This window comes from Schistosoma haematobium, chromosome ZW, assembly GCF_000699445.3.
Source record: "Schistosoma haematobium chromosome ZW, whole genome shotgun sequence".
Lineage (NCBI taxonomy): Eukaryota > Metazoa > Platyhelminthes > Trematoda > Strigeidida > Schistosomatidae > Schistosoma > Schistosoma haematobium.
In genome coordinates, this window is record NC_067195.1 from 44,338,471 (window position 1) to 44,472,631 (window position 134,161).

Sequence of the window (134,161 nt, forward strand, 5' to 3'; positions counted from 1 at the left end):
TAGTGACGAGTTCCACTCAACTGATTGTTCGACGATGATCCGTAGTGTTGCAATTTGGCCTGTGCACGATCGATCCTTACGGAATCCAGCTTGTTGATCTCGAAGTTGGGCGTCTACTGCATCTTTCATCCGGTTCAGCAACACTCTGTTGAAGACCTTCCCTGGTATTGACAGCAGTGTAATGCCTCTGTAGTTTTCACATTTGCTCAGATCTCCTTTCTTTAGAATCTCGACGAGGTGCCCTTCTTTCCAGTCCATCGGCACTTGTTCCTCCTCCCAAATCTTTTTGAATAAAAGGTAAAGCATGTTTGTAGTTACTTCGATGTCTGACTTCAGTGCTTCAGCTGGTATGTTGTCGGGTCCCGCTGCTTTCCCGTTCTTGATTTGTCTGATGGCCATTATGATTTCTTCCTTCGTTGGTGGGTTGACGTCTATGAGAAGATCTGTGTGTGCTGCTTCGATGTCCGGTGGATTCATTGGAGCCGGCCTATTCAGGAGTTCCTCGAAGTATTCTACCCATCTGTTCCGCTGTTGTTGAATTTCAGTGATTGGCTTGCCTTCTTTGTCTTTGATCGGTCTCTCTGGTTTAATATATTTCCCTGCTAGTTTCCTCATTGTATCGTAAAGCTGTTTCATATTTCCTTCCCTTGCGGCTTTTTCCGCCGTCGTTGCTAGTTCTTCCACGTATTTCTTCTTGTCGGCTCTAATGCTCTTCTTCACTTGCTTGTTTGCTTCTGTGTATTCAGCTTGTGCTTGGACTTTCTCTGCTCGTGTTCGGCTGTTGTTTATTACTGCCTTCTTGTTCTTCCTTTCTTTGATCTTGTTCAGTGTTTCTGTAGAGATCCACTCCTTATGATGGTGTTTCTTTAGGCCCAGAACCTCTTGACACGTTGAAGTTAATGCTTCTTTGATGCCTTTCCAGTTGTCCTCCATAGTAGTTTCTTCTTCCTTCAGTAGATCTTGTAAGGCTTGGAACCTGTTGTTGAGAGCTATCTTGAATTCACTGAGTTTGTCAGTATCTCGAAGGAAGGCTGTATTGAACCTTTGTATTGTTGTTTGTCCACTTCTCCAGTTCTTTTTTAGCTTCAGTTTTAAATTGGCTACAACTAGATGGTGATCTGAAGCTATGTCAGCTTCTCTCCTGGTTCTCACATCTTCCATTGTCCTTCGGAATTTTTTGTTGATGCAAATATGATCTATCTGGTTCTCTGTAGTGTGGTCCGGTGAGATCCATGTAGTCTTGTGTATACGCTTATGCGGAAATATTGTGCCCGCTATGACCAATTTGTTGAATGCACATAGATTTGCAAATCTTTCTCCATTTTCGTTTCTCTGTCCCAGTCCATGTCGTCCCATAATATCTTCATATCCGGTGTTGTCTATTCCAACTTTGGCATTTAGATCTCCCATCAGAATGGTCAGGTCCTTTCTTTGGCACTCCTCTATGATTGATTGCAGCGGCTCGTTGAATTGATCTTTAATGTCGTCGTTGCTATCATTGGTGGGTCATAACATTGGATAATATTCATTGTGATCCCCTCCTTCTTTGTTTTGAATGATGCTTTGATGATTCTGGATCCGTGAGATTCCCATCCTACAAGTGCATTTCGTGCTACTTTGGACAGCATTAGAGCGACTCCCTGAGTGTGTGGAGCATTGTCCTCTTCGTGACCGGAGTATAGCAGCATCTCTCCCGTAGCTAGCCTTTTCTGTCCAGTTTGGGTCCAGTGGGTTTCGCTGATTCCTAGTACTGCTAAGTTGTATCTCCTCATTTCCATTGATATTTGACTGGTCTTCCCGGTTTCCCACATTGTTCGAACGTTCCATGTACCTATAAAAATTTTTTTGCTCTGGTTGTTAGAAGGGGCATCGTCCTCGTGGCTTTCGAAGGAACTCGGCTTTCACCATGAAGCGTCATAATTCTTCTAAATGAAGACCTTCTAACTCCCAGGGCAGAGTTAAAATGGTTTGGATTATTTTTCTGGTAAGCGTTTTTTTAGCGAGTTAGTTTTCTACGGGATGGGGACGCTAACCCCATGCCCAACCCTCCTCCTTTACCCGGGCTTGGGACCTGCAGCAACCCTATAAGAGCTACAGGCGGAGTTAAGTCTCAGCTAAGTACCACAATATCCGTTGAACGCACTTTTTGTAGAAGTACAGTTAATTGGCGGTTAAACTCATTTTTGATCGCATCCGTCCAGACTTTCCCCATAAGTAAATCGATCTAACCAATCGCCTGACCATCAGCACTCACCCAACTCTCCAAACGAATGAACTTTTCCACCACTTCGAACGGCTCACCATAACGGGTGTTGGAATCCGCTCTTGTTATTCCCGTAAAAATATTTTTCATTTAGCAGCTAAAAAATACAAACCATACATACAGACACTTGTTGCCGACCGATTATCTGCGATTTTCATTTGATGAGTAAAACCATACAATTAGATAAAATTGGCATACTCACGATCGGAAAGTCCTTCTCCAGGCATCAAATTTACTCCACCGTGACCTGTTTCCAGAATGTCATATGTGGAAAAGCTTAATTGAAGTTGGTAAGTTTGAGAAGTTCAGCCTAACCCCATTGCGAGAATAAAGCAAAGGGAAGATGTGGCATCACTACAAAAATTCGTAGATTGCCGGTATGTTTCTGAGCCTTGATTTAACTTTCAGGGTGATCCTTTTTTTATAACAGTTTGCAATCGAATTTAGCATCTGATTTCACTGAATATAAAAAGCAAAGCTAAATTAATAGTTCACTTCTGAGTTTTAATACAAATGCTTAAGTAGTATTCAAACTATCGGTTTTTATGAGTATGCCTTAATTTATAAACTCTTTCAACAGGTTAAACCATTCAGCGGCGTCAAACGACTTAAAGCATATGGTCATATGGGTAAAGCTCTAACGTTTACAACCATAATTTATGGTAAGAAAAAGCTTTTATTTATTTATTTCTCAGTTCGCATGTATATTTGGACAGAAATTGCTTGCAAATATTTCATATCTATAGCACAAGAATATTTAGCTGTTCAAGAATGTTTATGTATTCAGTTTTAGTCAACTAATAACTTTGTGTGACCGTGTTAAACCTCGCAGTTATTAGTTTTAGAATAATAGGAGTAAGAGCAAATCGGAAGGAATTTAGGGTCAGTCAAACAAAAACGTTGCATCACTACATGAATTCACAGACTGCCGGTTTTTTTCTGAGCTATCTTAGGGGGATAAAACTATCTGGTTGTTGTCGGAGAGATAACCATAGTTTATGGCTGATGACCAGATATGACCTTGGTTCAAAACCACTCAGTGTCAGAAGTGTTCTATTGGGTTGTCTTTTGAAGAAGGGTGCACCCTAGAAGTGTGTTATACACTATTATTTGTTTAAACATATAAGCATTGGCGTAAGGGGGTACCACATATATATGTGCCACACAGTAAAAATGAAGTTGTAGAAGGATAGAGGAAGGAAAGTGAGTATAATAAAAAATAAGAACAACAATCATTAGAGATTAATGTACAGGAGTGAAATAAAAACTCGCTCTCTGTTGATCACTTAACTGGTGGTAGAACTCATTCTTGATCACATCTGGGCTGCAGTCTGTCAGAGCGTAGGCAGAGACAATGAAAAGACATTGTTTTTCACGCCGATTTCTCATTTTCATGGGGCTTTCTAATCTAGCGGCACATAACCGGCTGTTAATGGAGATCCGATCGATTGGTGCTGCTTCAGCTCTAGCGCTTGTTGTGACACCAACGCCAACAAAAGCAGACGACGATTCCACAGGGTCCCTGGATAGACGTGCGTAAAACAAGTTTTTCGAAGCAACAGATAGAGAGTGAATTTGTAGTAGTTTACTAGGATCTTGGGTCTCGGATAGACAACATATGTCGATGTTGAGACTCTCTAGAGACAAAGCCAACTCTATCTGTTGTCCTATCTTTATTGGTTTGTGAACGTTGAAAGAGGTCAGTGAGAGTAACTTCTTCAACTAAAAGAGTTATTTCTGGTTGTATTTTTCCAACTAATCTGCCCCATTATTATTATTATTATTATTTCACTTTCATACACTAATTTCCAATTATCGTTCTTTTTATTATGCTCACTTTCCTTCATCTATCCTTCCACTACCTTATTTTTATTGTGTGGCACACATATATTTGTCACTTCCTTATGTTTCAATGAATAGATGGATGCATTTTTGGGGAGTTGCAAAGTATTCCTCGGAAAAGTCCATATGGGTTCAGAAAACACTGGGAACCATTTTATTCAGTCAACGTTGAATAGAAGCTTCCCAGAAACATCTAGAATGTAAATTGCCAAGTGTTACGTTTCTGATTGGATATTTACCTCTTTTGCTACTATATTTGCTTTGGTTCCGGAAAATTTCAAAACCGTACAATCATCTGTAGTATTATAAATATCCTCGTTTTTCCGTACACAAACTAACCTTGAGATAAAGTTTTTCGCACTTCGCGCCTTTCCTCTTGTTTTCAAGTAATCGTGTCGATTTAGCCTGGAGTTACTAGAAACGTCTAGTAAGTCGGATCGAGCACTCATTTAGCAAGACTTATCACAAATCATGAGTAATGATATCATGTGATTCTAATTCCTTGATTTTGATCATTTTTGCGGGCCATATCTGCTATGTTTAACCTTTTTTACTGTCACCAATGCTACTGTTACCCATTGCTGTTTTGTATAGATCTTATTGGTTTTTTATCACTCACTGTACTGATATGATATATCAACTTGGGCAAACACTTTTATGCCAGGTTCTACTTTCGTAACCACTGATTGAAGAGGCTATAATGAATTAAGAAGCATAGTCCAATTAGGATACATCCCTTTTTCTTTCTTCAGAGTTAAACTCAAATAAATTATTGGACTATTGATAGATTAAATAATAGGCTCTGTTATATCGTTTAAATATTTGAAAAGGTCGAGATTTCCGTTACCATTATTTTGCTTTGGGTTGTCAGATAGTGACCTTTTACTTTATTTTTTTCACCCAATACCTAATCTTTTCTATTCCTACTAATATTGTTTGTACTACTGTGGTGAACGAAAACACAAGTGGTAACAATCGAATGTTTTTGAACATAAAATTACAGAATATCTCAGTAAAATCTGACAACTCTACAGTGAATACTCAATTTGCAAGATGTCAATCAATTGTCACAAGCTTGACTGTTCCTTTTACAAATATCAGTCAATCGTCTGGGACTTCAATGTTCCGCATTTCCATACCAATTGCTTTCTGATCCCGTTCTTTCCCCCTCGAGTTTCTGTTGCCAGACATTCTAGTCCCGACTAGCGTATATTCTACTTATGTCTATATAAGTAGCACACATCACACTTCTATTTTGGGATTAGGATTGATATTGCTAATGTGATGTGGTAACTTGAATCGGTTTATATTTGTGCCTGGTATAAGTCTCACATGACTGTATGTCATTTCACAAATATTTTGAAAACTACAAGAAATCATTAATAGTAGCATTGATGACCTAATGTAAGACCTTACTGATATAACGGATGGTTTACAACATTTTACTCTGTTACACGTGCATTACGGTAATACGTTAATAAGACTAATCACGTTATATCAGGACTAGGATTCACAACCCAGAATAGAGAACCAGATTAATAATTACAAGCAGTCACACACAGTGAGTCCGAACTAGAAATCAATGATAAGGAGGAAAATCATATATTTAATAGTCCGTATGCTGTGGTTGTTTGTTCACGTTTAACAACCAATCATACTTTACTTTCATTACCACACATCACTTATCACGGTTGATCATCAAGTGGACTCTATGCTTATCTGGTGTATATGCATTGCCAATATTTAAAATTTTATTCTTCAAAGAAACTATCACTTCTAACTCCGAAAAGGAGACATATGACACACACTAGAATTTTATTAAGATTTTAAAGATTGGATATGTTCTTTTTTGAAACATTGTCTATTGTCATTGGGATTTCCAGTTAAGTTTTTGATATTAGTTATGTTGTTGTTCTATATTTTCTTCTTTCGGTAAACATTTGATTGACTCTTTGTTGAATTGGTGGTAAATTTGTTTTTTTGTTTACTACTATTCAGGTGCTTTTGTGGCTGGTCTTGATGCAGGATTAATCTATAATTCATGGCCAAAAATGGCTGATAAGTGGATTCCTGATGATTTAATTGTATCTCGATATGGTTCCACTGTGAGGAACTTTTGGACAATCCAACTACAGTTCAATTTACTCATCGAATGCTAGCTTATACAACAGTTTTAACCACAGGTTTATTATGGGCAAATGTCATGCGTTTAGGTGTAGCATGTACAGGACCACGTATTAGGAATGCTGCACACTTGGTTTTTGGTGCTGTGTTAGGACAATCATTACTTGGCATAACAACTTTATTATGTTATGTACCAGCTTCATTGGGATCATTGCATCAATGCGGTGGTGTTGTTTTACTTTCATCCTTACTCTGGTTTACGCATTGTTTACGTGCTGTTCCAAAATAAAAAGTTGCTAACACTTTTTTTATATAAAATAATTGCAAGTGAGAGCAATCGAATTGCAACTTTTTCATCATCTCATTGATTTTCTAGATGTTTCATTATAATCATTGTCAATATATCCTTGATAAATATAGTGCATAAAGTATTCAAATTGCTTCAGAATATGTTAACTAAAAAAACTAATTATATTCACTTCCAAGCATCTTTTTAGAGGAACTAAGGGATTAATCTTATGATTAAAATGCAGGATTTTGACATCTGTAAAATACTACTTTTTTAATGGGAGGCATCGTTCTTGTGACTAGGATTGTACTGATATTAACTGCTGCTGCATATGTTGTAAACTAAAATGCGCAATGTGAGAATAAAGGGGAATATTTAAGTGATGGAGTGTGAAAGAAATAAGAGCGACTGTTGCAAGGTTATTGTGTGATTCATCTGAATGTGAAGTGCAGCGAAAATAATGTTTCTACCTGTAATCACCATCTGGTTTGTGTGTGGTCTATAATTGTGTTCGGGTTCCTGAACCAAAGAAGGTATTAGGAAACGATGTTGGAGGGCGGATAGGACATACAGTGTAGAAACAATCAGAATGTATCGCGAGGCAAACCACAACTCGGAGTCTTGAAAGGAAAGGGAAAAGATGCTGACTAAATAAAATCGCTCTGGGAATTGGAGGGAGACATCGAAAAAACGAATTTCAAATAGAAACAAACGAAAAGAATTGACCATGACAGATGTGGGCACAGGTTTTGAGAATGTTTATCCCGTGGTAAATATCACTTTCGTAATTCACGTGTCATTCGTCAAGCCAAATGCTTTAAGTTCAGTAAACTGGGACACAACAAATCGGTTTGTAGAGCTACTGTTCATTTTGACACTAGCGATGATAAACCTCGTAGCTCTGATTCTGTTGAGTCGGGTGTTTCTAACTATCATTAATTTTTGTCCACGATTTCGAAACCTAATATCCATAATCAGAAGCTGTTATACAGGCCGCTTGGTTCATTCAATGACACAGGCAGTACAGAGTCCATTATTTCGTTCAAGAACCTGAAATCTCCAGATTATAGTGTTGTAGTATGACCCACTGTAGCCTCATTATTGAAGATTGCTGGACAAAAATTACCTATACAACGAAACTGTGAATTTCTAACTATAAATAATAGTTCTTCATACATGCTTCGTGGGCTTTCAGTTAGTAATACTGGGTTTAAATTTAGGAAAAGCCTAAAGCAAAAATTGTGTTTATTAGTTTTTAAAAAGGATTGATACTTTAACTAAAGATTTGATAGATGTGTGTGTTACGTGCAGTGAAGGGATGAGAATTCAGATTTTAGAACTTCAAGTAAAGGGTGGTCCAGTTTGCCTTAAAATACGAATAATTCCATATGGTCTTTGCGAAGCAGTACTAAAGACATTTAATTATTTGTGCACAAAAAGAACAAATGAACCGATCTATTCTTTAGCGTGGGGTACTTCTATCGTTACGTGCTTGAATTTTGATGGCAAGCTCCCTAGAATATGTTGTGACGACAGATCAACACTGAACCCCCGTTTGTTGAAGCAAACGTGCATGACGGTGTTAAGGTCTATCAGGACGATATTATTATTCATATTTTTGATAAAGTAGCTCATGATCAGAGACTTATTGCTTTGTTGTATCGTTTAATTGGGAAAATTAATTCAGCAAATCTAAACTGGTGTTCATTTTGTGTTTCTAGTTTTGAGTGTCTTGAATACCTGGTTGACGGTAACGGTTTTAAACCAAATATGAAGTGACTAGTCCCACTGACAAATGCACCATCTACGGAAGATCTTAAAAACCTATGACCTTTAGTGGGTGCACTTCAGCAATATTATCGTTTGATTCCTAGTTTTCCTTATCATGCTAATTGTTTGTTTCAAATCTTGATATCCAATCCGTTTAAATGGAGTGAGGAACAAAAGTCATGATTACGAAGTCTACTAAAGTTTCTTAAAACTGATGCCGTTCTTCAAACTTACTCCCTTAGTTTACACTTTGTGTTTGCTATTGGTGAATCACCTGTGGATGTTGGTGCACTTTTCTAGCAGGAAGATAGACTGGTTATCTGTGTTTTACGCAAACTTACTGTTACTGGACAAAGTTATTCACAAACTCAGCGAGAAGCATTGTCTGTGTTTTGAGCTGTTAAAAGACTTCATAAATATTTATATGGAAAGAAATTCACTATTTTATGGACCATGAAGCTTCAAAGTTCATTTATCATCTTGCAAAATTCCTAGCAGTCTCCTCAGCTGCTACGGTTCAACGATGGAGTATTACTTTGAGTGGTTATAGCTATTCTATTCAGCACAGTAGTGCCAAATTCAACACTTTGACTACATTTCTCGACATTCATTACAAGGTAAACCTGTCGATACTGCAGACTGTTTATTGGTGCAACCTTTACCGATGAGACGTCCAGATTTCATCAAGAGAAATACGTCAATACCTTTGATGTATACTCAGTGCTACACCACAAAGTTGAGAATCAAATCTCAAACGTGGATTGACTGTCCATTTTGGAGAACGGGATGAGTTACTCACTACTCCTGATGGTATTTTGTGTAGAATCCAAACTACGGTTTGGACTGTTGAGTAGCCTATGGGGTAGATTAGACACGCGCCCTCACCCGTCAAAATCAAAACAAGTAATCGGGTGAACAGCGGTTCTAAACAAATATTACCACCCGGCTATTCAACCAATAATTGTTCAATCAATCAAATCAGTCACAACAAATGAACGTTATTCTATCCTAATTGGACAGAACACACACAAAAGAAGGAGCAGAACAACATGGCTGCCGCCAAGAACAAGTGTCAAGTAAAACAACACAGATGCAGTTCAGGAAGAAACACAAGACTTAGTGAAGGCGTAAGAAAAACAAAAACTATAATAAAAAATACGAATATTAACAATTCAAATGTAATCAAAAGACAAGAATGTACAACTAAGGGGATCAATAGGAACAAAGTGCAAGTATATACATGGAGGGATTTTCACAAACACACAAAGCATTCAAAATGGATCTTACATTTTGTACTTGAATGATCGTGTTGTTATTCCTCCTTCATTGCGTAACTCCGTCATTGAAGATCTTCGTAGTGAACATTTAGGTGTTGAGAAAATGAAGTCCTTGGCAAGGCTCACATTTTGATGAGCAGAGATAAATGCAGATATAAGTCGTTCAGCAAACAATTGTGGAAGATATCATAAGTCAAAAAATCATTCTCCGAAGTGGACTCCATGACCAGTATCGTCTGAGGCCTGGTAGAGAATTCATGCAAACCTTTGTGGTCAATTTCTCGCAAATACTGTGCACTTGTAGCCACTGATTTTTTCAAGACGGCTGAGGTCTTTTGCCAACTTCACCAAATTCTGAATTCCAAAATCAGGAATTCGGGGACGTTTTTAGTTGGTAAGAGGTACTTGTGGCATAAGTGACTGAATATGGTCCTCATTTCGCTGCAAGCACGATCACAACCTCGTTGAATAGTATAGGGTGCAAACATCTGTTCATTGCTCCCGGGCACCCTTGTTCTAATGGTTGGGAAAGATATTTCTATAGGACATTAAAAACCTTTGCTGACTTTAATGCTGCTTGAAGATTTGATTAATTTGAGAAGGGAGTAGACACATTTCTACTGTAGTATAGAAGTGCTAAACATTCTGTAAAGAATGAGATTACTGAAAAGCTATTGAAGGAAGGATTCTCTTTCTTTGTGTTTGGAGTTTGTGGAAGCTGCATAGTACTGTTCAAATGATCTTCAATGATTTAAATACATACAACCGACCTATTGAGTGAATACAATTCCAGGAACCAGGTGAGGATGTTACAATTTTGTCTGTTAGTTCTAATACTAATAAGAATAATCTAGATCATACAATCTACTTCAGACAAACATATGATAAATTTACTGAGAAGCACAATCGATTGCAAAAGTTTGGGTTCCCATTTAAGCTGAGGCGGATGTTGTATTTGTACAAACTAATTATTCCTTCGTACTTGATTGCACACTGATTATTAATTACAAATATAATATGTTGATATGTGTTCATATAGTTCTGCCTGTTATATCCTAGCGAAGAATAAACTACGAGTAACTTCCGAGAACTATTAACGAACTAATATGATATATATCCCTATTTTATAACTATTCAGTAACTAAATTATGTATATCTATATTCCCCTTGTTATAAGCTTCATTTTGACATAATTTATTGTTATACGATTTACTGTTCTTAAGTTGTACTCAGTTTATTGATTACTGTCTCCCACGTTCACAGCCAATTTTTGGCTCTATTGTGTACGAACGTTATTTCCTATTTTATGGTGCGTTGCGGTCTGTTTGTTTGGTATATAAACCCAGTATGTCTGAAATAAATGATTTGCATAGTGGAGGCTGTTATTGGCATTCTGGACTCAGCTGGACGGGCTAGGCGGGCAATGGGTCAATAGGACGCTAGGCTGATCAGATCGGTCGGACGTCAGTGGTTTAGTACAGTAAAAGAGTAAGTCAGTCGTATTTTGGTTGACAAATAAATAAATAGCCGCATTTAAAGTCACAACACTACCGGCTTAAAACTACGCAATTTCAGAAATTCTCAGTTGACACAATAATTCGAATACTTCTAATTGTCATAGTATCTTTTACAATAACTATTTGGCATATACTATATACGTATAAATGAATCAACTATCTGTTGAATGAACACCATTCGTGACATATGATGTAGCTGGCTTTAAGTTCGTCAATTAGAGCGGTGTAACGGGTGATAGTATTATCAGGCACTAAATGACCAGGACATCTTCACACAGACGATAGCATCATTCAAGTAATGAGAGGCTTTACAAGGTAACCACAGGATACTAGCCAGTTTAACTGCACGATAAAGAATATGAAACGATCTAACGTCGCTAAAGAAAAGTCAGACCCCCAAACGTAGCTGAGAAACTAAAGACTGGTCATAGTGACAGGTTAGTTATTTTTTATGTAATCAAGAAGAATGAGGGCTCAGAACATAAAACTCGTTTTAGCAAGATATTGGGTTCATAAAGCAGATATTAAATCAGCTAATGCCTCAGTATATCTTCGGAGTCATCTCGCTAAACGTGCATAGACGTAAGGAAAAGAACATAAAGATTGTAAATTTTCGAACTATGGGATCTCAAAAGAAGATGATACCGAGGCCACTATCGGTGAAGGACGAAACCATTTAAATAGGCGTTGGATCTGTCATACAAACGCCCAAAACTGCTAAATAAGAAATAGAGCTAGGGAGGCAGATATACACAGCCCAATCGGATGTAATCTACACTCCATATAGCCCGAGTTGTTTTTGTCTTGTTACGCACCAGAAGTTTGCTCGGTATGTAAGGATATTCTCATAAAGTCTCGATTGTCTGCCAGCCTTAGAGTCTATTGATTATACAGTACTGTGTTTACAGTCCGATTCCATATAGGTTGTGCTTGTCACTACCTTTCATGATCTTTTTGTGGGAAGCCTAGTCAGACTTTGTGAGTTGTTGTGGGTTACTCTTATATTCGACCAGTGACATGTACTTAGCGTGTATAAACACATTTATGATAGTGGGCGTTCACATGGTTACAAGCTCAAACAATGATCAACGTTTACCTTGAGTTTTGTTATTTGTACTTATGGTCTTCCTACTTCGTGATGAATGACTATCAAGTTTCCTGTTTAGTGTAGCTGAACCGGGACTGATAGTTGGGTGAAGATGTGAATTAGTTTTTACTTATATATATGGAGAGGATGGTGTTCCATCTGAGCCTCAAGTTCCAATCTCATGCATATCGGGTTCTATATTAGACTTTCTAGTAATTAATACTAGTTTATTTTCTTACCTAACTTAATATGGTAATGCACAAGCCAGATAGTTCATGTAAGCCGGCAGCAGTCGAATCGTCCTACCACAAAAACAGATCAGTTCGAAATCTCGACTAGTTTATTGGGGCACAGATTTGCCACAAGCGAAATCAACTAATTTTTAAAAGCTTCAGAGTATATAAGTCTTATAACCTGATCAAACGATTTTTGTTCCAAACAAATTCATAGAAACTGAAGCTGGCGACTGAAAAGGGGATGGAACTGCAGAAAAAGATCTTGTCAGTGAAGATGAAGAGGATGATGAAGAAGAAAATGATAGTGCGGAAGAAGAGGAGGAGGACGACGAAGAGAGTGGAGATGACGATGACGAAAGCGAAGAGGAAGATGACGACGACGATAGTGAGGAAGAGGACGATGACGACGATTGTGAGGAGGAAGACGACGACGATAATGAGGAAGAATCTAGTGAAGGAGAGAAAGAAAGTAATAAAGACAATTCAAAACTGAATGCTGAGAAAGGTAAAGCCATCAACAACCTGGTTGGGTCAAAGGCTGTCCAAAAACCTGGTTCGATGTTGAACAATGAGAAATTGACGGAAAATAAGGTATCAAGCATACCGAGTAAAGTGACTGAGGGGTCTGAGCCACAAAGCAGTACATCAGGCAAGGTCCTCATACTACATGGACCTGATAACTTGAATAGTTTGAAAGAATTCCTTTCCAAAATTAGCCCAGTGACCAGCATAAGCAGGATGGAACCAGCACCCATAATGGCTACCATCGCTAATATAAGCATTTTCAAAAGTCGATTAAAGTCAGGAAAGTTGATGTTTCACGGGAAGGAGCTCGACGTAATACCTGTAGAGAGAGTCGAGGACGCTAATAAAGGAATGCAACCCACCAAAACTTTGTTCGTAGGTGGAATTCCAAAATCCATGACAATTGTAAGTTACTTCTTTCTAAACATTGTATTATTCCAGGAACAACTAAAAAGTCAACTCCCCAACAACTGTCAACCTGTTTCCCTAAATTTGCTGAATAAAAACCCTAAAATCAATAGTGCATTTATGTCCTTCTCCTCTATTGATGTGGCTAAGCAAGCTCACCAAATTTTCAGTTCTTTAACTGTGGAAGGTCAACTGTTCAAAGCTAACTTCGCTAAAGACCAACAGCCTCGTAAGTATTGATTGTCAGTAGTCGTTTAACTGGCATCCTTTAGGAGCTGGTCCTGATGGTTCCGTAAGAGTCGCAGTTTCAAATTGGGATGGTCATCCGAACCAGTTGCGTAAGCTATTCCCGACATGTTTAGACGTTCAGTGGATTCAGAAAAAACGGTGAGTAAAGTTAGTTTTCGGCGAATTGGTTCAAACATTTCGTAAACTAGTCACTCACTTAAGTTATTTAGCGTCAGTTACTATCGGTCTTACATTTTCTTCTTCATACAGAAAGGCATTTCTTAAATTTCCTTCCTTGGAAGTCCGAAAGGCTGCTGTCTCACAGCCAAAGTTCCATGCCGGTAAACAGCTGAAACTGGCATTAACAGGAGGACCAGAGCTCAAGACTGCCATCGTTTGGGGTTTTCCAGCTGATACAAAGGAATCAGACATCAAAGGATTATTTGGTGGCGTCGTTTCAGTGTCACGTGATACAACTACAGGGAACCAGAGCGCGTAAGTATATTGATATCTTGATAGTTGCCTTTGAAACTAAATTGTTACTGCCTTTATCTCAGTTTGATTAGATCAGTTTGTCCGTAACGTCTGACAGTGTATTGCCTTGTTTCAGATCCATGACTGTCGAGTTTGAAACCGCTGCAGATTGTAACAATGCAATTTCCTCAAACGCAACTCTGAAAGGTCGCCGCGTGACAATATTTTTAAAAGGTATGTAGAATGATAATTGAAATTTTACCTCGAAAGTTTTTATTTGCTCACATTACATGTCATCCAGACACCAACTTACTAGGATTTTCGCTTCAATCTTTCGAGTTTTTGCCTCACTAAACTAACCCGTATTTCTCCTTCAGATGTCTTTGTTGATGATTGTGCTAACAATCAACAGAAGCATTCTGGACCATCTGAGAAGAAAGCTAAACGTGAGTTTGTTTCGGTTTGTTTTGTATGTTTGTTCGCAATTGTGCTGTCTTTCTAAAGGTTTTTGGTGTTCATTATAGCTGTAGAAGTAGGTGTTTCGAAGGTCAAGACTGCTCACAAAGTTTCAAAGGCAGAGGAAGTGAATGACGCAGATGACATTGAGGATGAGAATGACGACGAAGAGGACGAAGGTACAAGTGAAGATGGCGACGACAGTGACGAAGACGATGAAAGCGAAGATGAAAGCGAGGAAGAAGAGGACGGAAGTGAAGACGAAAGTGACGAGGACGTTGATATGGTCTCACCTAAAGGCAAGGAGAAGAAGCAGTTTCCTGGCTTACACGACAAAAAAACTGGTGGATTTCCGAAAGCAGACAACCGTTCAGGAGATCAAAGCAACTTCAAAGCGCAGCACAAATTTGGTGGTGATTTCAAGCGCAACTCGTTTCGTGGTCGTGGTGGTCGATCTCGCGGCCGCGGTGGTCAGTCGCCTCACGGTCGTGGTGGACAGTCTTTCCGTGGTCGTGGTGGTAACCGTGGGGGCTGGTCAAAACGCGGTGGTTCTGATTAAAAAACTTGATTGCTCTGTAAATCCAAATTGCAAATAAATCTTTGTAAATGAATCTGATTTCTCTGACAGTTTGTTTTCCGTCCTTGATGAGTACTTCTGTTTTTAGTTAAAAAGCATGTCACTGACACAAGCATACCAGTCTGGTCAAGCCACTTCTTTGGCCGTATACAATCTACCCACCTCGGCAGACGAAACAGAAGTTCAGTCGGTATTCCCTTCGGCCAGGTCAGTCAACTTCGTACGAAGTCATTCTGTGTCTTCGCAATCTAAAGGGTGAGTACAGTTTGCTCCCTACAAATTGATTTGTTACCGCACATTTAACGACATTATAAGAGATCTAATTCACTCCATTTTATGAGCAGTACCACAGTAGGTTCGACAGTCTGCGATATTTTTGTTTGGCAAGTTAAATGTCCAAAGGTGAACCTAGGCATTTTAATGATGTTCCGTTAGTACGTTAACAAGAACTGACTCCGATCTTTTACCTTTCTACCTTTTGTTACTGGCGACGCAGGTGTGCCACATTGACCCATTCCTGTAATGTGAGCAGGTGGTACTATTTGCGATGGAGTGAAATGCAGGAAGGTCGACCCGAACACTTTCGATGGAGGTAGAAATTTGTTACTCGAAAGATCTGCCTACGGGGTCTTTAATAAAGCTTATTCGCTTCCCATTGATCGCTCCATATTTGCTCTCTTTTTCTGTTTCATATGTGAAACAGCATGTGCATCTTGCAATTCAACAATGCTCGCGACTGTCAACAAGCCTACGATGAATGTCTTCAAGGAAAAGAAATTGGTGGACAGCTGCTGCATGCGGAACTGAACGGAGGTGAGTTGGTCATTAAAACTTGTACAATCACTGGACTTATTTCAAAAGCTCTTTAATAATCACTCAGTTTATATATTTCAGATTATCATTCCAGTTCGTCAGAAAATTTAAATGTCAGCCAGCATTATGGAGGCAATTCCAGGGATTTCAGACGTTCACATGCCGATAATGAGTACAGCCAGCCCACGTATGATCCGCATAGTAGAACTGATAGTGAAAGTTCTTCCAACGCCTCTTGTACACTCACCGTGTCAATCTTCCCTATACAGCATCTGAAAGAGATATTATGCGCGAGTTCCCAGAAGCCCTCCGAGTGGCACTTTCGTTAGACGAGCAGGGACGTTCCAGAGGGTAAATTTTATTTTTGAACTTTCATTTGTTTGTAGCGTTGCTCACGTGACTTTCTCGAATTCCGACCAGTGCAGCGCCGCTCTTACTTCCTGCGGAAATAAGGTGATGGGCGGTAGGCCTGTACGTGGACGAATCCAGAGAGGTAAAGGATTGCCCATAAATTGTATGTGATGTTCATTATAGACCAGGAGCACAATCAACAACCGAGTTATAACAATCAGCGCCCTTATAATCGTGACCAAAGAGAATACGGTCAACGTAATCAACGCGACTACAATCAGCGGAATTTCAATAATCGAGATCACACCAACCAGCGTGAAAACGGTAACCAGAGAGATGGCAATCAACGTGAGTACAATCAGCGTGATTATAGTGGTCAACGTGACTACAACAGACAAGGTAAGTTTATTTTGTCAGGCAACTAACTGGTTTAGTTGTTTCAGTGTGACAGGCAGTGTAACTATTTTCTTTTTGTGGTTTCAGGTAGGCAGTTCGACTACAATTCAGGCAGAGGCGAAAGAGATGTAAACCGTTTCCAAGGTGCTCCAGCTAATCGAGGCGGGTCACGCGAGTTTGGTAGAAATGACCGCTTCGAACGAACAGATCAAAGACGAGATCGCAGCCCAGCCAGAGGAGAGCCAGTTCGTGGGTACGGCAGCTCAAAAGGACCCCGAATAACATCAGCCGTAATTCACCGTCCAGGAAATGCCAGCCCTTCGGAGTCGTCCTCTTCAGATGAGGACTAAATATCCTGGTATTTTTCAGGGATTCCTTACTGATGCGTCGTGCAAATACTTTTATTAACGTACATATGACTTTAAACATTAAAATATTCATGTTGGAAATTCATTAATGTTGTAGTCTAATATACACTTCACTTCATACGCGGATTTTTACAGAACACAGTGAGGTAAAGTAGCGGGACAGAGTTGAGGTCATGCTGGAATAAGTCGATTCCAACCATATATATATATATATATGGAAGAAGGGTTGGGTATTAGTGTCTTAACCAGGCTTCGCTTATAAAACGTAATTTTTTTAGTCAGGACTTTCGAGATGGTGACTGACCTGAAGCTCATTTTGTCGTGTACTGGTTCCTCTCGAGCAACTCATCGAATGCGAATAAGCCAACAATGTTATAATTAGTGGTTGGAAATTGTCCGTCTACTTACTGTGATAATGATAATTAATTACCTCTAAATTACAGGTGATATGGCTCGAGAGTCAGGCAAATTAGTGCATCTGTCCTATTTTTGAGTTATTCAGAATGTCACCCAGGGTCGCCACTAATACACAATTAGGGTACCTAGATGTCGTGTCAGATGAACCGAAATAAACGCAAAGTCATGGCGCATGTTCTCCCACAAGGCATGTACGCGGTGTCTATGTTTTGCCGACCGACCTTCATAGGGAAGATAGAGTTCGCAAGTAGTATAGTGTTTCAAGAGTTCCGATCACACATGTGACTAACCGATAGATATGGGAGTGCTTCAAATCGCTGACCTGGTTTGCCGTACGTCGGTACTGCGGTATAAGCAGGTCTTTTGGATGCTAATGAAATTTGGGCTGTGGTTTTCTGAGAGAAGATTATGAGCCTAGTGATGCTCTTCACTCCCTAAGAGAATAGCCCCACATTTGTGGTTAAGGGGATAGTGAGTTAGTGTTAGAACGTACGATTTTCCGGCTTTATATACTATAAAATGCTCTTATCTCAACATCGGCTACCTTCGATTCCGCAGGACTTAGGATTTGGTGGAATTATCCCACTACAGGCCTGAGTCGGCAGTTCACTGTTTCCTCTATCCCTTTGAAAAAGGATAGATTGGATAGGAATGCAGGAAGATGTTGAAGTCGCGTCAATTTCCGAAAAATTAGCACGACATTTATCATATAGGCTTCGGGAGAATAGTAAGTTCTCCCACAATAGCACAAACTTTGGTCTCCGGCAGAATCGAGTGCAATACCAATTACTAGAGGTCCACAACCACGGGGTTCTCGTTGTCTTTTTATGGACGCCCTGTTACCAGGCCCTCGGCGAAAGGAGTTGACAACGCACACTGTATCCATACAACAACAACAGCGAGAGATGCCTTCATTCAATCAACAACAAACTGAATGTACGACACTCGGTAGAATTAGCTGATGTCCTGTCATCTTTTACGCTAACCATTTGACCTGGCTGAATGTGTAGTATATTTGTTGGTGAACGATAATATCCCTACAGGAAGTAATTCGGTGTAAGCCCGCATGTTTCATCCCCGGTTTTTGTAGTCCTCAGTTGATTACTAACATATGCTGTTAAAAGCTCAATGAATAGTTTTAATGTGTTACGTGTTTAAGCGTGTGTTTCACATTCAACGTCCGGTGGTTAGTTGAACATGGTGAGTGGGATGGGGCTCATGGGTGCTTATGTGTGATTCCGTTGTTCTCATGACTAACGCACGTTTTTTATCTTTCAGGGTCGTTCGAAGCAGTTGTGTAAGTAATACTCTTTGGTTTACGTCCCATTTTCCGTTTTCGAATTTACTTACCAGATTGTTTGGTTTTAGTAAATAATTCAACAATTAAATCTCCAAAGCCTAGTGCTACTCCGGAATCAAAAAACAAGCATCTTGTCAACGGCAAAGGCACTCCATTGAGAGGTGGATCAAAGCGTCCAGTCCCTGTCGGCAGCGACGATAGTGATGTAGAGGTTGAGACAGGTGCGTTTGGCGGTGATGCTGGTGAACTAAGGATGTCACATAAGGTAAATAAACTAATATCTTCACTCCATATAGCCCGAGTTGTTTTTGTCTTGTTACGCACCAGAAGTTTGCTCGGTATGTAAGGATATTCTCATAAAGTCTCGATTGTCTGCCAGCCTTAGAGTCTATTGATTATACAGTACTGTGTTTACAGTCCGATTCCATATAGGTTGTGCTTGTCACTACCTTTCATGATCTTTTGTGGGAAGCCTAGTCAGACTTTGTGAGTTGTTGTGGGTTACTCTTATATTCGACCAGTGACATGTACTTAGCGTGTATAAACACATTTATGATAGTGGGCGTTCACATGGTTACAAGCTCAAACAATGATCAACGTTTACCTTGAGTTTTGTTATTTGTACTTATGGTCTTCCTACTTCGTGATGAATGACTATCAAGTTTCCTGTTTAGTGTAGCTGAACCGGGACTGATAGTTGGGTGAAGATGTGAATTAGTTTTTACTTATATATATGGAGAGGATGGTGTTCCATCTGAGCCTCAAGTTCCAATCTCATGCATATCGGGTTCTATATTAGACTTTCTAGTAATTAATACTAGTTTATTTTCTTACCTAACTTAATATGGTAATGCACAAGCCAGATAGTTCATGTAAGCCGGCAGCAGTCGAATCGTCCTACCACAAAAACAGATCAGTTCGAAATCTCGACTAGTTTATTGGGGCACAGATTTGCCACAAGCGAAATCAACTAATTTTTAAAAGCTTCAGAGTATATAAGTCTTATAACCTGATCAAACGATTTTTGTTCCAAACAAATTCATAGAAACTGAAGCTGGCGACTGAAAAGGGGATGGAACTGCAGAAAAAGATCTTGTCAGTGAAGATGAAGAGGATGATGAAGAAGAAAATGATAGTGCGGAAGAAGAGGAGGAGGACGACGAAGAGAGTGGAGATGACGATGACGAAAGCGAAGAGGAAGATGACGACGACGATAGTGAGGAAGAGGACGATGACGACGATTGTGAGGAGGAAGACGACGACGATAATGAGGAAGAATCTAGTGAAGGAGAGAAAGAAAGTAATAAAGACAATTCAAAACTGAATGCTGAGAAAGGTAAAGCCATCAACAACCTGGTTGGGTCAAAGGCTGTCCAAAAACCTGGTTCGATGTTGAACAATGAGAAATTGACGGAAAATAAGGTATCAAGCATACCGAGTAAAGTGACTGAGGGGTCTGAGCCACAAAGCAGTACATCAGGCAAGGTCCTCATACTACATGGACCTGATAACTTGAATAGTTTGAAAGAATTCCTTTCCAAAATTAGCCCAGTGACCAGCATAAGCAGGATGGAACCAGCACCCATAATGGCTACCATCGCTAATATAAGCATTTTCAAAAGTCGATTAAAGTCAGGAAAGTTGATGTTTCACGGGAAGGAGCTCGACGTAATACCTGTAGAGAGAGTCGAGGACGCTAATAAAGGAATGCAACCCACCAAAACTTTGTTCGTAGGTGGAATTCCAAAATCCATGACAATTGTAAGTTACTTCTTTCTAAACATTGTATTATTCCAGGAACAACTAAAAAGTCAACTCCCCAACAACTGTCAACCTGTTTCCCTAAATTTGCTGAATAAAAACCCTAAAATCAATAGTGCATTTATGTCCTTCTCCTCTATTGATGTGGCTAAGCAAGCTCACCAAATTTTCAGTTCTTTAACTGTGGAAGGTCAACTGTTCAAAGCTAACTTCGCTAAAGACCAACAGCCTCGTAAGTATTGATTGTCAGTAGTCGTTTAACTGGCATCCTTTAGGAGCTGGTCCTGATGGTTCCGTAAGAGTCGCAGTTTCAAATTGGGATGGTCATCCGAACCAGTTGCGTAAGCTATTCCCGACATGTTTAGACGTTCAGTGGATTCAGAAAAAACGGTGAGTAAAGTTAGTTTTCGGCGAATTGGTTCAAACATTTCGTAAACTAGTCACTCACTTAAGTTATTTAGCGTCAGTTACTATCGGTCTTACATTTTCTTCTTCATACAGAAAGGCATTTCTTAAATTTCCTTCCTTGGAAGTCCGAAAGGCTGCTGTCTCACAGCCAAAGTTCCATGCCGGTAAACAGCTGAAACTGGCATTAACAGGAGGACCAGAGCTCAAGACTGCCATCGTTTGGGGTTTTCCAGCTGATACAAAGGAATCAGACATCAAAGGATTATTTGGTGGCGTCGTTTCAGTGTCACGTGATACAACTACAGGGAACCAGAGCGCGTAAGTATATTGATATCTTGATAGTTGCCTTTGAAACTAAATTGTTACTGCCTTTATCTCAGTTTGATTAGATCAGTTTGTCCGTAACGTCTGACAGTGTATTGCCTTGTTTCAGATCCATGACTGTCGAGTTTGAAACCGCTGCAGATTGTAACAATGCAATTTCCTCAAACGCAACTCTGAAAGGTCGCCGCGTGACAATATTTTTAAAAGGTATGTAGAATGATAATTGAAATTTTACCTCGAAAGTTTTTATTTGCTCACATTACATGTCATCCAGACACCAACTTACTAGGATTTTCGCTTCAATCTTTCGAGTTTTTGCCTCACTAAACTAACCCGTATTTCTCCTTCAGATGTCTTTGTTGATGATTGTGCTAACAATCAACAGAAGCATTCTGGACCATCTGAGAAGAAAGCTAAACGTGAGTTTGTTTCGGTTTGTTTTGTATGTTTGTTCGCAATTGTGCTGTCTTTCTAAAGGTTTTTGGTGTTCATTATAGCTGTAGAAGTAGGTGTTTCGAAGGTCAAGACTGCTCACAAAGTTTCAAAGGCAGAGGAAGTGAATGACGCAGATGACATTGAGGATGAGAATGACGACGAAGAGGACGAAGGTACAAGTGAAGATGGCGACGACAGTGACGAAGACGATGAAAGCGAAGATGAAAGCGAGGAAGAAGAGGACGGAAGTGAAGACGAAAGTGACGAGGACGTTGATATGGTCTCACCTAAAGGCAAGGAGAAGAAGCAGTTTCCTGGCTTACACGACAAAAAAACTGGTGGATTTCCGAAAGCAGACAACCGTTCAGGAGATCAAAGCAACTTCAAAGCGCAGCACAAATTTGGTGGTGATTTCAAGCGCAACTCGTTTCGTGGTCGTGGTGGTCGATCTCGCGGCCGCGGTGGTCAGTCGCCTCACGGTCGTGGTGGACAGTCTTTCCGTGGTCGTGGTGGTAACCGTGGGGGCTGGTCAAAACGCGGTGGTTCTGATTAAAAAACTTGATTGCTCTGTAAATCCAAATTGCAAATAAATCTTTGTAAATGAATCTGATTTCTCTGACAGTTTGTTTTCCGTCCTTGATGAGTACTTCTGTTTTTAGTTAAAAAGCATGTCACTGACACAAGCATACCAGTCTGGTCAAGCCACTTCTTTGGCCGTATACAATCTACCCACCTCGGCAGACGAAACAGAAGTTCAGTCGGTATTCCCTTCGGCCAGGTCAGTCAACTTCGTACGAAGTCATTCTGTGTCTTCGCAATCTAAAGGGTGAGTACAGTTTGCTCCCTACAAATTGATTTGTTACCGCACATTTAACGACATTATAAGAGATCTAATTCACTCCATTTTATGAGCAGTACCACAGTAGGTTCGACAGTCTGCGATATTTTTGTTTGGCAAGTTAAATGTCCAAAGGTGAACCTAGGCATTTTAATGATGTTCCGTTAGTACGTTAACAAGAACTGACTCCGATCTTTTACCTTTCTACCTTTTGTTACTGGCGACGCAGGTGTGCCACATTGACCCATTCCTGTAATGTGAGCAGGTGGTACTATTTGCGATGGAGTGAAATGCAGGAAGGTCGACCCGAACACTTTCGATGGAGGTAGAAATTTGTTACTCGAAAGATCTGCCTACGGGGTCTTTAATAAAGCTTATTCGCTTCCCATTGATCGCTCCATATTTGCTCTCTTTTTCTGTTTCATATGTGAAACAGCATGTGCATCTTGCAATTCAACAATGCTCGCGACTGTCAACAAGCCTACGATGAATGTCTTCAAGGAAAAGAAATTGGTGGACAGCTGCTGCATGCGGAACTGAACGGAGGTGAGTTGGTCATTAAAACTTGTACAATCACTGGACTTATTTCAAAAGCTCTTTAATAATCACTCAGTTTATATATTTCAGATTATCATTCCAGTTCGTCAGAAAATTTAAATGTCAGCCAGCATTATGGAGGCAATTCCAGGGATTTCAGACGTTCACATGCCGATAATGAGTACAGCCAGCCCACGTATGATCCGCATAGTAGAACTGATAGTGAAAGTTCTTCCAACGCCTCTTGTACACTCACCGTGTCAAATCTTCCCTATACAGCATCTGAAAGAGATATTATGCGCGAGTTCCCAGAAGCCCTCCGAGTGGCACTTTCGTTAGACGAGCAGGGACGTTCCAGAGGGTAAATTTTATTTTTGAACTTTCATTTGTTTGTAGCGTTGCTCACGTGACTTTCTCGAATTCCGACCAGTGCAGCGCCGCTCTTACTTCCTGCGGAAATAAGGTGATGGGCGGTAGGCCTGTACGTGGACGAATCCAGAGAGGTAAAGGATTGCCCATAAATTGTATGTGATGTTCATTATAGACCAGGAGCACAATCAACAACCGAGTTATAACAATCAGCGCCCTTATAATCGTGACCAAAGAGAATACGGTCAACGTAATCAACGCGACTACAATCAGCGGAATTTCAATAATCGAGATCACACCAACCAGCGTGAAAACGGTAACCAGAGAGATGGCAATCAACGTGAGTACAATCAGCGTGATTATAGTGGTCAACGTGACTACAACAGACAAGGTAAGTTTATTTTGTCAGGCAACTAACTGGTTTAGTTGTTTCAGTGTGACAGGCAGTGTAACTATTTTCTTTTTGTGGTTTCAGGTAGGCAGTTCGACTACAATTCAGGCAGAGGCGAAAGAGATGTAAACCGTTTCCAAGGTGCTCCAGCTAATCGAGGCGGGTCACGCGAGTTTGGTAGAAATGACCGCTTCGAACGAACAGATCAAAGACGAGATCGCAGCCCAGCCAGAGGAGAGCCAGTTCGTGGGTACGGCAGCTCAAAAGGACCCCGAATAACATCAGCCGTAATTCACCGTCCAGGAAATGCCAGCCCTTCGGAGTCGTCCTCTTCAGATGAGGACTAAATATCCTGGTATTTTTCAGGGATTCCTTACTGATGCGTCGTGCAAATACTTTTATTAACGTACATATGACTTTAAACATTAAAATATTCATGTTGGAAATTCATTAATGTTGTAGTCTAATATACACTTCACTTCATACGCGGATTTTTACAGAACACAGTGAGGTAAAGTAGCGGGACAGAGTTGAGGTCATGCTGGAATAAGTCGATTCCAACCATATATATATATATATATGGAAGAAGGGTTGGGTATTAGTGTCTTAACCAGGCTTCGCTTATAAAACGTAATTTTTTTAGTCAGGACTTTCGAGATGGTGACTGACCTGAAGCTCATTTTGTCGTGTACTGGTTCCTCTCGAGCAACTCATCGAATGCGAATAAGCCAACAATGTTATAATTAGTGGTTGGAAATTGTCCGTCTACTTACTGTGATAATGATAATTAATTACCTCTAAATTACAGGTGATATGGCTCGAGAGTCAGGCAAATTAGTGCATCTGTCCTATTTTTGAGTTATTCAGAATGTCACCCAGGGTCGCCACTAATACACAATTAGGGTACCTAGATGTCGTGTCAGATGAACCGAAATAAACGCAAAGTCATGGCGCATGTTCTCCCACAAGGCATGTACGCGGTGTCTATGTTTTGCCGACCGACCTTCATAGGGAAGATAGAGTTCGCAAGTAGTATAGTGTTTCAAGAGTTCCGATCACACATGTGACTAACCGATAGATATGGGAGTGCTTCAAATCGCTGACCTGGTTTGCCGTACGTCGGTACTGCGGTATAAGCAGGTCTTTTGGATGCTAATGAAATTTGGGCTGTGGTTTTCTGAGAGAAGATTATGAGCCTAGTGATGCTCTTCACTCCCTAAGAGAATAGCCCCACATTTGTGGTTAAGGGGATAGTGAGTTAGTGTTAGAACGTACGATTTTCCGGCTTTATATACTATAAAATGCTCTTATCTCAACATCGGCTACCTTCGATTCCGCAGGACTTAGGATTTGGTGGAATTATCCCACTACAGGCCTGAGTCGGCAGTTCACTGTTTCCTCTATCCCTTTGAAAAAGGATAGATTGGATAGGAATGCAGGAAGATGTTGAAGTCGCGTCAATTTCCGAAAAATTAGCACGACATTTATCATATAGGCTTCGGGAGAATAGTAAGTTCTCCCACAATAGCACAAACTTTGGTCTCCGGCAGAATCGAGTGCAATACCAATTACTAGAGGTCCACAACCACGGGGTTCTCGTTGTCTTTTTATGGACGCCCTGTTACCAGGCCCTCGGCGAAAGGAGTTGACAACGCACACTGTATCCATACAACAACAACAGCGAGAGATGCCTTCATTCAATCAACAACAAACTGAATGTACGACACTCGGTAGAACTAGCTGATGTCCTGTCATCTTTTACGCTAACCATTTGACCTGGCTGAATGTGTAGTATATTTGTTGGTGAACGATAATATCCCTACAGGAAGTAATTCGGTGTAAGCCCGCATGTTTCATCCCCGGTTTTTTGTAGTCCTCAGTTGATTACTAACATATGCTGTTAAAAGCTCAATGAATAGTTTTAATGTGTTACGTGTTTAAGCGTGTGTTTCACATTCAACGTCCGGTGGTTAGTTGAACATGGTGAGTGGGATGGGGCTCATGGGTGCTTATGTGTGATTCCGTTGTTCTCATGACTAACGCACGTTTTTTATCTTTCAGGGTCGTTCGAAGCAGTTGTGTAAGTAATACTCTTTGGTTTACGTCCCATTTTCCGTTTTCGAATTTACTTACCAGATTGTTTGGTTTTAGTAAATAATTCAACAATTAAATCTCCAAAGCCTAGTGCTACTCCGGAATCAAAAAACAAGCATCTTGTCAACGGCAAAGGCACTCCATTGAGAGGTGGATCAAAGCGTCCAGTCCCTGTCGGCAGCGACGATAGTGATGTAGAGGTTGAGACAGGTGCGTTTGGCGGTGATGCTGGTGAACTAAGGATGTCACATAAGGTAAATAAACTAATATCTTCACTCCATATAGCCCGAGTTGTTTTTGTCTTGTTACGCACCAGAAGTTTGCTCGGTATGTAAGGATATTCTCATAAAGTCTCGATTGTCTGCCAGCCTTAGAGTCTATTGATTATACAGTACTGTGTTTACAGTCCGATTCCATATAGGTTGTGCTTGTCACTACCTTTCATGATCTTTTTGTGGGAGGCCTAGTCAGACTTTGTGAGTTGTTGTGGGTTACTCTTATATTCGACCAGTGACATGTACTTAGCGTGTATAAACACATTTATGATAGTGGGCGTTCACATGGTTACAAGCTCAAACAATGATCAACGTTTACCTTGAGTTTTGTTATTTGTACTTATGGTCTTCCTACTTCGTGATGAATGACTATCAAGTTTCCTGTTTAGTGTAGCTGAACCGGGACTGATAGTTGGGTGAAGATGTGAATTAGTTTTTACTTATATATATGGAGAGGATGGTGTTCCATCTGAGCCTCAAGTTCCAATCTCATGCATATCGGGTTCTATATTAGACTTTCTAGTAATTAATACTAGTTTATTTTCTTACCTAACTTAATATGGTAATGCACAAGCCAGATAGTTCATGTAAGCCGGCAGCAGTCGAATCGTCCTACCACAAAAACAGATCAGTTCGAAATCTCGACTAGTTTATTGGGGCACAGATTTGCCACAAGCGAAATCAACTAATTTTTAAAAGCTTCAGAGTATATAAGTCTTATAACCTGATCAAACGATTTTTGTTCCAAACAAATTCATAGAAACTGAAGCTGGCGACTGAAAAGGGGATGGAACTGCAGAAAAAGATCTTGTCAGTGAAGATGAAGAGGATGATGAAGAAGAAAATGATAGTGCGGAAGAAGAGGAGGAGGACGACGAAGAGAGTGGAGATGACGATGACGAAAGCGAAGAGGAAGATGACGACGACGATAGTGAGGAAGAGGACGATGACGACGATTGTGAGGAGGAAGACGACGACGATAATGAGGAAGAATCTAGTGAAGGAGAGAAAGAAAGTAATAAAGACAATTCAAAACTGAATGCTGAGAAAGGTAAAGCCATCAACAACCTGGTTGGGTCAAAGGCTGTCCAAAAACCTGGTTCGATGTTGAACAATGAGAAATTGACGGAAAATAAGGTATCAAGCATACCGAGTAAAGTGACTGAGGGGTCTGAGCCACAAAGCAGTACATCAGGCAAGGTCCTCATACTACATGGACCTGATAACTTGAATAGTTTGAAAGAATTCCTTTCCAAAATTAGCCCAGTGACCAGCATAAGCAGGATGGAACCAGCACCCATAATGGCTACCATCGCTAATATAAGCATTTTCAAAAGTCGATTAAAGTCAGGAAAGTTGATGTTTCACGGGAAGGAGCTCGACGTAATACCTGTAGAGAGAGTCGAGGACGCTAATAAAGGAATGCAACCCACCAAAACTTTGTTCGTAGGTGGAATTCCAAAATCCATGACAATTGTAAGTTACTTCTTTCTAAACATTGTATTATTCCAGGAACAACTAAAAAGTCAACTCCCCAACAACTGTCAACCTGTTTCCCTAAATTTGCTGAATAAAAACCCTAAAATCAATAGTGCATTTATGTCCTTCTCCTCTATTGATGTGGCTAAGCAAGCTCACCAAATTTTCAGTTCTTTAACTGTGGAAGGTCAACTGTTCAAAGCTAACTTCGCTAAAGACCAACAGCCTCGTAAGTATTGATTGTCAGTAGTCGTTTAACTGGCATCCTTTAGGAGCTGGTCCTGATGGTTCCGTAAGAGTCGCAGTTTCAAATTGGGATGGTCATCCGAACCAGTTGCGTAAGCTATTCCCGACATGTTTAGACGTTCAGTGGATTCAGAAAAAACGGTGAGTAAAGTTAGTTTTCGGCGAATTGGTTCAAACATTTCGTAAACTAGTCACTCACTTAAGTTATTTAGCGTCAGTTACTATCGGTCTTACATTTTCTTCTTCATACAGAAAGGCATTTCTTAAATTTCCTTCCTTGGAAGTCCGAAAGGCTGCTGTCTCACAGCCAAAGTTCCATGCCGGTAAACAGCTGAAACTGGCATTAACAGGAGGACCAGAGCTCAAGACTGCCATCGTTTGGGGTTTTCCAGCTGATACAAAGGAATCAGACATCAAAGGATTATTTGGTGGCGTCGTTTCAGTGTCACGTGATACAACTACAGGGAACCAGAGCGCGTAAGTATATTGATATCTTGATAGTTGCCTTTGAAACTAAATTGTTACTGCCTTTATCTCAGTTTGATTAGATCAGTTTGTCCGTAACGTCTGACAGTGTATTGCCTTGTTTCAGATCCATGACTGTCGAGTTTGAAACCGCTGCAGATTGTAACAATGCAATTTCCTCAAACGCAACTCTGAAAGGTCGCCGCGTGACAATATTTTTAAAAGGTATGTAGAATGATAATTGAAATTTTACCTCGAAAGTTTTTATTTGCTCACATTACATGTCATCCAGACACCAACTTACTAGGATTTTCGCTTCAATCTTTCGAGTTTTTGCCTCACTAAACTAACCCGTATTTCTCCTTCAGATGTCTTTGTTGATGATTGTGCTAACAATCAACAGAAGCATTCTGGACCATCTGAGAAGAAAGCTAAACGTGAGTTTGTTTCGGTTTGTTTTGTATGTTTGTTCGCAATTGTGCTGTCTTTCTAAAGGTTTTTGGTGTTCATTATAGCTGTAGAAGTAGGTGTTTCGAAGGTCAAGACTGCTCACAAAGTTTCAAAGGCAGAGGAAGTGAATGACGCAGATGACATTGAGGATGAGAATGACGACGAAGAGGACGAAGGTACAAGTGAAGATGGCGACGACAGTGACGAAGACGATGAAAGCGAAGATGAAAGCGAGGAAGAAGAGGACGGAAGTGAAGACGAAAGTGACGAGGACGTTGATATGGTCTCACCTAAAGGCAAGGAGAAGAAGCAGTTTCCTGGCTTACACGACAAAAAAACTGGTGGATTTCCGAAAGCAGACAACCGTTCAGGAGATCAAAGCAACTTCAAAGCGCAGCACAAATTTGGTGGTGATTTCAAGCGCAACTCGTTTCGTGGTCGTGGTGGTCGATCTCGCGGCCGCGGTGGTCAGTCGCCTCACGGTCGTGGTGGACAGTCTTTCCGTGGTCGTGGTGGTAACCGTGGGGGCTGGTCAAAACGCGGTGGTTCTGATTAAAAAACTTGATTGCTCTGTAAATCCAAATTGCAAATAAATCTTTGTAAATGAATCTGATTTCTCTGACAGTTTGTTTTCCGTCCTTGATGAGTACTTCTGTTTTTAGTTAAAAAGCATGTCACTGACACAAGCATACCAGTCTGGTCAAGCCACTTCTTTGGCCGTATACAATCTACCCACCTCGGCAGACGAAACAGAAGTTCAGTCGGTATTCCCTTCGGCCAGGTCAGTCAACTTCGTACGAAGTCATTCTGTGTCTTCGCAATCTAAAGGGTGAGTACAGTTTGCTCCCTACAAATTGATTTGTTACCGCACATTTAACGACATTATAAGAGATCTAATTCACTCCATTTTATGAGCAGTACCACAGTAGGTTCGACAGTCTGCGATATTTTTGTTTGGCAAGTTAAATGTCCAAAGGTGAACCTAGGCATTTTAATGATGTTCCGTTAGTACGTTAACAAGAACTGACTCCGATCTTTTACCTTTCTACCTTTTGTTACTGGCGACGCAGGTGTGCCACATTGACCCATTCCTGTAATGTGAGCAGGTGGTACTATTTGCGATGGAGTGAAATGCAGGAAGGTCGACCCGAACACTTTCGATGGAGGTAGAAATTTGTTACTCGAAAGATCTGCCTACGGGGTCTTTAATAAAGCTTATTCGCTTCCCATTGATCGCTCCATATTTGCTCTCTTTTTCTGTTTCATATGTGAAACAGCATGTGCATCTTGCAATTCAACAATGCTCGCGACTGTCAACAAGCCTACGATGAATGTCTTCAAGGAAAAGAAATTGGTGGACAGCTGCTGCATGCGGAACTGAACGGAGGTGAGTTGGTCATTAAAACTTGTACAATCACTGGACTTATTTCAAAAGCTCTTTAATAATCACTCAGTTTATATATTTCAGATTATCATTCCAGTTCGTCAGAAAATTTAAATGTCAGCCAGCATTATGGAGGCAATTCCAGGGATTTCAGACGTTCACATGCCGATAATGAGTACAGCCAGCCCACGTATGATCCGCATAGTAGAACTGATAGTGAAAGTTCTTCCAACGCCTCTTGTACACTCACCGTGTCAAATCTTCCCTATACAGCATCTGAAAGAGATATTATGCGCGAGTTCCCAGAAGCCCTCCGAGTGGCACTTTCGTTAGACGAGCAGGGACGTTCCAGAGGGTAAATTTTATTTTTGAACTTTCATTTGTTTGTAGCGTTGCTCACGTGACTTTCTCGAATTCCGACCAGTGCAGCGCCGCTCTTACTTCCTGCGGAAATAAGATGATGGGCGGTAGGCCTGTACGTGGACGAATCCAGAGAGGTAAAGGATTGCCCATAAATTGTATGTGATGTTCATTATAGACCAGGAGCACAATCAACAACCGAGTTATAACAATCAGCGCCCTTATAATCGTGACCAAAGAGAATACGGTCAACGTAATCAACGCGACTACAATCAGCGGAATTTCAATAATCGAGATCACACCAACCAGCGTGAAAACGGTAACCAGAGAGATGGCAATCAACGTGAGTACAATCAGCGTGATTATAGTGGTCAACGTGACTACAACAGACAAGGTAAGTTTATTTTGTCAGGCAACTAACTGGTTTAGTTGTTTCAGTGTGACAGGCAGTGTAACTATTTTCTTTTTGTGGTTTCAGGTAGGCAGTTCGACTACAATTCAGGCAGAGGCGAAAGAGATGTAAACCGTTTCCAAGGTGCTCCAGCTAATCGAGGCGGGTCACGCGAGTTTGGTAGAAATGACCGCTTCGAACGAACAGATCAAAGACGAGATCGCAGCCCAGCCAGAGGAGAGCCAGTTCGTGGGTACGGCAGCTCAAAAGGACCCCGAATAACATCAGCCGTAATTCACCGTCCAGGAAATGCCAGCCCTTCGGAGTCGTCCTCTTCAGATGAGGACTAAATATCCTGGTATTTTTCAGGGATTCCTTACTGATGCGTCGTGCAAATACTTTTATTAACGTACATATGACTTTAAACATTAAAATATTCATGTTGGAAATTCATTAATGTTGTAGTCTAATATACACTTCACTTCATACGCGGATTTTTACAGAACACAGTGAGGTAAAGTAGCGGGACAGAGTTGAGGTCATGCTGGAATAAGTCGATTCCAACCATATATATATATATATATGGAAGAAGGGTTGGGTATTAGTGTCTTAACCAGGCTTCGCTTATAAAACGTAATTTTTTTAGTCAGGACTTTCGAGATGGTGACTGACCTGATGCTCATTTTGTCGTGTACTGGTTCCTCTCGAGCAACTCATCGAATGCGAATAAGCCAACAATGTTATAATTAGTGGTTGGAAATTGTCCGTCTACTTACTGTGATAATGATAATTAATTACCTCTAAATTACAGGTGATATGGCTCGAGAGTCAGGCAAATTAGTGCATCTGTCCTATTTTTGAGTTATTCAGAATGTCACCCAGGGTCGCCACTAATACACAATTAGGGTACCTAGATGTCGTGTCAGATGAACCGAAATAAACGCAAAGTCATGGCGCATGTTCTCCCACAAGGCATGTACGCGGTGTCTATGTTTTGCCGACCGACCTTCATAGGGAAGATAGAGTTCGCAAGTAGTATAGTGTTTCAAGAGTTCCGATCACACATGTGACTAACCGATAGATATGGGAGTGCTTCAAATCGCTGACCTGGTTTGCCGTACGTCGGTACTGCGGTATAAGCAGGTCTTTTGGATGCTAATGAAATTTGGGCTGTGGTTTTCTGAGAGAAGATTATGAGCCTAGTGATGCTCTTCACTCCCTAAGAGAATAGCCCCACATTTGTGGTTAAGGGGATAGTGAGTTAGTGTTAGAACGTACGATTTTCCGGCTTTATATACTATAAAATGCTCTTATCTCAACATCGGCTACCTTCGATTCCGCAGGACTTAGGATTTGGTGGAATTATCCCACTACAGGCCTGAGTCGGCAGTTCACTGTTTCCTCTATCCCTTTGAAAAAGGATAGATTGGATAGGAATGCAGGAAGATGTTGAAGTCGCGTCAATTTCCGAAAAATTAGCACGACATTTATCATATAGGCTTCGGGAGAATAGTAAGTTCTCCCACAATAGCACAAACTTTGGTCTCCGGCAGAATCGAGTACAATACCAATTACTAGAGGTCCACAACCACGGGGTTCTCGTTGTCTTTTTATGGACGCCCTGTTACCAGGCCCTCGGCGAAAGGAGTTGACAACGCACACTGTATCCATACAACAACAACAGCGAGAGATGCCTTCATTCAATCAACAACAAACTGAATGTACGACACTCGGTAGAATTAGCTGATGTCCTGTCATCTTTTACGCTAACCATTTGACCTGGCTGAATGTGTAGTATATTTGTTGGTGAACGATAATATCCCTACAGGAAGTAATTCGGTGTAAGCCCGCATGTTTCATCCCCGGTTTTTGTAGTCCTCAGTTGATTACTAACATATGCTGTTAAAAGCTCAATGAATAGTTTTAATGTGTTACGTGTTTAAGCGTGTGTTTCACATTCAACGTCCGGTGGTTAGTTGAACATGGTGAGTGGGATGGGGCTCATGGGTGCTTATGTGTGATTCCGTTGTTCTCATGACTAACGCACGTTTTTTATCTTTCAGGGTCGTTCGAAGCAGTTGTGTAAGTAATACTCTTTGGTTTACGTCCCATTTTCCGTTTTCGAATTTACTTACCAGATTGTTTGGTTTTAGTAAATAATTCAACAATTAAATCTCCAAAGCCTAGTGCTACTCCGGAATCAAAAAACAAGCATCTTGTCAACGGCAAAGGCACTCCATTGAGAGGTGGATCAAAGCGTCCAGTCCCTGTCGGCAGCGACGATAGTGATGTAGAGGTTGAGACAGGTGCGTTTGGCGGTGATGCTGGTGAACTAAGGATGTCACATAAGGTAAATAAACTAATATCTTCACTCCATATAGCCCGAGTTGTTTTTGTCTTGTTACGCACCAGAAGTTTGCTCGGTATGTAAGGATATTCTCATAAAGTCTCGATTGTCTGCCAGCCTTAGAGTCTATTGATTATACAGTACTGTGTTTACAGTCCGATTCCATATAGGTTGTGCTTGTCACTACCTTTCATGATCTTTTGTGGGAAGCCTAGTCAGACTTTGTGAGTTGTTGTGGGTTACTCTTATATTCGACCAGTGACATGTACTTAGCGTGTATAAACACATTTATGATAGTGGGCGTTCACATGGTTACAAGCTCAAACAATGATCAACGTTTACCTTGAGTTTTGTTATTTGTACTTATGGTCTTCCTACTTCGTGATGAATGACTATCAAGTTTCCTGTTTAGTGTAGCTGAACCGGGACTGATAGTTGGGTGAAGATGTGAATTAGTTTTTACTTATATATATGGAGAGGATGGTGTTCCATCTGAGCCTCAAGTTCCAATCTCATGCATATCGGGTTCTATATTAGACTTTCTAGTAATTAATACTAGTTTATTTTCTTACCTAACTTAATATGGTAATGCACAAGCCAGATAGTTCATGTAAGCCGGCAGCAGTCGAATCGTCCTACCACAAAAACAGATCAGTTCGAAATCTCGACTAGTTTATTGGGGCACAGATTTGCCACAAGCGAAATCAACTAATTTTTAAAAGCTTCAGAGTATATAAGTCTTATAACCTGATCAAACGATTTTTGTTCCAAACAAATTCATAGAAACTGAAGCTGGCGACTGAAAAGGGGATGGAACTGCAGAAAAAGATCTTGTCAGTGAAGATGAAGAGGATGATGAAGAAGAAAATGATAGTGCGGAAGAAGAGGAGGAGGACGACGAAGAGAGTGGAGATGACGATGACGAAAGCGAAGAGGAAGATGACGACGACGATAGTGAGGAAGAGGACGATGACGACGATTGTGAGGAGGAAGACGACGACGATAATGAGGAAGAATCTAGTGAAGGAGAGAAAGAAAGTAATAAAGACAATTCAAAACTGAATGCTGAGAAAGGTAAAGCCATCAACAACCTGGTTGGGTCAAAGGCTGTCCAAAAACCTGGTTCGATGTTGAACAATGAGAAATTGACGGAAAATAAGGTATCAAGCATACCGAGTAAAGTGACTGAGGGGTCTGAGCCACAAAGCAGTACATCAGGCAAGGTCCTCATACTACATGGACCTGATAACTTGAATAGTTTGAAAGAATTCCTTTCCAAAATTAGCCCAGTGACCAGCATAAGCAGGATGGAACCAGCACCCATAATGGCTACCATCGCTAATATAAGCATTTTCAAAAGTCGATTAAAGTCAGGAAAGTTGATGTTTCACGGGAAGGAGCTCGACGTAATACCTGTAGAGAGAGTCGAGGACGCTAATAAAGGAATGCAACCCACCAAAACTTTGTTCGTAGGTGGAATTCCAAAATCCATGACAATTGTAAGTTACTTCTTTCTAAACATTGTATTATTCCAGGAACAACTAAAAAGTCAACTCCCCAACAACTGTCAACCTGTTTCCCTAAATTTGCTGAATAAAAACCCTAAAATCAATAGTGCATTTATGTCCTTCTCCTCTATTGATGTGGCTAAGCAAGCTCACCAAATTTTCAGTTCTTTAACTGTGGAAGGTCAACTGTTCAAAGCTAACTTCGCTAAAGACCAACAGCCTCGTAAGTATTGATTGTCAGTAGTCGTTTAACTGGCATCCTTTAGGAGCTGGTCCTGATGGTTCCGTAAGAGTCGCAGTTTCAAATTGGGATGGTCATCCGAACCAGTTGCGTAAGCTATTCCCGACATGTTTAGACGTTCAGTGGATTCAGAAAAAACGGTGAGTAAAGTTAGTTTTCGGCGAATTGGTTCAAACATTTCGTAAACTAGTCACTCACTTAAGTTATTTAGCGTCAGTTACTATCGGTCTTACATTTTCTTCTTCATACAGAAAGGCATTTCTTAAATTTCCTTCCTTGGAAGTCCGAAAGGCTGCTGTCTCACAGCCAAAGTTCCATGCCGGTAAACAGCTGAAACTGGCATTAACAGGAGGACCAGAGCTCAAGACTGCCATCGTTTGGGGTTTTCCAGCTGATACAAAGGAATCAGACATCAAAGGATTATTTGGTGGCGTCGTTTCAGTGTCACGTGATACAACTACAGGGAACCAGAGCGCGTAAGTATATTGATATCTTGATAGTTGCCTTTGAAACTAAATTGTTACTGCCTTTATCTCAGTTTGATTAGATCAGTTTGTCCGTAACGTCTGACAGTGTATTGCCTTGTTTCAGATCCATGACTGTCGAGTTTGAAACCGCTGCAGATTGTAACAATGCAATTTCCTCAAACGCAACTCTGAAAGGTCGCCGCGTGACAATATTTTTAAAAGGTATGTAGAATGATAATTGAAATTTTACCTCGAAAGTTTTTATTTGCTCACATTACATGTCATCCAGACACCAACTTACTAGGATTTTCGCTTCAATCTTTCGAGTTTTTGCCTCACTAAACTAACCCGTATTTCTCCTTCAGATGTCTTTGTTGATGATTGTGCTAACAATCAACAGAAGCATTCTGGACCATCTGAGAAGAAAGCTAAACGTGAGTTTGTTTCGGTTTGTTTTGTATGTTTGTTCGCAATTGTGCTGTCTTTCTAAAGGTTTTTGGTGTTCATTATAGCTGTAGAAGTAGGTGTTTCGAAGGTCAAGACTGCTCACAAAGTTTCAAAGGCAGAGGAAGTGAATGACGCAGATGACATTGAGGATGAGAATGACGACGAAGAGGACGAAGGTACAAGTGAAGATGGCGACGACAGTGACGAAGACGATGAAAGCGAAGATGAAAGCGAGGAAGAAGAGGACGGAAGTGAAGACGAAAGTGACGAGGACGTTGATATGGTCTCACCTAAAGGCAAGGAGAAGAAGCAGTTTCCTGGCTTACACGACAAAAAACTGGTGGATTTCCGAAAGCAGACAACCGTTCAGGAGATCAAAGCAACTTCAAAGCGCAGCACAAATTTGGTGGTGATTTCAAGCGCAACTCGTTTCGTGGTCGTGGTGGTCGATTTCGCGGCCGCGGTGGTCAGTCGCCTCACGGTCGTGGTGGACAGTCTTTCCGTGGTCGTGGTGGTAACCGTGGGGGCTGGTCAAAACGCGGTGGTTCTGATTAAAAAACTTGATTGCTCTGTAAATCCAAATTGCAAATAAATCTTTGTAAATGAATCTGATTTCTCTGACAGTTTGTTTTCCGTCCTTGATGAGTACTTCTGTTTTTAGTTAAAAAGCATGTCACTGACACAAGCATACCAGTCTGGTCAAGCCACTTCTTTGGCCGTATACAATCTACCCACCTCGGCAGACGAAACAGAAGTTCAGTCGGTATTCCCTTCGGCCAGGTCAGTCAACTTCGTACGAAGTCATTCTGTGTCTTCGCAATCTAAAGGGTGAGTACAGTTTGCTCCCTACAAATTGATTTGTTACCGCACATTTAACGACATTATAAGAGATCTAATTCACTCCATTTTATGAGCAGTACCACAGTAGGTTCGACAGTCTGCGATATTTTTGTTTGGCAAGTTAAATGTCCAAAGGTGAACCTAGGCATTTTAATGATGTTCCGTTAGTACGTTAACAAGAACTGACTCCGATCTTTTACCTTTCTACCTTTTGTTACTGGCGACGCAGGTGTGCCACATTGACCCATTCCTGTAATGTGAGCAGGTGGTACTATTTGCGATGGAGTGAAATGCAGGAAGGTCGACCCGAACACTTTCGATGGAGGTAGAAATTTGTTACTCGAAAGATCTGCCTACGGGGTCTTTAATAAAGCTTATTCGCTTCCCATTGATCGCTCCATATTTGCTCTCTTTTTCTGTTTCATATGTGAAACAGCATGTGCATCTTGCAATTCAACAATGCTCGCGACTGTCAACAAGCCTACGATGAATGTCTTCAAGGAAAAGAAATTGGTGGACAGCTGCTGCATGCGGAACTGAACGGAGGTGAGTTGGTCATTAAAACTTGTACAATCACTGGACTTATTTCAAAAGCTCTTTAATAATCACTCAGTTTATATATTTCAGATTATCATTCCAGTTCGTCAGAAAATTTAAATGTCAGCCAGCATTATGGAGGCAATTCCAGGGATTTCAGACGTTCACATGCCGATAATGAGTACAGCCAGCCCACGTATGATCCGCATAGTAGAACTGATAGTGAAAGTTCTTCCAACGCCTCTTGTACACTCACCGTGTCAAATCTTCCCTATACAGCATCTGAAAGAGATATTATGCGCGAGTTCCCAGAAGCCCTCCGAGTGGCACTTTCGTTAGACGAGCAGGGACGTTCCAGAGGGTAAATTTTATTTTTGAACTTTCATTTGTTTGTAGCGTTGCTCACGTGACTTTCTCGAATTCCGACCAGTGCAGCGCCGCTCTTACTTCCTGCGGAAATAAGATGATGGGCGGTAGGCCTGTACGTGGACGAATCCAGAGAGGTAAAGGATTGCCCATAAATTGTATGTGATGTTCATTATAGACCAGGAGCACAATCAACAACCGAGTTATAACAATCAGCGCCCTTATAATCGTGACCAAAGAGAATACGGTCAACGTAATCAACGCGACTACAATCAGCGGAATTTCAATAATCGAGATCACACCAACCAGCGTGAAAACGGTAACCAGAGAGATGGCAATCAACGTGAGTACAATCAGCGTGATTATAGTGGTCAACGTGACTACAACAGACAAGGTAAGTTTATTTTGTCAGGCAACTAACTGGTTTAGTTGTTTCAGTGTGACAGGCAGTGTAACTATTTTCTTTTTGTGGTTTCAGGTAGGCAGTTCGACTACAATTCAGGCAGAGGCGAAAGAGATGTAAACCGTTTCCAAGGTGCTCCAGCTAATCGAGGCGGGTCACGCGAGTTTGGTAGAAATGACCGCTTCGAACGAACAGATCAAAGACGAGATCGCAGCCCAGCCAGAGGAGAGCCAGTTCGTGGGTACGGCAGCTCAAAAGGACCCCGAATAACATCAGCCGTAATTCACCGTCCAGGAAATGCCAGCCCTTCGGAGTCGTCCTCTTCAGATGAGGACTAAATATCCTGGTATTTTTCAGGGATTCCTTACTGATGCGTCGTGCAAATACTTTTATTAACGTACATATGACTTTAAACATTAAAATATTCATGTTGGAAATTCATTAATGTTGTAGTCTAATATACACTTCACTTCATACGCGGATTTTTACAGAACACAGTGAGGTAAAGTAGCGGGACAGAGTTGAGGTCATGCTGGAATAAGTCGATTCCAACCATATATATATATATATATGGAAGAAGGGTTGGGTATTAGTGTCTTAACCAGGCTTCGCTTATAAAACGTAATTTTTTTTTAGTCAGGACTTTCGAGATGGTGACTGACCTGATGCTCATTTTGTCGTGTACTGGTTCCTCTCGAGCAACTCATCGAATGCGAATAAGCCAACAATGTTATAATTAGTGGTTGGAAATTGTCCGTCTACTTACTGTGATAATGATAATTAATTACCTCTAAATTACAGGTGATATGGCTCGAGAGTCAGGCAAATTAGTGCATCTGTCCTATTTTGAGTTATTCAGAATGTCACCCAGGGTCGCCACTAATACACAATTAGGGTACCTAGATGTCGTGTCAGATGAACCGAAATAAACGCAAAGTCATGGCGCATGTTCTCCCACAAGGCATGTACGCGGTGTCTATGTTTTGCCGACCGACCTTCATAGGGAAGATAGAGTTCGCAAGTAGTATAGTGTTTCAAGAGTTCCGATCACACATGTGACTAACCGATAGATATGGGAGTGCTTCAAATCGCTGACCTGGTTTGCCGTACGTCGGTACTGCGGTATAAGCAGGTCTTTTGGATGCTAATGAAATTTGGGCTGTGGTTTTCTGAGAGAAGATTATGAGCCTAGTGATGCTCTTCACTCCCTAAGAGAATAGCCCCACATTTGTGGTTAAGGGGATAGTGAGTTAGTGTTAGAACGTACGATTTTCCGGCTTTATATACTATAAAATGCTCTTATCTCAACATCGGCTACCTTCGATTCCGCAGGACTTAGGATTTGGTGGAATTATCCCACTACAGGCCTGAGTCGGCAGTTCACTGTTTCCTCTATCCCTTTGAAAAAGGATAGATTGGATAGGAATGCAGGAAGATGTTGAAGTCGCGTCAATTTCCGAAAAATTAGCACGACATTTATCATATAGGCTTCGGGAGAATAGTAAGTTCTCCCACAATAGCACAAACTTTGGTCTCCGGCAGAATCGAGTGCAATACCAATTACTAGAGGTCCACAACCACGGGGTTCTCGTTGTCTTTTTATGGACGCCCTGTTACCAGGCCCTCGGCGAAAGGAGTTGACAACGCACACTGTATCCATACAACAACAACAGCGAGAGATGCCTTCATTCAATCAACAACAAACTGAATGTACGACACTCGGTAGAATTAGCTGATGTCCTGTCATCTTTTACGCTAACCATTTGACCTGGCTGAATGTGTAGTATATTTGTTGGTGAACGATAATATCCCTACAGGAAGTAATTCGGTGTAAGCCCGCATGTTTCATCCCCGGTTTTTTGTAGTCCTCAGTTGATTACTAACATATGCTGTTAAAAGCTCAATGAATAATTTTAATGTGTTACGTGTTTAAGCGTGTGTTTCACATTCAACGTCCGGTGGTTAGTTGAACATGGTGAGTGGGATGGGGCTCATGGGTGCTTATGTGTGATTCCGTTGTTCTCATGACTAACGCACGATTTTTTTATTTTTCAGGGTGATTCGACATAGTACTTTTAGAGAAAGATTTTGGTTTTCATACAGTTGTCTGAAAGGTTTTACTAGTGATTATGAATTTTACAAACATAAGTGATTGCTAGTGTTCACGAGGTTAGCGCTAGACTTCTTACTTGGTTCAAAGCGTTTCGTGACTTCAGCGACCTTGATCACTGCTAATCGTAAACAGTTACTGACTGATCGGTTTGTTAACTATTACAATGATTATCTCTTATTGCAGCTAAGCCATTCCGCTTGAAGTTTCTAAAATTAGTCTTGTCGTATAAACAAGATTTGTGGAGTTTCGTTGATTCACAAACCTTTTGAAAAAGTTAATTTTTTTGAATCACTGTTTGTTAATCAGCAAATACGTTACTATTATTAGTTTTTTGTCGTATTAGGTTTGCTTCAGATTACGAAGAAGGAGCGTCTTTTCTTTTAATATGGTTTAGTAAAATGTTTTGTTGGTCATCTATTTTGAGACTCACGGTTATTTAGATGCTCAAGGTTTTTAAGCGGAAGGTCATTGCGCTCACAGCTGAACAACGTTGTTGCATAATATGGTTTCTTAGGTTATGTTTACGAGAATATCTCTGACTTGTACTAAGTAGACATATGCCTCATTTGAACAAATTTACTGTTTACCATAATAAGTTTAGACATTGCTTGTTCCGCTCATTATTTCAGTTTCAGCTAGAGGGTGGGGACTTAAGACACTTTCTACAGAACATTTGACTAATACAGCTTTTCTTTAGTCACTAAGGCATTCCGTCTTCATTCGTAAGAAGCTAAAACAGAGTTTGGTGGGTTCTCTGATCGAACGATTGACTACAATCGGGTTATATATATATATATATATATATATATATATATATATATATATGAAATTAACAAGCACATGTGACTTCATGATGTGGGGATTCGGTTGAATATAGTTCGTTCGCCTTATTCCAAACCCTATATCGAGCACTACATTCAAAGGTCTTTTTTTTAACTGAGTACGTTGAGTCATGCCTATTTTTATCATGGGCTCAAATCATGATAACGGATTAGATACACAAAAGTTAACAATTTAAATTGGTTAAAGAAAAACATGACAATTGTTTGAACACAGGTATAAACGCACGTCATTGAAGTTATTATTGTCAAAAGTTTTTTTGTGAAATATCAAAAGGATCGATAGACCGAGAGAAAAAGCCAAAATAAATATAGTTAACTTGAATCCTACAACTATCCATATCAGAAAACCATAATGGTGATAGCATTTATGCAAAGAACATTTACTGCATAAGATCAAATATGAACAATGGAAAAGCGAACTGTTCCAGCAAATCATTTGCCAGCACACAGTTGTCAGAAGAGGTTTATGTTAGACTGAAACATAATAATAATAATAAATCATATTGATGATAATATTTGTGTGTAATTCTGTTTTTGGCCGCTGTTGTATGGATAGTGCACTGAACACAGTCAAAAGAAAATCCAAAATCTGTCATTGTTCATCTAGATCGAGTATTAATTCATCTACCGGGAGATAATGAAAGGTAAACAAAGAAATAATAGATAGTAAATTTGCATACAACATTGTTAGTACACATATACGCTAAAATAAGGAAAAAATAAGGCAAAGCTCGATTAACTACTATTTCTTCTCCATTTTAGCACGAAATTCATCCAAACTTATATTGTCTCATTCGAAATTCGCTCCAAATCGTCCGAGAGATAAAATACTCGTAGCGGTCCATTAATCTTCAGTCATGTTTTATTTAAATTAATTGGCAAGGTTCTGTCTTCTGACAACCCAAACTCGATTCAAGATCCAAAAGCTGTTCCGTTTTTAAAATCTATATTAAACAAATACCTAAGACTAAAAAGAATGGTAACCAGTGAGATAATCCTGTGTATATGGAGAACAGGGAACATATTCGAAAAATTCATTACCATCAAAAAATGAATTACTGTACTGGTGCTCTATATCCTGATTTTAAATACTCCAGTTAGTGATGCACATATTAACTTTTCATTCCGCTATGAACTGATAGTAACTAGGACTCATTTAAAGCAAAAGCACTGCACATCTGATTCGTCTTAGTCTAAGACCCTTTGACTATATACCTATGACGTCACAACGGGAGTCGAACCTCATATCAAGAGGATTGTCATCTTTAGATTATTGACTCGAAACCCAACGGTTCACAATCAAAATCAATTTGCGAGGTGTATATAATTATGTAAACAAATATATGTGAGAAATCGAAATACCAGCTTACTCAACCATTACTTTTTCACTTATATGATTATTTCAAGTATCGCCTTGATCATAAATATTATTATTAGCACCATTGTCTAATTGACTTGGCTGTTCATTTTTACTGACTGATCTACCGAGACCTTCATCAGATTTTCCCGGTGAATGACGAATCTGTATTTCATTCATTGTACGACTATTTGAATCGGTTCGGAGTGATTGTGCTTCAACTACTGGACTAGCAAACTGTTGATTGATAATCGGTAAATTATTCGTAGATTGTTTATTTCTGATACAAGCATTATTGTTATGATTATTAACTGAGATTGCTTTAGCCACAGCTTCTGCTTCGGTCTGTAAACGACTGATTCTGTGACACAGCATAGCTAAACTTAGATCTGTTGGTTCTGTTATCAATTGTTGAGTTTCAGTTAGATAATCAATGCCTAAAATATTTGATTCTTTGTTGTGAACTAGAAATAAAGAAAAAAATTAATTATGTAAATTTAAAGATTATATATATAATGTGGACGCGTTTACTGTTATAATTCTAAAAAATGAATTGGTTGGTTGTGAAGATCAGTTCAGTTTTGAGATAGTTTTTATCACAAACTGAAAATTATAAAGTAATGGATAGTTGTTTCAACAATGCACATATACGAACCTGCGGGGAATCGAATTGCGGACCCTCCAGTACTTTGGCAAAAGTAATACCTTCAGGTCAGTGGGTTACAGTCAAATGGTTCATATTTCTAACTCCATTCAGTATCTGATAGATTGCAACAACATTCGATGAAAACTATCTTACGAAACTCATGGATGAAATTCACCAATCACGACTTTCCACAAGAACCGTCCTAAAGGCATCGTGTTCGTCGAGAAACATAAAGTTTTTGACCTGACTGGATATGGGGTAGTAGAAGCCCACTGATGTAGAGTCCCTTAACTAGTATAAAAAATAGGTATTCAGACGACCCTAGATTTCAATGGTTCTCCAGATACCTAATGAAAATCGCCGTCGAACCGAAAAAAATAATTTGTATAAATCTTATTTTTGTGATGATAAATATTTAAAAAGTTTCACTGAAACTAATACCACTCAAATAGTGAGTTCTACTCACATTTGAAATCCTAGTTTACTTACAATATAGCATAATCGCTAAATTGCATTATCAATAAACAGCTAGTCGATTTTCTACTTCGTTGACTTTGAGAAATACATATAAAAGCTCGTAGACAGTGAAACAATTATTATTTAAAATTTGAAAAATTCCCATATTGTAATTTGGAAACAACAATATATAAGCGAACAATATTGATTTCGATTAGATCCTCATCATTATTTATTGCATAAATACAGAGAACAATTATTTGATCATAAAATATAAATGATTGACAATTCTGTTTTTTTTTTTAATACATTTAAACTGATAGAAGTAAACGGATAAAATGACTAAACCATCGCAGTTTTACTACTGCTAGGAAAACACTTTCATGATCAAAAGTGATTTAAACGAATACAGAACCTTTGCGAAAAAAAGTCGTCCTGTTAGACGACTAACAGAATGAAGCTTTTCAGAGGGGTTATTGAAGGAAGAAAATAAAGCCCATTATCACTCAGAAATTTACCAGTTACATTCATCTGGTGCCCGTCGTTTCAATTATATGATAAATCATAACTGAATCATCCTGTTGTATTTTACACTGTCTAACATGATGAGCAAGAAATAAAACCACCAATCAGGTCTTAATTCACTAAAGAGTAAGAGAGGAGTGTTCAGTCATTTAAGTAGAAGTATATTATTTCGCTAGGTGAAGAAAACCTATACTTCTGGTGAGTGGTCTTGTCGTTGATGTTAGTTCATTTGTTGGCTTGAGTCGATAATCCAGTGCTGTAAACAGACATAACCCAGCTAATTTGTATCATTATGTTCACCTATCGATCAATATTGTATTCATTTCACTTTAATAATTCTACACTCGTTCAGCATTTATCATAATTCCGAACTAAAAAAACACTTTAATCTACTTCGATAAAGTACTTAGATTAGTAAACAGAAATTGTGTAGATAGAAAGCGTATAACGCACAATATACCTGCAAGACCAATTGGCTGGGATGGAAGAGAACTGACATCTGAATGATTTGGTACAACTTCACCGGAGCTCATAGTATCTAAATCAGATCTATTTTTTCAGCAAAAAAGAGATTGACAAAATAAACAAGTGTATCGAGATTAACATAAATTGACCAAATAAATCGAACGAAATCAACGGTAAGAATAATTAATACCAAGTGTACACATCAATCGTTACATTTAACAATTCAAAAAGTTAGAGGGCAAATACCTAAAGCAAATTTATGGGAACTAAACATAAACCAGTTCTACTGGACGAAAACATGTAACGTGTATACTTCCTGATAAGGTTTTATGATATAATCGCATACCAAGGTCAAAAATCTTAGGTAACATTACATTTCATTAAATCAGACTTGTCGATACTCCCCTATTACTTCTACTGTTTCGAATTTCACAATATTAAATTCGTCTGTCGCTCTGCTGCTGTAGAGTGTGGCAGCTCTAATCAATGTACATTTAAGTCAAATCATACACAATATGTTTTGCATGAACTGTATTCGCAAGATTTAAATACTACATTTGCAAATTTATATGATAATAAACTATGTATCACAAATTCGAGAGTCGATTCCTGAAGTTTTAATGAAAAGCTGTGACTAGTGGAATCTAAACATATCGGACATGAGGCAAAACCCATTAATAGCATTGAAAGAGGGTGCGTAATGTCGTGAATAGATTAAAGTTAGACACTTACGCCATCGCATGCCAAATCATTGGTTTAAAGGCTAAGCGCTCGTTGTGAGATCTGGAGATTTTCGGTTCGATCTGTGAGATTGTGGATGCGCATTGTCTAGGAGTCTTACACTAGGATGAAACAGCTGTCCAGTGATTCCCAATTTTAAACAATAGTCTAAGATTAGTTGGAAATATAAACTATATTACAAATTCATAGACTACAGTATAGAATCCCGTGCAAATAAATACAGATATAAGTTGGTATATTAGCACAATGAGAACAAATGAATATAATGAGACTAGAAGAGGAAATGATAATATCAACTACAACAGGAAGCCAAATGTAAGAAATTTATTCCCAAAAGAACCAATAACGTAGGAGAATCAAAAGTAAGAAATAAAATCAAGTCAAATGTTTAGAGAAAAATAAAACAGAATGAATCCAACTGAGTTGTTATGACTGAGTTTGGGTCATATCAAACCACGTACTCAATCATGAAATTTTGACTGTTGTTCATACCAAAGAAATTCGCAATTATCTAAACTGAGTCAAATAATCAATCAGTTCATATACCAATCCTATTTATTTGTTTGGGTTTCTTTCAACCTATTAATCCCATGCTACAGACGCTTGGAAACAATTGCTATCATAGTAGATGAAAAGTTTAGGATTAACAAACATAATAAAATCTAATGAATGCTAGTAATCAACGTTTAACCTAAAGGACGACCGTTTTTTACTCTTCTCTATTAAGAATAACTCATCATTTGTGGATCCTAAACACTATCTGAAACCCTTTGGGGTTAATTTCAGTCACAAGCCCATGCAAAGGAGGGTTTAGCATAAAGTTATCAGCCCCACCTCAGAAAGAGAAACTCTGTCACAGAAATGCTAAACAAAGAAAAACAATCAAACTAAGTTCAATGAATCGAAGATCTTCATGAGAAAGAGTTATCATGCATTATGTTCACAAGAACAGAATCTTTACAAGCCGAGAGATCGATGCACTAATGGAAATCAGAACACAACATAGATAAGTGAAACCCAAAGTATACAATCTGGACAAGAAACATTACATTTCAAGAGAACTGTTATTGCATTGTGGACACATGGGAGAGAACAAAACACATACACAACGAGTTGCACTGATGCCGTCCAGAAAAACACGAAAACCGCCTATAAGATGAGAGGCCCAAGGCGACAGGATTATCGAAACATCCTCCAAAGCAAAAAAAGAAAACATTGCAATGAATATTGCCCATTGATACACACCCATTAATGATGTCAGTAAAGATGATGAAGACCTGTTCTACCAGAGAATACAGTCCATCCCAAAGAAATGTCCAGGAAAAAGCCTAACAATCTTCGCGAGGGACCTGAAACCCCAAAGTCAGAATAGACAATATCGAGTACGAACACATCATAAGGCAAAACGGACTGGAAGAAAGGAATGAGAATGATGAGAGACTGACATATGTATTTATTATGAAGAACATGGTTATAGATTGCACCACTTCCCTTCACAAATCCATGGGATTCACCGGATCGCACCAACAGATCGACCACATCTGGATCAACAAAAAAACTAAGGAGGTCCATTGAAAACATAAAAAAAGAAATTGACAAGCAGCACTAATAAATTTTAAAACAATCTTCCATCCAGATGCTAATAAGCTCAGTGATATCGAGATGTATCTGAGTAACAAGTTTTAGGCTTTACAAGATCTACCATAAGAAGAAACTATCATGGAAAAAATCTTGAAAGGGATAAAAGAAGCAATAGCTTTAACATGACCCGTGTAATGCCTCAAGAAGCGTCAATATAAGGAGTGGATATCTGTAGACAGTCTGGGCAATATTCAAGAAAGGATAAACAAAGAAGCAGTTAACTACAGTCGAACGAAAGTCAAGGCATAGCATAGACCAAAACTAGCTAACAAGTAAAGAACACCAAAACTGACAAGCAAAACCATATACAAGACCACGCAACGAGAGCAGAAAAGCTGTACTAGAATGAAATCTCAAAGGACGATGTGATACAACCAATAAGCCAGCAGAGAAGTGTAATAAACCAGATCGACCAATCAAGAACAAAGGCAAACCAACCATCGAGAACCAAGAGCAATGAAACAGGTGAACAGAGCACACTGAATAGACCAGCAGCAGTTGGATCAGATGGCATTCCAGACGAGGCACTGGAGTCAAATATAGCAGCAACTGTAAAGATGTTCAGCGTTCTGTTTAGGGAGATTTGGGAGGAAAGAAGGATACCCCATCAAAGAATCGAAGAAAGGAAATCTTGGTGGGTGTGAGAACTACAGGTACAGTTTCAATAGACGTTCAACTTCTAAATCAATAGTATTTCGTAAGGATTGGTCATGTACAGACCTAACCTCAACACTGTGGGTCATTGTTGAGCAATCAATTTAATGAAAATCGTCACTATGTCAACTTCCTTAACTATGGGGGATACACTCTAGTGTCGATGGGAAAGCCTTTTGAAACCTCCGACAATATGGAGTACCTGGGACAATGGTCACTAACATACGGAATTCATATAAGGGACTGAATTGAGAAGTCCTGCATGGAAGACAGCTCACATATGTATTCCAAATGAAGACTGGGAACAATAAAAGCTGTCTACTTTCATCTTTCCTCTTTCTCTTGGTTGTTGAGTGAATTAAGAGACCTCCACATCTTAAGAAAAACACAGGACAGTGGGCAGATGACCTAGCCCTTCTATTCCATATACAGCAGCAAATGCAGGTGAAGACAGTCAGTGTAGAAATAGGTCTATATATTCACAAAGGAAAAAGTGAGACCCTAAAATATGATACAGCGAACATCAACTGAATCGTACTTGATGGCGAAGCTCTTGAAGAGGTGGGAACCTTCACGCAAACAAAATTCAACTGATAAAAAGCATGGGAGGGGAAAGGGAAAGTAATAAAAAATGGTGAACCTACTCTAAAAGTGAATTTATGGCTCCACTCTGATGTTCCAACGATACATGACACAAATTTTGTTTACAATTGTACATTGGTTCATAATTCAATCTGTCACATTCTAAATTATCATGAATGTGTTTAGTTTCAGCAGAGCGTTTAATGCACATATCACGAGAATCAACTTCACCTGATAATATAGATTTACTTGGTGTTGAATCTCCATTACTAGTCAGTGGATGACATGTTTTATTATTTTGAGGGATTGTGTTCATCATTCTCATAGCAGATTTGGATTTTACTGTGACAGTGCGTGGTGAATTGCATACGTGTTTCGATTGATTAACAAATACTCCATTTTCATGGTTATTTACTAATGAACATGATGATGAATTAAACAATTTCTCATAATTATTATTACTTTTGTTACTATTATCACTGTTATCATCATTATTAGTCTTAAGATTGGAATCCTCCCAAAAACGTCGATTACTCAATACATGTTCACTTACATCACGATCTCCTAAATAAAAAAATAACATGATTCAGAGAAATATAATACAAAGCGGAAACAGATCCATGTTTAAGATATGGATGAGAATGTTGAAATGCATTTAACTGACATTCGCTTGTGAAATGTTACATTTTATTGTAACTAGATTATTTGATTTTATTTCTTACGAGACAATATTGAAGTATTTAAGCAATCAAAATGCATTAGTAACATTGTAAGAATGATTGAAATTTAAAGCAATTGAAAAATGAAGGTAAGAACCAGAGGTAAATAGGCGCTTGTTTAAAAATCCTTTTTTATCATTATTACAAATATATTATTTATTTATCCTTTCTTATCAGTTACGATTCCAGAATGGATTTCATTACTATCTTAACAACGCAAGTAAATAAACCTTGATTTGATATTTATGTTAATGTGACTTAAATTTACGAAATTTATTACAGCGTGGTAACTTAATAAATAAAGTGTTAACATTTCAATCACCCAATTACATGTTTGAACGCTGTCGAACTACTAGTTACAATGATTTTCACGGAAAAATGTGTAACAATTAAACGTAAGTTTCGTTCATTTCTAAATGTGATTGATTTATATTAGAGCAATCTAGATGTTGAAATACTTTTCAGATATTACATCATTTATTGTCATTTTAAGTCGTCTTTCATAGTAAAATGAATTTATTAAACTTACGTTCAATCCCAAACATAGCAACGTTAATCAATCTGACATGAAACAGCATTTAAAAGCTGTAATAGATCTCATTTGTTTTATAATAGAGTAGTTTCCCAAAGACTATACAAATGATTGAAAATATACTCAGATAAGGATAGTGAAAATGATAAGCTAAGCAACCAATTTATGACAAATGTATCTATTGTTCAGTGTGATTAACTTAATTCATCCAAGTTCATCTACTGAAGGGAATTCGATTGTTGAAAGAAATGTGGAAAGATAATCTTTAGATAAGTATTACTGTTTTGACACAGAGGTTTCGGTGGTTTAGTTAAGATTCACACAGAGATTGTCTTGTTGTCAGATGCATAGGTTTTTAAAAATGTACTCAATAAGTTATGCATAAGCCAATCTCTCCCACATCCCAATTTATTTGCTTTGGATATAGCAAACTCGCCGACTCACGTGGCAGCAAAACATGTCCCATTTGCTTGGTCTGAAATTTGCCAAGACGCGTTCAATTATCTGAAAGACAAGCTTTGTTCAGCTTCTGTACTAGCTCTGCCCGACATATGGCCTGACTCTGACAAAGAAATTTTAAACATTAATATTGGCAAATCAGCGATTAATGTTGTCTCATCTCGAATTGGGCCCAATGCTAAGAAACACATAATCGAAATGTTAACTGTTGTTATATTTATAGGGGAATACAGACCGTATCTTCAAAGTCAACATATCACATTGAGTACAGATCAACAGGTGATCCAGTGGATCCACGGCTAGAGATCCACGAAAGACGAATAGCACGATGTCAAGAATGATTTCAGGAATTTGGCTTTATATAAGTTCGTCAACCCATATGTTTGAACAAAAATGGAGAATTTTATCTCACCGGTTAGTTGTTACATGGAAATTGTCCTTCTTGTAAAGATGTCGATGGTTGTTCTGAGTGACATGGTTCGGAGTCGATCACAATGCCTTAGGTGTATACACTCTTTGTCTTTCCTTAAACCGTGAGATTAAAACTGCTTTATACCTTTCTTTCTACGAACTGATTTTTTATATACAGATATTACTACCATTGAAGTAACTGCTTCTATGAATTTGATGTTCATCTTGTTGTGCTGATGAGGTGTGGCAACTTGGACCGATAAATATATGTGCCTAGTCCTACGTTGTGTCTAACTGACTGGTTCTTCTCTTTCGCAAGCAGGACTGAGTAGAGAGAAGTGACTGTACAAGGACTTTTGAACCGAGCCATTCCAAACCAGGAATGAGGATCGAGGAAGATCAAAGTAAGAAGCAAATTAGACAAAAGACGTTTATATGAGTTATCGAGCCAACTAGTATTGGTAGATGGGGGGTACTATGTGTGCAACCAGGACTAAACTATATACGTGTTGTAGTGCTTCAATCAAGTGAGCACCAGTACAGTTATACTTCAGTGAAGGGACTTAACTTGAATGAATGTCGACAAGAGACACAGAAGTATCACCCTGATCGTAAGGGACTAGTGGAACGGACAAACAGGGCGTTAAAAGTATAACTGTAGATATTTGTAAAACCTGAACAAGTAATACCTTCGGATATGAACTTGCCACGTTCTCTGTTGAAGTACAGAGGAGTTTACAAGTATTCACAAAGCAAGCGCTGCATATTTTATGGACAGATTGAGAAATGGATCTAGCCAGTGATGATAGTCTTAGGAGTTCAGTGAGATGACCCGTTAACACTTTCTAAACCGAGAGGCGACATTGCATACTACCATAGTTGAGCTCGAGTAAATTAAAAAAAAGCCCGAATTCAGAAATTTTGCTATGGAGGCAAAAGTTGAAGCACTCTTATGGAGAATAGTGATGAAGTTTTGCCTGAGCAATCAAGGTTCTTGAGTCATAAGAGAGACAAACAGGAAAATGAGTGGGTTAAGTCTTAAGTGGTACCCCGATAAGTTGCGGGAAACACCTATGCGCCGTATCTTCGATGCATAATCTTTCCCGTTGTTACCAATGCTATTACTGTGGTGATTGAGAACACAAGTGGACAATCGAATGTATTTGAACACAAAAATTAAAGAATATCTAAGTAAAATCTGAGAACCATAAAGTAAATACTTCATTTGCAAACTGTCAATCAATTATCTCACACTTAACTGTTCCTTCTTCAAAATTTCAATCAATCGTCTCAGACTTCATCGTTCTTTCGTTTCCACACCAATCACTTCCCATTCTCGTTCTCTTTCCTTCTACCGCTAGATATTTCACTTTCGATGATGGTACATACTACTTACATCTGTCGACATCGGTAGCACACACCATATTACTACTTATGCTATGGGGTTACGCTAACAATATCATCTCGCTGAGCTAATGGGGTATGGCAACTTAAATCGATGTAAACACGTATCAGGTTCTTCGTCGCATTTGACTGGCTGACTGATGAAATGGTATGGGAAAGAAAATAGAAGTTGGGGGGTGTAGTAATCGATTATAATCAACCAAAGCGAAGCTTAGTTGTAAGAGGTGGTACTAATATCAAAACCACCAGTAATACTGTTTTCTTCCAAATTCAGAGACACTAGGTGCTCTGAGTAACAATTGGGAAGCAGAGGTATATATATATATATATATATATATATATATATATATATATATATATATATATGTCATTCTCACTTCTGGACTAAAGTATGTGAATCGATGTATCTCTATACTCTGATTCGACTGAATAGCAACAGAATGAATCGCAAAAGAGGAAACAAACACGAATCGAATTAGTGTAAATGATCACCGATAGACCTACCTGTCATTGTTTTTTCATCAATATCATTTTCTAAATGCTGAATTGCATTTTTTGTAATCTGTCCTGACGGTTTTATTTTCGTAGTCGTCTTCACCATCAGATTAGTCGGATCATTACATATTGATGAGAAATGGTACAATTTATCAGGTTGCAAATGATCAGAGCATTTCATGGTTGTTTTGACTGCTGTTATCGACGGTGACAATGATGAACTAGCATTGTTGTTGTTTTTTCTCAATTGATTACTGTTTTCATTCTTATTACAGTTGATTGTAATAGACCTATTAGTTAATAGTTCTTTTTGTAGACCATTTCCACTTAATTGATTAGATTGTTTACATTTAGAAGATACATAAGATGATGTATGATTACTACAGGATGGAACTTGATCAGTTGTTACCAATGACAATGGTCTCATATTGTCTTTATGATATCGAGGTAAAGGTTTTAACTTACTACACTGAGATCGTTGAGAATGTTCATGATGATAGTGATGACTAAAATCAGTTAAACGACGATTGGATAAACTTTTAAAGTTCTTATTCCTCAATAAATAACTTTCTGATATTGTTTTTCCATACGATGACGAATGTGAGGATGACAAGGATGACGATGATGAAGCACATAACTTAGGATGAATTGAAGTAATCTCACTGAAATGAAGTCAACAATAAAAAAAGAAAATTTAATAATGAGAAGCATGTTTCTTACGTAAAGGTATAGAAACTAGTTTATAAGAAAATGATTTAAAATCGCTTAGGGAATGTCATATTTTGGAAGTTAATTTGCATCTATAAAAACAGCTTCATTGTAAACTAAAGACCATTAAACAATTTTAATCATCAAAGATGACCTCTTCGAATTGAATTAACTCGATGACCGTACAATAATTGACCAATAACATCACATGTAGATTGTCTCAATATATAGATCATTAATGACTTATGAAATTAAGGCCTCCTTACTGCCCCCACATCATTGACTGTCGATAGCTTTTCATTTCAACCTACTCCATCAGCCCTAAATTTCACATTGAAGTTTATACAGCATAGTATAGATATTTAATTAATTACCAGTATGAAGATGAATATGATGTCGGTTCACCAAACAGGCTTTTAAATGAGAATATGAAAATATAGTCCATGGGATTAACAGATGGTTAAGGAAGGCATAATTCAATCATCCATGTCCACATTGTATTACGTTTCTTTTGGTTATACGGAAATGATCACCAAAGGAGTTTTCGGAATCAGCTAAGGTTGAAACTTTATTCTTTCCAGTAAATCACTAAAATTTACGGTTGTTTCGGTAAATTGTTCATTTCGTTGATAAATTTTTAAAAAAATGAGACGATTCACAAGTTGTAATCAATTAGTCAATCAATCAGTCAGTAAAACAACTCTATATATGAGACTGGACATTAAAGGGGACATGGTGGGTGAGATTTTAACACGTCGACTCAAAAGATATGTTGAGAGGATGTTTCACGCCGCCAAGTTACATATAATTTTCTCAACTAAACCAGTACTCGCACAACTAATCAAGGATGGGTCACCGAACATGGGCTCCTCCGTGTGTGTATACTGATTCAACTGCTCCTGTGGAGCCAGTTACATAAGCCATACTCAGAGGGCTTTTTCCTTGCGTGTTCATGAACATGTATCAGCATGGTTGGGAAAAGGAGTCACTAAATCGATCAACAACACTATCCTTTCTCACTTGGTAGATAGTGAACATATAAAAATAGAGGAAGCTTTCTCTGTTTTATATCAAATTCCAAAATATCTACCTCAAGGTGCTAGATTACGGTTACTCTACATAGCCGAAGCCATCTGGACCAACTCCAGAAAACTAAACTTATGTGTCCAGAAAAGGTATATCCAGCTTCTACGTTTATCTTGGCCTACGACTGGATCACTGATTGCCTAGACTGAATATTATAAACCTCTTACCCCTTCCTGCCTTCCTTTTTTCCCTTATTATTACTATTACTATTATTATTAATTGATTACCTCTATCTTAATCTTCACATCCATTATTCCCAATTCGTTTGTCGTAATTACCTTGATAACAACCCCCTTATTACATATTATTATTATTATTATTATTATTATTATTATTATTATTATTATTATTATTATTATTATTATTATTATTATTATTAACTCAATTAACAAGATGAAATTCTCCTACTATGCATTTTATTCACACAATTTTTTTGCATTTTTATTTCTGCTATAATACTATTCTACTGATTGTGACTGGACACTGAAGTATTTATATCATAACAGATGCAAACGTTTACCATTTTCTAACATATAACATTGTCAAATTCATTAATACATGCCTTATTTTGGCCTTTGTAAAATATAATGATGGACTTATAACTGTAGAGCCTGATGATGAAGTTACTGAAAACAATTGTTCGCTCAAATATTCATTTTTGAATATTTTATGGAGATTTCGTTATGCTAATGACCGATATTGAATTGTGACAAACAGGGACCGATATACTCTTCTGTGTCAAGTCCTAAATTATGTAGAACTACTGATATACACATAATTAGGTACAATAAGGGACGACCTACCTGCAAATATTGGGATCTTTGGTTTTTCTTTCCCAATTTGATTTACTAACTATTCCCGGTTGATAATTTGAAGAGGATCGACATCCATTCAACTTTTCGCTAAAAATTGATCTAGGTGAAGAGTCCATATCTAGTTCATTGTTATTGCAATTATTATTACTGCTAGTATTATGTGTGTTGTCTATCATCTGTGTTGGAATAATAGAAAATGGTTTTTGTTCTTTGAAATTGCATTGTAATTTATTGTCATTATTGAACCGACTCGTTGATGCCTCACTGAACTGTAATTTTGGTTTATCCTTTGTAGATAATTTAAACCATAATGGATGACGTGAGGTTTGGTTTACCTTTCGTTTATTACTGATGTTATTACTATTATTACTAATACTACCATTGGTAGATCGTAGACCAGGCAGTTTTAAAAGCTCCTCAATTGTATTCCTATTTCTAGCATGATATTCATAATCATCATAACTTGAGTTTATATCACTACCAACATCCGTTATAAGATTACACTCATATTCTATCATTGGTATAACACCATTATTAGTGTTCGGAGTAGTAATTGTTGTAGTCGCAGCAATAGTTGACTTTTGACTTTTCAATGCCTTAATTGAATCTATAATACTTGATGAATTTTTCGGTTTATTCATAAATTTACTTTTTAACAACAATAATTTATTTGAATCAATACTCGATTGCAAGCTGTCATGATCCGAGAGAATCTCCGATGTTTGTGATACTGTGTCATAATCATGTATAGTTTGTCTAATTTGTTCAACGTCGTCATTATCATCAATTAAACTATTATCCATATCATTATTCGATTTTGTATAGTTGTGAAATTTCGACATGGAATTTTGTTGTCTACCACCAACATTATCTTCATCATTATCCGTTTGTTCTACATCATCATCTTCACCAACATCACCACCATCATCTCCATCCACTTCGTCATCATTATCGTCTATTTTTTCTACCCCGTCAACACCACCTTCATCATTGTTATTGTTGTTCTCAGAGTCGCCATCACCATATTCCCCTTCATCATCACCACCATAAGAGATTGGTTCACTGAAATGAGTAGATTCTATATCAACATCCTCATGAGGCATTAACTGTTCACTAGTATTAAAATATTTACTTGAATCAATAAACAAGACATCTTCCTCACTATTGACATTATTGTTGTTATGATTATTATCCTCATTACTATATGAAGCAGTTAATTGACTGATATCCAAACTTGATAAAATCGACGAGTTTATTACAGGTTGTTCTTGCTGGTTTGCGGTCAAAATTAAATTTAATAATGGCTCTGAAATGTCCATAGATAACTGGGTAATTGAATTCGTTTGTAATTCATTGAGCTAAAATGTAATTTAAGAAGAAATTTTTAAAGGTGAAAACCAAAAGAAAAATTGTTTTATTATGAAAATGCTTTATTATGATCGTTAGACTAGCCCACTTTACCATTACAGTTGTTATGCCCACACATTAAAAAGATGTGTATTCGAAGCATGGCTCCACTAAAGAGTAACACTTGTGTGTCCAACAATAAAGTTAGAAGCCTGGTACTAGATAAATTTGGCAAGTCAGTTGATAAGGCTGACTCCAGTGAACAAGATTTGTTGCGTATCTCCACCAACCACCTACCTTAATACATAGCTCTTTTGAGCATAAAAGTAAATTGTAAGAAGATAAAAAATCAGATCACAGTCACTAACTAGATATGAACCATCTTGGTAAGTATAAACTATTTGGTTGGGTATTGAATGTCACTGACATATAAGTTGGATCCCAATATATGCTAACTGACACAGTCTACTACGTGACCAACAGTACATGTAATCATTCAAATACACAAACTATTAGATCATTAGTTATCACGTTCTCCGTAAGAGTTAAATGTCTGAATTTAAGTCCATGTAAAGTAAGGAACGTAAGAACCTGCGAAAAATGTGCATTAGCTCACGGTATCGCATAGTGAGATGAAATTATGAAGAAGAATATTAAGGTAGCGGAAGTAGTAATAGAATTAGTAGTGTAAAAAAGCAGTGGCAGAATATGATTCTGGAAGAATAAAACGTATTGAAATAGTTTTGAAACCCAGGAACTAATGGTAAACAAAGAGTGATTGCAACTGCATTACTGTGGCTGATTCTGATCCATATTATCAAACGTCTTACATGTATTAATTCATTTTAGGATAACGTTCGTTTAAAATGTTAAATATATCATCCAACTCCTTAGAACAAAATATACAATTTAATTAATCGACTTTGTGAGAAACTATATGGAATAATGTCAACGCTACTTTGACTTGAAATATTAAAAATCATTATTATACATATGATATATATGTCATCTACAACTTACCTGTTCATCGTATTCCTTGTTGACATCGGTAGTTCTTGAGTTCAATATATTGACCGTAGTTAAACAATCATCAACCTCTTCATTAGTTAAATTATTATTATTATTATTACTGACACCACACAGTGACTGTGTATGATTTGCACTATTTGTTAAATGATCCCTAATAGAAGTGTTATTCACATTGTTTATAAAACAACATTGAGATGTACAATCATTTCGATCCATGTTTATACAATCTTGATTTTTCATTTCTGGAACAGATGCTACATACTTATTCGACTCATTAGTATAATTATCAGTAAATTCTTCATTAATAGGTTGTGTAAGTAATGATAATGGTGACTGAAGCTGAAGTGGAGAAGGAGTTGTCATAATATATGTTGACTGACTAATTGCAGAAGAAGAAGTGGGATCCGAGAGACAACTTGAAGGTTTTAATGCATCTGTTGACTGTAGACAAATAACAGAAGTACTACTTGTTGTAGTAACAACAGTTGAATTAAAAATATCAGTATTGGGAGAGGGAGCAGTAGCAGTATTAGCAACAGAAATAATATTTGTTTGTCTGGCTACTTCAATAGATAAACGTTCCTTTAATTCAGCTAACTGCGTAAAGCAATGGCCTTGATTCGCTTCAAGTTGTGAAATATGCCAATTTTGGTCGCGACACTTTTGAAAGTAAGTTGGCGCTCTTACCTAATTTTTTTTAAAGGAAGAAGTTATATCGCTAAAAATTATCAACAACAATAATAATCAATGGTAACTTTCATTACCAATGACTTTATGGAAGCTTTATACATGAAAGACAAGTAAATTTACAATTTTATGACCTGTCGATTACAGTAATTATGATGGGAGTTTAATGTATATCGTTCAATTTCACGTCATCCTACAAAATAAACTTACTTCAGTTAGAGAACCATTGAAAGACAGAGAGGACTGAATAGCTATTTCAATCCGTCTTAAGTTCCTTGGTTGGGGATACTTACGATCGAGTCAGGTATTGGTTACAGGAACTCCAAACTTTCTGATGAGTCCGTTACCTGTAGACCACTGAGTTTCAACATCAGATGCTCAATTCCTGATTATACGTTACAAACTGAGATGAAATAGCTGCCTAGTACCCCATGATCCTAAATAATTCCCCAACTGACACAATTTCGTGATAAAAGCAAAATTCAAATTATACAATCACTACAAATATTCCTCGAGTTCGATAAAATTACATTGCAATTAAGTAAACTGCATGTGATGTAGAATACCTACTTCGACTCCGACCATGCTCTAATACGGGGATGAATCTGCTTGCGCCCCACTGGACGCAGAGAAGCCACACTAAAAAGATCCATTAGAATTGAATTGAGTGACGAAAAAACCAAAAGTAGGTTCCAGGAACAACTGAGGTCACACTTAGGTAGTTCTGAAAACGAGGCCAAACCAGATGTTGCTTGGATAGATATGCGAACAGATGTGGAAACAGCAGCAACATCTATCAACGATTTAAACCAAAGGGTCACGAAAAACAAATGGATTTCTACTAAGTCCACTGCAGCATTTGATTCTGTAGATCGAGGTTCTGTGGCAGTGTGTCATTAAAAGTTGTACCTCGGAAGTACATAAACCTTGTGAAGGCTCTTTATTCGAACACTACTAGTCGAGTCAGAACTTATGGCGAACTGTCATCTGATTTTGCAACCTCAAGTGGTGTCCGGCAAGGTTGTCCACTATCTCCATTTTTGTTCAGTCTCATCATAGACCAACTGCTGGAAATAACGCTCTCATAGATTGAATTTCCAGGGATTGGTCTCCTACCAGGAGGTTCACTTATTCACTGAGGAAATGTCGCCTATGGTGAAGGCGAGATATCCGTCTATCAATAAAAGGACGAGTATACTGCGCAGCAGTTCGTTCCGTTCTACTTTACGGCAGAGAAACATGGCCATTAATTAAGAGTAGAAGATACCTTAGAAATATTTCTGGCATCTGCTGGGATCACCGGGTAAGTAATAGTGAGGTTAGACACAGAGTATTAGAGAGTGATGGTAGATCAGTTGATGAGGTTGTGAATCTTTATCGACTGAGATGGTTGGGCCCCGTGTTACGTGTGCCTGGACACTACCACCACGCGTAAGGCTGACCAGTGTTGGAGACGGTTGGAAGAAAGATAAGGCAGTCGAACCAAAGCGTGACATCAGTCTTGGAAGTCACTAACTTCTAGTCTAAGCCATGTTGGCAGATCCAAACTACATGGTTAGGGTTCGCGCGACTACAGTAACCAATGGTTGGACACTGTGCGACATGGCTGGGAATCGATCACAATGGTGTCGGTGTATACATTCTTTATCTTCCCTTAAACTGTGAGATTGAAATTGCTTTATACCTTTCCTTCTACGAACTAATTCTTTCTTCCTGTACTATATCCTTATATTCAATCTTTCTTTTATACATTACTATCATTGAAGTGACTACTTCTATGAATTCGGTGTTCATCTTGTTGTGCTAATGAGGTGTGGCAACTTGAACCGATGCATATATGTGCTTGATCCCACGTTGTACCTGACTGACTAACTTCAATTTTCGCCGTCGCTTGAACAGTAAATAATTTTTATCCTAATATTTCAAACAAATAACTAAATATCTAATTTTTTCCCACATTTTTACAATGACTACAAAACACTGATTACAGTTTCACATTCCCATTGAGTTTTTGCTTATTTTTTTCTATATTCTAGTTTATTCCACCCACGTTTTTGCTACTGATTACAACTCAAGTTACTTATTTATCGTAAGATATTGTATTGAATTGTTTACTTATCTTATGAATAGATAACCTTTTTTGTTACGTAGACATCCTTATTCAAATTTATCCAAATATATACTATAATCTCCACAAAACCCCTGCTGATATATGTATGTTTGTGGTTGAAGTGAGAAAAAATTTCAAAAATGAGCGGATTATATTGCGCGAATCTCGATTTACCTACGAAGAACAAATTTGTTGATCGTACTTATTGGTTCTCATCAGACCAGATGTGGTGTTGCTTAGTGATGTGATATTTGCATAAATATAAAAAGGGTCCCTTGGTTTTTGTCAACACACACCACCTGTGAAAATGAAGAGATGTTCACCTACCTAACAAAGGACGAGTATAGTTTGTGGTAGTCCGGTATGTTTTACGTTATGCCTATGAGACAGTTAATGAAAGTAGATGTGTAGATGGTAAGTATTTATTTCCGAAGTACTGGATGAACCGACTGAGTATTAGTGAGTTAAGGAGTACAGTTTCAGATAGTAAATCAACTGATGAGACTGTAACTTCATGAACTAAGATGGCCAATGTAGGTCACACACTTATCAAATCAATATTCGATGCTACCCGGCATGGAAGGAGATTTAGAACAGGTTAGATTTAGCCAAATAAAAAAACATTAATTAATAAATTCAACATCTTTGTTTTTTGTAGTGTTAATTTTTAAACTCGTTGCACTAAGCTAAAATATAGCAACTTAGGTCGAAGGACATTTATGGTTCTCCGTTGTCTAGTTACGGACTTACTGGGTTGATACCTTCCGCATATAAACTGGAAAGTAATGTAAGCAATTAAAAAGTGTAAAACCAAAAGTAAAAATACACAAATTACTTGGAATTTAAGTAGTATCGAGTCTGTTTCACTATTTAAATAACCTTCATTAACTAATAAGTCCAAACGGAAGAAACGATTATAACCCCAACATTCACCAACTTCAAAATGTGAAGCGAATTCACGTACAATATTGCGACTAGGATCACGAGATTGTTGATGAACCATTTCTACACGATATTCATATCTAAAAGGAAGAGTAATTATAAGATTTATTTTAAAACAGTGGGATAAACGGCATGTCTTCAATAAATATAATTATTCAATAATTCACGGTGTAAAATGGATGAAAGTATTACGCGTCTGTACGCATCTTTGTTGAATGTTCCCTACGCATAGGATGAAGAAAGGAAAATAAGGGTTATATACTAGATTGGACAAAACGATAATTTTCATCTCAAGATAATTTGGTATCATCCTTAGTATGTTGAACAAGCAACAATAAAAACAATGAGTGTTTAATATTTGATTTTCAAGTAGTTTTGATGTAGGGAGGATGAAAACATTAAACATTTGTCGTGAACAAAAGATATGAAATGAAGCGGTGATGTTACACAGTAGACAATTATTGAGAGGACTAAAGGAAACTAGTAATTAAGAAGTCTGGCAGTTGGGATAGAGATGAATCAAAGATCTACCAAAATGACGGGAATAACATTTCAACTGCCCTCTAACTAAAATCGAGTTAGCCACGATCCACAAAAGAATTTGTATGTTACATCCAGATAGTCTTCAACTTTTAGCAAACAAGAAAAAAATTCCCCAAACTTCAAATGAGAAAAAATATCAGAATCTAACGCGTTAATTATGAATATATTTGAACATTGCAGTAAATGTTTTTTAACTAAACTGAATGAAGTTATCAGTTAGTTCTATATTATTTAATTTCGATTACTGAAGGTCTGTTGTGATAATTACAGGTTAACTAACCCTATTAAACATGACCTATAATGATCGAAAATAGCAAAACTATGGAAAACCAGGAATCTTTGCCCCTTCGTTACAACACAAAAGGCATGAATTACAATTATTCAAATTTTTAATTTTGTTTAATTTCTTCATAAATATGCTGTGTTAGGACGAACATTTGATCAATCCAAAGTTTCGAGGATCGGTCTGTTTCACAGAAAAAGCTTTTAATTAGTCTCGAGAACATAAACAACAAAGTCTTGAAGTTGGAGATCCGAGAGAAATGCAATCTCAAGTACGCTCCGAGTAACAAATGTAGGAAAGTTCTACATATGATTCTCGCGAACTAGGAACAAAACCTGGTTTTCGAATCAGCCAGAATAACTGCTTAGTTTTACAAAAAGTTAACTTGCTGACAACCGAAGGGATTACTAGATTGAAGGTATTTAATCACACTGAGGTGATTATAATCTAGCTTAAGGGCAGTACACCTGTTAAGTTGTAAACACCCAGAGAACTAAATAGTTACGCAAGCCCAGTTATCGTATACATCAGTGTGAAGCTAAGGGTGAATCATACAAACACTTGGCATTAGTCTATAATTTCATTGACCTTTGATTTGAAGTGGACCAAACATTCCAGATGTTCTGAATCTGACAAGAAAATCAGATTTAATACCAAATAATTTCACATGTTCCATTTCTTAAATTTTCCTTGTTTCTTTTTCAAATATATAACTCCATTATTTTTGTTTTAAATGACTCATTTTCTTCAAGTTAGTTTGACCGTACTAAAATCACGTTTGAACCGTTTAAGTTAATACGACATTGTATCAGGTCAGACGTTTCGTTATCTTGTATGTTTGATTTATTCATCTCATTATCGCTGTTACTATTTAGTTTCTTAAATTATTGGTAGAATCCTTCGCTGAATAGTCTCATACTTCCGCGAACACAAGCTTCCAATAAACTCTTAGTTTCGACGTCTTGTATTTTATTTTACAACTCAATCTAATTCAAATTCCACAACTGGTTCTCCGATTCATCAATAAACTAAAAAGTTTGAAAGAAACTCGTCATTTACCCTATTCGTACTGAGATCAACTATATAATTACTGAAAATCAATAGAATTCTTACAATCATTTTGTGATACTATGGAATTAGATAGTTGTTGTACACAACAGACCCCTATATACAGTCAGAATTAGTAATTTCCATTTACATAACTTATACGTTATTAGTTAGTCAGCAGTTTAGTTGGAAATGACTGCTAGAACTTCTTCAACTATCAGTGTAACAACTTTTAAACATTTATCTAACTCATATTTACTAACGAGTAACAAGCAGTTAATTATCTAGCTTAATGCTTTCAACAAGGCATTCTTAGCCACATAAATGTTTTTCAGTAATTAAATCAGCCATAAAGAAAGTAGAATCTGTTACAAATATATATTTGACAATTGAAAAGTGAATTGTATATGTTCGAGGATTATCAGTTTCGCGTTTATTTCATCTAAGACCTTGAACCCCTAACTGAAATAGTTTCAGGAGTTCAACCATACTACATGCAACTTCCGATATGGGTTAGTTAAAAAAACAGTACATTTTTTTATTTGGCCCCCAAATGACCAGGTATAGCCGAGGGTGGGGAGAGTCAGCTCTCTCTCTAGAAATGCTCTCACATGGCCACGAGTATACAGCCACTGCCAGAAAACTCCTACTCACTGCCTTATCGGGGTGGGGGTTTGTTAACGAAATTGAAAGGACGAAAAGTGAATGTCCAGTGCTTTAACAGGGTTGGTGGATATCGTGGATCCATCTAGGGAAGTCGGAAAACCTTGATTACAAACTAATGGTGCACATAGGCTCCAGTATCCTGAGGGAAGAAATGGCATATGAGCCAATCGTTGGTCACTGGCTACCACGGGACTGCGACTCCTGACGTTGCTCCACTGCCTTATGGATCAGACTTTTGAGTCGAAGGCTTAGAATGTGACCCCCTGAGAAAACCATCTGCTTCGGTCTGGGTATATGGGCAGTATCACAGCCCACATAAAAATCAAGTGACTTGTGTGGCGCATATGTATTCGGTGCCCACTGTACCAATATTTATGTGTTCAAATAAATATAAATAAAATGATCACATCCTAACCTACTAACGAATTTGATAGTGTTCATGAAATTATCGATTTTCGTTATTATGACTAAAAATCAAGGCTGAACTTATCTTACAGTACTATTAACCAATCACTACTGTTATTGCTAATCACCTTTGTCTGAATTTCACATCGAACAATATTTTTCTAGACTTATCGATTGAAATCACCCCAATGACTCATTGTTGTTCTGCTGAGCCGCTATGTGTTGGTTAAAACTAACTGGGTGGAAAAAGGAGAAAATGAATCCGATAAAAATCATGTAAACGATTGTAAAATATAGCATACAGGACAGATCCACACACACACATACAATTTACAATCTAAAGCCCCCCTGCGGTACACGTGATTGACCTTGTTACTTTAAAGTGCACCATAAATGTTATGATAAATCACCTTGACCCTATACACAGTTTGATTATGTTTACGGATTTTATAATAAGATTAGTTTAATCAATTTAAAGCAATTAGTCGGTTTCATAAATTTTGATAAAACAATGAGAAGACGGAGTTGATATGAAAAAAATTGATGTATTTGAGCTGTACATTTTAAACAATCTGGTCACTTCTATACTTATCAGAATGGGTTTTGTGGAGATTTCTAGAAATTTCACAGGTTGAAATCATGAGTCAATTGAAGCTAGACCACCATGGAAAACCTGGAAGCACTGGACGACCGTTTCGTCCCAGTACGGGACTCCTCAGCAGCACGCACCCACGATCCCGCACCCCGCGGGATCGAACCCAGGACCTAATGGTTTAGCGCGCGAGCACTCAACCACTAGACCACTTATACGGCATCCAACGGTGTTAATGTCTAACTTCAACCAATCCACGAAGTTGCGCCACCATACACCATTGTCTTCAGTGAGCTAGACATTGCCGCGGTTGGATGCCGGATAAGTGGTCTAGTGGTTGAGTGCTCGCGCGCTAGACCATTAGGTCCTGAGTTCGGATCCCGCGGGGTGCGTGCTGCTGAGGAGTCCCGTACTAGGACGTGGACGGCCGTTCAGTGTTTCCACACCACCCCATGGTGGTCTAGCTTCAAATGATATATGATTTCAACCTGTGAAACTTCTATACTTGTCAAGGCATTTTATGTGAAAGTAAAGAAAGTGATAATTGTAAATAAAGCAGAGAGAAAATTAATATAGTAAAAATATATTACATTTTTTAGATCAACTCTGTTTTCTGTTGTTCTATCAAGATTTTCAATTAGCCAGTAGCGTGATAACCATATTTTTATAAAAGAAGTGGATACATATTCTGCTCAATGATTCCATGTATATCCAAATGATTCATACCACTACATGGAATCCATTGATTCATAGTGATTGAATGACAGGATGGGAAGACAAAATTACATTCTTTTACCCATTGAGGCTTCTTGATCACCATTACTTCCGTTTTTAATTCAATGTGATAATTACTCAGTGTAGTATTTGTTTTGTTTTCCAGTGTGATGTCATTTTAAGATACAACATTCTTCTATTTAATTAACATGTGATTTGCTACAACTCTGGTTATTTTTCATATGTGATTTATGCTTGTGAAGCGAGTTGCTTTCGAGTTTTAACGTGAACGATAATCTTAAGTGTGAGAATAACCATACATCATATGAATGACGAAAACTTTGTGGATACTTGGAGATAATGGAAGTTAATAGCTATAATTATTAAAGCTTTAGGATTGTCGGAGAGAATCATATGCTGAGGATTACCTCTTCATGATTAATGTAATTTATTTCTACAAAAGCTTCGTTAAATAAGAACATTCATGTTTCTCTATGTGAATTACTAATTTAAATTCATAAATCTTACTATTTTGCAAGGTTACCAATAAAAATTTGTTTCATTTAATATCAGAAGGGGTTTTGTGTATATTATAGTAATTTTAATATTAATAGTTGAGATCACGAGTCAATTGAAGCTACGCCACCATGGAAAACCTGGAAGCACTAGAAGGCCGTCCCGTCATATCGTGGGACTCCTCAGCAGTGCGCATCCACGACTCTGCCTCGCAAGATTCGAACCCAGGACCTATCGGTCTCGCGCGCGAATGCCTAACCTCTGGATCATTGAGACGGTATCCAGTGGTGTTAATGTCTGAATTCAACTAATTCACGAGACTGAGCGACACACCCACCATTGTCTTCAGTGACTTACCATCTCACAACAGACCTGGTTGAACTCCACTGGTCACTGTTTCTCACTAGAACTCCAGGAAAAACGTCTTGAACCCAGTCACTAGTGATAAGTATCAGAACGGGTTTTGTAGATATTATAGAAATTTTAATGGTTGAAATCATGAGTCAACTGGGGCTAGACCACCATGGAAAACCTAGAAGAACTTCATTTAACAGTAACTGAGACTTTATTTAAGGAATTTCTTGACACAACTTTAGAAACTTCACGTAACAGCATATATGAAGGAAAATCAATCCCTCTCCGCAGAGAATCAATTTCAAACCTAATTAAACAACACTAATATAAATAATAATGATCTGGAATACTACTCAGTTGTTTGATTATCATAGTCAATGAACTCTTGATGCAATTTTTTAGGTCACGTGATTCATGTATGTGTTGGACTAATGATGAGGTCAGTTTTCTCGCTAGAAATATAGAAACAACTAAGAAAAGATGAAAACAAGTAAGATAATTTTAGAGATAACAATGGATAGAATAAAACGATATAAACTACTGGACACAGTGTGATATTAGTCAAGTAGCTAACATAAAACCAAACATTTAAAATGCTGCATTCAAAAAATCGGTGGTATGTCCTCATGAGTAATAAAACAGACAAAGAATCAAAGTGAGGAATACTCACTTGGATGCTTCTAATAATCCAGCAGACAATTCTAAAAACACCGATAAATAATTACCACGTACAACACCATTCCCATCTGGATAAACTTTAAGACGCCAGCTTAAACCACCTACATGTAATGGTTGACTATACACAGGATCAGCTCTTTGTTTCATAATGGAATAAGGCTGGAGTGTGAATGTACTCGATTCATAAGGAGGTACAATTTCACTAAAAATAAGTGATATGGAAAAAAGACAAAAACATTAGAAGAACAGAGAGAACAAAGCGAACAAACATATCAAAGATATTCAACCTAATGCATTGCTTCCTAACTTATAGGACGATAGCCAAAAACAAACCTCCATGCAATTAGTTCCCTTTATGAATTTAAATAAAGCCAAAACGAATATGGATGCAGAATAATATGAATTCACTATATTTCGTGGTTTCTCATCAGCTGCTTACAACCAAATATGTATTGAAATTTTACATTGAGGTAAGATTTGGTGTGGAACAAGGTTATTATTGGTAACCTTTGTCATTCTAATTCTTGCCTTTCTTCAAAAACAAACTTTCGGAACGTTTGAAATTATCGTGAAGAGCTACAGAAAATAATTAGGATAAGGTTACTTCAAGTAATTAAATTAACTTATTACCCTATGGCGTGGCGTCTTTTTTAGTGTTTGACGCTATACTACTTTCCATTAATAAATAGTCTGAACTAGAGTTAATATCTTTTCAAGATGTGAGTATCGCAGTACACGCTATTGGCTTGTTGAAAGGAGATTCTTAGTACATTCACTTATTATCTTACATCGATATATCAAGTCACTGAATAAGCCATAGATCATCCCTTTCAAAGACTTAGTTACTTGTTATGGAAACTAAATCGGTCTCGGGAGATTCGTCTACTTGTAAAAACGTTGCGCAAACATTTGGAGACAATAATAATTGACTAAAAACTATGATAGTGAGTTACCGATTAAGAAAACAGTTAGTAAAACTTTTAAGAACCACATAATTTAAATACGTTTTCTATCACACCACTTTTTAACTCATAATGTATGCCGCAGTCTAGTATTAATAAAAAAAGACACTTCTAGTGATACTACAGTATGAAAATTGTTGATACACGATGTTTGAGTATTAGAACAGTCCAGTTGTTTGTTAATTTCATGATTCACCTTTGAGAAATTAATTGAAAGCTTTACTAGAAAAGCTATTGACCAACGGTTTCATCATATTATGGTGTTTTAAACCTTTTTGAATCATAACCTAGAAAATTCAAATCCCATAAAAACACCACTTAATTTTATCAAGCACGGGGTTGTCAGCTTACTTTATTCTCATTCAACTTTGTCAAAAACATTCTTATTGAGATAACACTAGATTCGCCTGAATTCGACTCCTACCAGGAGATTCTCTTGCTGACGTGAAATATGCAGATGACACAACCCTATTTGACGAAGATTCTGAGAAAATACAGTCTTCTGATCGCCTTGAGCAACAATGCAATCATGTTTGAGATGCATTTCTCTCCCTTTAAATGTAAAACTTTGTTGCAAGACTGATCTTTATTAACGCTTCCATTAATTATAGGCAATGAAATAGTTAAGCGGGCCGACCACTTGTAGTGTTTCACATGAAAAAATTATTTTATCAAAATCTAACAGTGCTGTTCTAATTTGAATACAACCGAGCGTGTTCGCTGTGCTGTCTTCAATCCTGATCCAATCATAACTATAAAAGTATACACTAGTTAGCTCTGAGATTTACTGGATCGCATACTACATTCTAAACAACTAATACTTTGAAGCATTTTGCCAACTCACTTTCCCCTAGTGGGTTGGTGTCTGATGAAATCTTGGCACAAATTCAGGAAGCAGGGTTGGTTTCTGACAAATTACGTCACTGCTGTTCCAAGAGAGATGTCCATTTACCACCACAAGGACAAGTTTGTTGCTCAGAAGTTCACTGTGTTCTACACTATGACCGTGAAATGTGGCATTTACAAAGGAGGGCTATTCTTGTATTACTGATACTTGGTCATAGATACCTTCGAAGATCTGCTTGCATATGGTAATACTACCGAGTAACCAATCCAGAGGTTAGAACAGGGGTATTAGGTAGGGATAACAGGTTGTGTGCTGAGTATGACTAAGTGACTGCTACGTTGTTAATTTATTTAAATCATGATACACTGTCATTCGTAACAAATTTTATAAGTGAATAACACTTTACTCACAAGTTTAATGCTGTAATAATTAACGTCCGATAGCGCATAACTATTATTGGATCTGATTAGATGAGATAGATAACAACCAATACAATTTAAAAACAATAAACTAATTTAATCACCTTACAAAGTCAGCTGGTACAGGCGCACTAACAAACGAAGCCATAGGTTTACAATGTACATCACTAAGCAGTGCTAAAATTTCAGATGATCGTTCTACCATTTCAGACGGTTTCGCAACATCTACCGCATATTGAACATCATGCAAAAGATTTTCAAGTGATTCAATTTCCTAATAAATAAAACAAAATGAAAATTTTCGAAAGCAATCGAGAAAATGTACATGATATCCATATATGACAAGCTAAGAAAGTGGTATTTTCTTCTAGTTGAAAAAAATTATTGAAAATCAAGAGGGTACGAAATAGATTATTTCAGTTTATATTAATTCCTCATGAATAAACACTGGTTCTCCGAGAACTCGAATCAGAAACTGTCGAACACTACAGGAGACCTTTAAGAATCAACATCCCTAATAAGCCAACACTATGACTTCAATTTGTTTTAAGACAAACTGAAAATAATAAAATCAAAGGTAGACTAGTGAGTTGTCATCTATAAAAAGGAATTGAGCCAAAGGCAAAAAACGTTACACTGGACGAAGTGAGTGATCTCGTTCAAACGTACATTAACATTGACTAGCAGCCCCACACGATAAAATATGTTATTAGTTTTATCGATGTACGCAGAAATTTAAGAACATAAATTCTATTGAAAATGTTAAAAGTTTGAACAGGGAAATTTCCAGATGTATGTAATACAGATCAACTCCCAATCGGTAAGCGAATGGACAATTTACCAATCCATATAGAAAAAGTGAGTAGACTAAAGACTAAGAGGTTAACCGGACAGAAAAGTCGACGAGAATGTAAAGACACATGAAAGTGAGAAAATCTGAATAGACAACCAGTCATAAACAACATTAACAGAGAGGACTGATTTTATGTTTGTTGAGTGTAATTTGAAAAACAAATTTAACTCACTTGAAATAATTGACTACGTTGACTCATTAGAGTAACTAGTTTCGATTTTAGTTGTGAATCTAAACGCGCTACCATTAATTCAACTGCATTGCGTAATTCTCGAACACGTTCTTCTTTGGCTTGTTTTACAGCCTGTACATTCTTCTCCTATTGCAATAACAATAATCAGTATTATTATCAAAATAAAATTAAAAAGGAGCAAAACTATTTGATCTAGGGAACTCGAAAAATAATTATTATAAAAAGAGAAAGAAAATGACCAAGCTGGCAAGTCAATAAATCATAGGTTAAATAGGACCCAGTAATTCTTATCAACCCAAGTTGCCATACCTAATATATAACAAACAAGAGGAGGAAGTTATCATACTAAAAGTGGAAGAGGAAGAAGAATAATGTGTAGTTCAGTGAGAAACTAAACACAAAGAACATCGTTCAAAAAAGCTAATTAATCTGGAGGGATGAAAAGTGCAAAATAACAGTAAGCTAAAATTTAGAAGATAAAGAATGAATGTGACAGCATCATTGAGGTCAACTTAACCTTCAACCATTGATTGCAAACTTAGTATGGTAGTTTACAATTTCGCACACTGCACAGACTAACAGTCAATGACTTGTAGGACTGGCGTCATGTTAGTTTGGCTGCTAATAGCCTTTCTTAAATTATTACCTATTCCAGGTGGAACTTCATGTCAAAATAAGCAAGGGTTGTTTAGTGTAACTAACTCAGTGTATGAAAGTGTACAGTTCACGCTAACAATAATAATAATGACTAATAATAATAATAATTGCGTGTGAATAAAAAGGTGTAGTTAGAGAGGTGTTACCAGGTGAATTATGAAAAGAAATTTATGTGAATTGAGTAAGATAAATGTGTAAATTAAGAATTGGGTAAAGCATAAATGAACATGGAGGCAGTTAAGCACAAACGTTATAAGCAAAGAAAAATGTTGGCTAGCAGTGGAATCCAGTACGCGCGTTTCGTCCCATTTTGGACTCGTCAGCTGGACCTAACTGCATCCCAAAGTTGACGCTCACTTCGTGACTCGGTTCCAGCGCAGGGGTATACAGTGTCTGATCCAGGTATGCCATTATCTAATCGTTAACCAAAGTAAACATGGAGGTTGAACATACCTCCTTTGGTCTTCTAAAGTTAATTTTATTTTTTCAACGTATCATTGTTTAACTAACTAAAAGGGCTTATTTTGGCCATTGCAGTACGATAATTATGTACTTATGACTATTAAGCCTGATGACGAAGTTATTGAAAACAATTGTTCGTTCTAGAATTCTTTGTTAATCGTTGTCGACAGATCACAGTCAATTGACCAACAGATGTAATATTCAGTTTAATGTTAAGACTGTCAAAACGATTATTTATATGTATAGTGATGTTTTTGAGTTCGAATAATAGAAGATATTGAGGTAATCTTAATGTTCTGATTGTTGGGCTAAAAATAGGTGAATTCCACTTTGAGATATCGATTATTAGCACATAGAGCAGTTAGGTTACGGAAACAGAATCACTCACATATCCCTAGATGAATTACCAAGTACTAAATGGAAGAAATGACAATAGAAATCATTACGGACTTGGCAGTACTTAAGCGAAGAATTATGCAAACATAACAAAATTTTTATTTTCTCGAGTCTTTTATATGACCCTAATTGAATCACTAGATATGATTCCACCAATACGAATCCGGTTTGTAATACGCTAAGTCAAGTATGCTTTCCGCTTTAGACCGACGACCTTAGCTTTGATTAATTACAGTGACCGACATCAACCAGCTTTCAGCAGCAACCAAGATAATTCTCAACGCTTATTGGTGCAGGATGCATCCTTTCCTCCAGTCCGGTATTGAGTCCAAAGTAAGAAAACGACGAGCTCAAAACCTTTTATCGTTATATTTCACTCATGGATTTATGTACATAAATTAACAAACGTCACTGTCCGGCAAACCAGAAATAATAATTCATGCACAAACAAGCCAAGTGATAGAACAAAGGCAAAAGGTGAATAACTAATCAGGAATAATGAAGGAACGATAAAAAAATAAAACAGTAGTTAATGAGTACAGGGGAAGCTTACGACAAGGGGAATATGAAAATATAACAATTCAGTCGCAAAATGATTATATAGTAAAAATGTATGAAGATTCTCCGTATTATTCTATCCGTACTAACAAAAGTAATAACGTAATTTGTTTAAGCTATTGCTCAGGATTTTGCTGAGATAATTAGCGAGTTTTGACGACTGATTATGACAGTAGGAAGACGAACTGACGATTATCTAGGAGCCTGGATTTATCAAGGCATGGTTGTCGTCACAATCTAAAAAATATCTAATAGACAAACAACAAGTTGTACAAGTATTTCAAAATTAGTTTTGAAGAAACGATATGTGATGAAAAGTCAGAGCAGTTAAAAAGTCAACTATGAATTGGAGATTTTTGACGTAACATGTTTAAATCTATACAAATATGGTTACTACGGTGGTTATATTATCAATAGTTTAAGATCTAAAAGACTTTCTCGTTCATCATGTACAAGCTTGTTAAACACGAAAAGAAATCATTTGGATATCTTTCCACCACATACAGATTTTTACCATTACTAGGAAGGTTTCGACATTTTATTTGATCTCTGGAATAATATACTTTGTTTATGTAAACTGTATTCAACTTACATACGTCTGTCAACCCTAGTGGGGGTGCACGAGTCCACGATCAGGATTCTCCAAGTAACTCCGTCCTCGGCAATCCTTTCCAGCTGTTATTCGTCCTTTTCATATATGCTTCCAATTCCCAACGTAGTCTGTTCTTTGGCCTTCTTCTTTTCCGTTTACCTTCAGGATTCCAAGTTAGCGCTTGCTTCATGATGCAGTTTAATGATTTCCTAAGTGTGTATCCTATCCACTTCCAACGTCTTTTCCTACTTTCCTCTTCGGCTGAAAGCTGGCTTCTTTCCCACAGTAGACTGTTGCTGATGGTATCCAACCAACGAACATTGAGTATCTTGCGTAGACAATTGTTCATAAATACTTGTACCTTTTTGATGATTGTTGTGGTAGTTCTCGAAGTTTCATCTCCGTACAGTAGAACTGTCTTGATGTTCGTATTGAAGATCTTATCTTTGATGTTGGATGACAGTTGTCTCGGGTTCCATGTTTTTCAACTGCAGAAATGTCACCCTTTGTCAATGCTTGCCTTCACATCTGCATCAGATGCTGCTTGTTAATCGATGGTGCTTCACAGATACATGAATGTTTCCACCTCTTCTAGAGTTTCTCTATCAAGTGTGGTTGGTTTGGTGTTCTCTGTGTTGTATTTGAGGAGTTTGCTTTTTCCCTTGTGTATGTTGAGGCCTACTGATGTAGAGACTTATGGTACACTGTTTTTCTTGACCTGCATCTGTTAGTGTGTGTGGTCTAGACTAGCTGTGTCATCTGCAAATTCCAAATCGTTTAGTTGCATCCAATCTGTTCATTGTATTCCGTGCTTCCCCTCAGATGTGGAGGTCTTCATAATCCAGTGAATCACCAGAAGAAAAAGAAGAGGGGAGAGTAAGCAGCCCTGCCTGACTCATGTCCTCACTTGGAATACATTTCTCAGCTGTCATCCATGCACGACTTTGCAGTGTAGTCCGTCGTATGAATTCCGTATGATGACGATCTTCTCAGGTATACCATAGTGTCGAAGAAGGTTCCATAAGGTCCTCCTACCTAGGCTGTCAAATGTTTTCTCATAGTCAAGGAAGTTGATGTATAGTGATTCAGTCAGTCAGTAACAACGTAGAACTTCGTACGTACGTACATCAGTTGCCATAACACATTAGCACACAAATACAATTGTCGATTCAAATCTCGTAGTGGTAGAGGTAGTAAAAGTATAAGCAGTAATCGGAAAGATTAGGGTTTGAAGATGTTATTCAAAGAGTATCATCCAGTTAAATAAATTTGGAAAGAGCAAAAAAGGGACATGAATAATTCAGAAGATTAGAATTTGGGAGAACACAAAGAGTGGATGCATCTACGCTATTGCAAACGATTTTGAGCCATGTCATTCAAGGTCTCTAGCTATCGGTTGCTATCGTCTTGCGGATCCCAACTGGGTAGTCTGCACCTAACAACATGGCTCAGTGCACTTGTCAGTGATTTCATGGATTTGTGCCAAGTTTGAGCCTGGCCGCCCATAGCTTTCTTCCAATCTGCTCCTGCACCATAAAACATCGCACGTAGAGGCAGTCGGCGGTTGAGCATACGTAACACATACCATCTCAACTGATGAAGTTTCACTACTTCATCAACCGATTTGCCATCCTTACTTAATACCCGTTTCCTAACAGCTTCATTACTTACTCGGTGGTCCCAGGATATATGAGCAATGGCTTGAAGACACCTATGATCGAATACTAGTAGCCTACGAATATCCTTTACTCTTACTGGCTATTCAACTGATTGTTCAACGATGATCCTGAGTGTCACGATTTCGTCTGTGCACAACCGATCCTTATGGAATCCCGCCTGTTGATCTCGAAGTTGGACATCTACTGAATTTTTCACCTGGTTTATTAATACTCTGTTGAGAACTTTTCCTGATACCTATAATAGGGTGATGCCCCTGTAGTCCTCATATTTGTTCAGATTTCCTTTCTTTGGTATCTTGATGAGGCATCCTTCTTTCCAGTCCGTCTGCACTTATTCTTTCTCCTAAATCTTCCTGAATAGAACATGAGACATGTTTGCAGTTACTTCTATTTCTGACTTCGGTGCTTCGGCTGGTATATTGTCAGGTCCTGCTGCTTTCCCACTCTTGATTTGTCTGATGACCGGCGTTCCTGATTTCTTCGATCGTTGGTGGAGAGCCAACTATAGGAAAGTTTGTGTCTATTGCTTTGATGTCCGGTGGGTCCAGTACATTCAAGAATTCTTTATAGTGTCCTATCCACCTGTTATATCTAGAGCTTATGTTCTTGATATGACGCGTATAACTTGAGCACTTGAACGCTAGAACCCTTCCAAATCGCAATGAGAAGACTGAAGACTAGTGAAAGGAATGTTATTCCAGACGGTGTCAATTATAATACAAAACTTAGATATTTATAGTTTTTAGTAAAAATGAGATCATAATTACAGTCCTCCAATCCATATACAGGGGTTTATTAGCATTGTCCAATCGGGAAGCTACATGTAGGCATTCTAGAATTCTTCTAAAAGGTGATTGGATGGAATATCTTCGGCTCTTTCTGAGCTTCTTACAGCTTCCTCGAGTTCACCCGTGGACCGTCCTCACGCCACCCTTTACTCTGTTCTCGAATGACAGTGATTGGCTTGTCTCCTTTATTTTTGATTGGTCTCTCTTATTTACTGTAGTTCCCTGCTAGTTCCTTCGTCGTATCACATAGTTGTTTCATATTTCTTTCTCTTGCAGCTTTTCCCGTTGTCGTTGCTAGGTCTCCAACACATTTCTGCTTTTCGGCTATAATATTCCTCTTGACTTTCTTGTTTGATGCTCTGTATTCGGTGTCTTGATTTTCTCTGCTATTGTTCGGCTATTGTTAATTGTTTAGTTTAGTTTTGATATTCTAATTTCACTTTTCATACAATTTTAATCTATCATTTAATTTGAAGATAATTTAGGATACTAATAGGTGGTGGACTATTGAAAACCAGAGATTACTAGATGACCGTTTAAAAATGTTCGCCAACGACAAGTGGAACCTTAGAATTTGCTGAAAGTACTATGCATTTGAAATTGCAAGTACTTTGTGATGACAGCACAAGATGTATTGACTGTTTCATTTTTCACATGCTTGACTTAACTACTAACAATACCTATTGATAGTGTTCTTAGAAAACAGTAATAACAATTAATTGACCGAAAGTTTTAGTGATGAAAAAAGCAACAACAACAAAAACAATGTAACAGAAGAACGAAAGAAACACCAACTTACAACATCTTGAAGTAATGATATTAATTCTAAATGTCTACGTTTAAATTGATCCATTTCATTCTTTATCTGTTTTACATGTTCATTATAAACATCATCTAATGGACGAAATGAATGCTGTTCATGATCATTATCAAATAATGCACATTGGTGACAGATAGCATAGCCACATGTTGTACAAAATACAGATAAGCGTTCATTGTGCAATTCACAACTTGAAACAATCCAATGATGTAGAAAATTTATTCATTTTAATCCCAATTCAGAAGAAAACAATGGGGATGAAGAGAAAGAAAATAATTTGTTGTTATTGATAATAAAATGGAAATAGTTTAGTCAATTATCTTGTATATATCATAAATCTCATGACGGACAATTTTTTTCCTAGTTTGAAACATTTATTCTCCCGATGTGCACTCACACCATACAGAATCGAAACCACGGAATAATACTATTACTGAGCACAAATTCTGTGTGAATTGCAACCCCCGATTTCACGCCATTTAGAAAACACCGTGACTAATATCTGATATCACCGGAAGGTTTCTGTTCAACTTTCGAATTAGTGGTTTCATATGTAATGATTCATCATTAGAAGTTTGGAAAAAATTCACCGCACAATGATAAATTAGTGAATATAAGACTGTCATTCACTAAGGTGGATCTGTAGAGGGGCTTATAATGCGTAAAGATAATAAAAACCGATAGAATTTGACGTGATATAGAAATGAAGCGAATTCAACTTCCATAGCTTAAATTGTGGAGTACAGAATACATGATCCAAAAGATAATAGTCAAATATAGGTACTCGTCTAACAATTTCTTTTAATTTCACTTCAACTGAGAGAACTTCAAAATACCAGCTAGTGTGAATTCGAATCGAGAAAGTGGTAATTGGTAAAGAATGATCGTAAATGGGAAGACAAAGTTGGAGATTATTTTTGAGCATTTCCAGAAAAATACTGAAAAGGTTAGTCTGGATGCAAATTATAAACCAAGGAACGAACCCGAAATAAGGAAATTAATGAACATCATTCTTCGTTGACTAACTCTAATTACATCAGTTGCAAAATGAAAAGCAAAGTACTCGATCCACTACGACAGAAAAGTGAAGAACAAATTATCAAAGCAGATAACAATATACGAAAAACCGATTTAGAATATTCCCTTTGAGTGAGTAATCTGAAAAGGCATAATCAACATAATCGAATCGACTCGAAAGGTCGACTAATGAATGGGGAGCAACCAAGCATAGTTAATGAAACACTATGTACTAACAATGAGTCAAATCTGAATAAATACAGATAGCTAAAGAGGAGGCTGAACAATACAAGTAAACTAAGAGACATAAATTAAGCGAAAAACAACTGTTTAATACTTGATTTTTAAGCAAACGAAGGTATTCACACATGTATCTACGTATATTTCTACGGAAGGAATAATTATATGCGGTATACACCGTCGTGAGAAACAGCAGCACTCAACGTGATCAGCGTGTGATTGAGAGTAGTGAGAACAACTAACTCAATTAAGAGTACATTTCAATCTAATTAACAACTTCGCGACCCTCCCCCCGCTATGAGCGAATCAGTTTAGAGTGATACATTTCTCCAAGTTATGACAGACAATCATGACTTTTGCACCAAATGAAGTTGGTAAATCTGGTATGCCGAACTCTCAAAGTACTAACTACTATGTTGGCTTTTAGACTCGCACAATCTTTATTACTCGAACCCCGCATGAAGAAAAAAATACAGAAATATGAAGAAATTTCTACTTTAAAGGTTAGGTTAGGTATAAAAAAGTGTATTTATAAGGTTACAGGTGACCTTAGGATTCCAAAAGCTACCAAAATTAGTAACGAATTTGGCATCTTTTTAATCAGATTAAGGAAACGTCTAAAGAGATTTTTAGAATTCTCTGCAGTACTTTGCATAAATAATGAGCGGCCGAAAGTAATTTAGTTCTATTTTAAGGCTTTTATGGTTATTCTCGGAGTTATACATGTCCAATAATAAAAGTGGGAATTCATAACATGTTGGTGTTACATAATTTTCACCAACGGGTTTCAGTGGAACGGCTCAGTAGTAACTTGCTGACTAGTTTTTGAAGTCGGTCGTCGAAGGGTTAACGGTAATGGTCTTATACTTAATCCGTCTAAATGTCAAGCTGTTAACATTAGCGTGAGACATGAACGGCATCTAAACACCATTTTGAGATCTCATAATGCTTGTGCCATTGGAGACTCTTTGATAAACACAGTGTCGAAGGTCAATTATCTTGGTGTTACATTTTCCTCTGATCTCTCTTGGTCTTCTCACGTTTTATTGTTATCGAAGGTTTTCCGTCTGACTACATTTACTCTTACAATTTGTCAATTCTTGCATATTACCTATTATTCTTTACTGTCCTCCATTATTCTTTCCCGGGCTTTTGAGAAAAGGCTGCTGTATTGCGGAGAGTGCTGAAGGCAGTTAGCAAGGTGTGTGGTGAATCTTTCAAGGTCATAATTAATATGGTTGTGGATAGATATCTAAAGTCATGCAAACTCCTGGCAGGTGTTATTTTATCAGATATTAACCATCCCCTTCACTCTTATATTTCTCCTTGTATATCTTCTGGTAGAACGAGACGTAATTACATTAAAATCCATGCACGTAAGCAAAAGTATAAAAGTTCTATAATACCTTACCTAGCAAATATACTCTGTGACGAACAAGTTGTTAGAGTTAACCTAGTCAATAACCTGCATTCTTAACATGTCTCTAATTTGAAAAGTTGTACAGTTTTTCGGTTTTTTTAAGCCCTTTTTGCATAAGAAACTTGTTGAAATTCCCTGTGCTGAGAATTCTATATTGTACCAAAATATAATATTGAATAAAGACATTAATAATAATAATAATAATAACAATAATAATAATAATAATAATAATAATAAGTGTTCATTTAAGTTTTCATGAGATAGGAATTCCATAAAACGTTACCGAAAACCTTTTTACCGGATCGTCCAATTTAAAATACATGTGTAAATAATGTTTAGTCTCAAATGAATATATCAGTGAACGACATTATGAGACAAGTCAATGGAAATTTACTTAAACAATATAATTCTTATCATGGACACATATTAGTTAGGCAACCAGTGAAAACCAGGAAGCACTAGACAGCTACAATCAAATCTCGAGGTTAATGACCATTAAAATTCAAACATGTTGGGTAGAAATATTTATCCACAGCAGGCGATAGATGACAGCTCAATATTTCGAATTGATTGGAATTAAACGGGCATACCGTTGCATGTCAGATAAGCAGTATAAATGTGAATCTCTCGATGCGTTATCAAAGACCCTGGGTCCCATCCCCAGTGGGGTCGTGGATGTCCACTGCTAAGGAGTCCCATGCTAGGATGAAAGAGAAGTCTAGTGCTTTCTGACTTCAATGGTTGACTAATTAAGATCAGTCCATGATGTAAACAAACCCCTATAGAAAAGAAACTTCACTGGTGTTGCAAAACCTACGAGTGGGTTATCGATAATGAGTGAGCAGTCGACATGATTGATAATCGAATAAATTAAATTTGAAAAATTAAACATAAAAACATATCTTGGCGGTGATATAGAATTCTATATGTTGATTATCAAGTTTGGAAATAAGGATACAGTAAGCAATTCACAATATTACGTTGCCCAGGCATACTATCAAGCTATTTCAGATGTATTGTTTAGACTAGTAAAAGAATATGCTGAATTTCTCGATTAACCTCCACAATATACTAGATTAACTGACATGTCTAAGAAATTATTGAAAAACTTATGAATACCGATTGCAAAGAGGGAAAGAGGAATATTATGGTAAGATTCAGATTTTACATATATGCATGTAAAGCACCTTCTACTGAAAGCCTATTATTACCATTACGGAGAAAGTCATTGTCCAAAATAAACAAGTAAAGAACGTTGATATATATATATATATATTAGAAACGACATAGTAAAGTTTGACCGATTTGAAAGTAGTTTATATCACTAACCGATTGTAGCGACCCAACCATGGGAACCCGAAGACTTAGGAACTGTTGTGTTTTAGTGTGGAACATCTCACAGCTGCGCACCCATGATCATATCATAGATCGAATCCAAAAGCTTTAGGTCTTATGGTGAGTATGCAGTCTTTAGATTGATGAGTCAGCATCCAACGGTTTATTTTTCCAAATATTCAATTCAGGATATTTTGAGACCACCATCTTTTATATTTTTTTATTTATCAATATGTCACGTTATGATACACGTTCAATAAACGACGAAGAGTAGAAACGCTTAGAAGAGATCGACGACATACTATCGACATTAAACACTCTTCCTAGACACCCAAATTAGTTCAGTCAAAAAGCAAGCGATGTGGTTCATATGTGCTAGTTTTTCAACTTGGTAAATGACACTGGAAAGCCACCAATTTTTACTATTTTTAGAGACAAAAAACGCTTCGTTAATTTACACCTAAATGAAGTTTCTCGACAACCACGAGAACTAATGACAGAAACGTATTGTGAACCATACTAATCCCATCGACCAACTTTTAAAGTAGGGACTGCTCAAGAATTAATATCTATGTGATCAATCTGAGTAATACATCATCTATGAGCCAATCGTTCGTGCATGAATCCACACATGTTTCTCCTTACATAGAAAATGTGAAGCTCTAAATCTCATAATTAAATATTTCTTAGTCACTGAATCAAGTGTGACATGTATAATACATATTTAATACTAGCTTCAACAGATACATTTATAGGAAAAAACAAACAAATAATCATAATCTTACACCTCAGTACTGGATGTTGATAATGTATTATTAACTGATGCTCCTCCCAGCAAGTCATTTTGACCACTACCAGATCTAGATGAAGTAGCTTGAGATTGCAAATTATCCAACTGTTGAGTAACTTCATCAGCCCAACGACAATTAATTAATTCATAAATGTGCAACGAAGCCCTTGATTTTGCAAAAAAAAAGGAAGAAAGGGGTAGATTCGATCTCTCCATCTGGATAATATGAAAGATGGAAAGTATTTACCATTTTGATTGTAAGTTATATTTATTTAAAATAGAATAATCTTCAAAATATCATTCTCCTAAAGGGAAGTATTAGTGGAGTTTTGTTCTCTGAGCTGGATGATTTGGTCGTGGAAGTATTAGTGGTAATAAACAAGTAATGAAAATACATTATTAGGCAAAAGTTTAGTAACAACCAAATGGGAACAGAAGGCACTGCTAGGATGTAATCCAACTGTTGATTCATTGATGCAAGTATTTTTATTTGGTTTTATATATTTTCCTATCGAGAAACCCAAGACTTAGTTTGAAAGTTTAATCATACATTGGATAAACCCGGGGGTGAATAGCACAGTAAATATTTAGATACCACATAAATTTAGGTGAAATTATGATTTATCTAATTTGAGTGATCACTGTCAACAAGTTGAATTTGTGCAGGAATCCGGAAGACTTCAAGTTGTGTTCAGATAACTAACTGCATACATTGACGGAAGAGAAGAGCTTGTGCTGATGCTCTTTAAAATGAAAACCGAGGTTTCGCCGTTAATTTAAATATAAAAATTATAGAAATGCTACAGTGGAGCTACAAATTTACATAAACACAGATAATTCTTGGGTTAATTTAATTCAGCCACTAGTTTTAAAAAAAGCACACTATATATGAACTACGTCGATCCCATTTAGAGCAAAAGAAGATAATAAGCGACAACCAGTTTATCCAAAAAAGCAAGACGAAATCTTATAGTAACTAAAAGAATACTCTAATCCTATCGCTAACAATAACGAACAGTTTGATTCTTTACTGATATAAGGTCAGAACCATAACCTACAAAGTGTTTTACTAATTATTTAACTGATATCTATGATTTGGAGTAATGACCTAGTAGTTAAGGCGTTCGACTAAGCTACTAAGCCTCAGGTTTGAACTCCGCTCAATCTACTTCGGTTTAGAAAACCGGTTAGTATCGTTGGCCTTAACACTTACACTCCAACTCATAACTAAGTGCCTTGTGAATGAGTTAATTTGAATTTCAAGTTGAAAATTCATACTTTGGTCGTATTTTCAGAGACATCATTAGGTCCCCTGCATAGTTTCCATCATATAATATGTCAACATGAAGCGATGATTTATAAAACCTTGATTACCAATTATTGCTGTCATCTTTACGATAAGTCTATTGAACTGGTATATTCAAGTGTGACCATTTACTAGGTGTGATGAGGAATCGAATAAAAAGCTAAGCTAGTAAGTATTGAGATTTTAGAAGACAAATGACTTCTTCTCTATAGATTCGCACTCCTCAGAAGTGTTCACAAATGACAACACACGGAATTTTACTTAGTACTGGTAACAAGCAAGAGTTAATTCATTCGTTTGCGCTTTCAAGTACAGTACATTTTTAAAATAGCGATATTTGTATGTGATATCTCCGATGAACTGTCATGACGAACTTCACAGTTTGGGATGTTTTTCCCAGAATCGAGGGGTAGTGTTGCGACTTTATGAGCCGCTTGTTACCACGTGATCTATTCGCCAATCAAAATACGACTTATTCGCTCTTATACTGTACCTAACCAATGACGTTCGACCAGTCTGATCAGCCCAGCGTCCTATTGACCCATTGCCCGCCTAGCCCGTCCAGCTGAGTCCAGAATGCCAATAACAGCCTCCACTACGCAAATCATTTATTTCAGACATACTGGGTTTATATACCAAACAAACAGACCGCAACGCACCATAAAATAGGAAATAACGTTCATACACAATAAAGCCAAAAAGTGGCTGTGAACGTGGGAGGCAGTAGTCAATAAACTGAACATAGCTTAAGAACAATAAATCGTACAATAATAATATATAGGTCAAAATAAAGCTTATAACAAGGGGAATATAGATATACATAATCTAGTTACTGAATATTTACACCATAAGAATATATAAATAATATTAGTCCATTAATAGGTTTCGGAAGTTACTCGTAATGTGATCTTCACTAGGGTATAACAGGTAGCACTGACGACGCTTAAAGAATACAAGACACATTTCGTCTAGTTTCCTCGTCATCAGCAACAGGGAAGCTGGTAAGTCTAGTCAATTCGAAATACTATTAACCGATGTCGTCATTCCATTAAATTTGTGAAACGAATTTTGGGAAATCTGTCTTAAAGCCAGATTACCAGTGAACCCAATTATTTCTACAAATGTATTTTTGTTTTTTAGTACAAATCAAAGGTATGTAATCATCCTTACAGGAAAGTTACTCCACGATATTCATATGTCCAGAAGTTTATTCACTTGGGTTAATCCCTTTGAATAGATTTTCAATGTACTAATAATATTATGGGGTAAACGAGTAATTAAATAATTCATTAATTGTGTTGTTTAAGTGGTTTGAACCAGAATGTAAGGCATTAACGCGAAACAATTCTTAAGACTATAGACGATTTGTTCTTACATGAATCCTACAACGGACTGTGATGACATATCCGAGAACTCCCGTACATATCCTGAAATCATATCATTGACAGATTGTAGCGCCAAACATTTATATAAGGCATCTTCAGGTAATAATACTAAGGAGAAAACTTCAGTAGCTGATAACAACAATATCCATTGGCTTCAGTGCTCCCGAATTCTACTGACTGAAATATATAAACAATGATTTTGCGTGGCATAGTATAGTGTCGTGCTTATTAAACTATTCAAAAGAAATGTTATTTTTATCCATTTGAAAACCACATACAAAATGTATATTGAAGCAATTAGGAGATATTGACCGCTGGAGTAAGTGATCGTCGTACTGTGATATTACATGCATCTTACTCACTACCTTCTTGCGGAGAGGATGCTGTTTACAAAATTGAAACGGCGAATAGCGAATGTTCGGTGCTCAAACCGGGTTGATGGATACAGAGTGTCTGCCTAGGGGAGTCGGAAAACCCTGATTCCAAATCAATGGTGCGCATGGTATCCAGGATCCTGAGGGAACAAAAGATGTACGAACCTATTGCTGATCACCGTCTATCATGAGACTGCATTTCTTAAAAGTGCTCCACTTCCTTGTGGATTAGACCTCTAGGTTAAAGGCTTGAAGTGTGACCCCTAAGAATACCACTTGCTTCGGTTAGGCGAACCAGGCAGTATCACAGCCCTAACAAAAACCAATGATAACTAAAACTCGACTCCTCCTCAAGTGTCACCATAGCCAACGATTCTAGTGCTCAAAACACTGTCCCATCTCTACTGAAATCTCGCTCCACACTATACATTCGAGCCTTCAACGTAAGCACCCTATGTCAAATCAGTCAACAGGCCTCCTTAGTTACAACCCTAGAATCTCGTACCACTGAGGTATGCTGTGTCTTCGAAACACATATACAGGATCCTAGTGTAGTCATTCACTTGACCTCATCTCACCAAAATGGAGAATCGACGAGATACACCCGCCGCGTATATGGAGACCCGATGGCTAGCTCTTGTGGACTGGCAGGTATAGGCATGGCACTAAGTACGAGCGCAGAACAAACACTGATGGAGTAGATCCACAATAACAGTCATCTATGTACTGTTCAGTTAAACGGCTCCGTAAGAACTCGGAAGGATATGGACACACGTCGTTGCCTTTTCGTCGCTTCTGCCTATGCTCCCACTGACTGTAACCTGGATGAAGTGAAAGATGACTTTTACAGGAATTCTTCAAAAAGCTAGACACTTAAACATAGCGCTCGTAGCAGGTGAATTTAATGCCCAGCTAGGTAGTTTAAACCCAACAGATAGATATTTCAGTGGGTATTTTGGTATTCTGGCTTGGCGAACATATAACGGTGACCGTCAGCTGCGAATGTGTTCAGACAATTGTTTAGTTTTAGCAAGTACTAATTTTAAGCATAAGGAGAGACATCGTCTAACTTGGAGACCTCTTGCACCAAACCAATGATGGACTCAAATAGACCATATTGCCATCAGTCATCGTTTGAGAGGCCCGACAAAAGATTGTCGCTCATTCTAGAATACCTACTTGGACTCCGACCATGCTCTAATACGGGGATGAATCTGCTTGCGCCCCACTGGACGCAGAGAAGCCACACTAAAAAGATCCATTAGAATTGAATTGAGTGACGAAAAAACCAAAAGTAGGTTCCAGGAACAACTGAGGTCACACTTAGGTAGTTCTGAAAACGAGGCCAAACCAGATGTTGCTTGGATAGATATGCGAACAGCTGTGGAAACAGCAGCAACATCTATCAACGATTTAAACCAAAGGGTCACGAAAAACAAATGGATTTCTACTAAGTCCACTGCAGCATTTGATTCTGTAGATCGAGGTTCTGTGGCAGTGTGTCATTAAAAGTTGTACCTCGGAAGTACATAAACCTTGTGAAGGCTCTTTATTCGAACACTACTAGTCGAGTCAGAACTTATGGCGAACTGTCATCTGATTTTGCAACCTCAAGTGGTGTCCGGCAAGGTTGTCCACTATCTCCATTTTTGTTCAGTCTCATCATAGACCAACTGCTGGAAATAACGCTCTCATAGATTGAATTTCCAGGGATTGGTCTCCTACCAGGAGGTTCACTTATTCACTGAGGAAATGTCGCCTATGGTGAAGGCGAGATATCCGTCTATCAATAAAAGGACGAGTATACTGCGCAGCAGTTCGTTCCGTTCTACTTTACGGCAGAGAAACATGGCCATTAATTAAGAGTAGAAGATACCTTAGAAATATTTCTGGCATCTGCTGGGATCACCGGGTAAGTAATAGTGAGGTTAGACACAGAGTATTAGAGAGTGATGGTAGATCAGTTGATGAGGTTGTGAATCTTTATCGACTGAGATGGTTGGGCCCCGTGTTACGTGTGCCTGGACACTACCACCACGCGTAAGGCTGACCAGTGTTGGAGACGGTTGGAAGAAAGATAAGGCAGTCGAACCAAAGCGTGACATCAGTCTTGGAAGTCACTAACTTCTAGTCTAAGCCATGTTGGCAGATCCAAACTACATGGTTAGGGTTCGCGCGACTACAGTAACCAATGGTTGGACACTGTGCGACATGGCTGGGAATCGATCACAATGGTGTCGGTGTATACATTCTTTATCTTCCCTTAAACTGTGAGATTGAAATTGCTTTATACCTTTCCTTCTACGAACTAATTCTTTCTTCCTGTACTATATCCTTATATTCAATCTTTCTTTTATACATTACTATCATTGAAGTGACTACTTCTATGAATTCGGTGTTCATCTTGTTGTGCTAATGAGGTGTGGCAACTTGAACCGATGCATATATGTGCTTGATCCTACGTTGCAGCTGATTGACTGGACTCATTATTATTGTGACGTAAATGTATTTGGCGCCCCTATGTACCAATGTTTGTGTTCAAATGAAATAATGGATAATAATACATACAAACGTATAGACACTCTATATTCGCAACTGACTTCTGAGCAGAGTTACATCTCCTTATTTCCGTTTCCCTGATAACGATGTATTTTCTAAATAGCGAAATGACGCGCTTGATGAAACCTAGGAATTGGTGTTGACTAGTATTCAGAATTCTGAAAATTAATGACCTGATGAGCCCCCAAATGCCCTGGTATGGCTGAGAGTGGGGAGAGTCCGCTCTCCCTCTCGAAATGCTCTCACATGGCCACGCCTATATAGCCTCTGCCACGGAAGTCCTACTCACTGCCTTCTCGTGGCGGCAGTGTTGTTTACGAAAATGAGAGGACGAAAAGCGAATGTCCGGCGCTTTAACCGGATTCCAAACCAATGGTGCACATGGGCTCCAGTATCCTGCGGGAACAAATGGCGTATGAACCAATCGTTAGTCACTGGCTTCCATGGGACTGCATCTCCTTAGGATGCTCCACTGCCTTGTGGATCAGACCTTCAGGTCGAAGGCTCGAGGAGTGACCCCTTAAGGAAACCACCTGCTTCGGTTCGGGCACCCTGGCAGTATAACAGCCCTCACAAATATCGAATGAGATTTGTGTGGCGCATATGTATTTGGTGCCTCCTTGTACCAATATCTATGTGTTAAAATAAATAAATAAAATAATAAATGACCTGATGAGACACTAATTCCTATAATGTGAATATCTTCAAGGTGTTACTTCTGGATTTTGCTGTTGTGAAAAATCAGCTATACAACTGGTTCAGTAACACTTTATTGGTTTTTCAACAATCAAAAAAACACATTTAGTAGTGATATAAAAGCATTTCACATGTTAAAGCGCTTTAATAAAACTATCTTGACCAAAAGAGTTTTATAGCTATTAGAAGATGCGTTTTTTAAGTGGATATTTGAATACCCAGGAGCTTATGGCGAACTGTCATCTGCTTTTGCAACCTCAAGTGGTGTCCGTCAAGGCTATCCACTTTCTCCATTTTTGTTTAACTTCATCATAGACCTATTGATGGAAATAACATTCTCGTCTACTGAATTCTCGGGTATTGATCTCCTTCCAGGAGGTCCACTTATCGACTTAGAATACGCAGATGATATAGTCCTGTTTGGTGAAGACCCTGATAAAATGCAGTCTTTTGATAGCACAGATCAACAATGCCAGGATGTTTGGAATGCGCTTCTCTCCCTCTAAATGCAAGCTGCTGCTTCAGGACTGTTCTGCGTCAACACCTGAACTAAAGATAGGGAGTGAAGTAGTCGAACGCGTTGACAACTTCACTTATCTTGGAAGTCTGATCAGACCTAATGGGTCGGTGTCTGACGAAATCTCAGCACGGATTCGAAAAGCTCGTTTGGCTTTCGCCAACTTACGTCACCTATGGCGAAGGCGAGATATCCATCTATCAATTAAAGGACGAGTATACTGCGCGGCAGTTCGTCCTGTTTTAATTTACGGCAGTGAGACATGGCCATTAAGAGTAGAAGACACTCGTAAGCTACTAGTATTTGACCACAGATACCTTAGAAATATTGCTGGAGTCTGCTGGGATCACCGGGTAAGTAATAGTGAGGTTAGACGCAGGGTATTAGGGAATGATGGTAAATCAGTTGATGAGGTTGTGAATCTTCATCGACTGAGATGGTTAGACCACGTGTTACGTATGCCCGAACACCGATTACCACGACTTGCAATGCTAACCGATGTTCGGGATGGTTGGAAGAAAGTTAGGGGCGGCCAAACCAAAACGTGGCATCAGTCTTGGAAGTCACTAACTTCTAGTCTAAGCCATGTTGGCAGATCCAAACTACATGGTTAGGGTTCGCGCGACTACAGTAACCAATGGTTGGACACTGTGCGACATGGCTGGGAATCGATCACAATGGTGTCGGTGTATACATTCTTTATCTTCCCTTAAACTGTGAGATTGAAATTGCTTTATACCTTTCCTTCTACGAACTAATTCTTTCTTCCTGTACTATATCCTTATATTCAATCTTTCTTTTATATATTACCACCTCTGAATTAACTACTTTTATGAATCCGGTGTCCATCTTGTTGTGTTAATGAGGTATGGCAACTTGGACCGATGCATATATGTGCCTGGTCCTACGTTGTAGCTGGCTGGCTCAAACTCGGCGAAATTTTTATCAAAGTTAAAGAATCGAAAACCCTTACACAAACACATTTTGAAAAAACGTCATGACCACAAAATTACCGGCAATGAGGGCACTGAGACCGTGTTTCTGTGATCCATTTCTACAGATTCAGGCGTTATTGAAAAAGGGCTTACTCTTATACACTTGTAGCAACACAACTTCGAACAGTGTGGACACAAACGAGCGTTATTAAGCTTCTCCATACATATAAAGCAGCGGAAAACTTCAGACAAACTCTAAAAGTGGACAATTACATAGCGTTATAATAATCCATACTTCAAACGTGTCCGCTCCAGTCAACTTTTTGTCTCTACGAGATTGTGCCATTTGTACGCAAACAACCCTTTAGTGTTAACAGCAGCTTTGAGTTTTCCTGTGTAATATAATCTATGAAAAGCATGGAAAGTTAGGCCAGTGATAGACTTGCATTTACCCTGAAGGTGCCTTTTTGTTGGATAAGCGTCAGTGGGATAACTGAAAGAAAAATGGAAATGAGCCAATGAACCGAAGTGCTTTTTAATAAGATAAGTGTAATAACAGATGGAATAGCGGCCAAGAATGGACAAACGCGAAATCGAGGTTATCTAGAAGCAACTAAAGAAATTATGAAGAGTAATGTCTCGAATGCATCCCAAAAACAAACCATACAAACTGAGCGCATCTGGTTGGAGGGTGTATATAACGTAATTGACTTATTCAAACTACGCTGAGTAGAAATTCCAAACTGTTCGTCCCGTTAGATATGTGTCTGAATTTCAAAATAAATCACTTTGTGGCATTATCTTAATAATAACCACTCATTAACTTGGAAAAAAAAGAAAACATTCAATTAATATCAAGTAGCACTAATTAAAAGGACAATGGTATTTTTCATTGCTGAGTAAATTCTATTGTTTTTATCGTTTATTACGTATCAGGACTACTATTTACACTTTAATTGAATTTATTTCAATTAAAGTATCCAGTAAGAGTATCGTTTTTGTTTCGAACGGGAAGTTCAGTCCTAACGTGATTAGCATTTATCAAACTTTAGCTGTGTTCTTACGCAACATAAGTACCATTTCTGACCAGAAGAATCTATCCTGAGCTATACGTTCAGTAGATTACTCTTTTTTGAGTTTCACCCAATTTAATAGTTAACTGTGGTTTTGCCTCAGCTTACTATTCGGTTCTTTTTTCAGTTTTTCACGTAAAGACTAGTTCAGTTTATCTCATCCGTTCTATCCATTTTTGTCCGTTTTCAGTGTACTTTTTAGTGTATTTTTTAAGGTCTTAGGCTTTTGCTAGCATCTACAACACAGTTTACGTCAATACAGTCATGAAAAATTCATGCAAACGACCTGGATACCGTTTTGCTGTTACATCTGGCATGCAGTGCGACAACTGCAAAGGTTGGTTCCACGAAGCGTGCACAGATCTCACAGCAACTGCTTACAACAGACTCAGCAAGTCAGATCATAAGTGGGAATGTGGTACAGATGCTGAAGTCTTGCTGAGTAATATCATTGTCCTACTGACAGGTCTGCAGAGCAAGTTGTCGGCAAACTTGGGAAAAGACAGTCAAAAAATGGGTAGACAAACGAGAGAGCGCATTGAAAACGAGAACAGGGATGTCAACAGGTCTGCCAACGACGGAGCATGCAACAGCATTAATGACGACACGCTGAAACTCAGCACCATGATTACGACGACAGTACTCGGCTCCATCAGCAAACTCGGGTCTCACAGCTCAAGGTCTTTGAACGTGACAGTGGTTCCCAAAAACTCTGTAGGTGATTGGACCCATGTCAAAAGAGCTAAAAGGGGCCAAGCATCACAGTCTAAGTTGAACATCCCAGCTGTTGAACGGAAGTCAACTGGTGATCTGGTCGCACAGTCTACCCCCAAGATTGTCCGTCCGGTCATCAATGAGCCTAGGATTCATAAACGTGCTTCGATATTCAAACAACAAGGTGCTAAACCTGAACTCACTGAAAAACCTGGGACGACAATAACGGTTCGTGGTGACTCTCTCATAGTCATGAACTTCAAAGACAACCCTGACCTTCCCCTCAGTTTGCTCTGGGGAGAATTGAACAAGAAACCTGGAGTTCCAAGAATAGAGCCTTTGACAGTCACACGGCTCACTCGGGGAAAGGAATCTAAGCATCAAAATCACCCGGGGCTAGTTTGTGTAACACTTAGGAATGCTACCGACGTAGAGGATGTCTTACTAGCGAGTCATTTACTGAAGTCAGATGGGAATGTAAGAATACTACCTGACATACCGTATTCTGAGCGCAATCTCGTCGGGAACATCCCCAAAGAAACTCGCGATCAGTTTTTCCGCGGGAGGAATATAATCGTGCAAGGTATGCCGGAAAAAACGGACCCTACTCAGTCAAAGACTGACATCAGGGAATGGAAATTCATCAAACAGTCCTTGAGGCTTAAAAACATACTGACTCAGCATGTGACGAGACTAGCCAAGAAGGATGGTGATTCTAGACCCCGTCTAATGAAGATAACCTTCCCATCTTCACACATAGCGGCTGCAACTCTGGAAGCATTTCGTGCCAACAGACGTCGACTGCCACCTGGAATCCAAATGTACCGGGATAGGCCGTACGAAGCTAGGACCAAACACAAAGGCAAGTTGGAGCTGATCATTACACTTGTGGACTGTCTAGACGATAAAAAAAACGTGTAAAGGACAGGGCCTACCACCTCGGCAAACCTCATATGGGTGGGCTACCTGTCCATTCACGTAAGGCTCATACAGACAAACAGGAAGAAGCTCATGCGTTCCAAATTGAAAGCATAAACTGCTTATATATGAATGCCGCGAGTCTACCAAACAAATTGGATGAACTACGTGAACTTAGCAATGCTAATAAGGCCCATCTGATAGAAATATCTGAAACCTGGATATCTTCTCAGTTCTCGGACCATGAGTTAGCATTACCTGGGATGTCTTTGTTCCACAATGACAGAAAATCAGGATATGGGGGCGGAGTAGCTGTTTACATACGTTCTTGCTTGGAGGTGCATCAAGTTCATAACCTCGAGTTTAACAATCTTGAGGAATCCATATGGTGCTCTGTAAGATTGTCCAGTACTTCGAGGTGTCTTGTTGGATTCATTAACAGGGAGCCAACTGCCGACATCGAGTACGATAGTTGTATGCTGGACAGACTACCCCGCTCTACTTGTCTCGGTTTCACCCGCATCCTGATTCTAGGGGACTTCAATCTCCCTAGAGTCAACTTCGCGGAACACACGTATACTGGAGGCAACAACTCAATTGAAGCTCGGTTCTTCAACCTCATCGATGACTTGGGATTGTACGAAAATGTGAGGTCGGCAACTCGTTGGAGAAACAGTCAGACGCCATCGCACTTAGACTGTGTACTCACAAACGAAGAATTTCTAGTTGACAACCTCTCAATCCTGGCTCCCCTGGGAAAAAGCGATCATGCCGTCATAGCCTTTAGTTTTGTCAGCGAAACTAAGCTAAGATATCCCACCAATAACTTGCGTTGGAATTTTAAACAGTTGAATGTGCCAGCTCTACACGACTATCTACAACAGGTGGTTTGGGATGTACACCCCCAACTCGATGTGGACGGTCATTGGGACTTCTTACTACACACGCTCTTACGTGCTACAAACCATTCAGTTCCTCAAACAGTTCCCAAAAGCTGCAAGCCACCTACAATAATCAAGAACCGTACCCTTCGCCTGCTAAGCCGCAAAAGGCACTGTTGGGCGGAATACGAACGAACTGACAACGACGGAGCGTACAGGCAATATAATTATATCAGGAACAAATGCACGAAGGCTATAAGAGAAGATAGGCTTCAGTACCAGACAAAGCTTATGGACAAATTTGCCTCTAATCCTAAAAGCTTATTCCGTTATGCAGCCTCTCTTCGTCAAGCCAAAACTGGAGCTTCCCAACTGGTAGGTCTTAACAGCCCGACCAACAACGATGGCGACGCCGCTAACCTTCTGGCTGAACATTACTCCCAGACATTTCAACCGGCCGACAATAACCTTACTGATGACAGTTTCGTTTGCAATTCCACAGGACTTTCCGAAGTGAACGCAAGCGCTGGTATGATGCTCCGGAAACTTCAGCACTTAAGATTAGACACTTCTCCTGGCCCGGACATGGCCCATTCCGCCATACTGAGAGAAGCGGCCTCAATTTTGGCAACGCCGCTTAGCGTGATGTTCTCACACTCGCTAAGTCGAGGAAAACTACCGGAAAATTGGAAGTTGGCTCACATCACACCGATTTCCAAAGGAGGTCGACGCAGCGAACCTTCAAGTTACCGACCGGTATCTCTTCTCTCTATACCCTCAAAAATCATGGAGTCCCTGATATGCGATGGTATATATGACTATTTACTGTCCTTAAATTTCTCCTCACCCCAACAGCATGGTTTCAGGAAGGGTTACACTCGTATTACCAACCTGCTGACTGCGGTGGACAGATGGACAAGCATCCTTGATCACAAGGGGAAGGTTGATATCATCTACCTAGGTTTCTCAAAAGCTTTTGATAAGGTTTACCATACATGTCTTATCAATAAGCTCATACGATTGGGTATCAGACCACCTCTAATCGATTGGCTCAATTCATACCTGAAAAATCGACACTTTAAGGTCAGGGTTAATTTCACTTTATCTCAGGCTATGGAGTGTCCCAGTGGGGTCCCCCAGGGTTCAGTACTAGGACCTCTTCTCTTCTTGAATTATATAAATGATCTTCCTCAACAGGTAACGTCGGACTCATTACTTTTTGCCGACGATGTAAAACATTGGAGAGAGATACGCAACCAAGACGATATACAAGCACTTCAGGAGGATCTGGCTCGGCCTCAAAGTTGGGCAGACGATAACGGACTTACCTTTAACACTTCAAAGTGTAAAGTAGTCCATCTGAGATATGTCGCGGACTACAGTTATAACTTAGGTACCTCCTCTCTAGTAGTATCCCAAGTCGAAAGAGATTTAGGAGTCCTGGTGGCCTACGATTTGAAGTCTTACGCTAACTGTGACAAAAATGCCTTTTGAGCAAACCTTGCACTGGTAACATTGAAGCGCATTTTTGGCCAGTTTGACGGAAGAACTTTCCATATAATCTTCAATAGTTTTATCCGTCCCCATTTAGAGTACGGAAACATAGTATTTCCTCCCTCACTCCAAAATGATAAGAACACTCTGGAGCGTATCCAACGGCGAGCCACGAAATCAGTTCGAGGACTCAAATTTAAACCTTATTAAGAACGCCTCGAATCACTTAACCTTTACCCATTAGAGTATAGGCGTCTAAGAGGTGGCCTTCTAATGGCTTACAGTATCCTTAACACTTCTGGACATCCTCTCAAACACCTACTTAAGTCTAGTTCCAACACTAACCTAAGAGGTAACACCCAAAAACTGGAGACACAACATAGAAGAACGGACTGTAGACACAACTTCTACTCCCTAAGAGTTGTCAAATGCTTGAATACGCTGCTGGCCGTGCTAGTCCAAGCAACTTCCTAGGAGTCCTTTAAGAGGCAACTTGATCTATTCTTAAGGACTAAGAATAGTATCGCACTATGATTTATTAATTTCTTTTCCTGTTTTATTGTTAACATACCTAGGTTCCTGCCTGGAGGATTTGGTGATCCCCTGCTACTAGACACGGAAGCCTGTTAAGCGAAAGCTTCTTCTATTCCGTCCACAACCATTTGAACCATTTATAGCCGGTACTTTTGAGTACTTTGTTTTCTCTCGTATTTGTTAGTACTCTAGGTTCTAACGATTTACAGTTTCGCTCATTTTTTGGTCATAGATCGTTTTTGTCTCTGGGTGCTATGTTATCTAGTTTTTTTTCGAAAACCTCTGTTTGATGACTGGACAGTGCAAAAAAGCAGTTGCCAACGTCCGGGCTGTCGATATCCCGTTGAAAGCAGCATGCAGTGCGATGAGTGCAAGTGCTGGTATCACGAAGTTTGCACCAATTTGACGCCTGTGGCTGTCAAACGGTTCAGCAAAAACGCTTGCGTATGGATTTGTCATCAGTGCTGTTTGGACGTAAACAGCTTGCTAACCGAGGTCATTTCAATGGTAAAGGCTGCAAAAACGTGTTTCAGAAAGCGCAGTCGGGCACTCGCTCTGTGAGCACGCGAACTGATGTGATGCACCCTCAAGTGATCTCGAAAACAGCTGACTCACACAGATTTAAAGAGAAAAGACAGTCTTCAAAGAGGTCCGTCTTAATTAAAAATTCACGAAAGGAGGTTTCCTCTGTCCCGTCCTCAAAATAGTATCCATCAGGAAACGCCTAGGAATTGCAATCTGAAGATTCATTCTATTTCTAGCAGGAAACGCAGCCTGACTCCCCAAGTCGTTGATAACCCTCCGGAATCCCACAGTATGTTTGACGCAACTGTGGTTGCTACTCCAATCGAAGTTGACGGATGGGTACAGGTCGTAAGCCAGAAACGACATAGCGATATAAAAGAGAAACCTACCATCTCACAAAAAAAGCAGTCAACAAATTGAAGACTGATCACAGTGACAGGTCAGTTATTTTTCATAGAATCAAGGATAGTGAAAGCTCTGAACCGAAAACTCGTTTTGAGTATGACATCGGGCTGACAAAACAGCTAATAAATCAGCTTATGCCTCAAAATATCTCCGGAGTTGCTTTGCTAAAGGTATATGGACTTGGTAGCCAACCAAACTTAAAGCCAGGGTATTTGAAGTAGTATTCAAATCTCCAAATGAACGGGACCTAATTTTATAGAATGGATATCAATTAAGTGGGTTCAGGAGTTTTTGTCGGTAAGGACTTGCCGCTGGCAGACTGAGTAAATAGACGAGACGCTGGCGAAAAGGACCCAAAAATGTTAAACTTCCGGGTTGTGAGTCTTCGACAGAGAATGATGAAAAAGCTACTCTGGGTGCAGCACGAAGCCATTTAAATAGGCTTCGGATCTGTTACTTTCATGCCCAAAGCTTGCTCATTAAGCGGTAGGAACTAGGTGTACATAATGACTCTATAAAGCCAGATATTATCGCAGTCACACGAACTTGGCTGACGCGGCCTATAAATTGTATGGAGCTTGATTTTGAGGGTTTTACGTTATTAATAGCCGACAGGATCCAGAAGCGTAGAGGAGGGGGAGCAGCTCTATTCATTAGGAATGCTGTTCCATTTGCCATTATCGACAGTGTATCCCATGAGAGTGGGACGTGTGAATCAGTTAGTTACCCCTTGAAATGCAAGGGTCAAGAGCTGTTGACTGGTTTGGTTTATCGCAGTCCAAGCTGTGAGGTAAATGAGATCTCGCTAAGCAGTCTCAGTACTTGGTCAAAAAGTGGTCGATGTTTAATCTTGAGGGACTCTAATGCTCCCATGGTAGACTAGGAAAATCTGCGAACCGAATTGTCAGATAATTCCTTCTAGCAGGGACTAGTTGATGCGGTTATCTCATGTGCTCTAGTGCAACGTGTAAAAGAAGCGACTAGGTACTGCCAGGACTGAATCATCCCTAATAGATCTTATATTGACTCATTATTAGGATGACGTTACGAACCTCCATTACATGCCACCCCTAGGTAAAAGCGATCATTCAGTTTTAACCTTCGACATTCATATAATTGTCAAACACCTGCGCGCGTCACCTCAATCCAGACCTAACGTCTGGAAAGCCAACATAGAAGATATCATACACTCAACGTCGTCAGTAGATTGGACAATAGATCCAGAGTTCTTAATCGAAACGGCTTGGGACGTATTTCGAAATTTAAACTCAAAAGTCGCTACACCCCACATCCCTTGTACTACACCGAGGGGGCCGAGAAATCCTCCACCATGATTCAGTAGGGAGATCCGCATCCTTCTCCGTAAAAGAGGAAAAATGTGGGATAGGTTTAGGTTACTGGAGACTGATGAGACAAAATCTCAGTATCGAAAAGCTCGGAATACCTGTGCCTCGACACTCCGTAAGTCTAGAAGGTTGTACAAAGAGAAAATTAACAAGGAATCCATAGAATGTCCTAAACGTTTATATTCGTATATGGATCAAAGGAAAAAAAGAAGAGGAAAGACAATACTGCTTCATCATTAGTGGAGGGCGACTTTGGTAAAACTCAAGTGTTCTCAAACTACTTCAGTAATGTATATACCGTAGAAACACCCTCCCGGTCAGTCCATGAAAATCCTCCCATACAAACACTGGACAGCGTGACCATTAAAGAACTCGATGTATTTGGTCAGCCAAGTAAGCTGGACATAGGTAAATCCACGGGACCCGATGAACTGCATCCTAGGTTACTAGAGGAACCAGCTAGATTCGTTGCGAACCCCCTAATTGTATGTTTTAATCTATCTGTAACCCAGGGTCGATTACCAAAAGACTGGAAGAACTCCATAATAAGTCCTGTCTTCAAAACAGGTACGAAACATAAACACGAGAACTACCGACCCGTTAGCACAACCAGCGTGGTTGTTAAAATTTCAGAATAGATTTGTGGAAGGAGCTGTTTCCGTATCATGACGAAAACCGAATTCTTTCGGAAAAGCAACATAGCTCTAGACCAGATTATTCATGTCTAACTAACTTATTAGTGGCTCGTGAAAGTTGGTGCGCACTTTAGGACTAAAAGTTACCTGTAGACGTAACCTACATTTACTTCAGCAAAGCTCTTGACAAAGTTCCGCACAACCGGCCGTTGTATAAGTTTAGAAATGTCGGGGTTGGAGGCAGTCTATTGATGTGGATAAAAGAGTTCCTAGTTGGGCGCCAACAAAGTGTACGGGTGAACTCCAGGTTGTCTAGCTAGGAAACTGTGCTTAATGGAGTGCCCTCAGGGTACGGTTTTGGAGCCAGTGTCATTCCTCTTGTATGTAAATGACCTTCCTAGTCTCCTGTCATAATTGGTCTTGCTATATGCCGACGATGTCAAGATATGGAAAGCGATACGAAATAAGAGTGATAGCTTAGAACTCCTAAATGACCTGGAGAAATCATCTGAATGGTCTCAAACCTGGCAGTTACCGATAAATATTTTCGAGCGCATTGTGATACATATCGGTCATCAAGGTACGGACACATACACGATGAATAACACTTAGCTACCTGTTGTCCAGACAAACAATGACTTAGGGGTTATCATTAGCCAAGATTTAAAGACTACTACATACGGCCGTGTGATAGCTGCTAAAGGTTTTAGAACTTTATGGTCAATACGTAGGGCTTTTAGTCATGTCGACGCTAAAACCCTTTTGACTTCGTATACAGTGTTAGTGCGTCCTAAACCTGAGCACTGTATACAAGCGACTAGCCCCTGCTTAGAAAAAGACAGTGAGCTTTTGGAAAAGGTTCGGAGAACGTCAAATAAGTTGATTCACTAAATAGCGAGGTTCACTTACGATGCTTGACTGGCCAGGCTAAACCTATTCTTGCTGTCATATCGAAGAACTAGAGGCAGCTTGATTACAGTTTTCAAATTGCTTAGTGATAAATTTGCACCTGATATGCCCTCATTTTTCTTGTCTTCTAAAACAGAGAATTTACGAAGGCACTCCAGAAAAGTTCACAAGCCCAGAACAAATTACTTGTCAGCTGACTATCGACTTTCCCATCGAATCATCATCTGTCCGTCGACTTTTTCAACAGAAAGTTGGATCAACTGGGAGACCACCATTGCCAAGACTAACACGGGCCATCAAGCCTCTTGTTCTTTCCAAACTGAAACTGAGACTTAGATTGTAAACACGCGAAGTTTGTGTGATTTGCCGTTTTTACTCAAGGATTGAAGCGAAATGTCAAATAACGGGAAGTCTTAGATGCTAGTAGTACTATTTTCAGTTAGCAAAGTTTTATTACAGTGAGAAGCTCTTTTTAATAGCTACCTAGTGCTGTTTGAAGCGCTTCATATTCAAGGGATGTTTCGGTCGATGAAAGCGAGGCGTTTCACCGTATAATACTAGACAAGCGTTTCAGAAGCTGAAATGAATTCGACAGTATGCTAAAGGAATTTCAAAAAAGTAGGGAAGAGTGATTTTATCCCTTCTCTTGCCACCCATACTAATTACATTCATGTCGAAAGTATTCTGCTGTAGGACATGAGATTTAAGCAGATGTTTTTGATGTTTCAATGCACATTTGATCACAGCATAAACCACAACGTCTAACAGTGAACCAAAAACTGTGAGAACTTTAAGTAACATTTGTTGTTTAACGTCTAAGTTTCTGAACTGTCAGTCAATGTTCCATGTAACTTCAGACGGTGAATATGTCAAACAACCATTCAAGATGCTTTCCAATCATCCTTGTAGTCGTTCATGGATGAGTTGTGATCCGTGGATCAGAAGATTGTTCTCAGAATAAAAAGAATATTTGAAGCCAATAGTGCTGTAATCAACACCAACAGGTGAATTAATGGAATGTATATGCGCGAACGGTTAATAGTACCTACAGTAGTCTTCCTCACTACCAGTGAATATAAAATAAATGTACAGCTTTCTTTCTAAGTGGCTAGTATAAGGTTTCATCTCTATGAATCAAAGTGGTCAGTCCTACATTCGCAGATTTCATTTACGAAAATGTTCTCATGTATTTTTGTATGTATTATTATGGCAGATTATTAGTACATTACGGTTTGTAATAGAAATATTTAAAAGGCAAAAAAGCATACACTCATTTTGAAATACGATATCTGAGCGAGCCTGTAAATGTCAAATTCAGTAGTTAGATCCTGTTGATTAACTTTTGCTCAGATGTGTGATTATTTCGAGTGCCTTATGCGTGAATCATTTGAATATTGGTTTGTTTACTCGCATTTCTATCTATCTGTCTATCTTTTAACCGTATTCCATTGCCATATTGACCCATAAGCATTTGAGACACTAACTAATCGACACTCTAAATAGTTTTAATTCATTTCAACATAATGCAGATTAAACTCTGGGATTGTTTCACTGAAATAACATTGCCGTATATTTTATTGCTAGTGTCATTTCTATACGATTCGTTTTTTTCTAATTTTTGTTTTCCTTACGTTTCTACTAAATCCTACACTGGTGAACCTGATTAAAGAAACGCAACCTTTTAATAATTCTCACCTAAATCTTATCGACTGACTTTAACATATATATATCAACTCATTATTCTATTGTCCTGTTGACTGATGCCCACATGTATCGTCTTATTGTAATATTGTTTAGTGATAGTCAACTTACTAGCTCGATCGGTATCAATAACTGATTAGTTATTGTTATGATTAGGTACTATGTATCATTAGGAGCCGCTTCACTGGAATAGGTTAATTTAAACATCAACCATTAGCAAATATGGCGCGTAAATACACACAGCGTGGAGACTAGGGTAAGCAAGGACAGAGTGGTTCATGCTTTTTTTGTCTGCTGAATATTTAACTCAATTTGGAACTCTGAACTATCACCTAGTGTTTTTTCTTCCTACCGCTACTAGCTCAGTTTCGGATTCTTGAGTTTCATAGCCAAACAAAAAAGATGTCATTCGTGCTATTTCATTTTAGATTATTCATTCTGCGAGCGCCATGAATTCATCAAGACTCATTTTGGATTTGAGCTGAATCAACTGTGTGACGCAGTCAACAACATCACAAACGTCCAAGAAACAGTTTTAACTATCCGTGCTCAATCTGGTTCTTTTTGGATTTATGCTACTTGTCATGATTGGTTTTTTACGCGTCGAATCTACTACGTAATCTGATTTCCGAAAGTAATCCGGGCGAGTTTCACTACTTCACTAGTCCATTTACTATATTTATAATACTTCTTAAAATCACGCCTACACCCGATTTTGATAAGAGATATATTTGAATGCTTCAGAAAACAACATACTAGCGTGAGAAATTGTGCTTCCTCTGGGACGACCCTACTAGATTCGACACTGCTTTGACAGTCCTTAGTTCTGATTATCGTCGATACATAAGGTGTAACAAATTCACCACATTAAGATGTTATCATACTGTACTGATGAAATAAACAAACTATAGTTTTTGTATGGACTAATGATTCCTTTGTACTTGTTGAATGCTTGCTTTCGAATTCCAAAAACAGTACATTCGTTCGTGCTTATCTAGAACTTCCTGGTTACATTGCATTATTTCTAAGATTCTTAGTTTTTGCTATAATTCAAATACTCTAAATTATCATATTGGCGTCGCGATGGAGCCTGCAATGGAACAGTTAAATATTCATTCAACTTCTGAAGCTTTTGAAAATTATTTAGAAACGTTTGAAATCTGGAGCATGACCGAGAAAGATGTTGAGAGTGATAAAATTGTGGAATATTTCCCGACATTCGTCGGAAAGGAAGCATACAGCTTATTAAAGACTTTAGCATAACCAAAAACGCCTATCTCACTTCCTTATGCAACTCTTAAGGAACTAATATTAAATCATGTAAAGTGCACCAGTTTTGAATACCGTGAAATAGCGAAATTTCATAAGATGATTCGAGAGAACGACCAAAAAGTTAGGGAACTCATCCTTGAATTGCAGAAACAGGCTGCCAAATGTAATTTCGGTGATCGACTTCATGTGCAACTGAGAGATCGATTAATTGTAGGAATTAACACATTGGGTTTGGAAAGAGAGCTGTTAAGAATACCGAACTGTTCTTTTCAAAATGATAGAACTGCGTGTATTAACTACGAGGCAGTGAATGAACTTGATATCCAGTCGATGAAAATTTCTATTGTTTTGCTTAGTCGTCATGATGAAATACAACCTCAGGGTCAATCAAACTTGCGTTCGTTTAATAGTGATTCCTATTCTCTTGTAAATATGAAAAGTGATTCAACAAAGAATTGCAAAGCGAACACCACACATACTCTCACGCGTTCAAAATGGAAACTCTGCAGCTTAGTATTAATATTGATACAAAATTAACGAGTATTTCAGAATTATGATTTATGATATGGTCAGGTAACTTGGATTTGCTAATGCTGTAGAAATCACGCTAAACTTCTGACGTTTCCATATTCTTAAATGTGGACATATTCTGAATCAGAAAAGTACCAAACACTTAAAGTAACAACACATATTTATCACTAGCAAATCTTCAATTGATACTATAATTAGTTATTCATAATGGTTTTTAAATATCGTCATAAAGCATCGTTATGACTTACCAATCACATAATATGATTGATATATGACGAAACTATTAACTAAAATACTCATTGACAAACTGACGAACACTCTTCATTGACTGATGATGGTTTCTAGCGGTTATCTTTAACAAACAATTCTAGTAAACTCTTTATCGGTTAATTAGTTGGTAAATAGCTTGGAACTGTGTCAGCATAATGAGAGATTAGGCGACAGAATCACTTGTGCAAATCGTCAGTGTAAGCAGTTTAGAAAATCTTCTGCAAACTGAAGACATTTCTGTTAAATAACGTAGGGGAGCTGACAAGCTATCGTCGACAGATATCACCAATTCAGAAAGTAGTATCACAAGATTACATATACTGAGTGCAAACTCAAAATTAAAGCTCATAGTGCTTCCCTATTGATAAGGTTATCCAATGTCAAGATTCAGTGATGATATGCCCGCAAACGTTTTCTAATAAACTAGCCCTCAAAGATTTTCTGACTTATTAACCATAGACTAAAGCCTGTTAAGAGACTAAAATTGTATTACACCCATGGGCGCGTGTTACAGGATACATGCCATATCCGGTATCGCCGTAAGCCATGGTGATTGTTAATTCCCTGTCTTCTGCAACACGTATTTTGGGTTTTATCAAAGTTTATGGAGTTTCAATGGGTAGGTTATTTATTAAATATACAAAACGGTGTTGTTACACGATATAACTTTTGCCAGTCGGGCTACCTGTTGCACGATTTTGATGTTAGAATTAGTTTCCAGAGTCTCGGAAAATCAAACTTCTCACTGTTATCGCAAGGCAATTTTTATACTGGTATGAAACGTTTACGGTACTAATCGTGGTTTGCATCCCGAATCGTCCTGTGATCGTTTGATTCGTTAATTTTACCACTGACCTTGATCTTATAATCAGACTGATGCCTTTAAATATGTAAGAAGTTTCCTTCATTATTCAGCTCCTTCTGGTTTTTGTAATAATTATTGTTATTTTCTCGTACATAAATAGGATGTAAGATTTGGAAATGTCTATAAGAATTATTTGCATTACGATCATCATCCTACCAATTTTTGTTCAATTGATGAATTAAGAGTTCAAATATGAGTTACTAGAAGATAATTTAGTTTTCACAACGATGGAAGTTAAAAAACGGTATTTCTGTCCAGATTGGTTGCCGAGTTTACATGTGAGATTTGGAGACACCTTTTAAAAATTGTGTGCTGAAATACCATAAATAACCAACATATCTTGATTTATTATAGGAAATTGGAAATCTTGAGTAGATGTAAAGGTTAATTTCAAAAAATTTCAGCTTTGTGAAAATTTCGAGGCTATCTGCAGTCACTTCCTGAAATTTCTAATGAGACTACGAAGATTGAACATTTCCTCTAAAATTTAGGACAGTGAGTTGATTATATTGTCATTCTCGATTACAAATGTGATGCATCAAACTGACAACATTTTATCGTTGGTGATAAAATCATGGGGAAACATAACAGAAGAGATCATTACCACATTTAATTCACGCCCAGACAACCCAAAAAGGGGAAATAAAGGGGTAAATGCTTTGGTGGCGAAAGGGGAAAACGCCCCAGAATGTCGCCTGTCCGGGGGAAATAATGCGGATTTTCCCCTATTTGTCGACAAATTACCGACTTATCGCCTAAATATCCGCTGAATTGTCGAATTTTCGCCTAAATATACGCTGAATTTGCGAATTTTCACCTAAATATCCGCCGAATTGCCTACTTATGCGCTTAATTGTCTACTCTTCGCCTAAATACACACATTACCTCCTATTTTCTATCCATCGACAGAACCCCAAAGGTCTCCTATGTTCGCCTTTATTTTCAACAACAGACCAAAATATATCTGCAATGCAGTGGAAAAGCGGTAAATTTCATAAAAATTTTATTTAAAAAGAAAAGCGTATTATTGTACAACAGTAGAGCACAAGCGTAAGCATCGATTGTTATGCATATCCAATGCAATTGCTAATTCATTGTTATTTGAAATTATCTGAAAAAGAAGGAACAGGTTATATTTTATTCATAAAAAATGTGCATTTAATCAAAAGTTCACTGAAACTCAAACACACATTCTCAACACTTCAACAGTTTCCCATGTAAGTAAAAGAGTAAGCTGTTTGAAAGAATAATGTTTATTGAAATCGAGGTAGAACATCAAAACAATTGCACGGACTATTCCGAATTGAGGTAGTCGTCCTGTGAATTCTGAATTAAAAAACAAACAAACAAAAAAGTCACAACCATATCTCAATGACATGCTTTTGCACAGCCAAATACTTGGAGCTGAACTTACGGTTATGTTCGTTAGTATTGTTGACTGTAACTATAGAGCCGTAGGGAGGTTATCACTTCAAATTAGTACATACCTGATTTTCTTTTCTTCTATTTCATTTTATCATCTTGTCTCGGATGTCGTGAAAGTAACCTTGTGTCGCGATGTCGTAGAGCTTACCAAGGTCTTTTTCGTTGACAGAGGATGACAAAAAGCGATGAGTTAAGGCACCTGAAGTTTAAGTAATAGATATAGGTTACTTCGTATGCAGCTGTAAAACGTGCATTTCTGTAGTGCTCGTTTTGAAGAGGTGCCAAGTAACGTGAATTTACTGGCAACCTCCGGTGTCAGCAGATGCGACAGAACAAAACGCATCGACGTTTTTGGATCGTTACCTGATAACCTAGTGACCATTGCCATCTGTAATAGTAACAAATTATTAAATTCATGTAAATGACTTACAAATCTGTCCCTCGTTTCTTTATGCGACAAACCAGTATCTAGCATCTGTAGTTCCTCTTCAGATGACAAAGGGAACTGCTGACTCGACAGTCCGCAATCGAATTGATGCGGTCTTTCGCGCTCATTAGACTTTGAAAGCAATTGGTTTACATTAACATTCAAGTCCATAATGGCGGACGATATGTTGTTAATCGTTTTAGTCAAGTCATTGATAGCTGACGACATGTTCAGCACCACAGTATACAACCTATCACAGCTGAAAAACGTCACTAGATGATGCAGGTTACTTACTGGTCCACTATAGCGCCACCAACATGCTTACATCCCGATGTGGATGGTGATGTCTCTAATTGTGTCGAACTAAATCGTGAATATCTAAATAGTAATTAAACCTACTTGGCGATATCAATTTGTCGAAAAGACGGAATTTGGGATATTGTACGCGGCTATTCCTAGCCTGCATCTCAGCCACATCCATGTCGACTGAATTGTAAAGAAAATCTTCTTTACGCTTCATTACACCTCTAGGAAATGTAAGTAAGATTATTGTACAGACCTCTTTGGCTTCTCAGTGTTAAGTGGCAAAGTGTTTTCATCCGTTGAGGTGTTTTTTCGTTGAGATTCCAGTATCTGTAGGGCAACTAACAGATCTTTTGCCGACTGCAGAGAATCTATAGTGAATTATACTTTCTGTGTATGTAACCTACCCAATTCGTGAATCGCTTTACATTTCATAAGTGACCAATTTTCATTCGGTTGGTTGCACTTCTGAAGGTGTATATCGACCAGCTCGTTCGGAAAAGCGCAAAGTTCCTTGCCTACTATCCACTCCTTGGATGCTATCATCAGTTGTTTTTTTCTGAGGACGTCAACAATGACGTGCTTCTTGTTAGTCGAAGTACTTTCATTACAAGTGACTTCTCTCTTTACTTCTATCAATTAAGTAAACAACATTGTTAAACTCAGTTACCTTTTAGGGTGCTTTCATTAGCAAACTCACTGAACGAAAGAAAGTGATATTTTTTCATGAAAGCAGCTTTCATTTTATTCCATCTTCTGTTATAAGTGGATCTATGACAGCCAAGGGAACGTGACAAATTCACAGTGGCCCTACGTCTACGAACATTCTCACTGACTTCAATATAACTCATAGTATTGGCCTTACAAGGTAATCAGTTACAATGAACATGAAAATCTGAGAGCACGTCACTCACCTGCATCACGTTGTAACACGTGTAATCAGCAGTCACTGGAAGAAGGGAAGACCTAAAGCCACAACACACACAATGTTAACTGAACACTTTACACCACAGAGAGAACGAGGAATGGAGGCCAATAGACGTTTATTTAAAATTAAAATTCGCGGGTTCTGTACAGAAAGAGAGCTAGTTTACAAAACGGTCTTATGAGTCGTCCTGTAAGTTTAGTGCGTGCAGGGCTTGCTCTTCTTCTTCTAAAGCGTTTATTCTTGCTTGCCCTGCAATAGAAAGAAAACAAAATCTATTAACAACATCATACATGATGATTTTAATCCCGTTACATCACCCCCTCTCCTAATGAGGCACTGTCCTCAGTGCCTGATCTTGGGCACGGGTATGCTGTCCCTCCTTCAGATGGTACTTCGTAAAATCTAGTGGCCGGCGGTGGATCAGCGAGTTGAGCATCGAAGGGAAATGTCGTCCGATCGGGTTTTATCTGGTTGTAGTGCACCGTTATCACGTCGTCTTTAGGCCGTTGTATGTTACGCAATACAAACGTGGTGGGCGACCGGATGAGGACAGTTTCAAAGGGGCCTTGCCAGGGCTGATGGAATTTACTGCAACCCCCTAGCGATGTCATTGGGCTGCGTAACCAGACGCGATCTCCAACTGTATACCTAGGTCCTTGTGCTTGACGATCATATATATCTTTTTGGTGTCCACTAGCCTTGCATAAGTTAATGTTGACCAGACGGTAGGCATCAGCTAGTCGGTTGCGAAGAGTACGTATGTACGGAACATGCTCTTGTTCTTCGTAGGGCAGCAGGGGTGACTGTATCTCTACTGGTAGGCGTAATTCGTGCCCAAACAGCAAAATAGCAGGCGAGAATCCCGTGGACCCATGTACCGACGTACGATATTCTAAAAGGCATTGGGGGAGCACCTCATCCCATAACTCAGGTGACGATCTGCTGACAAACGACTGCAAGATGGCTTTAATAGTTCTGTTTGTTCTTTCTACGAGGCCGTTACCTTCTGGGTGATACGCAGTGGTGTGTCTTCCTGATTCCTAATAGCCGGCATACCTCAGCAATGAGATGACTCTCAAAGGCTGGACCTTGGTCGGAGTGGAGTGAGACAGGGGCACCATGACGGGAGACCCAATGATCGATAAAAGCTCGGGCAACAGTAAGGGCGTCTTGCTGTGGAAGGGGTACAGCTTCGCACCATTTAGTGAAATAATCCACCATAACCAGTATGTAGCGGTTCCCTTTTTTTGTCGTAGTCAGTGGTCCCATGATGTCTATACCAACTCGCTGGTGTGGTCCTGTCGTCACCATCGGCGTCATTGGTGCACGGGGTGTCTGCTGAGGCGATTTAAAACGGCAGCACGTGTTACAATTCTTGCAAAACTGAGCTACATCTTCGTGTATGGATGGCCACCAAAAGCGTTGACGGACAGCGTGTTCAGTTCTCCGTTCTCCTGCATGACCAAGTTCGCGGTGTACCTGTTCCACAATACTCTCAACTTTCACTCGCGGTACTATCAGTAGGGGTTGTTTTGATTCATTCATTAGGAATGTGTCACCATATAGTTTGAGGTTGCCCCATTTGGTGCAAATACGACGAGTTGTTACGGATTGATCTTTAAGCTCCCTCATGGATGGCTTACTATTTCCATGTAGCTGTCTTCGATAAACAATCTGTAAGTCTGGATCTGTTGCTTGTAGGGAGGGCCAGTTTGTCTCTGGAGCTGTACTAAGAATTGCGTTAATAATATCTGTGGTCTGGGGTATTCGGGAGAGGGCATCCGCGTTTGCACGTCGATTTCCCGGTCGATACTCGCATGTGAAATCGAACTCTTGTAGTCGTTCCTGCCAGCGTGCCACTTGCCCTTCTGGTTCGCGGAAAGAGCGGAGCCACTGCAGTGCACAGTGATCCGTGCGCACACGAAAGGGTTTGCCCAGCAGATAATGGCGAAAATGTTGTAAGAATTTTACTAGTGCTAACATCTCTCGACGTGTTGTAGAATATCGTGCTTCACTCTTATCCAGTCGTCGACTAGCATACGCAATGACCCTTTCGTGTCCATCTCGAGCTACTTGTGATAAAACTGCTCCAATAGCCAAGGAACTAGCATCCGTATCAAGTATAAATTCACCTCCGTCTGCTGAAGTATCTGGGAAGGCTAATATACGTGGAGAAGTTAACCGAGCCTTCAAAGCATCGAACGCCTGTTGACACTCGCTGGTCCATAAAAATTTTCGTCCTTTGTGGGTTAATCGGTGTAAAGGTGCTGCTAATGATGCGAAATCACGTACGAAGCGTCTATAGTAAGAAGCTAGTCCAAGGAAGCTACGAACGTCTTCGGGTGATTTTGGTTGCGGCCAATTAACAATCACACGTGTCTTTTCTTTATCTGTTGCCACTCCATCTTCTGTAATGCGGTGCCCTAAGAAAAGCACTTCTTTTTGCAATAGTCGACATTTAGATGGTTTCACTTTTAGGTTATGCTGCCTAATACGTTGTAGGACTGCCTTCAAATTGGCATTATGTTGTTCTGGCGTGCTGCCATATACAATAATATCATCAAGGTAGATTAAGCACTGGTGCGGTACGAGACCTTGCAGAACTGTCTGCATCAATCGTTGGAAGGTGGCTGGGGCATTAGTTAGCCCGAAAGGCATTACTTGAAATTCATATAAGCCATTAGGCACTACAAATGCAGTTTTTTTCTATCTTGGGGTCGGACTTCCACTTGCCAATGCCCTGATGCTAAGTCTAGCGTTGAGAACCAGCGAGCACCTTTCATGGCATCTAAGGTAGCGTCTATCCGTGGAAGTGGAAAAGAATCACGCTTAGTTATAGCATTAAGGCGTCGGTAATCTACACACAGTCGTAGGGAGGAATCCTTCTTTTTTACTAAGACAATTGGCGATGCCCAGGGTGACGAAGATGGTACGATAATCTTTTTTTCTAGAATATCTTTTATCATGTATTCTAAGTGGGGCTGATAATGTACTGGTACTCTGCAAGGTGGTTGGGGTAATGGCATGTGGTCACCTGTAACAATGGAATGTTGCACAATGGTTGTCCGATTTCCAGAGATATTCTCCGATAAAACAGTGCTAAATCGTTGGAGTACGTCAATGGTAGCTCGACGGTCCTTTTCACTTATTACTTGGTTATCTTGTACCTGACGTACAATCTCTGCAATTCCCACCTGGGCTACAGTTTCGGTTGGCATTTCCTGGCGTTGTAGTTGCACGACAACCCCGCCAATTTTAGCTTCCGACTTATTCATGTCTATTGAGGCCTGATATCTTAACATGAAGTCAACCCCGAGTATCATGTTCCAGGTCAGTGTGGGGCAAACCAGGAATTCATGTCGAAAAGAGTTCTTGTTTATTGTTAGCTCTAACCCGATCTTAGAACACGCAATCAAGGGGTCTCCGCTCGCCGTGATTAATGTAGAGGAGCACTGTTTACGCTGAATGCTGTGATTAAGTCTCTGCAAGAAGTCTTCCTTAATGAGGGATACTGAAGCTCCTGTGTCTAGAAGTATGTCTAGCTCAATGTTTTGTACTCTACCTTTAAATGTAGTTGGATTGACATGATTAACATAGGAAGATAAGTAACCAAGACGCCGCTTACCTGGTTTACGGGGGCGGTTGTGACCGCATCTTCTGGCGTTCCTGCCAAACCTTTTGCAATATATACAGTCGGCTTGACGCCCATTGTAATTTCCCCATGCTGGTTGTTTATTCCGTCTCGAATTTGACTGTCCGCGGATAGCACCTCGGCCGGGAAGGTCGGTCACAGACATTGTAGCCTGGCAAGTGTCCGGGCCACTAGATTTTGTGGCTCGTTCCACAGTCGTTACTGATGATGAATGTGCATTGGATAAATTCACTAGTTTGTCAGCGGCCAGGAAGCGTAATGTTGTTCTCTTTACGTCAGACGTATCAGTTGGTGGATTTCGAAGAAAGTGTTCTTTGAGTGGTCCGGGCAACAGGCCCTCGACAAAACGTGAGCGTATTAGTTCCTCTCGTCCCATCATATCTAACCGGGGGAATGCTTGTACTGCGACTTGCTGCAGGGAATGAAGATAGTCTACTGGACTCTCGCTCGCTTTCTGGTGGCGTGATAAAAACTGAATTGTCATCTGCTGGGTGTCTACGGGCAGGGAAAAACAGTCGTCTAGAATTCTCCAGTTTTGTGAGAGCGTGTTACTGGCCGCGAAACCGTTCGCTATAGCCCTGTGTACTGCTTCATCGCTCAGATAGGAAACAAGGTAGTTGAAATGCTCGGTCAATGGAACTCTCTGAAGGTACGCTGTGACTTTAAATTTCCAAACGGAGTGATCTGATGATGTTTCGAGCAGTGGTGGCTGGCGTGGGGTTGAACCGGGAGTAGCCCTGATTGGAATCAGAGGGGGTTCGTCTAGGTTCTCATCGCGTTTTTCCGTCTGCACCTCCATCACCAGTTGTAACACGTGTAATCAGCAGTCACTGGAAGAAGGGAAGACCTAAAGCCACAACACACACAATGTTAACTGAACACTTTACACCACAGAGAGAACGAGGAATGGAGGCCAATAGACGTTTATTTAAAATTAAAATTCGCGGGTTCTGTACAGAAAGAGAGCTAGTTTACAAAACGGTCTTATGAGTCGTCCTGTAAGTTTAGTGCGTGCAGGGCTTGCTCTTCTTCTTCTAAAGCGTTTATTCTTGCTTGCCCTGCAATAGAAAGAAAACAAAATCTATTAACAACATCATACATGATGATTTTAATCCCGTTACGACGTAAGTTTTTTGTGATGGCTCCAAAGCATGTCGGAACACTTTATCTAAACAACAAACGAAGTCACTCTATATGCGTATCAACCGAATGCCTGGTTCCGTATTTTGTACATTGTTTCTATGACAATAGTTTTGTTTTTTTATTAAGCGGTGCCTAAATTTGTCGAAGTTTATGAAAACTTCAGTTCCTGATGCGGTTCATTCAAACACTGTACGTTACGTAGAACTGTCGACATATTTCCCCCAAATACACGACGTAAGGGGGAAAAAGCGACATTTCCCCTAAATAACCGACGTAAAGGCGAAAAAGCGACATTTCCTTTTTATTTACGCTTTCGTCCACTTCATTTCCCCTTTCTTCCCCTTTATTTCCCCTTTTTGTGTTGCTTGGGACAATCAACAATTCATTTTATCAATGGATTGATAAGCAGTATACTGTGCTTCATTCTAGGGAATATACATTTTTAGACTTTAGAATTGTTAAATGTTTTCCGTTCGCCTTCTAAGTAGCATTTAATCTGCTTTTTATACTTGTGGATAAGGTGTTGACAGCTTATCTATATGAGATCATTGTTATGGTTTCAAATAACAGTGAACTTTCAGATTGACCACCACTAGTTAAGTCACTTTCAGTTAAGGCCGTATCACCAAGAATTGTTTGCTCACACTGTTACTTATAAGTTATGTATCTCATCATGTACTACCGTCAGACCTCATCCTTACTTCTTTTTTGAAAGAACAAGTGACAATAAGTACAAGTTAGTAAGCGCATAACACATGTTCATAGTATTCGTATTAATTATTGTACTGTGCTACATTACACTTATCTACAAATAGCGCTTCAGACTACTTATTATACGTTCCACAAATTATCGATACAGTGAATTTTGGATGCGTTTTGTGTAGCTATATGGCACTGTAAGAGGTTCAGAGATCATATTTTGTCCAATTTGGCTTACGCATCCCATAATATAGACGTAGTAAAATTCCAATGCGTTATGCGGTTATTAATTTTCACTTATTGTAAAGCATTCATTTTTTAGCAGGATGGTGTAAATAGAGAAGTGAAGAAGTCATGGCGGACAACCGAAACTATTTCTGGCGACGTTGTTTCACTTAATTCAGTTTTTAAACTACTAACATCTAGTTTAGATCATTCTATAGACCACAAGATTTCGTTTGATATATGAGTTGCTCCAATAATCCCTACTGTTTCAAAGCTACTGTAATTTAAACGTAAATTCTTGTGCTCCGTTTTTCTACACTAAAACTTAATTTGAACATAACTGTAGTTTTCTTATAGTTTATGCTTTCTGGTCGTGTTAGTTATCTATTTATAACTTTCTACATCCATCCTAATCAGTAGTAAAACGAGTAATATTCTAATTTACTATACTTTCCTCTCTCGTTTGCCAACTAATCAGGTGGTAGAAGAGATTTCGTCTCTGATGAAGACTTAATTTCAATTCGCCCCCGCGCATTTCTGGTCTCAAGGTTGAACAAATCAGCATACCGCGTCAAGAACATAATGTGTTCAGCATCCAATGTTGAAAACTTACAGGGCTCTTTATTTTGGAGATTTATTTACCTCTAAAACATGTTATCATGTTTCGCATGAAACTTCAGGGCTCGGTTGTTGCGATCCACAAGAGTATATACATACAAACGTGGAATGATTCGTAAATGTATCATACACTATAATTCTGTACAAGCTGTTCCGTTACAACAATAAAAAAGTTACGGATATTACTGAGTATTATATAGATTTCTTTCATCTTGGTATCTTAGGTGGGTTTTTTACGATACATAAAGGTGCGGTTTATGTGCTGGGAATCGCATAATTTTTACATTTATGAGCCAAACAGGTCGTCATACATAAATGGATCATACTTCGCTAAGTGAAAATTACGTTAATTGAAAATCATAACTTGTGAGAGTTGATAATGGTTATTTTTGCTTGATGGAAGAACTAGGAAGAAGATCTATCACCATTTAATTAACAGGAACTTGAATGTGACCTGCTGGCTTAAGTAAATGAGGTCAATTTTTATGCTTATGAGCTTAATGACACTCATTTTTTCTAGACTATAAACTGGTAAAAGGACATTTCTTTAGCCTAGTGCTACACTCCGCAAGCAAAAATGATGATATTTTATCCCACCTAAATAGTTTGCTTGAAATAACTCCTCTGTGAATACACCGTCTTTTCTGAACATGCTGGATTGTACATCCATTCCGTTTTGGCATAACTGATGTAATTGAGGCAGTCATGAAACTATGGTGTTGTATTGTATTTGATGCTCATATCGTAAGTATGTGGTGGCATTGGGCCCTAACACAATCGAATTTTACTTATGTAAACTCATTATTCCAATAGTCCTCTGGTTAATTCTCACACGTATTATCGTAGTGTTATATTGATTAGTTCTCATAACTTACTAGCTCGATCGATAATAAAAATTGGTGATCTATATTAATTATTAACTTTGATGGTTCATTAGCAAGCTTTAATAGCATTTACATGCTTCAGCGAAATAAACTTGTTTAAACATTAAGCTCTAGCAAATATGACCTATAAATAACCTAAATATACACTGACTTACGACGTAAGCAATGAATTAATAGTTATCTGGATCTAATTGTTTCTTCACTTGCGCCTCATTCTGTTGTAAGCTATGCACTATCCTGAAATACATTTTCTTCCGACCACTGCCTGCCTAATTTTCAATTGCTGAGTCCGAAGGCCAAACAGAGGATACGAATGCCAGAAACTTGCTGTGAGTTTGAACCCTAAATTTCCTGCAATTTTAGATCTTGCTTAGACTATTCATCAGGCAATGCTACTTATTTGGCTTCAATTAATCTTGGACTTATACAAATCCAGTCTTCAATGCAAGGTTGATCCAAGAATTTAATCAATAGTACCTAGTATATAATCCAGATTCGAACTACTGTCTACTTCAAATTTTCATTACTTCGAAGCAAAAATAACCCAGGCGAGTTTTACATTTTTCCCTTTTCTGGTTAGTTTACTATGCGTGTAGCACTTCTTAACTTACATAGATTTTTTCCCTTGGACTGATTGTATATATTTTATACGAACCACTCTCAAGACGTTTTGGTAGAAATATTTAATACTTTTATACTACAACACACTATTAAGAGAAAGCATGTTGTTTAAAGACATTTCTTAGTTACAGTTGCTTTTGGAACATATTAGTAAATATCACTAGGCTAAATGCAGGATCTTCTTATGGAAAGTTTGTAACACGTCGTATTCCTGCCTAAAGTTCCATTAGTAGTCTCAGCTTCAAAATTACTTTTCTGCTCATTTTCACTATTGTTAAATTGTCATATACCCCAATAACCTGCGTGTTAACCTGGCCCGTACATGCGTTGCATTTTATCTCTATGTCTTTTAGATTTGAAATTCACCTTAATCGCCTTTAACATTTCTCAATAAACCCATCATAGTCTTTATCGCTTTGTTTGGGTTTATGAATTGGTCTACCATATTAATAACCTAAAAAGACGAACGTTGTTTAAATAACGAAGTTACACTAGTATAACTAAACTATCAGGAAGTTGTTGGACAAACAAACCTTTAAAGTCAAAACTCCGGAAACTACTACTAAAATTAACACTAGACGAATATTTTTTAATTGAAATTTATAATGTAATTCTTTACCGCTACAACCTTCTGTTATTTCAAACGCACACAAAACAACAATACCTATTTTCAACTGGCTACTCCTCAACCAACACTATAACTAATTAAACACAATGGTTCCATGATATCGTCATAAAGCATTGTCGCAACTTGACAATCACGTAATATGATTAATAAAATTGACGAAACTACTAACGAAATCGGTCAACAAATTGCCTTGTAATCATCATAAAATAGTGTTGTTTTCTCGATATCTTCATCCACAACAGATTATTACAATAGGTTTATCTATCGATTGTTCATTCAGTAAATATCTTAAAAACTTGTCAGCCTAATTGGAGGTTTAGCGACACAATCATGCATGCAAATAATCAGTATAAGCAGTCGAGCAAATTTCCTGCGAACTGAAAACACTGTCAAATTCACCCTAACACTGACTAAGGTTCAAGCCATTATGATAGACGTGAGTTGGGAGTGTACTCCCTTTGGTTACAACTTATGTTCTCCCTGACAATCACATGAGCATCACTCACTGTTAAGCATTCTGTAAAGGTTTATTTAGCCGAAGACATATTGCAGCACCACATCACCTATAATTGTGGCACATAGGCTTAGTTGATTTCAGCAACTTTGTTCAATATATCTCAATTAAATCGTAGTCTGCCTTATGCTTAACTGCATCCTTGCAACTAACTTGTATGCACTATCAGCCGGTAGCTATAAATATAAATAAATAGTCTGTGGCAAATCAGAACATTGAGTCTAGAGCATGTCTCTTACGAATACACTCATGTTTAACGAATTCAGTCATTCAGTCAACTACATCGTAGGACCAGGCACATATATGTATAGATATAGTACAGGAAGAAAGAATTAGTTCATAGAAAGAAAGATATGAGGCGATTTTAATCTACTAGTTTAAGGGAAGACGGAGAGTGTATACACCGACGCCATTGTGATCTATTCTGAGCCATGTCACCAAGAGTCTCCAGCCATTGGTTACGAAAGTCACGCGGACCCCGACCAAGTAGTCTGCATCTACCAATATGGCTCAGACTAGAAGTTAGTGACTTCAAACACTGATGCCACGTTTCGGTTTAACCACCTCTAACTTTCTTCCAACCATTCCATACACTAGTCAACATTGCGTGTCGTGGTAATCGGTGTTCGGGCATACGTAACACGTGGCCCATCCATCTCAGTCGATGAGGATTCACAACCTCATCAACTGATTTACCATCATTCCCCAATAATGTGTCTAACCTCACTATTACTTACCCGGTGATCCCAGCAGATGCCAGAAATATTTCTAAGGTATCTTCTACTCTTAATTAATGACCATGTTTCGCTGCCGTAAAGTAGAACGGAACGAACTGCTGCGCAGTATACTCGTCCTTTTATTGATGGACGGATATCTTGCCTTCGCCATAGGTGGCGTAAGTTGGCAAAAGCCAAACGAACCCTTCGAATCCGTGCTGAGATTTCGTCAGACACCGACCCATTAGGGCTGATCAGACTTCCAAGATAAGCGAAATTGACTACTTCACTCCCTATCCTTAGTTCAGGTGTTGACGCAGAACAGTCCTGAAGTAACATTTTGCATTTAGAGGGTGAGAAACGCATTCCAAACATCCTGGCATTGTTGATCTGTGCTATCAAAAGACTACATTTTATCAGCATCTTCACCAAACAGGACTATATCATCTGCGTATTCTAATTCGATAGGTGGACCTCCTGGTAGGAAACCGATTCCCGAAAATTCAGTCGATGAGAATGTTATTTCCATCAATAGGTCTATGATGAAGTTAATTAAAAATGAAAGTTGACAGCCTTGATGGATACCACTTGAGGTTGCAAAAGCAGGTGACAGTTCACCATAAGCTCTGACTCGACTGGTAGTGTTCGAGTAAAGAGTCTTCATAAGGTTTATGTACTCCTGAAGTACGCCTTTGAATGGCAGACATTGTCACAGAATCTCGCGGTCTACCGAGTCAAATGCTACTTTTAAGTCAATAAGGACCACGATTGTCGGACACCGATAAGTATGCCTGTGTTCTAAAACCTGATGAATGGTGAATATGTGGTCGATGCAGCCACGACTAGGTCTAAAGCCAGCCTGATTTTCTTATATTCGCAGTTCACGAGTCTTTGTTGGTCTCCTGATAATTGATAAGGCTAGTATTTTAGATACTATGTCAGTTAAACCAATTCCTCTATGGTTGTCACAGGATGATTTTGACCCTCTCTTATATATTGGGACGATAAGTGACCATGACCAGCCAGATGGGATAACGTCCAACTCCCAGATTTTAGCTAAAATATTAGTCAACCTAATCGCCAAAATTGGACCACCATCCATAAAGACTTCTGGAGCCAATCCATCTGGACCAGCTGCCATTCCTCGTTTCAGATTAACTATTAGCCTTCTGAACTTCTGCTAGAGTTGGGGGACCTACTTCAATGTTCCATTCACACTGTCTGGGAATGGAGGGTAGTTGTAGAGTAGCTGAAGGCCAGTTGAACTGTTCTCTAAAATGTTCCGCCCATCGTTCTAAACGTCTGGACTGGGAGCAGATGAGTGTATCGTCTTTTTCCGATATAATCTCACTTACACTTGACTTATTAATTCCAGTTTCTTTTATTAGTCTGAAAAGCTGTCTTGTGTTACCTACAGCTGCTGCCTTTTCTATCTCTTTCGTTGCCCACCACAGCTCGCGGTCGTTCCCTAGATATTTGGTTAACCTAGATCTGATTTGTTTTCGCCCTTCAGCGTGTTCGGAACCAGATGGGACGAGTTTGCGAGAATCCATCAGTGTGATAGACTTTGAAGAAATCCACTGGTTTTTTGTAACTCTGTAGTTTAAGTCACTAATAGATTTCATTGCTGTTCCCACAGCTGTTCGTATATCTATCCAAGCAACATCTGGTTTGGCCTCGTTTTCAGAACTACCTAAGTGTGACCTCAGTTGTTCCTGGAACCTACTTTTGGTTTTCTCGTCACTCAATTCAATTCTAATGGATCTTTTTAGTGTGGCTTCTCTGCGTCCAGTGAGACGCAATCAGATGCGTGCCCGTATTAGGGCGTGGTCGGAGTCCAAGCAGGTACTCCAAAATGAGCGACAATCTTCTACCGACCCTCTCCAACGATGACTGATGGCAATATAGTCTATTTGAGTCCATCGTTGGTTTGGTGCAGGCGGTCGCCAAGTTAGACGATGTCTCTCCTTATGCTTAAAATTAGTACTTGCTAAAACTAAACAATTGTCTGAACACATTCGCAGCTGACGGTCACCGTTATATGTTCGCCAAGCCAGAATACCAAAATACCCACTGAAATATCTATCTGTTGGGTTTAAACTACCTAGCTGGGCATTAAATTCACCTGCTACGAGCGCTATGTTTAAGTGTCTAGCTTTTTGAAGAATTCCTGTAAAAGTCATCTTTCACTTCATCCAGGTTACAGTCAGTGGGAGCATAGGCAGAAGCGACGAAAAGGCAACGACGTGTGTCCATATCCTTCCGAGTTCTTACGGAGCCGTTTAACTGAACAGTACATAGATGACTGTTATTGTGGATCTACTCCATCAGTGTTTGTTCTGCGCTCGTACTTAGTGCCATGCCTATACCTGCCAGTCCACAAGAGCTAGCCATCGGGTCTCCATATACGCGGCGGGTGTATCTCGTCGATTCTCCATTTTGGTGAGATGAGGTCAAGTGAATGACTACACTAGGATCCTGTATATGTGTTTCGAAGACACAGCATACCTCAGTGGTACGAGATTCTAGGGTTGTAACTAAGGAGGCCTGTTGACTGATTTGACATAGGGTGCTTACGTTGAAGGCTCGAATGTATAGTGTGGAGCGAGATTTCAGTAGAGATGGGACAGTGTTTTGAGCACTAGAATCGTTGGCTATGGTGACACTCGAGGGCGAAGCCGAAAAAAGAGGTTTACATGTGAAAGTCGATGTAGGAGGAATAATAAGAATTGAAGAGGAATGTTGATTATGAATACAGTGGTCTTGAGTGCTGTTAGAGGTATGAGGGCATTTATCACTTTCCCGTTGCCTACACCGTAGAAGGGTTGTTCTGGAGGTACCTGAAAAGGAAATTGGATTGGAGGGACAACTGTTTGAGGTCGGTCACACACGACCTTTTTATGAATAATTTTCGTGCTAGCGCTGTACTTGTTGAGACCTTATCACTTGGGACAGACATCGGCGAGATAAGGTGAGATGTGCATCTTTGGGGTCGACCTTTTCTAACCTCACCCCTCCTTGTGGGAAGGTAGCATCGCTGTCATGCTGGTTGTCTGAAGGAAACACCTTACTGCAGTCACACCCCTGTACAGTCAGCAGTACGACTTCGCCTTCGAACCTTAGGTTTGTTGACTTTGGTCATACCGTTCTTCAATCGACCTGTCTGACATGATAGGACCTTGAGGAACGGTTGTTCAAGCCAGTGTAGCTCGGTTTCTTCGTCACGATAGGCAAGCCCGACCACCACGTCAAGGTGGAGACAACGGTCGGGTGTTTCACGAATTGATTCTATCTATTATTATTATTATCAGCTTTATTCAATATTATATTTTTCGTACAATATAGAATTCTCAGCGTAAAGTATTTCAACAAGTTTCCGTTACTTTCTTCTTGGTCGGTCCTGGCGATAAATATTGAGTGATCGCCAGTTAGATGTTAGCAGTTCAGTAAATGAACATCTGAATAATGTGCATTCTTTTCGCTGTATATTGCCAGCAACCACATTGGCTCTTATTGAGTTTTTTGTAACGTCGACAACGAAAGGTTGTACACTTTTCAGAAACACAGCAGAATACATCATGCGATTAATAAACATATTGATATATTAAAACAACCAAAAATAGATAACTTTTTGAAATATCTGGGTGGCAGGAACAGGTGGCCTAGATGTTCAAGCAGGCCACCCTTGTTGTGCATCTGTCCGAAATTCACATAATCATTACCTTTCACGTATTTAAAAATTTTGATAACCATTAATATGTATTAGTAGCATTACTAAATCCTATCACGGTCAAGTAAAAATGAGGTCCAGAGAATCTCCCCACAACCAAATAAACCGGATCAAACTAACTGGAACACTAGTTGGAATTCTTCTTCACGTTAGTACGTTTGTTCTATCAGTCAGCCTACTAATGTAGATGCAATTGGAAACCAACTTATATGGACAGCTTACCGGTATAAACGGTATTTGACCTATTAATTTAAACCAAAAGTAGTACCAATATTAACATTTCTACGATATTGATTGTTTTTAATATTTCTGAACACAAAAAATGTATTATTAACACGCATCTTACGGCGACGTATTAAAATATCCCTATACGGAATCATTTTAATATTATTATCTCATTTTTTAGCCTGAATAATCTTCATTCAAATTTTCATTTTAAGCGTGTTAAGCATCAAACCAGACACTTTAAAATTATTACACATATTACTCGACCAGATTCTGACGCCTTTTTTATTCATCTTTCAGCTTATCAATACCCGGAGGATTCTTATTATTCTTGATAACCTCCGGAGCGCAACAACTTCACTCAAATCGATATCGAACCAACGTCTCGTTGATTCTGGTGGGAAAGGTAGTGTAGTGGCATTGGGCCCTAACATAAGACAGTTGGGAAAATAGACATTCAACATTTAACGCGGAGAAAAACCCAACGATGGATAAGGCGGGAACAGTGAATTGAATTAATTCGAATAGATCGGACAGCATGGCTCGGCCTTGCAGGTGTGGTCCCTGTTGAATGTTACCTTATGTCTGTTATTCATATTAAATACATTGTTCTATCTCTAGCCTAAGCTTGTTGTCCATCATATATCGGTGATTGTTACGATACAATAAATTGGTGTAGACGACGTGACTTTCACGTTAGATTTTATAGATTAGGTCGTTATATCATGACAAATCTACGATTTTAGGATTAGATCTATTATTAGAGCAGTACTAATATCATAGGTGATCATAATTCTACAAGTATACTTCTGAAATATCGCAATTATTCTTACTACTTAGATATATTGGCGTGTCCTATGACATAGCTGAATAGGAACATATAAAAGACGTAAAGTAACGCTACATAGATACATAACTATTAGAAAGTGGTTTTGGCATTCTAAGTTCAGCACTTTGCTTGAAGCTTAGTACAGTAGAAGGACTTCAGCGTGGTAAACCGTCTACACGCCTAGTAGAAAAGAAGAAAAATCTGTCTTAGGTGTCATTTAAATTCGTATAAAAATGAGTATTATAAAAACTACTTGCTTTCATTTGGGCATTATGCTGAGCAACGTTCTAATTAAGTATATACAGGCTGTACAAATTCGCGTTGTAAATGTTAGTGGTGATGTAGAAAATTAGGAAGACGATAGGAACTTGTATAATAGTACATAGCAGTGTCACCAGTATTAGTTTGAACTCATGTTCTGGTGGTCGTCTAAGCAAATATTTTTAAGTCCTAATTGCAAGATAAGCAATGACCCTTGTGAAGTAGTACATATTGCCTGGTTATTCTTTTCCTATTGTCTAGATGGCATAACTCGACAAAATTATGTCATATACGGGAATGAGATAGTTTCATCTTATAATAAACTTTCCATTTGGAGACCTTCGAGTCCTCACATCAGAGCTCTATTAACAGCAGCAAATCGATTTATTCGTAACTTGGTCTTCGATGCGTAATTATGCTAACACGAAACTAGTTTCATTAAAAGAAGTAGAAATGAAGTCGGATATTGATACAAGTAGAGGTACATTATTAGTAAGTAACAATGTGAGCGAATTAATCTTGGTGATACGGCATTAACTGCAAGTGACTTAAGGAGTAGTGGTCAATCTAGAAGTTCACTGTTATTTGAAACCATAACAATGATCTCATATAGATAAGCTTTTAACATCGTATCTATTATTTACTGATAGATAACGGGTAGAGTCTTGACACCGAATGGTAGGCTGGTGTTATAAATAAACCTTCGATCAGTATCGATATTTGGAATCTGTCTACAATAATTATCTACTTCCACTTACAGGTAGGCGTCGGAAAAGTCTGTTTTCGCGAAACATGTTCCATCATTAAGCTTACCGAACAGGTTCTCAGGACCTGGTAACGGATACTGATATATGTCCGGTGCAGCGTTTAAATCGATTGGGAAATCGGCACATATACGTATAATTGGATTAGCCTTCTTAATCACTACGATTTGTGTGATCCATGCATCATGTCTTTTTTTTCCTCTTTCCAAATTTATTTCACTGGATTATACTCTTTAAATAACATCTCCAAACCCCAATCTTCCCGATTACTGCTTATGCTCTTACTACCTCTACCACTACGTGATTTGAATCGACAACTGCATCTCTGTGCTAATGTGGTGTGGCAACTCGAACTGATGTACGTACGTACGAAGTTCTACGTTGTTACTGACTGACTGACTATCGTAACCAATGGCTGGAGACTCTTGGTGACATGACTCGGAATCGATCACAATGGCGTCGGTGTATACACTCTCTGTCTTCCCTTAAACTAAGAGATTAAAATCGCTTCATATATTTCGTTCTATGAACTAATTCTTTCTTCCTGTACTATATCCTTATTGCAATCTTTCTTTTATATATTACCACCTCTGAATTAACTACTTTTATGAATCCGGTGTCCATCTTGTTGTGTTAATGAGGTATGGTAACTTGGACCGATGCATATATGTGCCTGGTCCTACGTTGTAGCTGACTGACTGAATGACACCTTTTCATCCTCACCGGTGACATCATTTCTAATTTTTTAAACGGTAAGTTGATCTAATGCATAGAGAAATTTTACTCTCTCCACACGCTGATGCCTTCGAAGAGCTTTGTGTTTAATCTCATCCTGAACGATTCTCTCACAGCTTTTGTATATGCTACTTGGATGAAAGGCAATCTAAAGCAATATTATTATTTATTATTTAAACACATAGATATTGGTACAAGGAGGCACCAAGTAGATATGCACCACATAAATCTCATTCGATATCTGTGAGGGCTGTGATACTGCCCGGGTGCCCAAACCGAAGCAGGTGGTTTTCTTAGGGGCCACCCCGAGCCTTCGACCTGAAGGTCTGATCCACAAGGCAGTGGAGCATCCTAAGGAGATGCAGTCCCATGGAAGCCAGTGACCAACGATTGGTTCATACGCCATTTGTTCCCGCAGGATACTGGAGCCCATGTGCACCATTGGTTTGGAATCCAGTTAAAGCGCTGGACATTCGCTTTTCGTCCTCTCATTTTCGTAAACAACACCCCTGCCACGAGAAGGCAGTGAGTAGCACTTCCCTGGCAGAGGCTGTATACGCGTGGCCATGTGAGAGCATTTCGAGATGGAGGGTGGGCCCACCCCACTCTCGGCCATACCAGGGCATTTGGGGGCATCTAAAGCAATAAGACCTATGGGATCAGTTAACGACATAACTGAGTACAAGATTTGTCATTTTTAATGGTTTTCTAATTGTCAAACTATATTTAAGAACAACTCTATGCGCTATTCTAAGCTCAAGGTTTTATATATAACATCGTAACGCAATGGCGTCCTATATCCCAACAAGACATAGGGACTTGTGTGCCAAACTAATCTGCCTTTAAACCCCTCGTCATGTTGAACACCCCACTTTCTCTTATATAATACTATTAGATACAATACAAAAATAATGCTTTTTAAGTATTTGATTATTGTGAACATATAAAATTTTAGTGGTTTTTCCTCAAAGTAAGAGGTTTCACCATTAGTTTATTAATTCATGTTCCTAAATACGTAGCTTATCTGGAGATTACATAGAACCATGTCATAATAGCCCAATCAATAACAAATGCATGTTTTTCCCTTTTTAAAGTATAGCTTTGTCACAGCCTTAATTTTTCTATTGTTCTACAGGCCTTTATGATATTTCTGAAAGCTTAATCAGCAAATATTTTTGGCTATAATGCAAAGTATAACGTGAGAATTTTATTTTGTCTACAGGTCAGAATTGCTCTACGAAATTTCTATCAAATGATAGTTAAGATACTTTAGAGCGACCCGTTATTCAGATTAACATGTCTGCCAATCCTGACTTTCCTGTCATGAATCGCCTAAGTAAAACAAATGGTCAGGACAAAGTTCAGTCTATTTCAATCAGAAATTTACCGGTGGATGTAGATGACAAAATGCTGAGGAGTATTATACCTTCGGCTAAAAAATCAGTTCACACAAGCAAACATTTTTTATCACATTTTCTACTGTGAAGGGCTATACAGATGCATTACGTCGTTTAAGAAGAGTCGACTTCAATGGAGTTAAGGTAGTATCAAAAGTTTGCTGTATTTTATATTTTCAATAAATAATAGCTTATTCACTAGTCAAACTATGTATTTACTTCGCAGCTAAATACACAAGTTTTCAAATGATCTATTCGTCGTCTATCGAAGTATTTTATAAAAAACTGTTTTCTCACTGTGATTGGTCAGACAATATATTATAGCTAACGAATGAAATTACACAAATCTACTAACTAAAAAGCAATCAATGATATGAATTATAAACAATCCTATGTGATGTTTCATTCACCCTAACACTTAGTGTTCAGTAATACCCAGAAGCACAATACAGATGTCAGATTTATTGGTTCTCAAGAAATAACGTCGTAGATACCTATTTCTTGATATTTTTTCGCCATACTATTGTTTGGACTAGTCTTTATACAATCCAATGAATCTCTCTCAATAGATTTTTATAAATGCAACTAAATTCATCTTGTGTAAAATTCCTAAGTAACAGCTTCGAAAAATTACATGGACGTTCTATAAAAGTTAGTGAGCATAATGGAAATTAGAAAAACAATAGGAACTTGTATAATAGTACATAGCAGTGTCACCAGTATTAGTTTGAACTCATGTTCTGGTGGTCGTCTAAGCAAATATTTTTAAGTCCTAATTGCAAGATAAGCAATGACCCTTGTGAAGTAGTACATATTGCCTGGTTATTCTTTTCCTATTGTCTAGATGGCATAACTCGACAAAATTATGTCATATACGGGAATGAGATAGTTTCATCTTATAATAAACTTTCCATTTGGAGACCTTCGAGTCCTCACATCAGAGCTCTATTAACAGCAGGAAATCGATTTATTCGTAACTTGGTCTTCGATGCGTAATTATGCTAACACGAAACTAGTTTCATTAAAAGAAGTAAGAACGAAATCTGACATTGGTACGTGTTGAAATATATCAGTCATTTGCACATTTCCAACTCCATTATTGTCATAGATATTGATGTGCTTTAAACGCTGCAAGTTCACATACTTTCTTGTATCTCAAGTTTCGGTGATTGGCTTTGACCCATTGATGAATCTTCCTGACTCCACTTGGGTTACCATAAATTGTCGGTCGCAAAATTATTTACTGGTGGAGTGATACACAGACCACTCTATGCGGAAACTAACTCTGACAAGTTGTGAACAAACATATTTTCCATTGGTTTGCACCAACCCCATACGTTTAAAGTCATTGAATTTTATTTTAATCTGCCTAATAGTACACTGGATATAGAGAGTTAATCAGAGGTAGTCTAATGAGAAAGTCAATCGACGGCAATCAAAAGTGATCTAAAGGACATGTGCATTTCACTGTCTAAGAAATGGCTTTATTTCCTGAGGATTAGAGCGGTGTTTATGTGAATTAGTATTTGAGCATTTAATTCGGTAGTCCAATACAATTCCTTGCTCACTTTCGTGTTCACGCTAAAGTAGTCGGTTGTAGTAAGCACACTCAAGTATTCTATTATTTGTCTTCTCACTGTAATTTAGACACTTAATCCGCTATGTAAATCTCTTTGCGAGTCTGATTGAGTGCGTGTCTACACACCAATCTTTAATCTATTCTCCCATTGGTTGTAAAACACAGACATTCAATAATTTATCCACAACCAATTAACACTCATAAATATATGTGGCTTTTTAACACACACAAACATATACTCACTTGGTTTCCCCGTGTGCTTGCTTCCTTAATGATGCGGATTTTACCAATATTTAACAATAATCTGTCTCAATAACTCGTGTTCAGGCTTTTGAATAATCTCCAGCAAATCCATAATTCTACTGGGGGATTTAGCCTGCGTTAAAAACTCAGTTAACGGATACTATTCACTGGAGTCAGATATAGAGGAAATTAGTCTCTACAATGTTGGTGAGCCGCATTTAGAACACGCACCATTTATTTAGGTACATAGAATGTTCGTACAATGTGGGACACCGGGAGAGCCTTCCAAATTGCTGCAGAAATGAGGAGATACAAGCTAGAGGTGCTTGAGATCAGTGAAACACATTGGACGCAAGTTGGACAACAACGACTAGCTTCAGGGGAGCTTCTGCTACACTCCGGCCATGAAGAAGAAAATGCTCCACATACACAAGGAGTTGCATTGATGCTGTCCAAACAAGCACAAAAGGCACTTATAGGATGGGAATCTCATGGACCAAGGATCATCAAAGCCTCCTTCAAAACAAAGAAAGAGGGTATTTCGATGAACATCATCCAATGACATGCGCCTACCAACGATTACAATGAAGACGCTAAAGATCAATTCTACAATAGGCTGCAGTCAATCATCGAGAAGTGCCCAACAAAGGACCTGACCATTCTGATGGGAGATTTCAATGCCAAGGTTGGAACGGACAACACTGGATATGAAGACATCATGGGGCGACACGGACTGGGAGAAAGGAACGAAAATGGTGAGAGATTTGCAAACCTATGTGCCTTCAATAAACTGGTCATAGGCGGCACCAGATTCCCACATAAGCGCACACACAAAACCACATGGACTTCACCGGATCACACCACGCAAAACCAAACCGACCATATTTGCATCAACAAAACGTTCAGGAGGACTATAGAGGACGTGAGAACCAAGAGAGGAGCTAATATAGCATCAGATCATCACTTGCTGGTCGCCAAGATGAAATTGAAACTCAAGAAGCACTGGACAATGGGGCGGACAACATCACAAACGTTCAATACGGCCTTTCTTCAGGATACTAACAAACTCAACAAATTCAAGATAGTCCTCAGCAATAAGTTCCAGGCCTTTCATGATCTACTCAATGGAGAAGGAACTACTGTGGAGAGCAACTGGAAGGGGATCAAAGAGGCAATCACTTCAACATGTCATGAGGTCCTGGTCACAAGAAGCACCGTCACAAGGAATGGATCACTGTTGATACACTGGATAAGATTCAAGAAAGGAGGAACAAGAAAGCAGCAATCAATATCAGTCTAAGAAGAGCAGAAAAAGCCAAGGCACAATCTGAATACACAGAAGTAAACAAACAAGTGAAGAGGAGCATCAGAACTGACAAACGTAAATATGTGGAAGATCTAGCAATGACGGCGGAAAAGGCTGCAAGAGAAGGAAACATGAGAGAACTGTATGACATAACAAAGAAACTCTCTGGAAATCGCCGCAAACCAGAACGACCAGTGAAAAGCAAGGAAGGCGAGGTAATGACCAACATTGATGAGCAACGAAACAGGTGGGTAGAACACTTCAAAGAACTCTTGATAGCGTGGACAGAACAACACTATGGAAACTTCTTCGACACTACGGCGTGCCTCAGAAGATAGTCAATAACATACAGAGATCATTTGATGGATTACACTGCAAAATTGTGCATGGAGGACAGTTGACAAACTCGTTCGAAGTGAAGACCGGTGTTAGGCAACGTTGCCTACTTTCACCCTTTCTCTTTCTCCTGGTGACCGACTGGATCATGAAGACATCAACATCTGAAGGAATGCACGGGATACAATGGACATCTAGGATGCAGTTGGACGATCTAGACTTCGTAGATGATCTGGCCCTTCTATCCCAAACGCAACAACAAATTTCATACACATAGTTCCCTTTATCATTTTGAAAAGAGCAACAACAAATGCAGGAGAAGACGAACAGTGGGGCAGTAGCCTCAGCAGCAGTAGGTCTATATATACCGAACCACAAAAAATTTAATCAATATGACACCCACTCATATCCCCACCGATAATCCTGATAGTATTGAACGCTTCCCCATTCAAATTAGGTTACATCCTTTCACTGATGTTAAGTGACTGGAAGGACTCAACAGAAAACCTTGGGTGCAGGTTTGGTGATAGTTGAGAGTTGTCAGCAAAGGCGATGTGGCCACAGTTTTAAAAGAACTAATGCTTCTTATGGGATACGAACCCATGTTGCTTAGGTCCACAGTCTCAGACGCCACCTGTGAGATATTCGAGGCTGGACTGTCCTGTAGGACTGAGATATCCACAGTGATTGATCAATTAGCAATATTCTACATAATTTTCACTCAGTCTTTATTTCTAGTCTAATTTGACAGACTAAGTGATCATATTCCAAATTCTATGATATTTTAATCAGTAGTTTGACAATTATAGTGAACTTCGGGAGGATATTATATGCAATTTTGGAATTTAATCTGATTATTTCTTATACTTCATTAAGTTGATTTCGGCGAGCGTATAATTTATGGACGAACCAATAAGTTGTAAGATAACAGGTCTCGGATTTCGACGCGAAATTCACTCATCCATTTGACTAAATCGAGTTTTGGCAATATAGCTTATGTCAGTTCGTGATGAAAACCCTAAATGTAATTCCTAACCTTAACCATCAACTGTAAATAATAATTCTAATTCCTCACACTGGTTTATAACCCCCATTCGGTCCTCGTTATTAGGTGAAGACTCTCAAGGTCAGTTTAGCGTCACTCAAATTTAGCATCCAAAAATTATGGTCTCACCTTAATTTCTATAAAATGGAACTTGGTGTTTAGTGTTAATATAGACAAGTAGAAACAAAAAAACGGTTACAAATTAGTTAGTTTGACAAGTAACGAAAAGTAAAATACAGCATTTATTGTGAACCAGACAATTTGAAAATCTGTTCTCAATGTGTTGTTCTTTTCTCGACTTACCATTCTCGCATCATTTTACTTGGTATTAGACCAGCTCTACCTAAACTTGGTTGCGTTAAATTATTACCCAGTACAAATGGAACAATCCCACTAAGTGGAAATTCAACCTATTCGAAAGAGATAATAATGAATGAGTTATACTTGAGTTAGGGTTTTCAGCTAATCAAATTTTGGATAACCACCTTATATAGTAATTACCCCAGCCTAACTATTTTTAAATAGATTTTTATCAAATTATTGTCAAATTTGTTGTTAGCTATCATATCTATATCACTCTACATCAACTTCATTGACTACCAGAAAGCATTTGATGGTGTGGACAGGACAACACTGGAGACTTCTTCAACACTACGGTGTGTCTGAGAGGATAGTCAACATCATTCGGAATCCCTATGATGGTTTAAACTGCAAAATCGTGCATGGAGAACAGCTCACAGGCTCGTTCGAAGTGAAGAACGGTGTCAGGAAAGGTTGCTTACTCTCTGTTAGGTCCCGATAAACATAATGAATGGTAACCTTGGGATCCTTTTATGAACCAATACTAAACGTGTATTTTTATCGTATAATTGTTAAATAACTAAACTATTCATATTCATATTTCTCTTATTAAAACTTTATTTTGACCTATGAACCATTATTATACGTTTTACCATTCTTGAATTACGCCCTGTCTATTAGTCACTGTCTCCCACATTCACAGCCACATTTGGTCAAATTTTGTACAAATGTTATTTTCTATTTTATGCTACGTTGTGGTCTGTTTGATTGGTATATAAACTCAGTATGTTTGAAATATAAGGATTCATATTGCAGAGGCTGAGACTGGTGTTCTGGACTTAACTGGCTGGGCTAGGCGGAAAGCAGGACCAATCAGGACTCCAGGTTGCTCGCACGTGTTTTACGTGTCCTTGGTCCGATCGATAATTCGCTGCTTTTGATTGGCGGCTTTAAGCTATAACACTCTCACCCTTTCTCTTTCTCATAATGATCGACTGGATTATGAAGACGTCAACATCTAAGAGGGAGCATGGGATACAGTAGACAGCTAGGATGCAGCTGGACGACTCAGACTTCGTAGATGATATGGCTCTTCTATCCCAAACGCAACAACAAATACAGAAGACGACCAGTGTAGCAGCAGCCTCAGAAGCAGTAGATCTCAACATATGCAAAGGGAAAAGCAAGATTCTCCGATACAACACAGCATAGCACCAATCAAATCACACTTGACTGAGCTTTTAAGGGTGTAAAAATCTTTACATATCTGGGCAGCATCATTGATGAACACGGTGGATCTGATGCAGATGTGAAGGCGCTGATAGGCAAAGCAAGAGCAGCATATCTATAACTAAAGAACATCTGGAACTCAAGACAACTTTCAACTAACACCAAGGTCAGGATTTTCAATACAAATGTCAAGACAGTTCTACTGTATGGGGCGGAAACCTGGAAAACTACGAAAGCCATCATCCAGAAGATACAGGTGTTTATTAACAGTTGTCCACGCAAAATACTTCGGATCCGTTGGCCAGACACTATCAGCAACAACTTACTATGGGAGAGAACAAGCCAGATCCCAGCGGAGGAAGAAATCAGGAAGAAGCGCTGGAAGTGGATAGGACACACACTGAGGAAAGCACCCAACTGCGTCACTTGAAATCCTCAAGGTCAAAGGAGAAGAGGAAGACTAAAGAACACATTACGCCGAAAAATGGAGACGGATATGAAAAGAATAAAAAATAATCGGATAGAACTAGAAAGGAAGGCCCAGGACAGAGTTGGTTGGAGAATGCTGATCGGCGGCCTATTTTCCATTTGGAGTACAGGCGTAGGTAAGTTAATAAGTGCCATTACTCTACAAAGTCTGCTGCATATTCTCCAGTCATATCATAAACAACTTCACATTGGAATTAGTATTATAATTATTGATAATTTATAGACAGTTATAATAAATTCACTCATAACATTGTTCATTTGTATTATTGCTGTATATTCGCATATCTAAACCCAAAGTGACAGTTTTTTCGGTGAGTCTCATATATATTTCTTGTTGTTATTTGTCATTTCCTTGTATTGTGTATTTCAACCCTCGTTTTACTATTATTGCTATTATTATTATTTCTTCATATCACGTCACTCGATAATTCACTAATCCTCTTATCTAAGCCTATTTCCGTGGGTACCACCTCTGTACCTTTACCCATCTTTAACCCTCGAAAGTCTGAACTCTGGTTTGCACGCTTAGAAAGGAAACAGAATTACAAATCAGAGCACAAAATTTGGTTACGCAAACTCGTTGCTGCCGGACGACGTTATTGAACAAGTGCCTGACGTCATTTCTTAGCCGGATCCTGACTCACCATAGGGTTGCTTAGAAAGAGAGGTCATTCATGTTACATCTCTCACCAACCGGCAGACAGCTGATTAAATTTTAGCCAATGTAGAGCTAGGTGACAACACACCGCCTCAATAAAAACACTACATGACAAATGTACTGGAGAATCGTATGGTAGACAAACGTCTATTATATCAATTGCGGTTCAGATATCACTCGCAAAACATCCAACAGACAATAGCAATTGGAGACGATGATGTCGATTTCGATAGGCTGGCGGACATAGCCGATAGAATTTACGAGCGGACTAAGACTGACCAGATATTACACATACAAACAAACTCAACTGACGAGTTCACTGAGTTACGACGAACAGTCGAAGTTCTCACTAAACTGATAGCCCAGCCCCAATTTTTGAATACCAACCACTGCAAGTGTAGAGGAAGGTCCAGTAGCCGTAGAAGTCGCAGTCCAATCACCACTCTACATAACACTTATTGGTACTATAGAACGTATGGTAAATGATCGAAATGATGGCAAAAATGTTGCCAACTCAAGGAAATTCAATGCAGGTGTCTGAACAAAGGGACTTAATTACCGAATCACTGATCAACTGAGTGAACGATTTTCATTTTGATTCTGGTGCTCGTGTTTTATTTGAACCATAGTTCAAGAGGTATGAAGATATTTTCCATGTTGAGGTATTTCATCATGATGACTATTCAAAGGTGCGAATTCTACTTTGCAAGCTCGGAGCATATGAACATCGAAAGCATTCGAACCGTATCCCGCCAAAACAACCCAAAGATTATTCTTTTGATTCTATTGTACGCAAATTAACAAAGAATTTTACTAATCAATCTTTTTAATTCAATTTGCGATGTAGTTGTTTTAGAACTGTTAAGAAATATGAAGTTGATTTTTTTCATATGCAGTATTCTTTAGTAGACAGTGTGAGAGTTTTATGTAGCATCCATTTTCTGATGAACAATTTAAGTGTCTTATCATTGCATGCAGGTTACACTCATCTTCAGACTCAGTTTATGCCTTGACAGCTCGAAAATATAGAAGCCTGATTTTGCTACGCAAAAGCCGATTTCCACAGACACGACGTGACAGACGCACAAGCACAATTCCTTGCATCAGTGAAGGCACTACTGTGCGATTTTAACGGGTACGTCACACCTAGTACGTTTACAAGTGAACCTTAGGAAGTCTATTCTCAAATGTAGAGAACTGACCGACCGGCAAAAGTTGGGCCAACATTGAGCTTCAACATGGCTCAGTAACAGAAATGTTCTCACGTATGTGTGAGGTCATCGGTCAACCGAAATTTTATGAGCTTGTTTATAAGGCTCTTTTTGTCTAAGCTTCCCCAACAGGTGTAGAAAGTCTTTGCGTCATTCCAAAATAACGCCGTAGATGAACTGATTGCATCTTCAGACGAATTCTGAGGATCACTAGAACCCCCGGGCGTCAAACTTTATTGTCAAATGGAAGGCATCAAACAATACGAAATGACGTCACAGACCTCTGACATACTCTGATTCGTTATCCTAGACACTCTCAAACCTCTAAGAAGCCCTCCATTTCACACCTCTGATTTGTCTAGGTTGGCATACTTCAATCATAAAGGTGTTACATGTAAATGTGCTGTTAAACTCTGAATATCTGTGGCACTCGTACACGCTTATTAAATTATTTACATATTTGACGTTTCCCTTATTCTTTTTTTCAATTTTTTCCTTTTATTTCTTTAAAGTCAACTCAGTACTCTTCTACAAACCCAGTTTACATATGGTGAATACTATCCAAACGTTATCGAGACTTGTGCACAACTACATTTTTGAAGAAAGCACTTTGGGTTTCTTCACGACAATTATGTTCTAATGAGTTGCTTGCAAATAATGATTAGAATAATACAGGGAGGACTGAGAGTATTTGAGTAATCAATAACTATCACACTAAATATCAATGATTTTACTGTGTTGTGGATACATTTGTTTTACTCACCTTTTGAACTTGTGTGTTTATAACTATGATCTCGGGCACTTTCTGTTTCACATCGTTTTAGGTTCGGCATTTCGGAAGTATGTTTCAGAAATCTTAATACTGAAGGTTCGCTGCGTCATTGTTGTAGTATCTATTAGAACAATATATTTAGGTTGGTTATTTGTAAGCCGCGAATAAACCTTGGTACTTGAAGTGAGGCCTGGCTCTTTCGTTATCTGGTTCATAATTTGCAAGTGGACCAATCGAAAGTACTTTCATGAAGGACTAAAGAGAAATGTAGACGTGATGTGTTAAAATATTCATATCGCGAAGTTTTTGTTGTGATGCACCTGTTTATGTCCATCCAGTTTTGACTCGTGTGTCTATCAATATTTCTGTTCCATCTATTTATCGCTAGAAAATACATATTGAAAATTATTGTTGATTTCTTTCAGACCGATGGACTTAGAAAATTATGATTGTTACGTAATCTTAGCTTTACTTGCTTTTTTGACCTGATTACCTGCGTTGTTTGCCGATTTCATTGCATAACATGTTTGTAGCTGATCAGTTACATTTCTTAGTAGTTCAGTTGTTTATTTTTAATTCATTTTATGAGGAAATTGAAACAAGTCAACTTTTATGTCGGGATTATGAAAACAACTTATGGATAACGTACTATAATAAATTATTTCCTGCTCATATACAACGTTCTGTAATAATTCAATGTGGAAACCCAAAATATCTCCTGCGCTTACGGTTCGGTTTCTTTTTGAGATATTTCAAGTATCTGGAAGAGCAGATGGAAATGATCCAATTGTGACGCACACCTGACCCATCTCGTCCGAAATGGCTTTCCTTTTCTGAACGACGCGAGGAATTTAGCTGACAATACTGAAGAGCAATCATAGAACCAACATTCCACATAAACCTGTAGGCTTTAAGTTTAAATCGATAATAATCCAGTTATCTATGCTACTAGAAAAGTAGGCTTAATGCAATATTGCGGGCTTGCCATGAAATTACTGCCTACTCCACGGGATCTTGCGCAGAAGTCACAATATTGTCTGTACCGACTGGTCCTTTTATGATGTAGCGGTAAATAAATCCCCAAAATGAATAGCTCTGTAAGTTTTCAACATTGAATGCTGATCACATTAATTTTAATGGACTCACCTAGCTGAAGGCGCTCGGTCATTCATCCGCACCAGATCACGAGTGGGAAAGCCGTGCTCAACAACCCCTGCAATCGCTAGCCAGACTAGATCAGACGGTCCTCGATATATTGATAGCCTATCAAATGTATCATCGAACCTCCTTGCTTCTGTCTTTAGATTTCACCTTGTAGGTACGATTCATAACACAAAGTGTTACTGGTTGAAGTGTTATCAAAATCCGAATGCCTGTGGCATCTTCAATGACAGCCAGTAACATAGTTATTATGGAAAATTTATTAACGTATTTGGTTTGTGGATAGAATATTTTATTGATGATAAAAGCGAGAAGTTACGCTGAGTGATCACTCTGTGTACCACAGTTAGTGAAACTACCATCTCGTTTCCTACTTCAAATCGCGATGTCTGAAAATACATAAGATTTCAATCTGAATACCGAATATATCAGCAATGACTGAATTAGAATGCATGTCGTTGTGTAGAACTGAACTGCAGCGAACAACAGGTATTTTTCTTACCGTTTCTTCATGCTTTTATAACCAACAATCAAAACCTTTAATGGAAATAACGCCTTGAGCATTAAAAATTTGATCAAAATCTTTAAC

At 38.6% G+C, this 134,161-nt stretch overlaps 5 protein-coding genes across 8 annotated transcripts; 3 read left to right on the forward strand and 2 right to left on the reverse strand.

Moving 5' to 3' along the window:
* Positions 1–11,223: 11,223 nt before the first annotated feature.
* CHD1_1 (transcriptional regulator) lies at positions 11,224–38,877 on the forward strand. Of its 4 annotated transcripts, XM_051211509.1 has the most exons (12): positions 18,222–18,618; positions 18,697–18,715; positions 18,787–18,983; positions 26,911–27,626; positions 27,663–27,858; positions 27,902–28,016; positions 28,128–28,352; positions 28,468–28,565; positions 28,709–28,777; positions 28,856–28,966; positions 36,112–36,763; positions 37,212–38,877. In XM_051211509.1, exons 4-11 carry the CDS (start codon positions 27,255–27,257, stop codon positions 36,525–36,527), a joined length of 1,602 nt encoding a protein of 533 aa, XP_051071576.1. In that variant the 5' UTR covers positions 18,222–18,618; positions 18,697–18,715; positions 18,787–18,983; positions 26,911–27,254; the 3' UTR covers positions 36,528–36,763; positions 37,212–38,877. The 4 variants fall into 4 exon arrangements, with proteins under 4 accessions (XP_051071573.1, XP_051071576.1, XP_051071574.1 ...); XM_051211508.1 differs by lacking the exons at positions 18,222–18,618; positions 18,697–18,715; positions 18,787–18,983; ... (7 more) ...; positions 36,112–36,763; positions 37,212–38,877 and adding exons at positions 11,224–13,335; positions 13,372–13,567; positions 13,611–13,725; ... (6 more) ...; positions 30,565–30,671; positions 30,713–31,436; XM_051211510.1 differs by lacking the exons at positions 26,911–27,626; positions 27,663–27,858; positions 27,902–28,016; ... (3 more) ...; positions 36,112–36,763; positions 37,212–38,877 and adding exons at positions 20,981–21,205; positions 21,321–21,418; positions 21,562–21,630; ... (2 more) ...; positions 30,565–30,671; positions 30,713–31,436 and having other exon boundaries at positions 28,856–29,619.
* Positions 15,778–17,121, forward strand: MS3_00010395 (uncharacterized protein; the record flags this gene model as incomplete). Its single annotated transcript, XM_051218765.1, has 3 exons — positions 15,778–15,886; positions 16,421–16,636; positions 16,721–17,121. The coding sequence occupies 3 exons, from the start codon at positions 15,778–15,780 to the stop codon at positions 16,981–16,983; spliced, it is 588 nt and encodes a 195-aa protein (XP_051071577.1). The 3' UTR covers positions 16,984–17,121.
* Positions 38,878–39,658: 781 nt separating the features above from the next.
* Positions 39,659–89,172, reverse strand: TRIM37 (Tripartite motif containing 37). Its single transcript, XM_051211512.1, has 17 exons — positions 89,108–89,172; positions 88,898–89,058; positions 88,741–88,851; positions 88,599–88,700; positions 88,524–88,564; positions 80,669–80,839; positions 75,851–76,061; positions 69,899–70,045; positions 68,978–69,147; positions 66,638–66,847; positions 60,741–60,927; positions 57,100–57,795; positions 54,721–56,090; positions 52,133–52,785; positions 48,166–48,667; positions 44,481–44,569; positions 39,659–42,857 (listed from the first exon to the last, which is right to left on the reverse strand). The coding sequence occupies exons 3-17, from the start codon at positions 88,789–88,791 to the stop codon at positions 42,439–42,441; spliced, it is 5,019 nt and encodes a 1,672-aa protein (XP_051071578.1). The 5' UTR covers positions 88,792–88,851; positions 88,898–89,058; positions 89,108–89,172; the 3' UTR covers positions 39,659–42,438.
* A 9,429-nt stretch (positions 89,173–98,601) lies between these two features.
* Positions 98,602–100,899, forward strand: MS3_00001167 (uncharacterized protein). The gene is made up of 2 exons (XM_051208661.1): positions 98,602–98,883; positions 100,009–100,899. Exon 2 carries the CDS (start codon positions 100,529–100,531, stop codon positions 100,841–100,843), a length of 315 nt encoding a protein of 104 aa, XP_051071579.1. The 5' UTR covers positions 98,602–98,883; positions 100,009–100,528; the 3' UTR covers positions 100,844–100,899.
* Positions 100,900–103,349: 2,450 nt separating this feature from the next.
* Positions 103,350–110,369, reverse strand: MS3_00003660 (uncharacterized protein). The gene is made up of 10 exons (XM_051211513.1): positions 110,101–110,369; positions 105,344–105,639; positions 105,081–105,305; positions 104,930–105,044; positions 104,770–104,897; positions 104,665–104,733; positions 104,374–104,629; positions 104,172–104,331; positions 104,006–104,142; positions 103,350–103,962 (listed from the first exon to the last, which is right to left on the reverse strand). The coding sequence occupies exons 2-6, from the start codon at positions 105,522–105,524 to the stop codon at positions 104,720–104,722; spliced, it is 663 nt and encodes a 220-aa protein (XP_051071580.1). The 5' UTR covers positions 105,525–105,639; positions 110,101–110,369; the 3' UTR covers positions 103,350–103,962; positions 104,006–104,142; positions 104,172–104,331; positions 104,374–104,629; positions 104,665–104,719.
* Positions 110,370–134,161: the final 23,792 nt, after the last annotated feature.

Excerpts from the sequence above, each read along its gene's own strand:
- MS3_00001167 (XM_051208661.1), top strand. The coding sequence starts at position 100,529 with ATGCTTGCTTTCGAATTCCAAAAACAGTACATTCGTTCGTGCTTATCT.
- MS3_00003660 (XM_051211513.1), bottom strand. The coding sequence starts at position 105,524 with ATGAGTTATATTGAAGTCAGTGAGAATGTTCGTAGACGTAGGGCCACT. Across the intron at positions 105,045-105,080 it reads TAAAGCGATTCACGAATTGG|ATTCTCTGCAGTCGGCAAAA; the intron begins GTAGGTTACATA and ends AATTCACTATAG. Across the intron at positions 104,898-104,929 it reads AACACTGAGAAGCCAAAGAG|AGGTGTAATGAAGCGTAAAG; the intron begins GTCTGTACAATA and ends TACATTTCCTAG.
- CHD1_1 (XM_051211509.1), top strand. The coding sequence starts at position 27,255 with ATGTTGAACAATGAGAAATTGACGGAAAATAAGGTATCAAGCATACCG. Across the intron at positions 28,017-28,127 it reads CAGTGGATTCAGAAAAAACG|AAAGGCATTTCTTAAATTTC; the intron begins GTGAGTAAAGTT and ends TTCTTCATACAG. Across the intron at positions 28,967-36,111 it reads TGACGACGAAGAGGACGAAG|GTACAAGTGAAGATGGCGAC; the intron begins GTACAAGTGAAG and ends AAGAGGACGAAG.
- TRIM37 (XM_051211512.1), bottom strand. The coding sequence starts at position 88,791 with ATGGCACAATCTCGTAGAGACAAAAAGTTGACTGGAGCGGACACGTTT. Across the intron at positions 80,840-88,523 it reads TCTCAGTGCCCTCATTGCCG|GGCTTCGTTGCACATTTATG; the intron begins GTAATTTTGTGG and ends TGCAAAATCAAG. Across the intron at positions 60,928-66,637 it reads GGATTATTAGAAGCATCCAA|ATATGAATATCGTGTAGAAA; the intron begins GTGAGTATTCCT and ends TCTTCCTTTTAG.